Source organism: Geotrypetes seraphini, chromosome 8 (assembly GCF_902459505.1).
Source record: "Geotrypetes seraphini chromosome 8, aGeoSer1.1, whole genome shotgun sequence".
NCBI classification, from domain to species: Eukaryota; Metazoa; Chordata; class Amphibia; order Gymnophiona; family Dermophiidae; genus Geotrypetes; species Geotrypetes seraphini.
In genome coordinates, this window is record NC_047091.1 from 121,645,055 (window position 1) to 121,789,233 (window position 144,179).

A 144,179-nucleotide genomic window follows, 5' to 3' on the forward strand; every position below is an offset into this window, starting at 1 on the left:
CACATGTCATTTTTATTTCCATAACCTTCACAATTCAGTAACAGTGTAATACATTTCTTCCTACACTTATAACACAATCCTTCTCCATGTTCCACTGGTCTGGATAATCCAAGCACTGATCCTATACTATAAAAGCTCACTTTCCTTAAGCCAGTGATCAGGATTAGGCAGCCCCAACTTTTTGATAAGTCAATATGAAGTAACTTCTTACTGTCCCTCCACGTTCGTCCCTTTCTCTGCCTTCCAGTGATTTATATAGCAAGTCATTTCAAGACATCACAAGACTGCTATTAGAAAAGAAGAACAATGTACTGTATTATTTCTATTGCAACAAAACTTCCAGAAGCAAATAGTGAGAAAATCACTGCTATTGGCTCCTCCGTGAATAGGAGTCTCTTACAAGGATGGACTGTGCTTCTGTAAGCTCTGTGTCATATACTATTTAAGTCAATAGGTAGTCTCCCAAGACAAATATATTCTCCCAAATTGTAACCACAAACTCATTCTTTACTCTTGCTCACATTCTTCTCTGCAGTCTTAAGAAGAATGTTTCTGCTGATATTTTGAGAAATGATTACTATTCCAAGGGCACACTACTACGGAAGGGAAAAAGGAACTTCAAATCAAACAGTGGAATAGGGAACCACAGCAGCTGAATTTCCCACGTTGAGTTATGGAAAAGTTTTTGCTCTGTGTGTGATACAGATTGTAGTGATGAAAAGCTGTCATTGTGACAGAAACTCAAATGCAATCACAGGTGCTGGACGTGGAGTATGAGCCACAAGGAAACTATTTATATCTTGGATTCCAACTATGCCAAAATCTGTGATAGACAATGACACTTGTGTAGGAGACACCTGTGTGGAGCCTCTTTCAAAATCTATATTGCTGGATATTAAAGGCAATCTACTGTCCATACCTTCTGGAAGAGCAAATCCCATGCTTAGATACCTATCTGAGCTTGGGAATGGATCTTGCTGATCTGCTAGGACCAGATCTGCCGGTAGCTGGTAGACCCCAGTTTCTGATGGATTTATGGTTCTGATGGATCCAGTTTCTGATGGATTTATGGTACAGTCTGTAGTAATTCCCAATGGCTCCTCTCCAGGGTCAAAGGGACAGTTTATTTCCAAAGGAGTGCTGCATTCATAGCTCTGTCCGGATTCACTTAGACATCCCACACTACAGGCAGTGCTTTCCACACTCAAAGACTCTACATTTTTAAGATAGGGTGGAGATATACAAGTTGAGACAAGTTTGGACACACAGAACAGCTATATGCTATACAATACTAACACCCAGTATTCATTTGTTTATAGACTTGTCAGCTATAATTACAACAGAAACTATAAAGTATGAGTATAATTTTATTAGACACTTGAGCATGTGAAACATTTGCATGCTCAAGTTACTTTCCTAAATCTGCCCCTGGATCTAAGCATCTAAAAAGGAGATGTACCTACATTTAGGCAATATAAAATAATTTTATAAGGAAGCCCCTTTCATAAACCTAACTTTAGGTGCTTATTTTAAGTCAATTTTATACAGACAAGTAGGTGCCTACTTGCCTTTTTACAATATTAGCTTCCCAGAAGCAGAAATCACAGACATTTACAGTGACCCTAGAGCTGGTGCAAAAGTCCATACAGTGCTCCCCTAGGCACCCTTCTATCCCCCCTCCTATTTAACCTCTACATCAGACCTGTCATCGATATAGCCCAGAAGTACAACATTAAAATTTACTCCTACGCCGATGACATCCAGCTACTCCTCCCACTAGGTGAAAACCGATCATCCCAAATTGCCAACCTCCAACTCTGCCTTTCCGACATGAAAACCTGGATGACTAACAACAAACTACAGCTGAACAGCTCCAAGACTGAACTTTTATGGATCAGGAAAAAAACTACCAAATACACACGCCCAACACTATCCTGGGGTTCCACCTCACTAACAGCAGCAGATCAGGTACGCAGCCTAGGAGTAACTTTAGACGGCCACCTGTCCACCCACATATCTCAAGTAGTTTCCACCTCCTTCTACTACCTCTGCCAACTGAAATGGATCAAACCCTACATCTCCAAACCAGACCTAGCCCAACTCCTCTATGCCTATATTCTCTCCAGGATGGATTACTGCAACTCCCTGTTTAACACCTTCCAGCATGTACAAAACACAGCAATCCACCTCCTACACAGCCTCAACTACCGCAACCCTATCTCCCCAGCCCTCCGCGCAGAGCACTGGCTTCTGATCAACCAACACTGTGCATTCAAGGCCCTGGTAATAGCACATAAAAGAATTTACGCAGCCCCCTTCCGCTCGGAAAGGGAGAAACGCCTATGCATCCCCCCCAATAAGGTCTCTCCTGTCAGAAACTGCCAGCAAACGCTCCTACAGCCACTTCATCCCCCAACTCTGGAAACAACTCCCCCCCGCAAATCAGATTACAGAACTCATTGATGACCTTCCAGAAAGCTGTAAAGACCCTCCTTACAAAAACTAAAATTCCAACTGCAATCAACCCCCACCGCCCCCTAAAATTCACCCTTCCTCCTGCACTCACTTCTCCATTATACTTAAGTTGCTGCATAGTCTTTGTACTGTCCAAATTTATTCCGCTGTGAATGTTTGCTTGTAACCCATTTTGAGCTACTGGGAGGACGGGATACAAATTGAATTAAATAAATAAATCCTATAATCTTAAGTACATGTAGACTAGCACATTTTATCATCTATGCATGTATACGTGTGTTGCACCCACACTCCTCCATGTCAAAGTATTCTATAAGAATTCCTACACGCACCTTCAGAGGTATTTCTATAAGAAGTGATGAATGAGCGGCGTAGTAAGGGTGAGAGGCGCCTTTTCCATGTCCCCCTGCCACGCGTGCCCCTTCCCTACCCCATACCTCTTTAACTTTCCCAGTGCGAGCAGCATCATCAACTTTCTGCCCGCCTCGGCTCTCCCTCCAATGTCACTTCCTAGTTGTAATGTCACTTCCTAGAAGTAATGTCAGATGGAGAGCCGAAGCTGGCACGAGCAGCAGATTGGAGTTGCTGCTCACGCCAGCGAAGAGCTAAAGGTATGGTGGGGGGGGGAGGGGGGATGATGGTGCATGCACAGCAGGAGAGGAGAAGGAGGGGTGCCGGCACCTCCATTAAGGTGGCGCCTGGGGTGGACCACCCCCCCTTCCCGCCTCCCCCCTTACTATGCCACTGAATGAATAATTAGGCAGCAAGTATGTGTACATAAATAAGTAAACTGCTTTGGTTGTATCTTAGAAAGGCAATATAGCAAGTGCATTACCCTTACCCTTAAAAGCAGGTTTTCAAGCCACATATGCATGCAATCAAAACAATCCAGCTATGCATTATCTGAAAGTGCGCACATATCTTTACTAGTGCAGATTTGGGAATTCCATGCAATGGCACAGCACAGACTTTGCACAGAATCCCCCAGCCCTGCAGAACACACAGAATTCTGCCAAGCTACCATATTTTAGAGCTCCTAGGCCTGCCTCCCTCCTCCCAACGCTGCTTCTAGTCACTTTCTCCTGGGCCTCCTTGGTAGCAAGGTTGAAGGATCATCCTGGCCAATAGCAGACAAAATGGCAGCAGTTTATGCCACAACTGTCATGTCTGTGCGCCATCTTTCTGTTTGACTCTGTGGCTGCCAGCAGGCCCTTTGCTGCTAGCACTGATAGACTGCCTGTTGCAGCACAGCAGGCATCTCTCCCTGAGCTGCCATACTCTGTTCTGGCTTGACCCTATGTGCCTCATGCTGGCTGCTCCCTAGAATGTGTAGCCTCTGTCACTGGTGATTCTCAGCTGCCTTTCTGCCCCCTCCAGAGCAGAGCACTTACTTGCTTTGGCTGTCATAAGAGTTAGTCAGACAGACCAGCAGTTTGGCAATTCTGTTCCTAACTCTCCTCTTGTTTTGGTTTTAAAACATTTGGCATTTGACTATCCCCTAGAATTAGGACCTCAAGGACCAGGGCACTGGCAGCCAACACCCTCAGAAATCTATGTTGGGGGTATGTGGAGGGAAAGACCTGGGCCATCTGGGTGTACCTCCTTTGGACTCACTGGACAGCCAATAAAGGTCCTAGCATCTTCCTTGCTCTTTAGCTGTATTTTATTTTAAAGCAACTGAATTTGAAGAGTCAATCTCCTTGCCCTAGCATACTTAGGACTCCTTGGCCTATCAGGCCAATCCAGACTGCAGAGGGCAGCATGTTCTATCATCTGCTGGAGATTAGGAACTACTGGCTGGCAGAGGGCTGCACAGAATCCTTATCGGATGATATCATAAGTCAGTAGTTTGTATCCTCCAACAGATGGTTGGAGTGTACATATCCACACATCTGGACTGATCTGGAGGGACAATGAGGAAAGGGCTCTTACAAAACTGCAAAGTTGATTATACATGTACAAAATACATGCACTGACACAATGTAACCTACTTATATGTGTCAGTGCATAGGTGTTCTCGATATTTAGATGTGTATTTTAATAAAATCTGTGAGTACATACAGAATATATGCCCACCTTTACACCTTCTTCAGAGCAGATGTATATTTGTATGATAGAAATTGTGTACTACTAGGCACTCAAGTCCAAGTTCAAAAAAGCACTTATAAAAATTTTTAATCTTTATGGAGGGTTAATTAATGGAAGATGAGGTCCTTACCTTGATCTTACTCTTTATAGTATAAAAGCACATGAGTCCTGAACCTGTGGATAGTGCATCTTCGCATCATACATAGTGTCTGTGACATAATTCACCCCTGACAGTACCATCTGGGGCTATGTGCTAGCCTTTGAAGTCAGAATGTCATAGCATTTTATGGCAGGCACATATCATGAAGGAAGCCACTGCCTCTGCCTTAAGTCCCAAGGCCTGAAATTGCCTTTTGAGGATCAGATCCAGCCTGCGGTCCTGTGCATCCTACAGGACAACTCCACTTTTGCTGAGAAGAGAAATACACTTTGAAACCTGTGCCACCAAGGAATCCACCTTAGGTGACACAAACAGTTGCTGGAAGTTGGGAGCTATGGGGTATAACTTTGCCATTACCCTAGCCCCTCTGATATTCCCAATGCTCTATCAGCATCATAGTGATATCAGGATGTGAAGAAAAAATGTGGACTGCATCTTGGAGCTGGTCAACAGAGAGCGCTGTGTAGGAGCAGATTGCGGTACTTCTAAATCTAGTTCCCACAGGGAGACTGTAATGACTTTATTTAAGTTGGTCAGCTAGAAAAGCCTGCACAGTGTCAGTGTCCTTTCCCTGGTCTAGGGCTGCTACAGCCTCCTGGCTGGAACTGTTCGCACGCAAACTTGCATCCCCTACAGAGGAAGCACTGCTGGTGAGTAGAAGCATTGATTCAGATCCCCAATCATCTCAGTCCATCTCTGACTGGACCTCAGGCTCCCAGAGACCCTTTTCCTTTGACGGAGCAAGGTTCTGCAGTAGAGAGTGACACGGTAATGGCTACTGCAGTAATTCCCATAGTAACAGGAAAGAGGTGCCAATTTTGCCCGTTATTACCATGGCAGCGGTAGATCATTCTATGGTAGTGTTGGTAATGGGAACCGCTGCCATGGTAATACTGCGGCAATGGGGACCCAGGACACCCTCCACAAGCCTACCTTTTAATGTCCCTAGTGGTCTAGAGGCTTCTCTGGGGGCAGGAAAGAGCATAACCCACTGACCCTCATGACATGGGATGTTTTCCCACAGTTATCCGTGGGAACAGGAATGGTGACAAATGATCACTGTGTCATTCTCTATTTTAGACCCAAACAAAATGTTATGAGGCAGGGAAAGGTTTTAAAAATAAAATCGGTAAATCCAAAATGGCCACCATGGCAGCGATTTTGGCACCATAAACGGCCAGGGGGAACTAGAATAATAACCAAAAAATTTCAAAACCAGGATTTTAGGGTGGGGGCGAAGACCCTCAAGTAAGACCCCAAGTCTTCTCCACTCTGATGTCTCTCATAGACAGTAATAGGCTGTTCTCACAGTGCTGCCATGTACCGTACCTGTATCAGCTCTCACTGTAGCTGGAGATAAGAAAAACTTTTCTGCCTCAGACAAGCAAGCAAGCACACAGGATGTCCAGGGGCTTGTCTCTTTGGGCTCCCAATTACACAGGCTGAAAAGCCTTAAACCCTCTACCCCAGTGAATTGCAAACTGTGTGCCACGGCATACCAGTGTGCCTCCTGAGATTTCAGGTGTGTTGCGACACACTGTGGAGGAGAAGCGCCGGTGCCGGCTGACTGTCTACACGACATGCCTCTCGTGAGTGAAGATGCACTACCCACAAGTTCAGGATTTATATGCTTTTTGCACTGGAAAGATAATTATAGAAATTTCTAAGTGTATTTTGAACTTGCTAAAAAATTAACCCTCCACAAAGTGCTTGAAATGGAAAGAAAGGATTACCTGTGTTTTCTATGACTAGATTGTCTTGATTGAACTGGGAGTCCAGGCAGCTGGTGAAAGAAGGCACTGGAACAGAACTGTGGGGGAAGCTTGAACACTCCACCCCTCCTTCATCTAAATCATTGTTCACGTAATCCCTTGTTATTTGAAAGACAAATGAGAGAGAGAGTGGTGGTATCATAAGAACCAGACAAAGCAAAGAAAACAAAACTTGTTTAGGATCATAAATATAAGAACACTTCCCTGTTAATATTTGCTTGCTAAATTTACTATAGCAAATTGTCTCTGGTGATGGGGAATTTTGACATTTCAATATGCTAAGTGTATGGTATTAGGGTAATATATTTTTAAAACATTTATGGTTATTTATAAAGCTACTTTTTTCAAATGTGATCAAGGTGGAATGCAACACAAAGAATACACACACATGAAAGCAAACGTGGAATCTTTTAGGGAGAGGAGGAGATAGTGGCTGCTGCGGATAGACAGACCGGATTTGGCTTTTATTTGCCATCATGTTTCAAACAATATATCTCAAAATAAAACACTTTAGAAAATAAATAACTGGTTAAACAGTACAAATAAGAACATTAAAGTCAATCAAAAATATGAAATGCATTGATTTACTGGCTTGATGAACCTCCCTGAAGCAGCTTTTTTCTTTGTGAAACTATGGTCAGGAGTGGATGTACAAAATTTATGCTAAGAATCAATGAAGATACTGTTCTTACAACACAGCAGAAGTTTGAACATGTTTGCCTTTGATCAGGAGTAAAGCAGACAAGAAAGGATATTCAGATACATTTCTGAACCTCTGTTATAATGTCATACCAGTCCTATTAAAGTTGGGGTGATGTTCCTGGACGGATGTTTCTGAATGTGATAACACTAAGGGCTCCTTTTACTAAGGTGCATTAGGGCCTTAACGCGCGTGCTAAATTGCCATACAAAAAGGGAATTATAATAATTTTAAAAAGATTTGGGGGCCATTGACAAACTATTGCAATGATTAGACACCATTTTCCACTGAAAGTACTTTTATACATAGAGAGGAAGGGGGATGGTATAAAATTCTATTAAAGGTTTAATCAATAGATAAGAATATAACATTTATATGATATTTTTGATTAAAATATTTGTGGGAAGGAGGGGTGGGGAGGGTATAAATTTTTGTATTTAAGATGATATTAGAAGGAAATTCAAGTGATGTATACAAGTTTTAACTGATGTAATATTGTGTACTTGATGTAAGATGGAAAAATGAATAAAGAATTTTGAAAAAAAAAAAAAAAAGAAGTGTAACATTTGTGAAATCTTTTTAAAAACCAACACACTTATCAGTTTATTTTGCCTGGGTGAGGCTGGCATGGATGACAAGGAATGCATGCCAAGGAATGGGTGAACGCTTCAACAGATCATCTACATTTGATCACTGTGCCCTCAACCAACTACCTGGGAAACCACCAAAAGAATCTCAATCTCTCTCTGTTAGTTGAAGAGATCAAAAAGGCCATCAAACAATTTAACTCTTGCCAGTTGTCTGGGCAAAGATATAATTCCAACCAAACTACAATGCATCACGCTCAAACGCCTCAAGATTTTAGAGACATTGATATTTGCAAGGAAATACAGTAAAAACATAAAGGGGTCCTTTTACTAAGGGCTCCTTTTACAAAAGTGCGTTAGGGTCTTAAAGCGCAGAATAGTGCGCACTAAAATGTCGCGTGCGCTAGCCGCTTACCGCCTCCTCTTGAGCAGGTGGTAGTTTTTTGGGTAGCGCGCGCTAAAAACGCTAGCACACCTTTGTAAAAGGAGCCCTAAGGCGCGCTAGCCGTTTTAGCGCATGCTAAATGCCAACGCGTCCATAGACTATAATGAATGCATTAGCGTTATTAGCGCGCACTAAAATGGCTAGCGCGCCTTAGTAAAAGGACCCCAAAGAGTTGCTATCAAGCCCAGTATCCTGTTTCCAATAGTGGCCAATCCACGTCACAAGTATCTGGAAAGATCCCAAAAGATTACAGGTGTTTGTGAAAACTCCACGTTTCTTTGCTATGTATAACAGTGAAATGTGCCTTATTTTCCAATAAACAGACTCATCACAAATATATGTAAAAAGAATCTGACAGAAGTACTGCATTTTCTTGGCCAGACTGCAGTACTTCAGACACTATTTTTGTTTTAAAATTTCTTGCCCACCTAACACCTAGGTGGGTTATAATTATACATACACAATTCATTTATAAGAAAGACAACAATAACAATTGTACACATTAACACATAAGATATGTCTTATTTTATAGCGAGCTCAATAATAGAACATCCCTCTCAGTTTATAAGTCTTGAGCAGTTGTCTATAAGAACATAAGCAATGCCTCCGCTGGGTCAGACCTGAGGTCCATCGTGCCCAGCAGTCCGCTCACGCGGCGGCCCAACAGGTCCAGGACCTGTGCAGTAATCCTCTATCTATACCCCTCTATCCCCTTTTCCAGCAGGAAATTGCCCAATCCTTTCATGAGCTAAAAACGCTAACGCAGCTTAGTAAAAGGAGTCTTAAATATGTGTCTAGCTAGAAAAAACTTGTATCGGAAACATGTACTGAAATTATGGCTAATCTAATGTAAATTGTAACTTGTTAACTATATACTATGGGGCTCATAATAAAAAAAACCCCACATTCAAAAAGTGGCCTAAATTGGTACTTGGATGATCAAAAAGCCAGATCATCCAAGTACTGATAATCAAAGCTGGGTTTAGATGTATCTAAACCCAGCTTAGGCCTTTACCCTGCCTCTAAACACCTAGAGCGAAAAGAGGCATTTTTAGAGGAGGGGAAAGGGCGGGAAGTGGGTTGACCTAGACTTAGTCATACAGCAAGTATAACCAAAAACTTTAACAGGTTGCCCAGTCAGGGCACACTTGCACGGTCTGTGTCTGTGTATGGCCGTTTGGTGGAGGATGGGCAGGGGAGGGCTTCAATGGCTGGGAGGGTGTAGATGGGCTGGAGTAAGTCTTAACAGAGATTTTGGCAGTTGGAACCCAAGCACAGTACCGGGTAAAGCTTTGGATTCTTGCTCAGAAATAGCTAAGAAGAAAAAAAAAAAATTTAAATTGAATCAGGTTGGGCAGACTGGATGGACTACTATGTTACTATGTTACTATATGTTTTGACTTAGACCAAGTCAAAACAGGTATAAGTTCCGAATAGGGGGCGCAGAGCTGATTGCAGCTACCGCGATCAGCTCAGCAGCCCCGGCAACCCACCCATCCCCCACCGCAACAATCGCAGCAGGAAGATGGCTCATCTCCCCTGCCATGATCACGATCCTCCCTTGAACTGCCGTGATCACGATCTACCCCCCACCCCTGAATCCCGACAATACCATCCCTCCTGTCGAGGCAACCCATCCCCAAGACAATACCAGCAGGAGGAAGCCCAACCCCTCCTGCTGAGGTGACCCCCCCACCCCCCAGACAATACCAGCAGGAGGGAGCCCAACCCATCCTGCCGGAAGGCGACCCCCCCCTTCAAATATGGCAGGAGGGATCCCAGGCCCTACTGCCCACGGAGCACCCCCATGACTGCCCCCTGAACCCCCGATTGCCCCCCAAATCCCTGAACCCCACCCTCGACTTCCCCCCCTGAACTTATGTTAAGTTGGCTGGACGGACAGGTCCCAAGCCCATCCGCCCGGCAGGCCCACCATCCTCCAAATGGCGGGCCTAGGGTCTGATTGGGCCAGGCGCCTAAGGCCCCGCCCATAGGAGGGGCCTTAGGCGCCTGGGCCAACCGGAATTGGGTCAGTTGCCTTAGGCCCCTCCTGTGGGCGAGGCCTTAGGCACATGGGACCAACCTAGCCCATGTGCCTAAGGCCCTGCCCACAAGAGGGAGGGAGAGAAGCAGGCAGGCAAGTGGAAAGTGGGATGCAGAGAAAGATCAGTTTGATTGCAGGGTCAGGGCATGAATGCCTCAAAGGAAGGACCCTTTGCCATGAAGTCAAGGAGGGGACCTGAAGTCTGTGGCTTGTTTGACTGTCAAATCCAGCCCCCCAAGTCCCAATGTTAAAAAGGGCCTCGGTGCCTTGTGGATTCTCTACCCTGATCTGCCCCATTGCACAAAAAACTATTCAGATGTGTGTGCATTTCAAGGAGGAGGAAGGCATCTCTTCAGTAGCCACATGCAACACTTTGTCAGCAATATTTGAGAGTCAAGGTGCACAACTCCAACCTGGGTTAGCTTTCTATTGTTTAGATTCCACATGTACCAAGAAGGCTGCATACAACCTGCACACATTTTTACAGGCAGAACAGAGGGAAGGATCTGGCATACAGCCCCCACTTGCAACTCCTTCTGCGTGCCTGACCAATGGAAGAAGTGTTCAAGGCATAATACAATGTAAGTACCATGGCCTGCACCCAGCTGTATAGAAAAACCAAACCAAACCAAAACAGAATGACGGCAAGAGCCACCAAAGAGGTCCCCAGGGGCTGCACGTGCCCTGCGGAACTTGCATTGAAGAACACTGCTCTATAGCATAGCCCTTAGCTTAGTTAAGTTGCTCCAGGTTAGGCAAATTGGGAGGGAATATAAAGCAAGAGGAACATTCAAAGGAGCAAGAGGAAAACTGCTATCCCTCCCCCATTAAAAATATTACGCACATTGTTCCAGGGTGGAGATTATATTTCTTCCTCCCAAAGCGAGTTTGTTGTGTGAAATAGTCATACTGTTCAGATTTCTTCCACAAGTAATAATACTCCACACACTCTCCAACTGATCGTGTTCGCACCTGTGGAAAACACACCCAGAAAAAGGATGAAAATACTCATTAAGCTCAACAGCAATTAACAGCAAACTGTACTACAAAGCATTAAAAAAAAAAACCAACAGATGTAGAGTCAGAGGAAACAAGTATTAAAGAATATAATTTGATTGAACTGACACAGCACAACAGAGATGATCTCTCCCCTATAGTTGTGTGACTGGGCCTGTCAACATATTATTCTACACAATTAAAAATCTTCAGACCATTAGGGCCAGTGCTCTGTGCTGCTAATCTGAAGGCCTGCTGACAAATATGTTAAGTAGCACTCACAGCCTCAGGGGAGAATGTTAAATCAAGTGTTAATATGTTATGATCTTACTAACTGGCCAAAAAATGCAGCTAGAGTGCCTGAAAGGAGCAGCAGCCTGAATTTATTACAATACTACAGGAGTGTGTGTGTTTTACAATATGGAATAAGTCCAGTTTAGGTACAGATTACTAGTCTTTATTCAGTCCCTCTGTAGAGACACTTGAATAGGTCAAGAAATGGTACAATAGTAACATATTTGTCTTTTAAGAAAGAGCCTTTTTTTATTTTTTAAGATACACAACTTATATGAAACAGGCACTTTTTTCTATTGGACCATTATATAGGTGCCACCTGCAAGTATAAGGGCTATTGTTGTGGTGTATGGTTGGGTCCAGTAGGTTTTGGAGGGCTCACCACACATTTTAAGGGGGTTATGGTGAGATGTGTACCCGGGACCTTTTATGTGAAGGTCACTGCTGTGTCCTCTGAGTTGCCCTACTGCTGGGATGTCTGTGTGGCCAGTCTACTAAGAATGCCAGCCCTTTCTACACCCAAATGGCTTGTTTGTAGGGGTTTTCGAAAATGGTTGAAAAAGAGACGCACATCTGAAAAATGGCCATTTTTGGAACAAACAAGATAGACGTTTTGCAGTTTTGTAAATAGGCATGTTTGGTACTGGATTTTTATGCGTCTTCTGCAAAACATCCAAACTCGGATTTGGATGTCATATTGAAAATGGCCCTCCAAATGAACCATGCAAAGGCCCCTGGGCTATAAAGTGATATATGGTGTCAACTCTGGTGGACTAGTATTGGACATCAAGATTCCTCGTTCACTCCATAATGCAAGAAAGACACGTCTTAAGATGTTCTTCCCCTCAACTTAACATGTTAAACAAAAATCTATTCGGGTCCACCTTCAAATCCCTAGGCCCCAGAATCTAGAATAGATCATCCCTACACTTACGTCAAGTATCCTCCTATTATAGCTTCAGAAGAATGTTAAAGACATATTTTTCTCTTCATAATGACTGATCTCTACCCAACCCATTCTTTAGAATCTAATCGCTAATGTAATAACTGATCCCAATCTTATTGTAAGCTGTAATGATTCCTTGTTGAAAATTGCCGGATATAAGAAACTATATGGTATGGTATGGTAGGAAGAAACAAAACAGGACACCTCATCGGGCCTGAAAAATGGCCATTTTTGAAAAAAACAAGTTAGAAGTTTTGCAGTTTTGAAAATGAGCATGTTTGGTATTGGGTTTTTGTGCATCTTCTACAAAACTTTCAAACTCGGACTTGGACATCATATCAAAAATTGCCCTCCAACCATGCAAAGGCCCCTAAGGAAGATACGAAATGGGACACTTGAGTGAACATAGATTGACTTGGATTGGCCACTGTGGAAACAGGATACTGGGCTAGAAGGACCACTGGTTTGACCCAATATGGCTATTTTTATTTTCTTATGTAACCCTGTTTGTTGAGGAGAAAGTAAAGATGTTTACTTGTAACAAGTGTTCACCGTGGACTCAAGATTAATCAGGAACACAATCCCTCCAACTACCCCAAAAGTTGTATTCTTTCTAGAACTATGAACTGATCAAGGAGAGTGCAGTATACAGGAAGGGCTGGACATGATTAGAACTTAGTCCCAAGCTCTAGAAGAGCTGATGTTACCCGCTTGTGTGCTTGATCAATCCTGCTACCTTAGGAGAACACAGGTGAACAATTTTGCTAAAGATTACACAATTTCTGTTTCTTGTATGCTCACAAATGCGTAAATTACATACTTATACATTAACTCTTGTGCAAGAAATGGCAGGTTCTAACTAATTTGTTTATTACATACTCTTGAAATGCTGCAGTAGGTTATAGTGCTACTAGCCATGCACACTGCTGTCATACAACACATAAAAGACAGTCCCTGCTTAACAAAGCTTATAATCTATTCCAAGACAAACAGGATAACTAGTTGTTTCATTTCCATTTGCAGCTAACCAATGACCTGAATGCACAAGCAGTGCTGTGAAACAGGCAGGGTACTGGGTTAATTCAGTTGTATCAAGAGCCAAACCTAGTGATGTGGCCTAGCAGCAATGGGGGTTGTTTTTTTTTTTTTTTACCTTATTAGCTTGTATAAGATGAAAGTTTTTACCATGGACCCTGAATCCATGTTCAAAGTTTCTGCATTCTTCCTCACTCCATGCACATAGCTCATCTATTGAAAAAGAGCACAATTTACTAATCACAAAGTTTCAAAGGACTTTGGATAAAAAGAAAAATCAGATTTTCTGAACTGTGAACTCTATTTATCCACTTGCCTTCCCACTCTCTACCCTATCTATGGCCCTTTTTGTATCAAGAAATAAAATCATCTGAAAAATATTTTACCCTATTATTAAACAGTTTTTTGCTATTAAGTAAATTACTGGCATACTGAGGACATCCTCACCTCTAATGACTTTGACATTGAATCGTAATCTTCGAAGTGCTTCTTCAGCATTGAAACTACATTTAACGAGTTCATAGAGAGCCTGTGGACAAAAGTACACTACAAACAGTTAGCAAAGCAACAGATCTACAACCTGGAAAATATTATCTGCTTGCTCTGGCCTTATAGACTGTGAAATGTCTCAGCGAGCCAAAATTAATGTACAATGTCATGCCTCTTTCAGCCTTGCCCTGGTTGTAATTTGGTATTGTTTTAGGACCTTACTGCTATAGTTATTTCCTGCCAGGACATGTGAGATAGAATTTTGGGAAATGTAATCTGAGAGATGTTTCAGTTCCCCCTGCTTGTCTGCATAAACTGGTTTCTATTGGTCTTTATTCTGCAAGACCTCTCCTCTCTCAGCTAAACTTGAATTCTTTGCCTCTTGCTGTATGTCTTGGCCAACTCTGACTTCTGCCTGATAAGGTCATTCAAGGTGCTTCCTTTCCTTGGCCACCCGAGCTAATCTCAGCTCTGATTGGCCTCTCTCTGGAACTCCTCTCCCCTTACCGGGATGGATTCCCTGAAGATCCTGTGTGCCTTTGTAGTCATGCAATAGCCCTGCTGGAATACACTCCTAGCCACATGCTTCTGGCCACATGGTCCAGCCGCATGGCATCGTAGACCACCTTGATGTCTCCCTTTAATTAGAGGACCATTATTTTCATATTTTCCATCTGACCTTATGCAAGAATCATCCTGCTACCCTCTCTGGATCTTGGATTTTCAGTATGTGCCTCTGCCTCTCCCCCCTGCTCTCCAAACCTCACCACCTCTACATCACCTTACGTTTGTACGGAATCTATCCCCTTTTAATTTTAGAGAGTGTCCTCTCATTCTCTCTACCTTGGAGAGAGTGAACAACCTGACTTTACCTACTAAGTCTATTCCCTTCATTATCTTGAATGTTTCGATCATGTCCCCTCTCAGTCTCGTCTTTTCAAGGGAGAAGAGACCCAGTTTCTCTAATCTCTCACTGTACGGCAACTCCTCCAGCCCCTTAACCATTTTAGTCGCTCTTCTCTGGACCCTTTCGAGTAATACCATGTCCTTCTTCATGTATGGCGACCAGTGCTGGACGCAGTATTCCAGGTGAAGACATACCATGGCCCAGTACAGCGGCATGATAACCTTCTCCGATCTGTTTGTGATCCCCTTCTTAATCATTCGTAGCATTCTGTTCGCCCTTTATGCCGCCGCCGCACATTGCGTGGACGGCTTCATCAACTTGTCGATCAGAACTCCCAAGTCTCTTTTCTGGGAGGTCTCTCCAAGTACTGCCCCGGACATCCTGTATTCGTGCATGAGATTTTTGTTATCGACATGCATCACTTTACACTTACCCACTTTGAACGTCATTTGCCATGTCGATGCCCATTTCTCGAGCTTGATTATGTCACGTTGCAAATCTTCGCAATCCCCCTGTGTCTTCACTACTCTGAATAATTTCATATCGTCTGCAAATTTAATCACCTCACTTGTCGTACCAATATCCAAATCATTTATAAAGATGTTGAAGAGCACAAGTCCAAGCACCGAGCCCTGCGGCACCCCACTGGTGATGCTCTTCCAGTCCGAGTATTGTCCATTTACCCCCTACTCTCTGTTTCCTATGCTCTAGCCAGTTTTTAATCCATGTGAGTATTTCACCTTCAATTCCATGGCTCGTAATTTTCCAAAGTAGTCGTTCATGTGGAACCTTGTTTAATGCCTTCTGAAAATCCAGATATACAATGTCGACTGGGTTGCCCTTGTCTATCTGCCTGTTTACTCCCTTGAAGAAGTGCAGCAAGTTCATCAAACAAGATCTGCTTTTGCTGAAACCGTGTTGGCTGGTCCTCATCAGACCGTGTCCGTCAAGGTAATCAATGATGCAGTCCTTTATCAGTGCCTCTACCATCTTTCCCGGTACCGAGGTCAGACTCACCGGTTTGTTGTTTCCCAAATCTCCCCTCAACCTTTCTTGCATGAGGGCGATTTGTAAAACGGCCCCCCCCCGGACACGGATCAAATCCGATACGTGCCCTTAGTGAATCTAACCCTTAGACAGAGAGAGCCAAGGTTCAAAGAACTTTGATTTATTTTTTAAGAGCACATATCATATCATTTTGTGTATTTCCAAATACATATTTTATTTCCCTTAGAATACTTTATAAGCTGTTTAAGTTTATTATTTTCTTTACAGAAATGTACCTAGCCTTTTTCTATAATTTGTTAATTTTCTTTATAATGTGGTTTAGAAAAACATTATATTTCAATGTTCAGGAATGTCTTTGCCTTGGTCACGTGTAGGAATAGTCCTGCCTTCTGCCTTATATGGAAATGCTCTGACCAAGTATTGGAGATTGGAGAGCTGACGTACCAGTTAGTTCAACAATATATAAAAGCGTGTCCAGCTTTGGCACTTTGAGAAATTCTCCACAAAGACATGAAGTAAAGTCTTGTTGTGAGAACATTCTCCCTCCACAAATACAAAATATTATTTGTGGAGTTTTAATTATGGAAATAATTGCAGTTATTATTGGCATTTAAAATTAAAAATAATTGGAATTGAAAATATATGCATTTGTATGAGTTATTAACTTGGAGCCACCATGTTGGGTGGGGACACAGAATCCCGTGCTCACTTCCAAGTGAAATAACACACCTTCTTCATAATAAGAGAAATGTTCAGAAATCTTTACCAAGAATACTGCAAGTTTTAAGTTTTCTTAAAATTTGATTAATTGCCTAAACAAAGTTTCAAGGTGATGAACAATAAAATAAGAACATAAGAATCGCCGCTGCTGGGTCAGACCAATGGTCCATCATGCCCAGCAGACCGCTCGCGCGGCGGCCCTCTGGTCAAAGACCAGCGCCCTAACTGAGACTAGCCCTATCATCGTACGTTCTTGTTCAGCAGGAACTTGTCTAACTTTGTCTTGAATCCCTGGAGGGTGTTTTCCCCTATGAAAGACTCCGGCAGAGCGTTCCAGTTTTCCACCACTCTCTGGGTGAAGAAGAACTTCCTTATGTTCATACGGAATCTATCCCCTTTCAATTTTAGAGGGTGCCCTCTCGTTTTCCCTACCTTGGAGAGGGTGAACAATCTTTCCTTATCTACTAAGTCTATCCCCTTCAGTACCTTGAATGTTTTGATCATGTCCCCTCTCAATCTCCTCTGTTCGAGGGAGAAAAAGCCCAGTTTCTCTAATCTTTCGCTGTACGGCAGTTCCTCCAACCCCTTAACCATCTTAGTTAATAGGTTTAATTTTTACATTTTTGCAAAGACCAACATTTAGGGACTTACTAAAAAATGACTGCAAGGTTACAGCATCAAGGAAAAGAAATACCTTTTTGAAACTGCATTGTTATGCATTTCTCCAAGTCCTGGAATCCTTGGCATACAATGAAGTGATTTATCTTCATTTTGCATTGTGACAGCTCAGGGACACTCACCTGCTCACTGTCTTTAACTATGTCCCTTTGGGGTAGATTTTCTCTGGAAATTCCATCCCATCTCTGTTTAGCTGCTTTGTATAGAAACTCTTCCACTTCAGTCTCAGGGAGGATATTTGGATCCCAAAGCAGTTGATCTTCATTCTCATAAACTGAAGGATTAAAGCACCAAGGTTGAAGAATGACTATTCAACAGTCAGTCCTACAGCTGCTTCTAAAATGATACGGCATGACCTTCCTAATGTGGGCTGTTTTCTTTTAGGGAAGCCCTGAGTTTCTTCAGTCTCCTACAAGCAGACTCTCCCCTTCTCCCCCAGCCTCTTTTTCCATTTGCTTACAGGGGACAAGACTGAAATTACATATGTACAAAAATGACTAAAAACTATGGCTTTGTTCCTGTTTGATTAGCAAAGTAACAATCTTGAGACTAAGAAGGTATGGTAAAATTGCTGATAGCTATCTTTATTTGTTCTAGCTCTGGAATATTCCTCTTTGCATCCTGAGATGTACAAAGATAGCTCCTAGAGGCTGAGCAAGCATAATTATTGTCCACATGAAACCAAACTAAAAAGGAAAGTTAAAAGTAGAGAGAAAACACCTGGAAACAAACAGGGGAAGTACTGTATTTGAAAGGGAAAGTTGTTGTATATGAGGGAAAACGCCTTGTGAAAAGCACACCAATTAAAAAACACTCACCTTTATCACCGTGTTTGTCTAAATATAGGAGAGGAACAGATGCCTGGTACAGAGGTCCAACCATGATCTCCCGGAAATCAACCCAGTTGGGACGCGACTGGAAAATGGCAGAAAGTAAATGTTCCATTCAAACCGCACTAATCACAATTGAAAAAATAATGGTATCTTCTTCACCTGCTACACAGTTCATAATCCAAGCTAAACTTTGGGGCTGATTCTGCAAATGGGCGTCCCGATTGTAGACAGTAGTAGGCAAGCTACTGCCATCTGGCAGCCAATTGGGACACACATTTAAAAAAAAAAAACCCCAAAACAACCCTCCCCAAGGCAGGATGTCTATACTGTAGGCGTTTGTTACAGGTCTAGGGAGATGCATAGGGACACTTAAGCTCGCCCAAGGCTGGGTGTGGGCAAGGCTTTGCCCGGAAATGGCCTTGGGCGAGTTAAAACGTCCCTAAATATCTCCCTAGAGACACAATAGATGACTGAAATGTAGGCCTGCAAAATGTAGGCCTACATTTCATCCTAAAAGTAGTCACCGCTGTCGGCTCAGCTGATGGTGGCAAGGGAATCCCCGATCTGCTGAGCCGGCAGGACTTTCTGAAGCCATACTGGCTCAGCTGATCGGGGGGGGGGAGAGGGAATACCCCTGCCGCAATCAGCTGAGCCAGCAGCAGCAGAGGACCCCCAGTACCCACATCTCTGCGGCAGGAGGGATGCCCACTCCCTCCTAACACCCCCCCTCCAATTAGCAGGAGATGCTCACTCCCTCCTGTGCCGGGCCTCATCAATCCCCCAAACCCTGACACTTCGCACCTGACCCTTCACACCAACACCCTCCCTAACACTTCCCACATCCCACCCTGACACCCTCTGAAGCCCTCCCCTGTTACTTTAGAAGATGGCCGGCAAGAGAAATGCCCACTCCCTCCTGCCAGCAGGCCCACTTCTTCCAACATGGCAGGCCTTCCCCTTCCTGATGCATCCTGCGATGCACCAGGGAGGGGCCTAAAGACCTGAATGATCCAGATACCTAAGACCCCTCCCAAAGTATGGGCCTTAGGTCTCCTTCTTGGTATGTACTAGGAGTGGCCTGACTCCGACTGGCCAGATAAACTAAGGCCACTCCCATGCGATTCTCAGCAGCTTCTTAGGCGGCCACTGAGACCAGAATCCTATACAAAATCAGCCTTTTCAATCATATCCAAAGTACAGAGCTTATAATTAAAGGTTCTTCAATTTTGTGTCTATAGGAAAAAGGCTCCCATTTGGTGAAAAGAGAACAGAAGCTGTCATTTCCTTAAAAATATACAAAATACCTCATATTTAACAGACATTTTATAATTCTGGTTTGTTTAAAATAGGTTAGCTGCATTCACTGGGCTGTGATATATTGTGTTGTGAATAGGGTGGCAACTTGCATATAGTGAGCAATGCTGATCGTTGGTCATCCAAAAGGAAACACACACGTTATTCTCTTCTTTGTTGGGCTGAGAACTTTTCAGCAACCCCTCGTGTTTGTGTGTGTGTATATATATATATATACTGAATTTAGTTCATGCCTTTTTCAGTTGTAGCTCAAAGTAAGTTATATTAAAGCACTGGAGGTATTTTCCTCTCTCTTGAGAACCTGAAACAATTGATGCCCAAGATCACAAGGTGTGGCAGTGAGATTTGAATCCTGGCTCCTAGGGATATGCTTTAACCATTCGTGCAGTGTATCGCAAACTGTGTGCTGTGGCACACCAGTTGTCTCTTGAGATTTCAGGTGTGCCGTGACACACTGGGGAGGAGAGATGTCCATGCCAGCTGCCTGCCTATAGGAAGTGCCTCTCATGGCGAGAGGCATGTCCTGTAGAAAGTCAGCCAGCGCAGATGACTCTCATCCTGGCTGGCATCTCTCCTCCTCTCCCTGCACCTCCCGGATCCCTCCACTGAAGTGGGTCACAGCCAGATGGGCCTCCGCGCACTTCTGGAAAGTTTGCAAAACACTGCATTAGTGTATTCCTCCACTTGATACTAAGTAGAGGATGTCACTAAGGAACTTCATCTGAAGTGTACAAGATAGGGAGGTTCTTACTGAGAAGCCTGCAGAACATTCAATATAAATTACCTTGAACTATTTTGTTGAGGTAATTCATAAATCAAACTAAATAAGATTGACTACACAATGAGTTTCAGCAAACAGCTGGGATGGCTGGATTGCTCCAGGTGGGCTGGAGACAGCAGTTATAGGATTGGATAAGAGGAAGGGAAGAGGGTGGACAGGCGAGTATCTGGTATTGTATTTTTCTTAAAAAAGAAACTGGGAAGATGAGGGATCCTTACTTTTTTACATTCATTTAATGGAAGAAAACCCTCTTTGGATTCTTCTAAGGCAGATGAGATGGCAGAAGAGGATGAGTAGAGCTCCTTGTCTTCATTCACAAGATAGTTTGCTTTTAGAGAAGATAAAGATATGTTTTAAAATTCCAGTTTACTTATTCACCACATCTGCAAATTGCTTCAAGGGGTGAAACTTGAAAATAGGGAACCAGGCAACAGCATATTTGCTTCTGAAGTAGACAACCTTAAATATTAAATGTTCTGGAGCTCTTAATCTGCTGGAGTTACTAACATGCGCTATCACGTTAGAACATGCTAACACCTACCCACCTACCCATAAAATGAGCAGGGCAAGTAATAAGCATGCTGGGATCCAGGGCAGAAATATGGGAGGGGGGTTCCCAAAACCCACCAGCAGATTCTATCGCCTTCAGTTGCAGGCAAGCTTGGGGCCCCAGGGCAAATGCCGTTTGCACTCCACTGAAAATGAGACCTGAAACTGAAAATGAGACCTGTGATAAAAATACATGTTAAAGGCATTAATATGTGCTAATGCAGGACTGCATGTTAGCAACTCTAGCTGCAGATGGTGATGGAGAGCGTCCTTATGGTACACACTTATTTTTATGCACAAAGGTCCTTGTAGGATTAAGATCTGAATGCAATGTCGCTATCTGGATCTTTAGGGGGTAATTTTAAAAAGATTTCCTAGGGTGAATCAGCTTTTGCCTCTGGATTCTCTCTTATAGTATACAACTTTGGGCATGCTTCCATGATGCATGGGCAAATAAATTGGAAAATGAACTCTGAACTATACCATACCAACTTTTGTATCCCGCAAATGTCAGCTAGGAATCATTGCAGCTTACACAATATTAGAATTGCTACAGAGACATAGATATTACAAAGAAATTGCATGGAAGATATCATGCAGGAACTGCAAGGGAATGGGTCAATGTACTGAGGGGAAAAAGTGAGTTTTCAGTGCTTTCCTGAATTGGAAGTATGTGGGTGTTTGTCGAAGGCTGCCCGGGAGGTTGTTCCAGATTCTGGGCCCCTGAAACTCGAAGGTGGTCTCAAAGAGAGCCTTCCTTCGAGCTAACAACCAATTATTGTTAATTAGCATTCATTAAAATTTGAATGCTTTCCTATAAAGCATGACGCCTAACTCAACGGCACGATTCTAAGGGGACATGGCCATGGGTGTGGCACGGGCATTCCAAAATGTTGTACACAGAATTACAGAATACTGCCCAACTTAGGTACCAACATTTACTCCAGGTTTTAGCAGGTGTTAAGTCTGGCACCCAAAAGTTATATGCAGGATCCATACTAAACACTATTCTATGTAAGGGGCATGCCCTTTAGAGAAAAGAGCTTAGCATTGAATTTTTTTTCAGTGCTATTCGTTGCACCTTCTCCTTTAAGTGCAGAAATTGCCTTTTCAAAAACTGTCTGAAGTATATAGGCTTACACTTAGGCAGATCAGTGGTGCATCAACTTGGGTGGAGTTGTTCCCGGGTTTGGGGAAGGGTTTGAACTAATTTGCATATTTTATAACATATGCATGCAAAAATAAACCAGCAAATCTGTATGTGCCAAAGACCAGGTGTAAATGGCTGCATGCATTTTCTGTGGGGCAATTTTCAAAGGGGAAATAGGTATATTCCCTTAGAACGCTGGTGGATCTGCCATACAAATTAGACAGCCTGTGGTAGAAGAGTAGGTTCATAGACAAAACCGCCAAAGACAAAGGTGCGTGCCGACAACTGAGCGCAAGACGGAAGCACGTGCCGAAGAAAAAGAGTGTTTTTAGGGGCTCCGACGGGGGGGTTTTGTGGGGGGTTGTAACCTCCCTCATTATATTGGAAACTTAACTGTTTCCCTGTTTTTTAGGGAAAAAGTGAAGTTTTCAGTAAAATGTGGGGGTTACAACCCCCCAAACCCCCCACAATGCGGTGCGATCTGTATAAAGGAAAGTGGGGGGGTTCCCCCCCACACACCCCCGTCGGAGCCCTTTAAAACAGTCATTTTCTTTGGGGTGCGCCTCGCACTGCGCTCAATTGTCTGCGCGCGCCTTTGTCCCGGCGCGCTTTTGACCTGACACCGAAGAGTATTCTCTCTAGTACCATAAGAGGCAACTGCATTAACATGTATCAGCAGTTAAGGACAGCGATTTCTCCTGGCTATTACCTTCTCTCTGGCGTTTACATTGATGAGCTGTCTTCTGCCTTATAACCCCTATACAGCTAAGAACTGCCTGTGTGAATGCTAATATTTAAACATTCTTAAGTATGTTATCTGTGCTTTACAATGTTTCTTGAGTATGCAGATCAAGGTTTTATATGCTCAACCAGATGCTTATAAAACTACCCTGCAAGGCAGTACCTCTCTTTTATGATATACCCAAAGGCATCACTAGGGGCAAAGAAAAGATAGAGCAAGAACAGGATTAGCATTTATGAGTATACTTATAAAATATACATATAAAGTTACCCAGGGGCTATCTTGGAGCAAGTGTAACTGTATGTGAGTTTATGGATAGGTTCTTTCATTTTAAAAAAAGCACATATGTTGACTTTATAAAACAAACAATCACAAGCCAATATCCATCAAATATATCATTTAATTTTTTATCAATTAAATAGAACACGAGATAAAGACCTGCACAGTCTATTCAGTCTCCCCATCAGGGTGGCCAGAGTTGCATCTGACATTCTACATACATTCCACTCCTCCATGATTAAAAACTGGTATACTTTATCTCTTTCTCTCCATACCAGTTTTGGGGCACACAGTGTAGAGTTCTGCTTGGCCCTGGTCCTATTTCCCAGCTACTAGAGTTGTTTTTGAAGCCACTCCAGCTTCTATTCTGATCCTGATCCTAGATAAATCCAAAGAATGTTCTACCCTCAGTGACAGTACTTTCAGTGGTGGATGGGTTTTTTTGGACCACAAGTGATGCCTGCATAGTTTTTTTTAAATCATCTTACTCTGTTTTCAGATAACTAACTTTATTATTTTTTTGAATTTTAAAAAAAAAAGGTAAGATATTGGACATTGTCTCTAAAATCGACCTATGAGGAAGGACATTGGGCGTGTAAGAACTGTCTACTTCAGTATTTAAATAGGTTGGTTTCTACTCCCATCTGATGGTCCTAAATATTGATACAAATTAAATGATTAATTTTGATGGATATGAGCATGTGATTGGGATGGTGGAGGATTCTAACTTTTATAAAATAAACACAACATATGCCTTAACCACCAAGGCATCCTTTTGAAAAATTATCAGAAATCTACATTAGAAAATGATGACAGATAAGGTCCATTTCTAATACAAGATGCTAGAATCTACCTAAGCTCAGGCTTTATTCTCACCAGTACCATTGTAAGGGAGGGAGGGGCTGTGAGGGCTGGACTGCTCTGGATACTCTTAGGAGGGGCACCATGCAGCAGCAGCACAGCAGTGGCTGGTGAGGATTCTCAATCTGCGCCACCTGAAGAATCCCAGCATCTCTCCTCTATATCCCCCACCCCCCTGCAATGGTAGATCTCTTAAATGCACTCCCCCCCCTCCAAAGTACTTTTTATTCCTTCTATTTTTCACCTGCAGCAAGCAGGTTCTCCTAGCCACTGCTCACAGCGGCCCTGAGCCCTCCCTTTGACATAACTTCCTGATCATGGGACCAAGAAGTTACATCAGAGGAAACGCTCCATGTAGTCATCATCCCTGCTCGCTACAGTTGAAGAACAGAAGGAAGTACAAGGTACTGGGGGGAAGTGCAGTTAAGAGATCCACCTTTGACCGGTTGAGGTATTGGTACCATTCCCCCTCACTATACCACTGGTTCTCACCTCTTCACATGTATGTGTCTTGTACTTTTAAATCCTTTTTATGCTTTCAGCTTTCATAGCCTCAACTCAGAGACTCTAATGTTCTCATATGCTATAGAATCAAAGTGCTTGTACACATTTAAGCATTCCTTTACTCATGCTTCACCCTTGTTCTAAGCTGTTTTCTCCCAATCCCTCTTTAACTAAGCCTGGATTTAGGAATAACCAACTGCCTACCGCATCTCATTTTGAAAGTGCCAAATAACTGAGTTAAACAGGAAACTGATTGCACTTGCTTCAGCATTACGTTTTATGATCTGGGGTGAGAGTGAAGAGAAACCTCCCTTTGCCACTGCTCCTTGGCCCTGCTTTTGATGACAGCACCTTAAATCTTGTCCTGCCTTTGATGCTTAATGTACCTTCCATCATTTATGTACCCATCTATTCCTCCATCTTTATATATGAGCATTCTGCCTTGTGTTTTTAGTTCCTTCCAATATTTCTCATTACGTATTATTCTTCCACATTGAGAATTACATAACTTCATATTGTGCCTTTATCCTAGAAGGTGGCGGAATAGCAAATGAACAAGACTACATAACATACAACTAGTGTTATTTGGGAAGATGTCTGATGCATCATGAAATGTGACTGAAGGGATCTGCTCATCTGTAGAAGACAGTCTCTCTTCTTCTTCACTTGAAAAGAACTCCTTGGCTAGTTGCACCTTTGGCTAAAGAAAAATAATAATAATAAAAAAAATATATATATATATATATATATAAAATACATACATAAAATCCTGCATTAATTGTGTAAAATAACAAATGCCATGCAAATTAATGTCAACATGAACAGTACCAATCCAAGCACTGTAATTAGTAAATAAAAAGCTGAAACTTGTTTGCTTTTCTAAAGTTGCTTAGGCTGTGTTTCAACCATTTCTTCAGGATGCTAGCATTAATGCTGGGTTTTACTAAGTAGCGCATGAGCATTTTACCGTGGGCTGGTGAATGTTACCCGCCGATAACCAGCTGAAACGGAGACGTTAAAAAAATGGTCGCCACAAGAATGGGGAGAAGACCATTTACCACCCCATGGAGCGGTGAATGGTCTTGTCCCCAGTGCTCCCTCTAAGCGGGCGGGTGTTGTGAGCAAACTTTTTTCGCTGTGAGCTAAGCGCCAGCAAGTTATGAGCCAACTAGCCCGATTCTACTCTCGCCGCCCTGCCATCTGCCGTACGCCGTGCGCTGTGACGAGAAACTTGTGCGCTGCGATGTAATATTTTGTGCGCCAGCACACGCCAGCGCAGCTTAGCGGGAACACTGCTTGTCCCCGCAGTTAACTGAGGATCACGCTGAAGATCACGCGGTCCAGTAGCCCCCTCCCTCCTTCCTCCCAATCACAGTCCGAGCATTCCCCTCCCTGGCTTACTTTAATTTTCATCTTAACAAGCCGCTGGAGCCTTCCTGTTTCCGGTTGCGTCAGAAGAGGACTTTCCAGCAACCGCATGTGACTTCAAGGCTACAGTGGCTTGTTAAGATGGAAGTTAAAGTAAGCTAGTGAAGGTAAGGGGAAGGAAGGAAGGGAGGGAGGGAGGGAGCTGCTGGACTACAGCAGGAGGGAGGGAGGGGGCTGCTGGATTGGGCAAAGGGGGATGGAGAGGAACAGATGCAGTACACTTTGGTGGGGAAAATATGTGCAGGCGGGGACCGAGCTCACGATGACGGGATGGGATGGAGCTCACCGGGACGGGGATGAGCTCATGGAGATGGGGTGGAGAGAGGGACAAATTTTTCCCTGTGACATTCTCTACCAAGGACCTCTCATTTGGAACAAATTACCAACATACCTAAGACAACCAAGCACCTACCTTAAATACCGGAAGAAATAAAGACATAGCCTCATTCTTATCCTTCACTCCTTCCTTCTAAAACCAATTCTCTTTCTAATAGAGAATGACATGGGGAAAAAATTTATCACTGTTCCCGCCCCATCCCTGCGAGCTTAGTCCCCGTCCTGCAAACTGTCAGATTCCACCCACACAAGCCTCAAATAGTTATGATTTTATACTGAACTTATTTTATTAAAGTATAAAAAGAGACTATTTTATACAATTGTCATTTAATAAACACAAATAATACAGAGCAAGGATCAACAAAACCCATGTCTCCTCTCCCTTTCACAAATATTCCCTCCACTATTGTGAAAACTGAACAAACCAAATTACTACAGAATGCTACATAGAAAAATCAAGCTAACAGAATACTTCAGTCACACATGGCAGGAATAATGTTAGGGGAGAGCAACTAGGGCAACTGCCCTCTGGTCAGAGAGAGAGCCCTAAGCCAGCTGGAAACTAAAGAAGCACAGCCTGGGCTTTGCGGTTCCCAGTTATGTCTAATACCAGCTCTAGCAGGATACATATTTCAAATCTGAAAAATTCTAATCACAAAATATAAAATAATTTTTTTTTCTACCTTTTGTTGTCTAATAATTTTATTCTTCAAATCACATTTGTCTCAGGCTTTGGTTTTTGGTTCCTTCTGTCTTAATCGTGGCACGGCTGGCTCCTGAAGGTAAAATAGGCCCAAGAGGAGATGCCGAGTCTGACTTAGATGCAATTTATTTATCACAGGAGCAAGACTTTTTACCACTTCCACGGGGCGGTTAAAGGTCTTGTCCCCATTCCCGCGGGGCACTGAAAGGTATTATCCCAATTCCTGCAGTAAACCAGTTGCAAATGTCCCCATTACTGCAGATTTACTGCGGTGACCACGGTTTACTACGGTAAACGGTCCCCATGTCATTCTCTACTTTCTAACAATGTAACCTCAAGAACTTATCTAAATCTTATAGTAAACTGCATAGATTCCTTCCAGAAAATTGCAGTATATAAGACACTGTATTGTATTAGTAAAAGGAGCCCTAAATTAGCTGATCACCACTACTAAAGCTTCTATACCACTACTAATGACTGGATAGTCAATTCAGAGCGATTTACACTAACTTCTATAACAGTATTATAATACATGAGCTGCAGTAATAGTGTTACTATACTTGAGGTACAGTGTGTGTATAAATAATTTATTCACCAAAGAGTCCTTTTAAAATGTTATTCTACAGTTTTTATTATTATTGATTTAGGGCCAGATTCTGTAATTGGTGTCTATAATGATAGGCACCTATAAATATGGTGCTTATCGGATGTCAATCACTCTTAGGCACCCATTACAGAATCACACTTAGCAGCACCTAATTTAAAAGTTAGGCAGCTGTTAATGCAGGCCAGGGTTTTAAAGGCATACATTTATGCGCCTAAGTCCTTTAAGGAATCACACCTAGCGGAGCCTAAGTCACTCTCCACCCCTAAATACGACAACTTTACTGTTAGGCACCTATCTTTTGTAGACTCGCACCTACAATAGGAACCTATCGCCCAATCAATTTTTATATTTTTTTCAATTATGAGCATGTTAAAGCTCATAATTGAAGCCAATTTACTGGTTAAGGTAGGTGCCTAACTTTAGTGCCTCTTATAGAATTTGCCCCTTAGTTACAGAAGCATTTGTATGAAAATTCAGCCTATGTAATCAGAGCATCTTCCAGAGTAGGTTTAAATTTAGACAGTGGTGAGAAATTCCTAGAGTGCCAAATACCTGGTAAGAAAAGCTCACTTCCTCTTGCTTTAGGTCTCTATCCTTCAATCTCCAGGGGGGAGGGGGTAATCTGTGGGTGCCTAAATCTTAACTTGGCCCTGCTCCATACCTTATCCGCTGTCATGTCTGTCAGGTTTGCTGGGATGCCATCACTCTCAACATCCTGTTCCAAGGTACGGTGAGATGCCTCATAACTATATAGTGCAAAGAGCTCTTCAAATGACATCTTGCTCTCCTGAACCAGAAAAGCAGATATTGTGTTATATTGTGCTTTCCTGAGAAGATTCATTGTGTGATGACAAAAAGGAAAACAGTAACATGTGAGCAGATTGCCTCTTGAATATAGCTCATATAAACTTTTAATTGATGAAGTTTTGCAAGCTTTACAGGTATGACAAAGAGCAATAACATAGATAAGCATGCTGAAGATGGAGATTGATGCTGAGTAATTAAACTGAAGATGATAGGCCTGAAAGGCATAGCCAAGGTAATAATTTCCAAATTATAAGGATAAATAAGACTGAAGGAGTGCTATGGAACAGTGGAGTGAGAAGGTGAATTTCACCTACCTTTATTTCACTCAGGCCTATACTATAAATGATGTCAAAGGTTAATTCAACTGGACCCATGACAGCTAATTGAACAGAATAAAATGTGAAATTTTGTAGTGACCCTGATAAAAGAGCATTTTATAAGAAATCAAGTGATTATTGTGTAATGTAAATGAAACTTGTGACCAGTTGCTACAGTTATAGTTTTGAGAAAAACAGATTTTAAGGAACTGAGAGAAGTTGTCAACAGGAGAATTTCATAAAACAGGGGTCCTCAAAGTCCCTCCTTGAGGGCCAAATCCAGTTGGGTTTTCAGGATTTCCCAAATGAATATGCAGGAGATCTATGCGCATGCACTGCTTTCAATGCATATTCATTGGGGAAATCCTTAAACCCGACTGGATTCGGCCCTCAAGGAGGGACTTTGGGACCCCTGTCATAAAATATGATAAGAGTTGTTAGCTGGAAGGAAAGTAAAGCTCAGATGTTTTCTGATAAGGAAGTTAGTGAAAAATAACATATTACTCCATATAAGTTCATTATGGCAGAAAGAAGGATCCTCACTTCTGCCATTTAATATTAAATGTCTTAATTACATTGTACAGTTATAGGCAAGGAGAATCAAATTTAAGATAGAAACAAGATATAGAGTGCCAAATACCAGGTAAGAAAAGCTCACTTCCTCTTGCTTTAGGTCTCTATCCTTCAATCTCCAGGGGAGAAGGGGGGGAATCTGTGGGTGCCTAAATCTTAACTTGGCCCTGCTCCATACCTTATCCGCTCTCATGTCTGTCAGGTTTGCTGGGATGCCATCATTCTCAACATCCTGTTCCAAGGTACGGTGAGATGCCTCATAACCATATAGTGCAAGGAGCTCTTCAAATGACATCTTGCTTTCCTGAACCAGAAAAACAGATGTTGTGTTATATTGTGCTTTCCTAAGAAGATTCATTGTGTGACGACGAAAAGGAAAACAGTTACATGTGAGCAGATTGTCTCTGGAATATAGCTCATATAAACTTTTAATTGATGAAGTTTTGCAAGCTTTACAGGTATGACAAAGAGCAATAACATAGATAAGCATGCTGAAGATGGAGATTGGTGCTGAGTAATTAAACTGAAGGTGGTAGGCTTGAAAGGCAAAGCTAAGGTAACAATTTCCAAATTATAGGTATAAATAAGACTGCAGGAGCGCTATGGAACAGTGGAGTGAGGTGAATTTGACCTACCTTTGTTTCACTCTTAGAACTATACAATAAATGATGTCAAAGATTAATTCAACTGGACTGTGACAGGTAATTGAACAGAATAAAATGTGAAATTTTTTAGTGACCCTGATAAGAGTATTTTATAAGAAATCAAGTGATTTCTTATAAAATGTTCTTTTATTGTGTAATGTAAATGAAACTAGTGACCAGTTGCTGTTTTGAGAAAAACAGATTTTAAGGAACAGAGAGAAGTTGTCAACAGGATAATTTCATAAAATATGGTAAGAGTTGTTAGCTAGAAGGGAAGTAAAGTCCAGATGTTTTCTGATAAGGAAGTTGGTGAAAAATAATAGATCATATCACATAAGTTCACAATGGCAGAAAGAAGGATGCTCACTTCTGCCATTTTATGTTAAATGTCTTAATTACACTGTACAGCTATAGGCAAGGAGAATCAAATTTAAGGCAGAAACAAGATTTAGATGTAGTTAAAGATACATTACTAATAATGATAATTAAAAGCTAAGGTAGAAGTAATCTCACTGTATCTGAATTCAAGAGGGCCTAGGATAGGCATGTGGGATCTTTTGGAGAAAGAGATAATGGTTACTGCGGATGGGCAGACTACATGGGCCATTTGGCCTTTATCTGCCATCATGTTTCTATGATTTAGAGAAGCAGAAATAAAAATGCTGATTCAAGAAACACTGCTTGTTAATGAACTAGGGGTAATAATTAAATAATGTATGTACACTAACATTCTAACAGAGAGTTGTGATAATGTACAAGCTGTAATGTTATGGAAGTACTAAGATAAAGTAATAATCAGGATAACATGAAATAAGAGATAAGATAACCAAAAGCTTATATTAATAAATCTATGTTACCAACTTAAACAGGAAGTACCGCTGATGGGTTTTGTTTTGTTTTTTTACTGTTTTCCAACAGTCAGCTCTTAGCTAAGCTCATGTGATCTGTTTTGCTATTGTGTTATCTAAAGATGTTAAACAGCGAATGTGATGTAAAAGAAGCTATAAATGTGAAAACCTAAAAGTTAGACTCCAGATTATAGGAACAAGAGAGAAGGGCAACTATAATCCTAGACAAATACTGTATTTTATTTATCATCTGTTATTAATAAATTTAATACTACAGTCTTTGTGTCTAATTAATTTGTAACTGCAGGCTGAGAATCCTTCCCTTTAGGAAGGGATGCTCACCCTGGAAATTTCCCTCCTGTCACATCGACCAAGTCAAGCAGCCACCTGGCCATAATCTATACTTAGAAAAATCAAATGAATATTACACTAATTTGACAGATTTGCCTGTTTTCAAAAAGGGCTTTTTTCATTATCTGAATATAGCAGCAACCTATAAAAACAGGGCCCTTAGCAATTTGGGGATCAACATTCAGAAGTTATCCAGACAGCCAGAGAATACCATTATTGCCCTCCCCAGCGCTACCCAGATAATGCCAGATGTGCAATGTAAAAAAAGCACAGGTAAAGCCAGCAGTTATTCAGTTAGTGTCAATATTTAGACTGCTAATCATATAACTCCTAGTCAGCTATCCATGTAGCTAGCTGTCTATCATCACTATCCAGATAGCAGACACTTGCTTTTATATCTGGATATTCAGCCTTGGTAGCAATCTGAATATTGGCACTGAATATCTGCTTTTTTTGACTGCTGTGACAGCAGCTGAATATCAGTATGATCCTGTTTTTTATGAAAGAATAACAATGAAATCAATACAGTGCCAACTTTACTGCTTTGTGTATTTGAGGACTGTAAAAATTATTTCTCAGTTCTAGAAATGCCTCCTTCTCTTTTATGTCAGTTTCTTCCTCCTCCTCTTCTTGAATGCCATAGTTCTGGGACAGGATCTCGGCCAAGTTAAACCGGTGGTCAGCTGAATCCATTGACATCTCTAGAGGAAAAGTAAAGGCAGCTGTAATAGTACAACTTGCAGGTTTAGTTTAATACAGTACTTGATATATCCCCCTTAAAACAAAATATATCAGAGCAGTTTATATTCAGCAAACAGAACAGAGCAAACAAAGAATCCTTGGCAGGCTCGTGACCCCCAAAATATGGGGCTATCAACCTCCAGAAGTTAGGAAAAAATAGTAGGTCTTAAGGCCTGCTTTAAAATGAGGTAAAGGGTATTCAAAGTGGAGAATTTAGGCAGCAAGTTCCAGAGCAATGTGGATAGAAAATAAAATATTGAATTGTATATGGACTTGTGGAGGCAGAATGGATAACAAATCTTCAGACTGAAAACAAAGAACATGAGAAGCATGTGGGATAAGTGCACCAAATAAAGCAGTGAAGCAGTGAGCTGGCCAGTTTCCAAAGTCAAAACCGGCTCTTTAAATTTTGAGCATTGGTTTCTTATATCTTATATCAGTGGTTCCAAAACCTAGTCCTGGAGGCACCCCAGCAGGTCAGGTTTTCAGGATAGCCACAATGAATATTAATGAGAAAGATCTGCATGCACCACTTCCTTGTTATGCAAATTTTTCTCATCAGTATTCATTGTGGAAGTACTGAAAACCTGGCTGGCTGGGGTACCTTCAGGAATAGGGTTTGGCAACCACTGTCCTATATAGTTCCCTGTAAGATCTTTGCCATTACCTTTCGTGCCTACTATGTGAAAAATCTGCATCATGGCATTAGTAGGATCTTAAAGTGAACACAAAACCAAAGAGAGTAGAAAAATCATACTAATTAGGTAAACACATTTCCACTGTATAAAATATTTTGCCACATGTCCCATCTCGTCAACTACAGTCTGCAGGGTTGGTAGAATTATATATTCCATCTGTTAAAGGCTTTAGAAGTGTCCAGGGATAGCATATTTTGTTGTATGGGCCTAAGAGAATGGAATAAGCTATCCTTATACATACGTCAACAGCAGGATTTGGAAAGTTTTAAGCGATTACTTAAACAACATCTTTTTTGTCAGATGAAATATGGAGCATGATTTTGAAGCATGTATTAAAAGTGGAGTGCTGGTCACCCACCTAGTTTGTTTAGTATGTGCTGCATTGAATTATTTGGTGTTGATTTATATGTATGCATTTTTTGTAACCCGCCCTGGGTAAGAATGGGATATAAAGAAATAACCCATAAACCATTAAAACCTAGATACAGGTAAACTAGTGCAACAAGACCACCAAAAATATGTAAGAGCAGAACCCAACCTCTACCCAATAGAAACAGGTGGTAGGAAAACAGGGTAAGGAATCTCAGAGGCATAAAAAAACCCTCCTTAATTACAATTTAAATGGTGCTCTGCTTGCCCTGTATCGGTGCATGGAATATTGCTACTCCTTGGGTTTTGGCCAGGTACTAGTGACCTGGATTGGCCACCGTGAGAACGGGCTATCGGGCTTAATGGACCATTGGTCTGACCCAGTAAGGCTATTCTTATGTTCATTGCAAAAACAACCAAACAGTGCAAAAAAGAATTTATATAAGCTTATCTGTACAAAGAATACGTCCCACCGACGATGGCCAGTGTTTTGCATTTATGGCTGCCTTGGGATGTAGACCAAACTGTACTTGTTGTCAACATAAAACACTCTCAGTGCAAATTGCTTCATTTACATATCACATGCAGTTTGTAATACAAAACATGAGAAACTTTACCTGTGATCTCTTTAAACGCCACAAAATTGGTTTGATTCACCTCACAAAGATGCCTGTGGGAGGCCGATGCAACAATTTATGATGTCTAATGTCATATCCTGTTATCCTGTTTTTTGGTGGTCTTGTTGCTCTAGTTTACTTGTATCTAGGTTTTAATATTTTGTATAGTGGAAATGTATTTGCCTAATTAGTAGGATCTTAGACAAAGTTGACTATAAGGATCCAAGCAATTGGCTTGCAGAATCTGACATGGCCTCTGAACTCTGTATTCAAGTACCTGTTGCAGTTTGAAATCCAGCTTCTGCCAAACATGTGTTGTTCAGTATGGCACCTTTGGACTATGTACCAACCAAGGCCTTAAAAGAAGAAAATTAACAGTCTGACACTGCAAATATAACATTTACTGTGCAAACACACACATCATGAAAATGCTATTCATTTGATGAAAATCAGAATGCAGTTCCTTAGAGGTTTAAATGTAAAGTACAGGTCATTTACCTGAATTCAATTTACTATTTTTGTGTCACGATTTAGATATAGTGTTCTTGGTTCAAGTTCCACTTAAGTAGAAAAATGAATACATTCTATAACAGCTAAAACTACAGTAAAGATGTTCTGCTTGAAATAGGAAGTAAAAGAAGTTCAAACGATATAAGAGTCAAAAAAATAGCCAAATTATTTTAATGAGAACTTTATCATATTTCCACTGTGTTTCTGTGGTTCTCTTGTTAGAATATGGCTTTGTCTCCTAGCATACCTTGGTATCGTGATGTTTGGAGACCTACCCACATCGGGCTAGCATGTTGCACATGGTCCTGTTTTTTTGGCCTCTACTGACCCATACAAATGAAAGCCCACAATAAGTATCTGCACATGGCCTGATATCCCCCCCAATCTACCCCATGTATTGATTTTTGAAGTGTGATATAAAAGAGCTGACTGTATACTAAATTGCTACTCTGTTTATTGGTTTCATTACTGTTTGTTCTTTTTCTGTAAATATGTCACAGATACTGAAAACCTAGCCCAATATAATATTTTGTTCACCTTGATATGACCCATTGTGAGGCAGATAATCAAGTTTTTTCAAGTTTTATTAAATTTTAATATACCGACCATCAACAGGTATCTAGCCGGTTTACCAATAATTTACCAATAATTCCTACAAATAATTTTTTCAGTTTTCTGAACACAGTTGGTACTGCTTATATACATTTTCAGTGCTTTTCTCACATCTGAAAACTGTAGCTAAAATTAGGGTCATAGTGATGTGTGGATGAAGCCTTCTACAGTACCCACAGTGTCTGTGTTTAACTGTGTTTTATTTTTTTGCAGCTGTTAAGATTTGTTTTTGATGACATGTTTTATAGGACAAATAGGCGAGTACTCATAGTACCTCAACCCATTCTTCATTTCTTTTCTCTAGACAAACTGTTTCTTTCTCCAATTAAATCCAAAATATCAATGAAGAGTTTGTTGCTATCTTTTTTCATACTTTGGATTTGGACAAAGAGGTAGTTCTGTACTGTATACTTCTAAAATTCAAACCCTGAAACAAAATTGGGGAATGGTATGGCCAGAAACTCTCATTATCCATGAATCAGTTAAGAAAATATTTTCAAATGTATCATGCTACAGTTACTTTAAATGGTCATGATTACCAAATTTCAAAAACGATCAAAATTTTAGGAGTCACTTTAGACTCCAACCTAAAAATGGTAGAACACACAAACTTAATGGTAAAAAAAAATGCTTTTTTGCCCTATGGAAATTAAAAACCATCAAAAATTATTTTGACCCTCCATCCTTTAGACTATTGGTGCAAGCACTAGTATTATCTATACTGGACTATTGCAACATAGTGTATCTGGGAACACCAGAGAAACTATTGAGAAAACTGAGAATAGTGCAAAATACGGCTGTCCACCTGATTTTTGGGCTGAGGAAAAATGATCACGTCAGACCCTATTATCGATTATTACACTGGTTGCCAGTAGAAACACGAGTAATATTTAAGTTCTCTTGTATTTGTTTTAAATTGGTCTGGGGACTGACCCCTAACTACCTATTACCTCATTTCATGCTATTAAACCCTACCAGGATAACCAGGAACTGCAATTTATTTACCTACCCCAAGATCATTGGTTGTAAATACAAGTCTTTTTTGGACAGGATGCTAGCATTCCAAGCAAATAAACAACAATCCTAGTTGGGCAATTATATCACCGCACCATGCAATCTTACAGCGCATTTCAAAAAGGGATTAAGACTGCACTATTTGATAAATTCATTTCTTAACTGAAGTCTCATTATAACAATACTTTTAATCTGCCTGTACTTTAAATAACATGCTGTACTTCTATTCTCAATACTTTGTACTTCGCTGATTGACCAGTTTCTCTTCTGTGTAAACCGCCTAGAAGTCATTGGATTGTTGGTGGTATAGAAGAATAAAGTTATTATTATTATTGTAGAACCGGGTCTCATTTTCAAGCCGTTCTATCAGCTACATTGAGTAACCTTTGTTCTTCAGTCCTAATACTTCCAAACTGCTAAACATGTTTTAAGAGTTGCATTGCTTATAGTTTCCTACTGACATAGAATATACACAGGCTGCATTCTTAGGGATTGTTTTTTGAGTGAAGCTCCATGAACTGTTTTGAAAATATTCAGTGAAACAGGGCAGTTGTGCTGGGACTGTGGATATGCAGATGATATGGAGATATACAGTTTTCTCTTCTAAATTCGTACCTAAATAAGCAACCACCATCTGTATCCAGTAAACTTCTTCCTTCAATGTTATGTAATTATCTTCTGTTACCCGAATGTATTGTTATTCTCCACTGTATTCTGTAATTACTTGAATCTTTGTTATGTAATTCTCTCGGAAACGTCCAGATATCTTCTAACTTGTAATCCGCTTAGAACCAAATGTATTGTTATTCTCTACCGTATCCTGTAACATACTTGAATCTTTGTTATGTAATTCTCTCGGAAACGTCCAGATATCTTCTAACTTGTAATCCGCTTAGAACCAAATGTATTGTTATTCTCTACCGTATCCTGTAACATACTTGAATCTTTGTTATGTAATTCTCTCGGAAATGTCCAGATATCTTCTAATTTGTAATCCGCTTAGAACCGCAAGGCACAGGCGGAATAGAAATCACTAATGTAATGTAATGTTGTGCATGCTTGAAGAATGGTGTCCTTCCACATTCCAGCTGGGATACCAGTTTTTGAAAAATGTTCACAAAATTGCAAAGGCTGACAGGCTTAGCCTTGAACCAGGTACTTTCCAGGCAGAGACAGGAACCCAGTCTCCCTTCCCCAAAGTTGTACTAGTACTTGAGGTTACTTAAAGAGAAACTTGGCATCGACCTGGACACGTCTTTGTTTTCAATTTGACAGCAGATCAGCCTTTGAAGGGCTACCTAGTCCTATGCTTCAGCTCAAAACCCAAAAATCAAAGGCTGCCTAATCCTGTGCTATTGCATCTCAAAGACTGCTTTGTCCCAGACTGTCTAAACTTCTGTTCTAACATCTAACCTGTAAATATGTCTTTTTGTTGCTGCAAGAGGCTTGAGCTGAACTTTGTCAATGGTTTGCTTTGACCTCCTAGCACCAGGCGTTAAAGACAACTCTAAACTCAAGAACTTGGCTCCGTGCCTCGAGATCTTGTTTTTATGCTTAAAATGTTTGTGGTGAGGGAATCCCTATGTCTCTTACCTGTGAATTCCGTACCTGAAATATTTTTTGAACCCCAAGGAAATGCAGTAAGTAAATTCTGCAATATCATCATGTATATTTATGTAAAAGCTCTAGCCTTCCATCCATTGTCCCCAAGTATAGATGCTCCCTATGCTGTAAACATTACATATACCTGTAGAATCCTAAGATTAAAGTCCACTCTGGAAATTGTAGACCATAGTTTCTTATGTTCTTGGGGAACTTTTGGCACATACACCTTTTTACCTGCATTACTAGTCGAGATGACAGCTTCCCTTGTTTCGTTGCACCTTTTTAACTGGACGATTCCATTCTTTGCCTACAGGATTCTTAATCATTAGTATTAGGCAAAGCTCTGCTCCTCATAACTATTTAAGAAAGGATGTAGCAGATCTCCTTGTTTAGTGTCCTTGTGAAAGTTAAATGGTTAGTATGTAAATTTTAGGATCACACCAATTCATTAAGCAGATGTTTTACTCGTCCTTGCAGTTCATCCTCTGAATCTGGAAAAAAAAAAGTGATATAATAGGAAACTCAATTAGGGAATCCAAATCCTCTGAGATGGTTATCTGGGGAACTTCAACCAGGATTGGAAACAAAGAGAATGCAAAAGGCCCAAAGAGAATATCATTATTCAAGACTTGTGTTTTGCTGGGGGGAAAAAAACCCTCATTTAAATATATAGTTGTGTTTGAGAAGCCTGATTTTCTTCCACAGTGCAAGATTAGTTATGGGAGAGGAAAAGGAAAGAAGAACCTGGGCACACCGAATCTGCTCCTGGTGGCTGTTAGGGGATTTCTTTGATTATCCTCTGCAAATGACTGAAAGTCTTATGTTTCTGTAAGTGTTTCCTTTTTTTTTTTTTTTGTTTACCATGCCTACCAATCTCGTGGAAGGAACTCTTGACAGCTAGTAGACTCTGCATGTAAATTCGACCAAGGCGAATGAAAGCATAATAAGATAGGGAGCGAGTGATGGTTGTGAGGGTCTCTCTTTCTCTTGAGGTGCAAATTATTATTTTTTTTATTGCGTGCACTGGACCCTGCTGCTGCAGTTGCAAATGTAGCTCCCCTCTCGCTGCAGAATAAAATTAGCAGTTATTGGGAGCAGGGGGGAGTTAAGTCAGTACGAAGCTGGAAAGCAACACTGAGCTAGATTCAGTCACTTACCAGCTCCGTCTTCTCTCCCTGAGTCAAGCCGGCTTTGTGCCTTTAATTTATTGGGGGGAGGGGGGAAGAAGGGGAGGGGCATACCTACCCGCCCCAAATAGAAGAGCAGCGAAAAGTGGCGAGGAGAGAGCAACCTCCTCGTGCATTGGTAGACGCCCTAGCCAATAGCTCCACCACTCGCTGATCTCCCCGGCTGCGGGGGAAAAAGTGAACCCAGATCTAATGCCTTTTTTCTAATGCATTTTCATGATGTGTGTATTTGCACAGTAAATATTATATTTGCAGTGTCAGGTGGGAGACTAAAAATAGCCAAGAAAAGAATAATGAAAAAACACTGGTATTTAACCACTATTTTTAGGCTCCCATCTGCCAGTATTTAACTTTTGTGAAAGTTTTTGCCTGTGATGTCACGGTGGAAGTGTGTATGTACACCTCTCCATTGATCTGAGGCTTTTCTTTTGCTTTAATATCATACTTACTGGGGCATAAAAGGTGTATTTCTACACTGGAGTGATTTTGTATTATTTTTTTTGTATTATTTCATTTCCCTCCAGTCCTCCTTTTTGTCATTTTGTTTGTTACCCCTTTTTATCAAGCCATATAGGGTTTTTATCACCAGCTGCTGCAGTAAAAGCTCCAGTGCTCATAGAATTCCTATGAGCGTCAGAGCTTTTACCACAATGGCAGCGATAAAAATCCCTCTAACATGGCTTGATAAAAGGGAGCCTATTAAAGGTACATCCCAACTTAGGGCTGAGTAATTGAGAGATCTGCAGACATTTTGGATATGATTGACAGCTATCCTTGAGACTTCAGTAGTGACAGTGACTCAAAGGGCTACTTTGTTAGTCACTTTTGTTTTTCTAAATGATCAAGATAATATGCTGTATTATTGGAAGAGGAAATATTTGTAAAGGAAGTAGGTATCTGGTATGATAAATTTATGGGGCATTGTGTATAAGAAAAAAAGTTTTGTCTAAGGTTGGGATACAGAAAATTTCTAGAAAATTGTAGATGTAAAAAAAATTGTATTAATTTTTTTAAATTATGTGTTTGTTTATATTTTGTAGAATAAAATTAATGCTAGTCTACCTTCCACATGTTGGTTCTGCAAAGTACATCCTGGCACTCTGGACCATTTACTTTCCCTTTGCCCTCTTCTTTAGGACTATTGGAACCGAGTAAGGCACACCCTTTCTGAGATTTTCTCTCTCAACCTAACCATAGAATTTTCTCACATACTGTTTGGTGATTATGAGGGATCATTCTTTTGTGATTATCACGAGGCCCAGCTCTTTCGTGTCCTGACAGCGCTGGCTCTCCAGAATATTCTTCATAACTGGAAAAATCTGGCCGATGTGGAATATAATGTATGGTGGAATTCTGTGTGCCTAACAGCCAAATATGAAAAACTTAATGCTGAAAGATGTAACACTTACCATGCTTATTGTCATATATGATCATCATTACTGACATACTGTGCCAAAGATTCTATGCTGTGATCTTGATTTGCAGATTGCTGTTTCCTTCTACAATGTTGTATACATCATAGGGAGTTGCTATTTGTTATTCTTTAAATCCCTTTTACTGATGCTTTATTGTGATACATTTGTTTATTGTTATCTTTATATTTTGAAAATAAATAAAACTTATTGAACTAAAAAAAAAAAATTTTAAACATTTAAAAAAAAAGTTAACTAGGGCGATCGTAACCAAGGTTTAAAAGTAAAGAAAAATGTTATCTCTGTGGTTTTAAGAATTCTGAGCTACACGTGTCATTTGGAATTCTGGACAGCACAGCTATCTTTCATGGAGAGTTCTAAAACTGCCAAGGTGAGCAGTTGAGTAGTTAAGGAGAGCAGTTGGTGTTGGGAAGGTTTTCTGGTGAGAGTCGGTAGTGGTTTTAGCAATCTCTAGTAGAAATTGAGTAATTTTGAGTAAATTCTGTACACAGGGCCTGTGATAATTGATTAATTGAGAGTAAGACCCTGTTCAGAGTGTCTGTGGTGATAATTAATTGATTGTGTCCATGGTGGTTATTGGCCCAAAGCTGTGTGTATGAAGTAAAAAGGGTTTATTTGACTTTAGCAAGATAGCTGGTGTTTAGGGACATATAGATAGCTGGCAAAATTGCTGCTTTGAGCCATTTAATATTATTTCATTGTTCATATTTAATGAAATAATTGAGTTTATTAACAAAGTGTGGGAGGGCATAGCCTAGAGCAGTGATTCCCAACCCTGTCCTGGAGGACCACCAGGCCAATCGGGTTTTCAGGCTAGCCCTAATGAATATGCATGAGAGAGATTTGCATATGATGGAAGTGATAGGCATGCAAATTTGCTTCATGCATATTCATTAGGGCTAGTCTGAAAACCCGATTGGCCTGGTGTTCCTCCAGGACAGGGTTGGGAACCACTGGCCTAGAGGGTTATTTCAGTTATCCATTTTTTTTTTTTTTTAAATATAGCTAGTTTAAAGATAAACCAGTTTATAAGGATTATATTAAGTGGGAATCTTGGAGGATAGTTAGGGTTTTCCCTTAATCATTTGATACAAGACAGAGTAGTAGCTATCATCTGGAACTTCAATCAAACGCTAGCCCACACAAGCAAGAAGAGGAGTAAAAAGAAAAGATACTACTTACCTGTTACCTGAAATTATCTGGCAGGGAACCTTAAGAAAAAATTACACACAAAGAATCAGAAGGAGAAATTACACACACAGAATCATTAGGAGAAATAACTTATCTGATAGATTTCTTTGCCTGCAGCCAAAAGAGAGGCATCATAGAAGGGCAGATAGGCCATTTACAAAACCGTTTTTAAGCCTAAAACCTCCCGAGAAACTTCCTGCATCCCTTATGCACGGTTCATTCCCTCAAAGACGGGTAAGATGTAGCATATTGGGTTTCCCTGCCCAAATGACTATACAACCTAAGACAGAGGTCTGAACTCATAACGGGAACTCTTCATAGCCTGGAGACAGGGCAGGATAAGGAGATTTGCTGATGTAATATTGGAGGCAAAAGAGAGGCATCTTAGAAGAGCAAATTGGCTGTTTACAAAGCCGTTTTTAAGCCGAAAGCTTCCTGCATCCCTTATGCACTGTTCATTCCCTCAAAGACGTGTAAGATGTAGCATATTGGGCTTCCCTGCCCAAATGACTATACAACCTAAAACAGAGGTCTGAACTCATAATGGGAACTCTTCATAGCCTGGAGACAGGGCAGGATAAGGAGATTTGCTGATGTAATATTGGAGGCAAAAGAGAGGCATCTTAGAAGAGCAAATTGGCTGTTTACAAAGCCGTTTTTAAGCCGAAAGCTTCCTGCATCCCTTATGCACTGTTCATTCCCTCAAAGACGTGTAAGATGTAGCATATTGGGCTTCCCTGCCCAAATGACTATACAACCTAAAACAGAGGTCTGAACTCATAATGGGAACTCTTCATAGCCTGGAGATTGGGCAGGATAAGGGGACTTGCTGATATAATATTGGAGGCAAGAGAGAGACATCTTAGAAGGGCAAATCGTCTGTTTACAAAACAGTTTTTAAGCCTAAACATCCCGAGAAACTTCCTGCATCCCTTATGCACTGTTCATTCCCTCAAAGACGGGTAAGATGTAGCATATTGGATTCCCCCCTCCAAAAAAATGACTATACAACCTAAGACAGAGGTCTGAACTCATAACGTGAACTCTTCATATCCTGGGACTTGATGTAATATTGGAGGCAAGAGAGAGACATCTTAGAAGAATATATCAGCTATTTACAAAACCGTTTTTAAGCCTAAACTCCCAGAGAAAGCTTCCTGCATCCCTTATGCACTGTTAAGTTCCTCAAAGACGGGTAAGATGTAGCATATTGGATTTCCACACCCAAATGACTATACAACCTAAGACAGAGGTCTGAACTCATAACGGAAACTCTTCATATCCTGGGACTTGATGATGTAATATTGGAGGCAAGAGAGAGGCAACTTAGAAGGGCAAATCGGCCTTTCACAAAACCATTTTTAAGCCTAAACCTCCAGAGAAAGCTTCCTGCATCCCTTATACACTGTTCATTCCCTCAAAGACGGGTAAGATGTAGCATATTGGACTTCCCCGCCCAAATGACTATACAACCTAAGACAGAGGTCTGAACTCATAACAGGAACTTTTCATAGCCTGGAGACTGGGCAGGATAAGGGGACTTGCTGATGTAATATTGGAGGCAAGAGAGAGGCATGTTAGAAGGCCAAATCGAGCGTTTACAAAACCGTTTTAAAGCCTAAACTTCACGAGAAAGCTTCCTGCACCTCTTATGCACTTATGATTTGGATGGCTCCTGCCTTATAGTTGGTGAAGTTTACTGAACCCACGGGGATACAGCCCTTTCTGGGATCACAATTGTAGGATCTTGTCAAATCCTACATGATCATGAGGATGGGCTCTCCCTGATCCCCTAGGGCCCGTTGTCCCCCATGCAATGAAACTCTTATGAACTATCGATGTCAAGATATTCCATGCAGCTTTGTTCTGTATTTCAGCTTGGATCTTCAGCCTTCTTAAAATCTCATGTACTAAAGGAATGCTAAGGGGTCCTTCTGGATCCAATGTTCTGCTGGAGAAAAATACAGGCCTGCATAAGTTTCAAGGTCCCTAAATAGTATAAATGACTACAGGCAGAACTCTTCCACCATCCGACTGGCACGGAACAGATGTGGGAGTTTGATTTACAGATTTCTCTTCACAATACATCATAGAACTAAGTGTGTCTATCTTTATTACGTACTTCTAGCTCATCTTTTCTGAAGCAAGCCATATTTTTTGTCCTGCACAGAGCTATTTGAACTCCACATAAACTGTCTCATTTCAAGTCCTCTGAGTCTGGTAATTGTTGGTCCTGCGCCAAGGAAAAGGGTACCTTTCCACATCAACTTTACTGTTGTACCCTGATTCATCCTTTTTGGCAATCGATATGGAAGACTTTGATAAAGTTGTTTTACACCAACAAATCTCTCACCCCGGCTGTTGTTATCCTCAGTAACAACAGTCTCAATCAAGATTTGACTGCCGGAGAATCAAAACTCTTTAACATATTGCTGAAATTGGCAATTAAATTAGTCTTGCAAAATTGGAAGAATACATCTATGGTGAATTATAATATGTGGAGGCAGGACAGAGAACACTATCAGGACAAACAGAAATTCCCCCTTTATCAGTACATGCAGGGTTCTGGGACTCTGATCCCCAGAGCAATATGTTTAGAGGTATGTAGCTGTTTAAAGAAATTCTCTGCAAGCTCCCACAAAACTATTAACCAGAGAGAGACAGGCTGTTTCTCCTTACTCCAAACTGCTCCCTTCCCCTTTTCACTCCAGCTACTTTCTCTCTCTATCTATACTGTTCTTATGCTGAAAAAACTCTGAAGCTTTCAAAAGAGGCAATAATAATAGCTCTTTGTTCTTGGCAGTGGGAGGAGTCTACACAGTGTGCATGACAGCCTCCCTGCTGCAATGATATCAGAGGCAATGGCAGTTCCCTGTACCTTGAACTCTCTGAACAGCGCATAAAACAAAGAGCCACCCTTACTGCTGGAAATCTAATGCCAGCTTGGAGCTGGCATTGCAGTGTTTGAAGAAAATTTCCCACGATTTGTTCAATAAAATTTTCTCGTTTTTATTTATTTTAGAAGCAGAAAGAAGTCTGTGAAAGCCCCTATGCACTGGCAGTGAGCGACAAATGTGTGCAACTCCAAGCAAACCTGAAAGTGAAAGCATAAGAACATAAGTAATGCCTCTGCTGGGTCAGACCAGAGGTCCATCATACCCAGCAGTCTGCTCACGCGGCGGCCCATCAGGTCCAGGGCCTGTAAAGTAATCCTCTATCTATACCCTTAAGAACATAAGAACATAAGAAGTTGCCTCCACTGGGTCAGACCAGAGGTCCATCCTGCCCAGCGGTCCGCTCCCGCGGCGGCCCATCAGGTCCGCGACCTGTGAATTGGTTACTGACCAATTCAATAACCTACCTCAAGTTCTATCTGTACCCCTCTATCCCCTTTTCCTTCAGGAAATCATCCAATCCCTTCTTGAACCCCAAAACCGTACTCTGTCCTATCACGCCCTCTGGAAGCACATTCCAGGTGTCCACCACCCTCTGGGTGAAGAAGAACTTCCTAGCATTGGTTCTGAATCTGTCTCCTTTTAATTTTTCTGAATGCTCTCTCGTTCTTGTAGTCTTCAGAAGTTTGACAAATCTGTCCCTCTCCACTTTCTCTATGCCCTTCATGATCTTGTAAGTCTCTATCATATCCCCTCTAAGTCTCCGCTTCTCCAGAGAAAAGAGCCCCAGTTTCTCCAATCTTTTAGCGTATGAAAGGTTTTCCATACCCTTTATCAAGAGTGTCGCTATCTTCTGAACCTTCTCGAGTATCGCCATATCCTTCTTTAGGTACGGCGACCAATATTGGATGCAGTACTCCAGATGCGGGCGCACTATCGCCCGATACAACGGCGGGATAACTTCTTTCGTTCTGGTTATAATACCCTTCTTGATTATACCTAGCATTCTATTCGCTTTCTTAGCGGCTGCTGCGCACTGTGCCGACGGCTTCAATGTCTTGCCACTATTAACCCCAAGTCCCTTTCTTGGGTACTCTCACTCAATGACAGCCCTCCCATCGTGTAGCTGTACTTTGGGTTTCTGTTTCTTACATGCAAGACTTTACATTTCTCTACATTAAACTTCATCTGCCATCTCGTCGCCCACTCCCATAGTTTGTTCAGGTCCCTTTGTAAATCTTCGCAATCTTCTATAGTCCTAGCCCCATTAAATAGTTTGGTGTTGTCTGCAAATTTTATTACTTCGCACTTCTTCCCTGTTTCTAGATCATTTATAAATACATTGAATAGCAATGGTCCAAGCACCGACCCCTGCGGAACACCATTCGTGACCCTCCTCCAGTCCGAGTAGTGGCCCTTCACTCCTACCTGCCAACCAATTCCTGATCCATCTGTGTACGTCTCCTTCCACCCCATGGTTCTTCAGTTTCCGAAGTAGGCGTTCATGGGGTACCTTGTCAAAGGCTTTTTGGAAGTCTAAGTATACGATGTCTATGGGGTCCCCTTTGTCCATCTGTTTGTTAATTCCTTCGAAGAAGTGCAATAAGTTCGTCAGGCACGATCTTCCCTTGCAGAAGCCATGTTGGCTTGTTTTCATAAGTTTATTCCTTTCTAGATGCTCCTCGATGCTATCTTTTATCAGTGCTTCTGTTATTTTCCCCGGGACCAAGGTCAGACTTACCGGTCTGTAATTCCCCGAGTCACCTCTCGATCCCTTTTTAATGATGGGCGTAACATTGGCTATCTTCCAATCCTCTGGGATCACGCCTGTTTTCAGGGATAGATTACAGGCTTGCTGTAGTAGTTCCGCTATTTCCTCCTTTAGTTCTTTAAGTACCCTAGGGTGGATCCCATCCGGGCCCGGTGATTTGTCAGTTTTTAATTTTTCTATCTGCCTATGTACATCTTCGAGGCTTACTTCCATGGATGTTAATTTTTCTGCTTGGTCTCCTTTGAAGATTTGTTCAGGTTCCGGTATATTAGATGTGTCCTCTTTTGTAAATACTGACGAAAAGAACATGTTTAGTCTTTCTGCCACTTCTTTCTCCTCCTTCACCACACCCTTCCTATCTCCGTCATCCAGCGGTCCCACCTCTTCCCTAGCCGGCTGCTTCCCTTTAACATATCTGAAGAACGGTTTGAAATTTCGTGCTTCCCTGGCTAGCCTCTCTTCTTGCTTTCTTAACCACGAGGTGACATTCTTTTTGATACTTCCTGTGTTCTTTCCAGTTCTCTTCGGTTTTGCCCTTTTTCCATTTCTTGAAATAATTCTTCTTATCCCCTATTGCTTTCTTCACTTCTTTAGTTATCCATGCTGGGTCTTTTGTTCGGCTCTTTTTGCACCCTTTTCTGAATCTGTGGATATATACAGATTTTGCGCCTCGCTCACCATGTCCTTGAATAAAGACCAGGCTTGCTCTACAGTCTGCCATTTCTTTGAGCTGTTCCTAAGTTTCTTCCTTACCATTACCCTCATCGCTTTGTAGTTTCCTTTCTTGAAGTTAAAAGTTGTCGCTGTGGTTCTCTTTCCCTTCGGTATTCCTACTTCAACTTTGAACTTGATCATACTGTGATCGCTGTTTCCCAACGGTCCCACTACTTCCACTTCCTTTGCAGGTCCGCTTAGCCCATTTAGGATTGGATCCAGCACACATGGTCCCCTGCTTTCTGCACTTAAATATAAGCTTTTCAGGTGAAAAAAAATTGAAAAGCTTATATTTAAAGGTGCAGAGGAATGGCACTAATATACTTCTGGGTTTGTCTGGGCATGTGCACAAGCCACGCTTACTGCAAAACTCTTGTGCGCATGTACCAGGCACATCCTATATTTCAGTCTCACAGTACCCATACCATTTGCGTACTATTAGCATTGAGCACTGGGGAACTAAGTTTAGGCACTGTTCCTACATCATGGGTTGGGCACTATTCACTATAGTGTGCAAGTTCTGAGCATTGGTCCACTGGTGAGAGCTGTTTGGCAGTTAGGTTAAATTTGGCTTAATAAAATGCCTTTTTTCTTTTTCACATTTTGTATGATCCAGTTCTTAAATAAGACAAAATTATAAGAAAAAAATTGAAGCTGATGGTCCTCTGGATTTCTTTCCACTTAACAGCTATGGAGCAAAGTTAACTGGGCTGACAAAAAGCACTTTGTGTACCATACCATACCACAAACTGTGCCAGCATGTTATCACATGGGAAAAACCACTCATAAGGAGGTCCTAGTCAAGCTCTTCTTCTAATGTAGCATATGTAATTCAATGCAGAAAAAGTGAATAAGGATGCTGTGCTGGGGAGACAAGCCAAGTGCTAAAGATAAGAAGCAGTTCACATGCTGATGTCAATTATAGGTATTTATCTCCAATTAAGTACCAATTTAATGCTAATTAATGCATAATTGACCCTATTCTATAATGTGACGTGCAATTGGGCACCCAAATTTAGGCGTCATTTATAGAATCTGGCAGGATGTGTGGAAAAATTACCCATTTGGAGACACTAGACTCAATATTCAGACCACAGGAGTAGGGCAGGAGTAATTCTTTGAGGTCCCCTAGGCACACAAATACACTGGGCCTCTGCCCCACCCCCATTTATTTACCTGTTTCCTTATTTGTTTTTATACCCCCTTTTTTATTGTACATCACCTAGAAATCGCGATAGGCAATCAAAATTTTAATAAACTTGAAACTTTACTTCTTTATTTCCATTTGTATTTCTTTTTTTCTTTTCTTTTATATTTAAATCTGTTTTATTGAATTTTCAATGAACCAGTTAAATACACAATCACACAAAAATTCCAACACAATAGGAAAAGAATTGCCCCCGCCCTCCTGCCCCCCCCTTCCCCCCCGGGAAAAGCTACTCCAAAACCCCAACAAGTTAAGCAAGTCAATTCCATAATCTACTTCTTGCAGTAGGTGTTAAAGTAGAACAAAAAGGCAACCAACAGCGAAGAAATAAGGTGCCCTGTTTAGAGTTCATGTCAGAAATGGTCTGATGCTCATACCCCGCCAGGTGGATCATTTGAGTCCACCAATGAGACACGTGGGAGTATGCGGAGTCAGCCAGCATTGGAGAATGGTTTTAAATCCCATAAAAATAGCTTTTTGGACGAAGGCAGCAGCACCTGGTCGAGCAGGAGCCAAGGAAAGTTTCAAAGTAAAGAGAAAAGTGTCTGTGGATACCCAAGTGCAATTCCACAAAGATTTAATCTGGAAACAGAGACGTCTCCAGTATGCCTGGATGCCTGGACATAGCCAGAACATATGTCCCAGGATAGCATTGGGAGCAGTACATTTAGGGCAACGATCAGTAGGGTTGATGTGTGCTTTATAGGCTCTGGCAGGTGCAAAGTAAGCTCGAACCAGGAATTTATAGGACCGTTCTCGCTCCACTGCTGCGACCAGTAGGTGATTCCCTAGCTTGATACTCTGCTTCAGCATGGTGGCAGGAATGTGCAGCTGTAAATCCTGAGTCCATTTTGTCACCAAGGTCTCATAATCCAGATCACCAGCGAGCTCCTGCAAGAAACGGTGATGAAAATGTAACGGAGTGGGCACCTGTGCAGTCAAACAAAGAGACTCCGATAGTTTTTCCTGAGTCTCTTCAGTCAGAGCCGTGGTAGGGAGAGAATGAACATAATGCTGTAGCTGTCTATAGGAGAACCAATTCCCATCCACCAGTTGGAAGGAGTCCTGTAACATCAGAAAGGTTTGCATTGTGCCGTCAGATTGCAATACTTGAGACAAATAAAACAGCCCTTTCCTGGACCACAGAGAGGACGATCCAGGCCTCATGCATGGGACAAAATCCCCATTACCTGTAATAGGCAGACATGGTGTCACATCAAACCGAATATGCAATTTTGCACAAAGTTGTTTCCAGATTTTCCGTACAGGGAACAAAAAATGTCCCCATAGGATTGTGGACGTATAGGCAAGCTCCGAGCATGCAATAAGTAACTAAGCAAGGCATTCTACTCCCATGGCTGAAAAATAAGAGGTCCCGCAGAACCAATCATTCACCTGCCTACGTTGACAGGCTATATTTAGTCTTTCCAAGTGTAACAACCCAAGGCCCCCCTGATCTATGGGAAGTGTAAGGGTACTCAGGGAAACCCTAGAGCATTTACCTCCCCACAAGAACAGAAGTAAAGACTGATGCAGTAATCGAAGGTGACGACATTGTAAAAGCAGAGGCAAGGATTGTAGGAGGTAAAGCCATTGGGGTATCACCATCATATTGTATAGAGCAATTCTACCAAGAAGTGTCAACGGGTAAGAGCGCCAGACCTGCACCCGCTGACCTGTTTTCGCGAGCAAGGGAAGAATATTAAGAGAATAAAGTGTTGTCAAATCCGGGGTATAAGGATGCCTACATAAAGCAAGGACAAGGAGGCCCATTCTAAAGAAAATAAGACAACTATGTGTCACGAACCTCCACTTGTAGGGAAAGGACCAAAGACTTCTGCCTATTCAACGTCAGACCAGAGAAAAGATGAAACTCGTCAAGAGCTCCAGGGCTCTGATCGGGGATCTCTGCAGTTGGGCCAAGGTCAGTAAAAGATCATCAGCAAAGGCCAATACCCTCAATTGAGAGGAGCCCTCCGGCAGCCCAACCAATTCATCATCTCTCTGGATCGTACAGAGAAGAGGTTCTAAGTAAAGCAAAAAGAGTAATGGGGACAGAGGACAACCTGACGCGTCCCCCTACCAACCGCAAAAGAGCTAGTGAGGGTCCCATTTACCAAGACTGAAGCAGTGGGGGCTGAATATAATGCGCGTAGGGAGGACAGAAACCAACCCCCTATGCCAACAAAGTCCAACACCTGGAAAAGATAAGGCCAATGAACCTGGTCAAAGGCCTTGGCCACATCCAGACTCACGAGAATGCCTAAAGTATTAGTGGATTGCACGCTAGCCACAGCTAACAGCCAACTTGCTCAGAGGAAATTATACTAGGTAGAAGAGGAGTTAAACGATTGGCCAGCAAACACGCTAGTATTTTTAAGTCCACATTTATTAAGGAGATCGGCCAATACGACTCCACTTCATCTTTAGGTTTGTTCAGCTTTGGAAGTAATGCGATTGTGGCTTCGTTGGCGTAAGCTGGGAAGACCCCTTCTGCCAGGGCATTAACATAATAACCCATAAGTGGTTCGCACACTTGCAGAGATAACATTTTGTAAAATTCAGCCGAGAATCCATCAGGGCCCGGGGCAGTGCAGGAGCGTAAGTTCTTAATCGCTTTTTGAATCTCCAGACCCTGGAAAGGTTGATTCAAGACTGTTCTCTGCAAGTCCGTGAATCGTGGCATTCCCGCATCCTCCAGATAGTCTAAGACATCCGGGCCACAGTAGGGACCCGGACTAGTATAAAAAGTCGAGAAATGCGGTAAAAAGCATCAGCTATATCAACTGGCTTTGTGTGGTAAGAACCAGGCCCCTTCTTAATCTGGGAGATGTACCTATCATCCTGCCAATTCCTAGTCAAAGTTGCCAGCATTCTGCCCGTTTTATTTCCGTATCGATAAAATTTATATTTTCGATAGAAGAGGGAAAGTTTAGTGCGATCATGCAATAAGGTATTAAGAGCAACTTGAGCCGAGTGAAGTTCTTCCCGTAAGGCAGGGGTAGGATTCTGCAAACAGCAGGCTTTCAAGTGTGAATATTGTTTTTCCAAATGAATAATGCCACTCGAAATATGTTTATTCCGGGCTGCAATGTAGGCTATTATTTCCCCCCTAATGACCACTTTAGCGGTCTCCCAAAAAAGGCCCGGACTAGACTGGTGTTGGCCATTAGTCAACAAATAATCCTCCCATTTCCGCAGGTGCTCCAAAAAATCCGGATCATCCTGCAGATACAAAGGGAAGCGCCACCGAGGGGACCCTGTTGGCGAAATACCCCATACAACATCTAACCAAATAGGACAGTGATCCGAGACTTTCAAGGGACCTATAGTAGTGCCAGCAATCCTAAGAAACACTGATTCTGAGACCAAGAGGTAGTCCAAGTGGGAGAACGTCCCAGTATAGTCCCATTCAAGAGGATGGAGCAACCTCCAGGGATCCACTAATCCCAAGGACCTACAGAGAAAGGACACACCTTTAGAATGGTTGCCAGGGGAAGAATTTCTTTTACTGTATTTGAAAATTCAAAACAAACAACAAAGATTACTATACCAGTACCAGTGTACAGTTTTTCTTCTATGCAATCCCCAAACATCTCTAAACAAATTCCCTCTTCCTTCTCTTCCCAACTACTTGCCTAGGACTTTAACTCTGAACCCATTCCATACGTATATAAAAGTGTACTACAATCTTGATTCGTCATCAGGTAGGATTTCCATTCAAATGCATTGTAAAGCAGTAATACTATTCGAAACATAAGTATATATTAACAACCAAGTTTGCAACTCCTCTCAACTGTCTCACTCTTTGTCATCCAACTGTAACCCATATGTATATATAAACAACAAAATCTGGAACTCCACTACATTGTTTCCCCTAAAATAAGACACTGATGTTATTTTGGGGCCCCAAAAGTGCACTAGGTCTTATTTTCGAGGAAACTGCCCAATCACATACCCACAGCATCTTTCTATCCCCCCCTGTCATGCAGCCGAACCCCCACCGACCCATCGCTCCCTCCCCTTCCATCTCTCCCCACACTTACCGCAAGACTGCCATATCATTATCTACTTCCAAAAGGCAGCATCGTGGCAGCAATCTAAACAGGCTGCTTTGGGCCTTCTCACAGGACGTTCCATTGCCGCGTTGCTGATGACATCATAAGTGATGCGGCAGAGGAACGCCCTGACATGAGAAGGCCCAAAACAACCCGTTTAGATTGCTGCTTTGATACTTCCTTTTGGAAGTAGTGTCACCAGCGAGCTCAAGGTAATGGGTCCCGAGCCGCTGGGAAAAGGAAAATACTCTTGTGTGCCTATGCGGGTGACACAAGGAAAAGAAAGGCAGGTTCAGTGGAAGAAAACACAAGTGAATCAGGTAGGTAAAAATCAAAACCCGGACTGGATTTATTCTTCAGAACAAAAATCAAACTGTTGTTTTACTCTTATGTTCTTAAACCAGCCCTCAAAACAAAAACCAAACATAAACTCTGTCAGGATTTAGCCACAAATAGTTGAGTCCCCGAACATCATGCTCTTCAATCTTTCCCTACGCACGAGAAGAGTCCCCCTGGACTGGAAAACGGCTAACATAATTCCACTCCACAAAAAGGGCTGCAGGACAGAGACAGCAAATTACAGACCGGTGAGTCTCACATCCATAGTGAGCAAACTCATGGAAACACTGATCAAACAGAAACTCGACAATATCCTAGACGAGGAAAATCTACGTGATCCCCACCAAAACGGATTTACCAGGGGCAGGTCCTGCCAATCTAACCTAATTGGCTTCTTTGACTGGGTGACTAGACAGCTGGATGCCGGGGAGTCCCTGGACATAATATATTTGGACTTCAGCAAAGCTTTTGATAGCGTTCCACACCGCAGGCTGTTAAACAAGCTAAAATCGCTGGGACTGGGGGATACATTTACTGCATGGGTTAGGGATTGGATAAGCGGTAGACTTCAAAGGATAATGGTAAATGGTACCCCCTCCAAAACGTCAGCTGTGATGAGTGGAGTACCACAGGGCTCCGTCTTGGGCCCGATTCTATTCAATTTATTCATAGGAGATATGACCCAAGGGCTTAGAGGAAAAGTATCACTGTTTGCCGACGACGCCAAACTATGCAACATAGTAGGTAAAAGCAGTGTGCTAGACAGTATGACACAGGACCTACTACTACTGGAACAGTGGTCATCGACTTGGCAGCTAAGCTTCAATGTTAAAAAATGTAAGGTGATGCACCTAGGTAAAAAAAATCCGTGCAGAACTTACACACTAAATGGTGAGACCTTGGCCAGGACCACGGCGGAACGTGATTTAGGAGTGATCATTAGTGATGATATGAAGGCTGCCAATCAAGTGGAGAAGGCTTCCTCCAAGGCAAGACAAATGATGGGCTGTATCCATAGGGGTTTTGTTAGCAGAAGACCTGAAGTCATAATGCCGCTGTACAGATCCATGGTGAGACCCCATCTGGAGTATTGTGTTCAATTCTGGAGACCACACTACCGGAAGGATGTGCTGCGAATTGAGTCGGTTCAGCGAATGGCCACCAGGATGGTCTTGGGGCTCAAGGATCTCACGTATGAAGAAAGGCTAAATAAATTGCAGCTGTACTCACTGGAGGAACGAAGAGAGAGGGGAGACATGATTGAGACGTTTAAGTATATCACGGGCCGTATAGAGGTGGAAGATGATATCTTCTGTCTTATAGGGCCCTCAACCACCAGAGGTCACTCGCTGAAAGTCAGGGGAGGAAAATTTCATGGTGATTCCAGGAAGTATTTCTTCACCGAAAGGGTGGTTGATCATTGGAACGAACTACCTCAGCAGGTGATTGAGGCTAATAGCGTGTCAGATTTTAAGAGAAAATGGGATATTCAAGTGGGATCTCCAAGAGAGTAAAGTCAGGGGGTGGGTCATTGGTATGGGCAGACTTGATGAGCTATGGCCCTTTTCTGCCGTCATTTTCTATGTTTGGGTAAACTTAATAGTCCTATTGCGGTACAGACACTTCTAAATAAGGGTTTTAAACCCAAAACCAGAAACCTTATGCTTCAAGCAAAAATGGATTCTTTATGTAAGCAAGAGTTCCAGTCAATAAGGTTTCACTACCAATAAAAAATAGTCCCAACATAAGTCCTCACTTTCCTCAGGAAGACTTGTGCCTGAATCAGTGCCCCAACACTGATTCCTCCAGCCGCAGTAGTGCTGGGCAAGTTGGCGTGCTCCACGTGTTGGAAATTTGTCAAGATTTGGCCCTCGATCCCTCCACATGAACGTGGGGCAAACCCCCGCCACCTTAACTACAAAACAGTTACACTGCAAAAATAGTCCATCCAGCAAAAACCCGGATATTTGTAATCCACATTCTGAGTTTTAAACACTTGCCTTGGACTAGCAGATTTCCATGGGCTGAACACCGGTAGGTACCTCAGTGAATGGCTCCAGTTCCATGGCTTGGGATTTTCCAAAGGGTCTGAAGGTAGCTCTGCTCCAGCCTCAACAAGTTCCATGCATTCAGGCACAGAACAGCCCTGCAGAACTCCCAGCCCTGAGCTTTGCAACTGCCTCTGTTCCCTCCAACTCTCCTTCTGTCTCTCCAGCAGATCAGACCTCTGGTTTAGGAGCTGGTAACCACGCCCCAAACCCTCAGGTGTCCTCTCTGATTACGTGGGGGAAGGGAAACCTGCAGTCTAGCCCCAGGACTCCCTCTACTGGATACAGGAGGAACACCAGGTGAAATACTAAACTGGGGTTTAACTTGGGCCAGTTGGGAACTGTCTGCTTTTGAGCCAGACCTAGCAGGCACAGTCTGCATATCACAGTAGGTAATGATATGTCAGTCTCGCGGTTGGCTTGGGGAGGAAGAGATGGAAGGGTCTGCTGCGGCATTTAGGAAGACCCGGTACCAGCAGTGGTCTTTTATTTTGCTTTCCCCAACCCCAAAAATAAGCCCTTCAACTAGGGCTTATTTTTGGGGTAGGGCTTATATTAAGACCTACCCCCGAAAATCATGCTAGGGCTTATTTTTGGGGTAGGTCTTATTTTTGGGGAAACACGGTAGTATGTCCCACTCCATGTATATTAACTTGTAATGAAACAACAAGGCAAGCGGTCCACCAAAGAATCCAACATGGAACAAAAGATCAGCAGACAATAATGAGATTCAAATCAGGTTTATTCAAGGTGCTCCCAATGCATTTTGCCAAATAAGGCCGGTCAATGATAACAGAAAACCATGTCTTTCATACACACAGAATCACCTTCGCCCAGTGTGGAAAAAGTAATCACAAACTAACCCTCCCCCCTTTTTACAAAAGCATGGAAAAGGTTTTTAGCGTTGGCTTGCATGCTGAATGCTCTGCACTGCTCCAACGGTCATAGAGTTCCTATGAGCATCGAAGCAGCACAGAGCATTCAGCAAGCTGGACAGTGCTACAAACCGAAGGAATAGTATAGTTTAGGGGGTGAAGAACTTATGTGCACGACAGAAGAGCGGGACTTGGGTGTGATTGTATGTGATGATCCTGCTTCTGCGGAAATAGAAAGTTGAGCCAAATTGATGGCTGTAAGGATCCGAGTGCATAGCAAGCAGTGCATAAGCTAAGCTAAGCTAAGCAGTGCTAAGCTAAGCTGTGTATAAGCTAAGCTAAGCTAAGCAGTGCTAAGCTAAGCAGTGCATAAACTAAGCTAAGCTAAGCAGTGCATAAGCTAAGCCTAGCAAGCAGTGCATAGCTAAGCTAAGCCTAGCAAGCAGTGCATAAGAATTGCAGCCAAGCATATAACAATTTTTAAAAAGATACACCCTTATATGTGTGTGGGGAGTGGCTTGAGAAGTCAAGGGGTGATGCTTGATGGGAAGGGGAGAGAGAAAGGGTTAGATGTCAGACCAAATGGGGGAGGGGTGGAGGGAAAGGGAGAAACTCCATCCTGTAGTCCTCTGTTTCTTCAGTGGGCTCCCCTGACCACTTTGGGCCTACCCGTTAGTCCAGCCTTGTGCAGGAGGCAGCCTGGCTATCTTCAGCGATGAGCGGCGAACCTAGAAATTCAATGTGAAGCCGTATTCTGCAACCAGCATTGAATTTCCAGGGTTTTTTGGCCACAAAATCATAGCCAGTTAAGCCGATATTCATTGACTGGCCGGCTAAATTATAGCAGCCAAAGGTAGAACTACTATTTATGTGGGCTTTTCTGGCTGCTCAACTTAGCCAGTCAGCCAATTAATATTGGTGCTAACTGGCTAAGTACAACCAAAATAAAAATCGGGAGTCTCGAATTTATCAAAAATTGATCCTCAAAAAGTCAAAAGACACTATTCTAAATAGAAGATCATAAAATTTATATTTTATTGCTTTCAAAGAAATTATTTAATAACCAGCAACTGGTTAAGCAGTTAATCTTAACCTGTGGGCTGTTTCTGTCCGTTGTGCTGCAGGAAAATCAGTTTTCAAAGCTCAGTGAAGTTCTTCCTCCTGAGGAAGCAGTCTGTGAAACATGATATCGTGTTGGGGAAAAGAACAGTTATCTGCCGTCATATACTATGTTACTACACTTCTCCCTCTGGATTCGCGGGGGGATAGGGGCAGAGCCGGACTGCGAATGGTGAAATACCGCGAATATCTTCTGGTCAGGCTCTGACCCACCCCCGCCTCCCTCCTGCCTTTCCCCCGGCATCCCGGCCTTACCTGGTGGTCTAGCGGACTTTCGGGGCAGGAGCGATCTTCCAACACTCCTGCCCCTTGCAGATCGCCAATAGGAAATAGCTGCTGTGAGTTCCCGTAGTCTCTCGAAACTACGACGGGAACTCCCCACAGCAATTTCCTACTGGCGATCTACACGGGGCAGGAGCGTAGGAAGATCGCTCCTGCCCCGAAAGCCTGCTAGACCACCAGGTAAGGCCGGGACGCCGGGGGGAAGGCTAAACTGTGAGGGGGTTTTCTTTTTTTCCCCCTCCCCAAAAAATCGCGAATGTGAAATCGCAATTGCCGAAACCGCGAATGGGGAGGGGGAAGTGTATGTTAAAGGTAACTGCTGGAGTGTGTGTGTGTGGGGGGGAGTGGCGCTTCTGAGCTTCAAACAAGATGGACACTTGATCTCTTTGCTCCCGAGATTCCTTCAAAGAATCAGGCTATTATCTCCATTAATCTATTCCAATTCTTGGATTATTCTCTCTATCTGCACACAAACTTATGCCAGCTATGTCCATATCTATCATAATAATACCCTTAACGCGCATGTGCACTTGAAACTCCGTGTGTCCGTGTTTTGTGCTTCTGTGCTGCCGCATGCACAGTAGAAGGAGCATGTGGCTGTTTCATGTGGCGGTTTAATAAATCTCGCCTTCTGCCGCCGATCACCCGTGCTGACGTCTGCTGATTTCCTGCCTTCTGCCCTGATCGCCGACACCGGCTGACTTCCTGCCTTCTGCCGACTTTACGCTGATGGGATTCCTCTTCTTCTCATCCCCGGACCAGCAGCGGCAGCTAGCTTTAGTTTAGTTTTAGCTGTGGTTTCATCAAGCAGCCGCGGGGCCTTTGCTAGGCCGGCCCACTTCGATGATGCGAGGTGGGCCGGAAGCCCCAAGGCTGTCTGATGAAACTGCGGCTAAAGCTAAACTAAAGCTAGCGGATGCAGAACAGGGGGAGCAGGGAAGGGAGAAGGGGTACTGCTGGACAGGGGGAGCAAGGGAACGGGTATTGCTGGTCAGGGGGGAGGTAAAAGGAAGGGAGAAGAGGTGCTGCTGGACCTGGCAGAAAGGGAGGAAAAGGAAAGGTGCTACATACTGGAGGTGAGGGTGAGATGGTGCATGAGAAGAGAGCATGTTGGGTTGAGGGGTAGGAAAGAGGGATGCCACTGAGGGAAGAGGCAATGACAGAGAGAGAAAGTGTGCAGGAGGCAGAAAGTGTTGGACATGGAGAGGGTGAGATGGATGGGCAGGGAAGAAAGGAGGGAAGGAGAAATGTTACACTGGCGAAGGGAGAGAGGGCAGAGAGTGAAAAGTTAGACTCATGGAGGGAGGGGGAGATAGATGTTGGTTGGGGGAGGGAAGGAGGACCAAAGGAGAAGCATGCAGGAGGCCCTGGAAACATAGTTAAAAGTCACCAGACAACAAAGGTAGGGGAAATTATTTTATTTTCCATAAAGTGATTGAAATGTGTCAGTTTTGAGAAAGGAAAGATGTTAAACTTTAACTGTGAGGGCTGCAGAAAAAATAGTTACTGTCTTATTAAAGAAATGACAATTGTGCATGAGGTAAAAACTCTTATTCTAGCACCCGTTAATGTAATGGGCTTAAAGATTAGTGTATGTATAATTTCTTAACATTGCTATTTTCACTGTTGATTGCACCTGTTTTGCAACTCCTCAACCCAAATGTATTGCATTTGTTATAGTTTCTGTTTGTTACTTCTAATTTCACAAATATTCAATAAAGATATAAAAAATAATAATAATAAAGGCAACTGCTGAATGGCAGATTGAAGTTTCTATTTGAATTCTTTTGGACATATTTACTTTTTGATTAGAACACATGAATTGCACAGTGGGAGCACTTAACTAATTTGGAATACTTCTGGTAATGGATTTTGACATCGGCATCGGATTCAAGATAAGTACTATCTATTTTTGAATCTAGAATACTTTTTAAAACATTTTATTGGAGGAGGTTAGGGAAGGTGCAAAGATATTTCTATGATTTTTATCTTCTGTTACCAGAATAATTGGTAGATAATGATATCACATTGAGCACCATTACATTATATTATTTATTTTATTAAGTTTAATATACAATCATTAAATAATTTCTTTGAAAGTAATAATATATCAATTTTATGATCTATTTTGAATAGTTGTTAATCCGCGATGTGACCACCTGCTTAGGATCTGGGATGTGACCACCTGCTTAGGTATCTGGACTTCAGTAAGGCTTTTGATATACAGTGGAACCTTGGTTTATGAGCATAATTCGTTCCAGAAGTATGCTTGTAAACCAAATTGCTTGTATATCAAAGCGAGTTTCCCCATAGGAAGTAAGGGAAACTCGCTTTGATTCGTTCCACCTCCTCCTCCCCCCCTCCGAGGCTACCGGCACTGCTCCATCCCCTCCCCCTTGAGGCCACCGATGCTGCTCCATACCCCTCCCCCCCCCCCGTGATCCGGCATCCTCCCCCCGCTCGCGTCGCCCCCCCCCCCCTGAGCACCGCAACAACATCGCTTACCCCAATTGGGCACCGGCACTAGCACTAATGCACAGGAGGTGCTCGAAGATCCTCTCTCTTCTGGCCTGGGCTGGGCTGGGCGGTGCAACGAAGATCCTCCTTCTTCTCTGTGCTGGGCTGGACTGGGCTTTGAGCATTTGTGCATGCTCAAAGCCTTCTGGTCTCGCTCTCTCTGAGATTCTGAATCTGAGAATCTCGGAGAGAGCGAGACCAGAAGGCTTTGAGCATACGCAAATGCTCAAAGCCCAGTCCAGCCCAGCACAGGGAAGAAGGAGGATCTCCATCGCACCACCCAGCCCAGCCCAGGACAGAAGAGGGAGGATCTTCGGGCACCAGCACCTCTTGTGCATTGGTGCTGGTGCCGGTGCCCAATTGGGGTAAGCGATGTTGTTGTGGTGCGAGGAGGGGATGAAGGATCGCAAGGGGGGGGACGATGTGAGCATGGGGGGATGCCGGATTGCTGGAGGGATGCCGGATTGCGGGGGTGTGGCGCTTGTAAACCGAGTCAAACTCAGTTTCCGAGGTGCTGATTTTGCGAATGTTTTGCTCGTCTTGCAAAACACTCGCAAACCGGTGCACTCGTAAACCGAGGTTTGACTGTATCTGAACTTCAGTAAGGCTTTTGATAGTGTCCCACACCGTAGGTTATTAAACAAGATGAATACGATGGGACTAGGAGAAACATTGACTGCATGGGTTAAAGACTGGCTCAGTGGTAGACTTCAGAGGGTGGTGGTAAATGGTATTCCTTCAGAAACATCGGAAGTGACCAGTGGAGTGCCGCAGGGTTTGGTCTTGGATCCAATACTATTTAATATATTTGTACGAGACCTGCCTCAGAGACTTCGAGGTAAAATTACATTATTTGCCGATGACGCTAAGCTATGCAACGTTGTGGACAGCGCAACCATGCCCGACATTATGAGGCAGGACCTGCTTTTACTGGAACAATGGTCTAATACTTGGCAACTGAGTTTTAATGCCAAAAAGTGTAAGGTTATGCACCTTGGTAGCGGTAACCCCTGCAGAATACATCCTGAATGGTGAAAACTTAACAAGAACTGTTGCAGAACGGGACCTGGGTGTAATCATTAGTGAAGATATGAAAACTGCCAATCAAGTGGAGAGAGCTTCAGCTAAGGCTAGACAAATGGTGAGTTGCATCTGAAGAAGTTTTGTCAGCCGAAAGCCTGAAGTTATAATGCAGTTGTATAGGTCCATGGTGAGACCTCATCTGGAGTACTGTGTTCAGTTTTGGAGGCCACATTATCAAAAGGATGTGAAGAGAATGGAATCGGTTCAGCGAATGGCCACTAAGATGGTCTCAGGACTCGAGGATCTCCCATATAAAGAACGTCTAAGCAGGCTGCAGTTATATTCTCTTGAAGAACGCAGAGAGAGAGGAGACATGATAGAGACATTCAAATATCTTACAGGCCGTAATGAGGTGGAAGAAGATATCTTTTTCCCTACGGGTCCCACGGCAACAAGAGGGCATCCGCTCAAACTCAAGGGTGGGAGACCTCATGGTAACATCAGAAAACACTTCTTCACCGAAAGGGTGGTGGATCGCTGGAATGGTCTTCCACGTCAGGTAGTTGAGGCCAGTAACGTGCTCGACTTCAAGGGACGATGGGACAAACATGTGGGTTCGCTCCGGGGAATTGCTTAGGGGGAGGGTTCTTTTAGAGGGAGGGTTTTTGAGTGGGCAGACTTGTTGGGCCGACGGCCCTTTTCTGCCGTCATACTCTATGTTTCTATGGTTATGTCACGTGACGTAGGCAGTGACCGGGCTAGTCGCTAATATTCAGTGGCTAATATTCAACTTGCGCTGAATATTAGCATTTCGCTGGCTAAGTGTTATTTAACTGGCCAGCAGCTGTGGATAACATTTCTCAGAATGAGAGCACTGCATCAGTGATCTTAAAAAGGATCTTTAAAAAACAAGCAATTTGAAGTTAATATAATCAGATACTTTGAAACCAACAAGAAAGGACTTAACAAAGATCTAGGTTTTCAAACATATTAGGTGCTAAAATTCCACTACCTGCCATCTTCCGATCACCTAACCATCCATCTCCCCCTTCCCCAAGCCCCCTGCTGCCTTTCCCCTTCCTACTATTATTGGAAAGCTTTTATGATTCACTTATATGTTCTGGTATTTTCATCTTTTGCTGACTGTCCTGACCTGAGCAAGGAAGTTTCAGCATGTAGATCTGCTCTGATCAGTCTTTTAAAGATGATCAAAAAATCAACCCACCAGCTGTATCATCAAGCTGTAAAATGGATGGCCTTTTCAAAAGATCTGAGGCAAAACTAAATCAGCTCTGCCAGGATAGAAAGACCATTGTGAGCTCCCTCACAATGACAAATATTGTTCAAAAATAATGGGAAAATAGACCAAAATTATGACTTTCAAACGATACAAATTGCTCAGCATCATTGTTACTCTATTCAATTGTTCTCTATATTCACACCTTCAAAGAAGCAAATTGTTGAGGCAAAATCTCCCTCGGCTGAACACATGCTGACTCTGTCTCATTAAATCATGTTTGTCTATGTGTTCCACAATTTTATTTTTTATAACTGTTTCCACTATTTTGCCTGGCACTGAAGTCAGGCTTACTGGTCTGTAATTTCCCGATTCTCCCCTGGAACCCTTTCTAAAATTTGGTGTAACATTGGCCACCCTCCAATCTTCAGGTACTACAGATGATTTTAGTAACAGGTTACAGATCACTAACAGCAGGTCAACAATTGCATGTTTATGTTCTTTTAGTACCCTGGGATGTATACCATCCAGTCCTGGTGATTTATCACTTTTTAACTTGTCGATTTGGCTTAGTACATCTTCCAGATTCGAGATTTATTTCAGTTCCTCCACCTCATCACCCTTGAAAACCATTTCCGGTTCAGGTAGATCTCTTACATCACAGTTACCAGATGCTAGGGTTCATCTTGGGGGGTTAGAGCCCAAGAAAAGGATCTGAGTGTCATTGTAGACAACATGATGAAATCTTCTGCCCATTGTGTGGCGACGGCCAAAAAAGCAAACAAGATACTAGGAATTATTTAAAAAGGGATGGTTAACAAGACTAAGAATGTTATAATGCCTCTTTATCACTCCTGTACCTCACCTGGAGTATTGCGTTCAATTCTGGTCTCCTTATCTCAAGAAAGATATAGCAGCACTAGAAAAGGTTCAAAGAAGAGCGACCAAGATGATAAAGAGGATGGAATTCCTCTTGTATGAGGAAAGACTAAAAAGGTTAGGGCTCTTCAGATTGGATAAGAGATGGCCGAGGGGAGATATGATTGAAATCTACAAAATCCTGAGTAGAGTAGAATGGGTACAAGTGGATCGATTTTTTCACTCTGTCAAAAATTACAAAGACTAGGGGACACTCGATGAAGTTACAGAGAAATACTTTTAAAACCAATAGGAGGAAATATTTTTTCACCCAGAGAATAGTTAAGTTCTATATTGCATTGACAGAGGTTGTGGTAAGAGGGAATAGAATAGCTGATTTTAAGAAAGGTTTGAATAATTTCCTGGAGGAAAAGTCCATAGTCTGTTATTGAGAAGGATATGGGAGAAGCCACTGCTTACCCTGAATCGGCAGCATGGAATGTTGCTACACTTTGGATTTTGGCCAGGTACTAGTGACCTGGATTGGCCACTGTGAGAGCGGGCTACTGGGCTTGATGGCCTATTGGTCTGACCCAGTAAGGTTATTCTTGTGTTCTTATTTGGCATGAAGATGAAATTATTGTGTTGATGATTTCCATTCACAGTAAAATTAAATAACTTAACCTCTTTGTCCTTTTAAAGTGAGAACGGGGGGTAGACTGCAATGGGCATCAGTTACAACCCTAAGAGACAAGATGATGAGGGAAATACATTTTTTTCCCATGTCCATCTATTATCTTTGTACAATGAGGCAGTGACATAGCTGGGGGGGGGGGGGCTTCAGGTTCTGGCCTTCTTCAACTTTGTGGTAGCCAATACATGGCTGGCAGGGGTGCTCAAGCCCCACTTAATCAAAGAGTTTTGCCTCTGGAGCCCTGCCTTTGCTGCCCGAGCAGCAGGAAGTCAACAAGATGCTCTAGCTGTTGATGTCAGCACTTCGGTACATGCTCAGTTCATAGCATGTGTGGAAGAACTGGTGTCAGAAAGTGGAGCAGCTTGCCTCCTTCTTTGCTTCTTCTCAGATAGTGTCTTCAGGTCTACAGCAACGAAACTTCAACTGGTGGGGCTTGAGCATCCCCTTCAGAAAAGGCATGATCGGGGGAGGGGAGAGAGCAACAGCAAGTGGCAGCAGGGGAGAGAGGACTGAGAGCAAATGCTTGTCTCACATAGTCCACACCCCCTCCCCATTCAACTTCTGGCTACACCCCTGTAATAGGGAATACACATGCAGATTTTTGGCCTGCATAAACACCACCAACCATGCCTCCAATCCCTCTGCAATTGTAGATCTCTAGGTGTAAAATGCACCTTTCCGAAACCTCCATTTACACATATATGTGATTTACATAACTACATGCTGCTATTTATACATGGAAATGCTTCTAAAATAGCTAGTGTTTCAGAGAAAGTAAAAGCTATCTGATCATTAGTTAAGGGATTAGACAGGGCAGAGATTTCGTAGACTAATGTTTGACATCCTCCTTTCCTCACTGCCACATTTGGTTCAGGCTGCTGCAGTGAACTTTTTCTCTCTCTTGTCTACACAATGACCTTGGCCTTGCTTAGAAAATCCTTCATTAGGCAATTTCTTTCTTTCCAAACTTTGCTCATACTTCCTGCCTCCAAATTACTCATTTGAATCCAGGAGCTGAGGCTTGCTAATGAAATTGATTTAATATTCAGAGACTGATTCAAAACAAGCAAAGGACATTTTCCCTCTTACTCACCCGTTCTCAATTCCTCCCGCCTCTGATGTCTCCACTGCTGTTTTCACTGCCAAAGCTGACCCAGGTAATTAAAACGGACCGGATTCCTCCCAGTTAGAGTGATGAGTCCCTATGCTAATGAGGGACACAGTTACGCCTTGTAATTTTCTCCTTGTATTTAGGATTCTGCATTCTGCTGTCCCACTTTGCCTAATCCAAATAACTGATAGAGTCAGAGGCGGGCTTTTAATTTGCAAGGCAGATAGAGCTCCCCATTACTTATTTGTATTAATCACTGCTGCTGAAGTGACATATTCTTTAATCAAAGGTGAAGTTTGCATGTTCATATTTTGATTTAGTTGTTTCATTTAAGGCCTGTTCAATTTCCAGATCACATTTTTTCTGCAATCAGCTTTCTCGGGCTGCAGGAAATATTTTTGGCTCACTGGCCTAGAAGAATGGCTGAATTGAACTGTAGCCCAGAGAAGCAGCACTGTCCAGACGAGATCACCAGAGTATGCTTGGATCCACGTTCTAGTCTAGTGCTTTGAAGTTCCTGGTAGTGAATGGGTCTGATTTTTTTTATTTTTTTTTTTTTAAATAACTTTATTTCTATTTGTTACATACATAACAAAATCCAGGTACATCAGAATACCAAAAAGAAATTAAAATAAAACATTACTACTGACCTATCCACATCATTGGGGCTGTCTAGTGCCTTAATATGAGCAAAAAACAAAGGGCTCCTTTTACTAAGGTGCGCTAATTACCGCGTGATACACTTCTGGCATTAAGGTCTAGCGCACGATAAGGCCCTAACGCACCTTAGTAAAAGGAGCCCAAAGTATCCGAGAAATTATTCCATCACAAGCAGACAAATAAAGACCCAACTTTTAAATGTCATTTATTATCAACTACTGTATTAGTTACTGAAACTTTCTCAAAGGTTTATCTTTTAAAAAAATTCTCTAGTTGAGATGGATCGACAAATATGTAGTTATCATAGAAATTTAAGGAAGAAGCCAGCTCCTAACGCCAAAACCCGAGGCTTAAGCTGTAGGAACTGCTTCCTCCGAAACTGTGTCTGTCTGGCTACATCAGGAAATACTCTCAATTGCTGACCACAGAACAAAGCCTGTTTGGGTTGGTTGGTTTTTTTTTTTACAAAATACAATTTAAGATTAGTTTGTTTTTCTAATTCTGTCTTAACTAAATGTGCTACTTTGTTGATCACATTTATTATATCTTTAGAAAATTCCAAAAATTGAGAAATATTTAAATTATCCAGGAAAACAGCTATTAATCTGGACTTGATCCTCAAAGGGCTGAGAGGACCTGCCCAAGCAGTGGAAGTAGTGGGACCATTAGGGAACAGTGATCACAACATGATCAAATTCAAAGTGGAAATAAGTATACCAAAGGGGAGGAGAACCATTGCAACAACATTCAACTTCAGGAAAGGGAACTATGATGCCTAGAGACAAATGGTAAAGAGAAAACTCAGGAACTGCTCCAGAAAGGCACAAACAGTGGACCAAGCCTGGACCTTATTCAAGGACACGGTGAACGAAGCACAAAACCGGTATATACCCAGATTTTGAAAAGGGTGCAGAAAGAGTCAAGCAAAAGACCTAGCATGGTTAACCAATGAAGTTAAGAAGGTAATAAGAGACAAGAAAAAAATCTTTCAGGACGTGGAAGAATGACAAAACTAAGGAAAACTGGAAAGAGCACAGGAAGCATCAAAAAGAATGTCACCGCGTGGTCAGAACGGCAAAGAAAGAGTATGAAGACAGACTTGCCAAGGAGGCACGGAATTGCAAACCATTCTTTCGATATGTGAAAGGAAAACAACCGGCGAGGGAGTAGGTGGGACCCCTGGATGAGGGTGACAGGAAGGGACTGGTAAAGGAGGTGGCGGATAGATTAAACACGTTCTTCTCATCGGTTTTCACGATAGAGGACACATCCAATGTGCCAGAACCGGAAATATTCTTCAAGGGGTCCAAGAGAAAAAATTATCGTGCATGGAGGTAAGCCTCGAAGACGTACTCAAACAGATAGATAGACTAAAAACTGACAAATCTCCGGGCCCAGACAGAATCAACCCAAGAATACTAAAAGAACTTAGAGGCGAAATAGCGGAGTTATTGCAGCAGATTTGCAACCTATCCTTGAAAACAGGGGTAATCCCGGAAGACTGGAGGATAGCGAATGTTACATCTAACTTCAAGAAGGGATCCAGAGGCGACCCGGGGAATTATAGACCGGTCAGCTTAACCTCAGTTCCGGGGAAAATGGCCGAATCATTGATCAAGGACAGCATCAATGAGCATATAGAAAAAACAGGCTGATGAGAACAAGCCAGCATGGTTTCTGTACTGGAAGATCTTGCCAAACGAACCTACTGCACTTCTTTGAGGGGATAAGCGAACAGTTGGACAAAGGTGACCCCCCATAGACATAGTATACCTGGACTTCCAGAAAGCCTTCGACAAGGTACCTCACGAGCGCCTACTAAGGAAACTGTGGAACCACGGGGTGGAAGGGGACATACACAGATGGATCAGAAACTGGCTGGCAGACAGGAAACAGAGGGTAGGACTAAAGGGACACTATTCTGACTGAAAAGGGGTCACAAGTGGCGTCCTGCAAGGGTCAGTGCTGGGACCACTCCTGTTCAATATATTTATTAACGACCTGGAAACAGGGACCAAGTGCGAAGTTATAAAATTTGTGGATGATACAAAACTCTCCAGTACGGTTAGATCTGTTGAGGAATGTAAAGAACTTCAAAGGGACCTGAACAAGCTGAGTGAGTGGCAAATAAATGGCAAATGAGCTTCAATGTGGAAAAATGTAAGTCATGCACATAGGGAAAGGAAACCCGATGTATAACTACACGACGGGGGGATGATATTGGGGGAAGGCAACCTAGAAAAGGACTTGGGGGTTTTGGTGGATAAAACAATGAAACTGGCGGCACAATGCGCAGCGGCCTCAAAAAAGGCGAACAGAATGTTGGACATTATCAAAAAAGGTATCACTACCAGAACCAAGGAAGTTATCCTCCCACTGTATAGAGCGATGGTGCGGCCGCATCTGGAGTACTGCGTTCAGTACTGGTCGCCGTACCTTAAGAAGGATATGGCGATACTCGAGAGGGTCCAGAGAAGAGCAACAAAAATGATAAAGGATATGGAAAACCTTTCATATGCTGAGAGGCTGGAGAAGCTGGGGCTCTTTTCCCTAGAAAAGCGGAGACTTAGAGGGGATATGATAGAAACTTACAAGATCATGAAGGATATAGAGAGGGACAGATTCTTCAGACTGGTGGGAGCAACAAAAACTAGAGGGCACTCAAAAAAACTGAAGGGAGATAGGTTCAGAACAAATGCTAGGAAGTTCTTCTTCACTTAGAGGGTGGTGGACACCTGGAATGCGCTTCCAGAGAAGGTGGTAGAGCAGAGTACGATTTTGGTTCTATTGGAGAGCTTATCCGCAAATTGGGAGCTGTTGGGATAACACCCATATGTGGCTGACTATCCTGCTGTCCACGGAGAACCTACGTTAAAGGTAAGTAACTACACTTTCCTGCTTCTTGTTGCATAGGTTGATAAATGGAAGTTGTCTTGAGCTGTGAGATGATCATAGAAAGATGGGTGTATGTGTGACTTTGACAGGTGCTTGGACCTGTGTATACCAACAGTTCTCTGTCATACATTGTGCTGTGGAATGATCATAATGTGATGCAATGTTTACATAGGGGGGATGGCGGGACTTGGACTTGTATTTGCTGACCACTATTTTATTGTGCAAGGTGACAATCTGCGCAATCGTAATGCTATGTTTTGACATTTTTTCAGATCACTGATTAAACCATGTCAACGAAAAGTGTGGAACTCCGAGTCGTCATGAAGTTCCTATTCCTGGAGAAGAAAACTCCAAAGAAAATCCATGAATGTATGATGCAAACATTGAGGTCTCCTTTTACGAAGCCGCGATAGCGGTTTAACGCGTGCTAAACTGCTGGCCGCACTAGACACTAGCGCTAGTTCTAGCCACGTAGCGCTAAAAAGCTGTGTGCACTAACACCGCTAACGCGGCTTCGTAAAAGGAACCCTGAGTGACAAATGCCCACCATACTCTTTTTTTTTTAATTATTGTTTATCTTTTATTTGCATCAAAGAGAAAACAAACTTTGATAAGGAAAAATAACAATAAGGAAATAATACTTATAATATTTAACATAAATGTACTATGCAGACAGTCCACAACTTAAGGAGAGAAAATCAAGCACTACAAGGTAAAAGAAAATATATCTTTATATTCAAGATTAAAGAGTAAATCGTTTGTTACAACTAGATAATCTGGGTAGTGATATCAGTGGACCTCCAAGAAAAATTGTAATTGATCGGGTTCGTAGAAAACATATCTGTTAGATTGATATATATATATTTTTTTATCTTTATTCATTTTCAAAAGCCAACATTAAGGGCTCCTTTTACTAAGCTGCGCTAGCGGTTTTAGCACGCGGGGCAATGCAGCGTGAGCTAAAAACGCTAGCGCACCTTAGTAAAAGGAGCCCTAAGTGCAACAGATTAACAAACAAATATTACAATAATCAGCACTCAATGCAATCAAATGATATAATAAATATATAATACCCCCCCCTCCCACACCCTCCCACCCACCCTTCCTGGATGTGCATAACAGAAATCAAAGGGAAATACGTATGTTCATTTCATACAAAATTTTGTTAATGGATCCCAAATTGCTTTGAATTTATTATAGTGTCCCAATTTTAACAAATTCATATGTTCAAATTTATAAATTTGGCATAAAGTTTCCCACCAAAAACTATAATTTATATTATCCCAATTTTTCCAGTTTTTCATGATCAGCTGCATAGCAACTCCTGTCATGACGAGAAGCAGCCTATTCTGGTTTGCATTGATTGGACTTTCGGGCATTAATAATATTCCAAATACATCATATGTCAATGATAATGGAACTTCCAGGATCATAGTAATTTGACCCCATATAGATCTCCAAAATTTAAGAATCAAGGGGCAATAGATTGATAATTAATACAACATTTACAAGGAAAGCGCAGCTGAAAGGTAGATCCTAGACTTAATTGATGTAACATTAGGAAAATTTTCAGACGAGATTTTGTCCACTTAGAAACATCTGGAAAAACAGCTATTTTACTTCTGAAAAATTCAACATTCTCAGATTTAAAGAACAAACGAAAAATTGCCACTTTGTCTTGAAAAAAAAACAAAGATCACAAGCAATGTAGCCCTCACTGAAATTCCACTCTGAGAAGATTCCAAAATATCTGTAAGATTTTAATCCACTGATTGGTTCCACAATTCCTATGCTTTAGGAACATTTAAATAGTACAATTTCTGTAGTGGGGGCATAGTTGTCTCCGGATATTTTAGAACTGAGGTTAAGAACAGTTGAAAAAGTTGTAGCCTAGATACCAGAAAGTTGATCAGTCTAAGATTTAAATTCCTATTTGCATTTTCCAGGTTCTCAATCTTCCCCAACAAGCTTTTGTCCTTAAATTGCTGACTGAAGGAACTTTTTAATTCAGAGACCTGCTTCTCAACTTTGTCCATTCTTATATCTTGATGCTGAACTTTTTCTTCAAAATTTTTTGTTTGAACTGAAGAAGCTTGTGAAGTATAAATAAAGTGGGAGCATATCTTATGAAGGCTTTCAATAGCTTCCCAGATTGCCTCCATCACTGTTGGTTTTTTCAGCAGGCTGAGGAGAGTAGGAAACATCTGAGGAGAAACAGCATCCATTTGATTGGAAATAGAACCTTCAGCTCCCAAGGCTCGCTGAACATCAGGTCCCCCAGATGCTGGCGACAGCTGTAACTCCAGCAAGACTGGAACTGCCTCCGGGGTCAAGGATGAGCTGAACCGCGCTGACAGAGTATTCAGCCCCTCCACTTCCTGTAATGCAGTCGGCATCCCAGGTAGCGTGGGGGAACTCCCATACCAACAGGGCTCAGCGAAACATTGCTGTCCATGATTGAGGTCAATCCTCCTCGATCCGCAGATATGCCCTGAACAACTGGCGCAGAATATGATGTAATGGCTGTTTGCCGCGTTAGCGATGTGGCAGAGGAGGCAGGAAGATCTCCCATCTGTTTTCCTATGCATTTCGAAATGCCCACCATACTCCACAATGAAGAAGTGGTGTGCGAACTTTCAGCATGGAGATTTTGAGACCAAAGATGCAGCAAGGTCTGGGAGGCCTCAAATGGGTGTCCATGACCTGATTTTGGCAAATCGGCAAATATTTGCTAGAACAATTGCTGAGAATATGTTGGGTGCATAATTCACAAGCAGCTAGGTATGCAGAAGTTATCACGTGGACACTTCCAAGTTGATTTTTCAGCATTTTCAGTGAGCTAGTGCCAATGTTTTAGAACAACTAGTTACTGCTGATGAAACATGGTTACATCGCTATGATCCTGAGACAAAACGATAGTCCACGCAATGGCGACAATCAGGTTCTCCAAGTCCAAGGAAATTCAAGACCCAAAAGTCAGCAGGAAAGGTCATGCCACCGTGTTTTGGGATCAGGAAAGTGTTGTAATGACTAACTATCTTCCAAGGGGCCAAACAGTTAATGCAGAATACTACCATAACTTGCTGGGCCAATTAAAGGAGGCATTGAAAGAAAAAAGGAGAGGGAAGCTGCAGAAAGGAGTTCTCTTTTTGCAAAACAATGCACCTGCTCACAAGGCTGGCAAAACAATGGATGTTTTGACGCAATTGGGGGTTTACAGTGCTTAGACCATCCACCCTACTCACCAGATCTTGCTCCATCTGACTATTTTCTGTTTCCAACCTTAAGAAGAGTTTGAAAGAGTGACAATTTTCGAGTGATTCAGAGGTGATTGCAGCAGCGGAGCAGTATTTCAGTGACCAGATATCAGAGTGTTTTTGGGTAGGGTTACAGAAACTTCACAAAGTATGTTGGACTTAGGGATGAATATTTGGAATAACTTGTAAGTGTTTTGGCTCCATGTCATTCCCTTCTTGGTTGGGCTGAGAACTTTTAAAGGCCTTCTCTGTGTGTAAGCTACTCCCCACACACACACACACACATACACACATACACACACACACACACAGACCATGCAATTTTCTAAAAGGCCTTTTCTGTGTGTAAGCTTCTCCTTCCTCAAATATTGTTTTCATACTTATATGTCCTATTAAGCTCTATTGTTATGTCAGAAAATTCTGGCTGACTGTTTCTGTTGTACAGAATAGTATTACAAAATTTGTTTGGCATATGATGGAGAAAGTGGAGAACTTATCTGAACTCTGCCAAAAAGTGCCAAATATCTAGTATTAGCAGTCTAATGAGAGGAAGCAGGAGCGCGATTTCATTTTCAGTGGAGAATTATACCAGAAGAAATAATTACTGCAACAAGCACATATAATAGGATAACCTTCACCATTCAATGGTTTAGGATTTCAAGGATTTCTCAGCTGGAATTGATTTTTAGACATCTTTGAGTGAGTAGGAGTATATCAGAAAGGTGAATAGGCCCTTACACAGAGGATGATCCTGGGCTTCAGAATTTGCTGATCCTTGCTGTTCTTTGTTTTCTCTGATTCTAGAAGTGAGCTAAGAGGTTGGTTTACATCAAAAGGGCGCAATTAATTACCACTATTAAAGTGACTGAAATGGAGGGGATGAGTGGAATGGAGAAAGCAATGTGGACCATCTTAAAGAGAGCAGATAGCACTTCCATCCACATTGGTATGATTTATAAACTCCTGAGTCAAGCGAATAAACTGGATAGAGATCCAGCCATAGACTGAGAACAGGTTAAAGATAGGAAACAGAGTTGAATGAAATGGCCAGTTTTCTCAATGGAGGAAGCTAAATAGTAGAGTACCCCAGTGACCTGCGTTTTAACATATTTATAAATGATCTAGAAATGGGAACAATGAGTGAGATGATCAAATTTGCAGATGACACAAATTTATTCAAAGTTGTTATTACAGGAAGATCTTGAGTGACCAGGATTCCAAGAGGCAGATGAAATTCAATGTGCTTGAGTACAAGATAATACACTTGGAAGGTCATTTGCGATAGGACGTCTAAGTTCGTCTTTGGACATTTCCTGCAAGACATCCAAAAGTCAGGGCAGAGAAATATCCATTCTCGAAACCGCTAAATATAAAATTTTTTTTTTTTTTTTGGCTATCAGACCTTAGTGCACCTAACTTTTGGGGGCATTTTCGATCATAAAAACATCCAAGCTCAAAACATCCAAATCCAGACTATTTGGACGTGAGAGGGGCCAGCATTGTAATGGACTGGCCACACAGACATCCCAACAGAGTAATGTAATGTAATTTATTTCTTATATACCGCTACATCCGTTAGGTTCTAAGCGGTTTACAGAAAATATACATTAAGATTAGAAATAAAAAAGGTACTTGAAAAATTCCCTTACTGTCCCGAAGGCTCACAATCTAACTAAAGTACCTGGAGGGTAATAGAGAAGTGAAAAGTAGAGTTAGAGGAAAAATAAAAATAAAATAAACATTTTAACAAGACAGCATTGATCTAAATACTTTGGAAGGTAGAAGAGAGGAGAGAAAGGAATAGAAGCAGAAGGGGGAGCCGTTGAAAAGTAGAATTCTGGAGAAATTTAAATGATAGAAATAGAACAAAACAAAGACAAAAGGCAAAACAATAGATAAGATTAAAGATAAATCATAAGCTGGAAAGAAAAATAAAATAAAACAGAGCAGTGAGGCACCTTAGAGGGCACTGTGGTGAATTTCACACAAAGGTTGCCAGAAGTACATCTCACCATAAACCCCTTATAATGTATGGTAAGCCCTCCAAAACTCCCACCAAACCAACTATACCACCTGTCTACCACCCTAATAGCCCTTATGGCTGCAGGTGGCATCTATATGGCAGTATAGTAAGATTTTGCTGGGTTTTCGTGCTTTTAAGTGCATAAGAATTGCCATACTTTGACAGACTAAAAGTTCATCAAGCCCAATATCCTGTTTTCAACAGTGGCTAACCCAGGTCCCAAGTACCTAGCTTGATCCCAAGTAGTAAAACAGATTTTATGCTGCTTATCCTAGGAATAAGCAGTGGATTCCATGAGCCATCTCAATAATGGTCTATGGACTTCTCTTTTAGGAAATTATCCAAAGCTTTTTTAAACCCCGCTATGCTAACTGATTTTACCACATTCTCCAGCAACGAATTCTAAAGTTTAATTACACATGAGAAAAAAATCTGGTCTGTTTTAAATCTACTATTTAGTAGCCTCATCACATGCTAGTATTTTTGGAGAGAGTAAACAAGCATTTCACATCTACCCTTTCCACTCCACCTAGTATTTTATAGACCTCTATCATAACACCCTGAGCCGTCTCTTCTCAAAACTGAAGAGCTCTATCCACTTTAGCCTTTCCTTATAGGGAAGTCATCCCATTCCTTTTATCATTTCCATCGCCCATCTCTGTACCTTTTCTAATTCTGCTATAATTTTTTTTTTAGATACATCAACCAGAATTGCACAGAGTATTTGAGGTACGGCCATATCATAGAACGAAATAATTCCTAACATTCTATTTGATTTCTAAATTGCCGCCACACATTGAACTGAGGGTTTCAACTTATCCTCAACAATGACACCATACACTACTACTACTACTATTTATCATTTCTACAGCGCTGAAAGGTATACACAGCCCTGTGCTTTTAACATACAATAGACGGCCCCTGCTGAGAAGAGCTTACAATCTAATTTGGACAGACAGGACATCTCAGGGTTGGGGATATTCTGGTAGATGAAGTAATACAATGGGTATAGGTATCTGACAGCAGTGAATGGGGGTTAAGAGTCGAAAGCAGTTTCAAAAAAGGGGGCTTTAAGTTTGATTTGAATACTGCTAGAGACAGAGCATGACATTTTGATTTAGGCAGCAGTGTCTCTCAAACATTTTTAACTCCGGCACACTAAATGGAGCAAATGTTTTTCACGGCACATTATAATTGAAATTATAAAATTGCAAAACCAACAAAAATTAAATGTTAGAGTTATGTATTTAAAGTTCTTTAAGCTATGCATAGATAGAATAGAATTACTAATCAATGCAAATTTCAAGTTTCAAGTTTTATTAAACTTTGATAAAACGCTAATCATACATTCTTGGCGTTTAACAGTTAAAAAATTAATTAAAAGGGGGACAATTAACAAACTTATTGGTGACATGACAGTACTTACATGGAAACAATGGGGTAGTAGGGAGAAATACAATTTTAAAAGAAAAGAGAACAATTACGGTTAAAAACAAGAGGGAAAAGTGAGGAATTATATCAGTGATAGATATAAAAAGCAGAATTTGGCATGGAAGGACCCTGAAATCATTTAGCAATCATAGGCGTCTTTAAATAAAAAGCTTTTAAGACCACCCTTAAATTTATCGAGATTTTTCTCAGACCTTAAATGTATTGGTAATGAATTCCATATTGTAGGGGCTATTGTGGCGAATAAAGTTGCCCTCCGTGTACTGATGATTTTTAAGGATGAGACATAAAGAAGATGCTGAGAGGCAGATCATAGAGTTCTTGGAGGATCATGAGGAATAAGGAACTTATGAATAAAAGAGGGTTCCTTGAAGTCCATAGTTTTAAAAGAGATTAAGGCAATTTTATAAGTAATGCGATGATGGATTGGCAACCAATGTGCACTTTTTAGCAAAGGAGTGATATGGTCAAATTTTTTCTTGTTAGTTATAATTTTTATGGCCGTGTTTTGTATTAATTGTAAGCGTCTGATGTCTTTTTGACAGACACCTTTGAATAGGGAATTACAATAGTCAAGTTTGGAAATTATGAGAGAATGAATTAAAATGTTAAGAGACTGGGGATCAAGAATGTTTGCTAAGGATCTAACCATTGCTGGGTTTTTTAGTGCAAATTAAATCAAAACATGGTTCAATAGTGGACAAGCAAACATGCAGTTCATCATCTAACATCTGCAGTCATTCCCTTTATTTTGATTTAATTTCTGTCAGAGCTGAAAATCCATGTTTGCAAAGATAAGAAGATCCAAACGGTAACAAAGCCTTGATTGTTGTTCGAGTTAGGATAACTACTGCATTAAAAATAAAAATAAAATTACTTGCCATTTTCAAGAACCAATCACGTCAAGGAATGATGCTTGTCTGGGCGGTTGTATTCTTACGCACACAGACGCTCGCAACATTGTCAGACTCTTGTGACGTACATGTCATCTATTTTCTAGTGTATACTTATGAAGGGAATTTTAAAAAGTAAAAGTAAAATTCTGGAATCTCTCGTGGCACACCCAGACTCTCTTCGGGACACACCAATGTGCCATAGCGCACAGTTTGAGAGACACTGCTATAAACATAGTGGTTAGAGTGGCTTATGAGCCTGGGTCCTCCTCTTTATGGCTCACTAGCCCATGCACTAGGCTACTTAAAACACCTGTTTGATGCTGTACTAGGATTTCCCATACCAGATGCTGCTGTTCTAGAGACAGGTACTGTATGTATTGTTTCATTCAGATTAGAGAATGACACGGTGAAAAAATTGGTCCCCGTCACCGCCCCGTCCCCGTCTCACCATCCCCGTCACCGCCCCGTCCCCGTCTCACCATCCCCGTCACCGCCCCGTCCCCGTCTCACCATCCTCTTCACCGCCCCGTCACCGCCACTGCCACCCCATTCACCGCCCCGTCACCGCCACTGCAATCCCATTCACTTTTCTTTATTTACGTATAAAGGAAACATTCTTTAAAACTTTAAAACTTAGTTAAATATTAGTTAATAACTATACAAAAACAAAACACGCAGAGAAAAAATTAATTAATATAAATTCCCTGACTTCCCTGCACTGTCCCCCCTTGAAGGTCTGTCCCCATCCTGAAAGCCTGATGCGGGCCAGGAGGGAGCCCAAATCCTCCTGGCCACGGCGACCCCCCTAACCCCACCCCGCACTACATTACGGGCAGGAGGGATCCCAGGCCCTCCTGCCCTCGACGCAAACCCCCCTCCCCCCAACGACCGCCCCCCCCAGCTTCAAAATGATGCCTGAAGTTACCTTGGGGGTTCTGAGCACTATTAATTTTAATTTATTACAGCACTCCAGAAATATTTTTCTAATTGTTTTAACTTGGAAAAGCGAACCAGGATTGTCTTAATGAAAGGCTTATGTTCTGCACTGCAGCCCTCCTGCCCTCGACGCAAACCCCCCTCCCCCCAACGACCGCCCCCCCCAACGACCGCCCCCCCAGCCGACCCGCGACCCCCCTGGCGACCCCCACGACCCCCCCACCCCCCTTCCCCGTACCTTTGGTAGTTGGCCGGACAGACGGGAGCCAAACCCGCCTGTCCGGCAGGCAGCCAACGAAGGAATGAGGCCGGATTGGCCCATCCATCCTAAAGCTCCGCCTACTGGTGGGGCCTAAGGCGCGTGGGCCAATCAGAATAGGCCCTGGAGCCTTAGGTCCCACCTGGGGGCGCGGCCTGAGGCACATGGTCGGGTTGGGCCCATGTGCCTCAGGCCGCGCCCCCAGGTGGGACCTAAGGCTCCAGGGCCTATTCTGATTGGCCCACGCGCCTTAGGCCCCACCAGTAGGCGGAGCTTTAGGATGGATGGGCCAATCCGGCCTCATTCCTTCGTTGGCTGCCTGCCGGACAGGCGGGTTTGGCTCCCGTCTGTCCGGCCAACTACCAAAGGTACGGGGAAGGGGGGTGGGGGTCGCCAGGGGGGTCGCGGGTCGGCTGGGGGGGCGGTCGGAGGTTCTTGGGGGGGCGGTCGTTGGGGGGGGAGGGGGGGTTGCGTCGAGGGCAGGAGGGCCTGGGATCCCTCCTGCCCGTAATGTAGTGCGGGGTGGGGTTAGGGGGTCGCCGTGGCCAGGAGGGTTTGGGCTCCCTTCTGGCCCGATATTGTCGGGAAGTCGGCGGTCCTTCGGGGTGGGGGTGCGAGTGGTCCTGCCGGGGGGGGGGATGTATCGGACGTCGGGGAGTCGGCCGGGCAAGAGGGCTTGGGCTCCCTCTTGCTCCGATCGCGGGTGCGGGTGGGAGCGCGTGCGAGCGGTCGTTCGGGGTGGGGGTGCGAGCGGTCCTGCTGGGGGGGGGGTGAATCGGGCGTCGGGCGGTAAATAGCGGTTCCTAGAGGGGGGTACATTGGCCCGCGGGGACAAACCTGTTCACCGTTTCCGCGGTCGGTGAATGGCCTTGTCCCCGTCACCGCAGCGACTGCTAGTTTTCTTCCCCGTTTTCGGCGGTGACCCGCGGCTTAAATGCGGTGGCCGCGGGTAAACCGTCACCGTGTCATTCTCTAATTCAGATTTTGGGGAGGTGGGAGGGGCTCAGTGACAACTGGGGGAGTGTGGGGTGGTCATTACTTAATCCTTCCAATGGTCATCTGGTCAGTTTGGATTCCTTTTTGGTATTTAGATGTTTTTAAAACAGGACTAGCTCCGGATGTCTAAATTCCGTCCTGGATGTCTTGGAAAAGTTTCAATTATCGCTACAAGACATCCAAGTCTAAACACACCGAAATCCCACCCATAATACACCTCTAATGTCGGTTTCGAAAATCAGCACTTGAATGTCCTTGCACTTAGGACATCCAAGTGTTGGTTTATACCATTTTTTGGACATCTTTATTTTTTGAAAATGAGACATATAGGAAACCATTTGGATAAATTGCCCCCCCCCCCTCGAATAATCCAAAGTATAGCTACATGAGGCTAGTTTGCACATGAGGAATCAGCACCCAGGAAAAAGATTCAGGCACTAATGTAGACAATACATTGAAATTTTCTGCTCAGCGTGTAACAGCAGGAAAAAATAACACCTAAATGAAGCTTAGAGATTAGTCTATAATTAACTGTTAATTTCAGCGAGTGTCCTCTTGTTTTGCTTGAAAGGTTAAACAGCTGTTCCCTATTTAACAGTTTTTCCCACTCAGACACTAATGCTCAAACCTCCGACAACATGGTAATAAATACCGTGTTGGGAGCAATATTTTATCGGGGCATGCTCAGCACTATAACATGCAAATATATGCATGCTATTTGCGTGAAGCAGCCCTGGTACACGGGAGGGGGGGAAGGGGAGGGGGGACTGTGTTTGGCACCTGTTCAGAAGAGCACATTGCTAGGCACAGGTCCTTCCCTTCCATCCCAGCCCTCTGTCAGCTCCATTTTCCTGCTCTTCCTTCTGCCAGCTCATCTTGATCTCAGATCCAGAGCTGACTGGCAACTTCCCCTGCCACTCAGCTGATTGTGGCTTCCCCTGCCACTCAGCTGATCGCAGCTCCAGATCCGCAATCAAGATGAGCTGGCAGGGAGAGCAGGGGCTGCCTGCTTAGCTGTGGGGAGGTTTTTTTGGAGGGGGAGGGTGCAGCTATTGTGTGTGTGCTGTGAGTGCACAACACATGCACAACAGCTACTGGCAGCTCCAGAGCCGCTGGAAATTTTTCCCTATAAAAGGGGAGGGGGGCATTCCCATTAGTGCATCACAAGGAGAGCTCCTTAGAATACCAATGAGCTCCTTGTAATGTATTTGCATAGAGTAGCAACCACTTTTGTGCATTAATGACTGCTTTAACGAGCCTTACCGGCACGGAAAGCTTTTGAGCATCGTTGCCTCAGTGATTTGTAAACTTCTGTCACAGCTCCTTCTCAAGTCATCTTTTCTCCAAGCTAAAGAGCCCTAACCTGTTTAGTTTTTCTTCGTAAGAGAGGTGTTCCATCTCCTGAACCTTTTTCTGGTTCTGCTCTGTCCTTTTTGAGATGGGGCAGCCAGAACTGCATGCAGTACTCAAGGTGTGGTTGCATCATAGACTTGTGCGGAGACATAATCATATTCTCAGTTTTGTTTTCCCATTTCCTTTCCACTAATCCGTAACTTTCTATTTGCTTTATAGGCAGCCATGGCACATCAGGTTGAAAACGTTGCTATACAGTACTCCCCCGATATTCGCGGGGCTCCGTTCCAGAAACCCCCTTGAATATAGAAAAACTGCGAATACGGTTTTTCGCCTGGGGAGGCAGGAGAGAGCAGATGGAGCACTGGTGAGTGAAGGAAATCACTCGCGGTATGCTCCGACTGCCTCTTTCTGTACTAAAGTCGGGCTACACCAATCAAGAGCTGGTTTGAATTGCAGCTCCTGATTGGTGTAGCCCGACTTTAGTACAGGAAGAGACGGTCGGAGAATACCACGAATGAGTGAAACTGTGAACTGCAAACTGCAAATTTATGGGGGAACATTGTATTGTCCAAAGCCCGGATTCTTTAAAAGGTGCAAATTTTTTTAGGTGCCGGCAGGCGCCCAAGCTCAGTAAATAAATGCCATTTAAATGACGTTTTTAACTGAGTTCCAAGGCACCCATTGTCACCTAAAAAATTGGTGCTTTAAGCCGCCTAATGCCAAGGTCTGCATGGATGACACCAGAAGTGGCACCTACAGAGGCCTGATTCACATCAAAGGTAGGCACCGAAAATGGAGAGCTGGAAAACCCTGGCCTACATTTCCAGCACCTCCCTTTGCCAGAGGTGTGATTCTATACCCGGCACCATCACGTGATTGACACACGATCGGCAGCCGCTTGTAAGGTGGCCGCCGACAACAGTCCCGGTTAAAGAATCCGGGCCCAAGTGACTTCAAGATCATGTGTTCACTCTAAATGTCTTTTCTGTTCTATCAATTAATGGAGTTCTCCCCTCTTTCCCATTATTTGTTACAGTTCGTCTTTCTGTATCATGTTATTATGTTCAACCTAGTTTTTAAAAAAACAAAGGCAGTGGTGATGTACAAGAATCAAGTCTTTAATTGAACGATCATAAAAAATATAGTCTTTAATAAACAATCATAAAAAATAAATAATAAATATAGTCATATAACAGTTTGTATCCAAAAGGATTGATGAACCCAGACCTGACACGGTCCATGTTTCGAAGAAATACTCCTTCCTCAGGGGTCCTAATTGGTATCATATGCAGGAAACCTGATGGATAACAACTGGAATCGGCAGTGAACAGCCAAACAATCTGTGAGAGCTCCTACGCAGTGCAGGCCAAAAGGAAGGAGTGTTTCTTTGAAACATGACTCTACAGTGTGGCAGGAGTTCGAGCTACAGAACCAACTGAAATGTGAAAAGTTGTACATGCTATGGGTTAGGGTTACCATATGTTTTTCTGGGAAACCCCAGACAAATGACCCGCCCCGTCCTGTTCTGCCTTCAGCCCCACCCCATTCCACCCCAGACCTGCCTCCAGCCCCGCCCCCACAAAGCTTCCTCTCTTCTTCAGGACGAGCTCCAGCCGCGTCTGGAGGGCCTAGAGCATGCGCGGATGTGTGTGATGTCATCTGCGCATGCTCAGAGGCCCTCCGGATGTGCACGGAGCTTGTCAGGGCTTTCCAAAACCCAGACAATTGCCAGGTTTTGGAAAGTTCGTCTGGGAGCCTGGACCGTCCTCTAAAAAGAGGACATGTCCAGTTTTTCCTGGAAATCTGGAAACTGGGTACTGTTAACAAAATAGAGAAAATGACAGCAAAGACCATATGGCCATTCAGTCTGCCCATCCATACCAACTACTTATCTCTCCCCACAGAAATCCTCTGTGCACTGAAGCAGAGAACATGATGTTAGATAAAGGCTAGTCAGCCTATCCTGTCTGCCTATCCATGCCTACCACTCAGCTCCTCAGTCCCTTCTTCTTCCCTAGAGATCTTCTTTGCATAGAAATACAGAAAATGACAGCAGTTAAAGACCATTATAGTCTACTCAATCTACCTACTCTAACCTCTGTTATCCCTTCCTCTCCCTCAGAAATCCTCTGGGCATAGAAATATAGAAGTAAATATTCAGTCAGTACTGTTTTGGCCACCGATATTCAATGCTGGGCTACATATAGGGAACAGCATTGAACTAGAGAATGACACGGTGACAAAATTCATCACCGTTCCCGTCCCCGCGGATAACCGTGGGAAATAATCCCATGTCATTTTCTAGTGTCTATTTCAACCTCGGTCCTTCTACACCAGCATTCTTCAAAGCAAAGCTTGCGGGTCAGTGGTTGTGGTCATTCATACTCTGATTCTTCCCTCTCTCCTTAAAGAATGACATGAAGATGGTTTCCCGCGGTTATCTGCGGGGACGGGAACGGTGATGAATTTTGTCACCGTGTCATTCTCTACATTGAACATCTACTTATGTACAATCAGCTAGTTTTCATTTAGCGTAACAACCCAAAAAAAGCCCACACCATCACTGTGAAAACAACTTAATATCCACATTAATTAAGGAAGTGAGACGATAAGACGTTAGTTCTGGGGATAAATTGGGCTTGGGTAGTAAAGTAATCAACACCTTATTCTCATGTAGAGGGAAAGATCCATCCTTAATCAGTCTCATAATAATTGAGCAGTGGGCCCAGTAAAGAGCTTTGCAGGAGTTTGTACAATTCACTTGAAAATTCATCAGGGCCAGGGGCGGATCCCAGTTTTAAGGCTTCTATAGCTCATTGAAGTGTGGCACAGTAGTTAAAGCTACAGCCTCAGCACCCTGAGGTTATGGGCTCAAACTCATGCTGCTCCTTGTGACTCTGGGCAAGTCACATAATCTCCCCATTGCCCCAGGTACATTAGATAGATTGTGAGCCAACCTGGACAGGCAGGGGAAAATGCTTCAGTACCTGAATAAATTCATGTAAACCATTCTGAGCTCCCTGGGGGAACAGTATAGAAAACTGAATAAATAAATAAAAGACCTGAGTGGATTCTTTAAGAAAAACCCTGGATTCTCTTTTAAAAGTGTAGCAAAAGCCTTTATTTATTCACAGACCTGAAACTGTTACTTCACAGGTTCAGGGAATAAAGAGTAAATTCTTTATCTCTAAAGCATGCAGTCAGTTCAACAGTCTGGTAGGTGCCAGGGGCAGTATTGGTATATAAATTCCTGAACCTTTTGCCTCACAGTCTCAGGAAAAATAATCCTTTTTCTTAAGTCACTAACTGGCTGGAAACTAGATCTGGGATTTTAGCCCAGAGTGCTTCCTGTGGCCAGCAACTGTCACGCTGTAACCTCAGTGTTTAGTAGCCTGTAGTAAGTCAATTAGGTCTGACTCCAGCCAGCAGCTATAATAGATCTCAGTTTTTAAACAAGAGAGTTGGCTTACCTCAGCCAAGTACTTCTGTCCTTCATAGGGCTCCTTCTCAGCCCACAACTAGGGAAGACGTCTCTTTCTTTAGGCCTCTTGGATCATTCTTGGGGAGGTTTCTTCTTCAGAGACCTCTCTGGAATGACTATTCTCTAGGGCAGCGTCCCGCAAACTTTGTTGAGCCGCGGCACACTAAACGTAGCTCGAAGCATCCTGGAAATGCGCAGCTTCAATGAGATGACATCACGTGCATGCATGACATCATCACGTCAACGTCTGTGAATGTGTGAAGGCCCTCCAGATGGGTCCTAGGCCACCAGTAGGAGGGTGCCAGCGGAGAGGCACTGGCGCCAGCTAATTGCCTACAGGATGTGCCTCTCGCCGTGAGAGCCACGTCCTGTAGGCAGTCAGCGGGCACCTCTCCTTCTCCCCAGCGTCTCGCGGCACACCTGAAATTTCAGGAGGCACACTAGTGTGCCATGGCATACAGTTTGTGATACACTGCTCTAGGGCAAATATACTCATCCTTGCCTGAGTCCAGGGCTGCTTTACTTTTCTCACTGTGGCTTACTCCTAAGCTAGTGCCCTCTGCTCTCCAGTGGTATAGCAGCAACACTAGTGAAGGAAAACCCCTTACTCACTCACATACCCTCCCCCTCAGCTGAAGGTAAGTATCTCAAAGGGCACCCAAGACCCCCACACTCACAGGGAATCCCTGAGAGTGTCCCGGGCTACCACCATACAATCATCCACGGCAAGGCCTAATTCCAGCAACCCACAAAACATGGCACAGTAAGTACAGCAGCCTTGGGCCCTGTCATACCAATGGCCTTGCAACCTTTGACCTTGACCATCCATCTTCTGGCACTCCCATAGTAGTGGAGGAGTGTGGCGCGGTGGTTGAAGCTACAGCCTCAGCACCCTGGGGTTGTGGGTTCAAATCCCGCATTGCTCCTTGTGACCCAGGGCAAGTTACTTAATCCTCTATAGCCCCAGGCACGTTAGATAGATTGTAAGCCCACCGGGACAGACAGGGAAAATGCTTGAATACCTGATTGTAAAACCGCTTAGATAACCTTGATAGGCGGTATATAAAATCCTAATAAACTTGAAATATCCACTTCTTTCTTCTTGAACCAGTTAGTAATCCGTATTCTGCAGCCTGGTAACTGCTTAGTTTATTCCACTAATATGAACAGATCTTCTGGCTGTTCCCCTTCGTCCAGAAGGCACCAATGTTGTGTTTACGTCTCTAATTGCTCTTATAGTATGCTACTGTTCCCCTCAGCACTCAGCTCTTCACTATCAGTTCAAGTGTACTCTGTCTGATCTGATACTTCTAGTCCCAGTATCATTGATTGATTAACATAAGAATTACCATACTGGGATAGACCGAAGGTCCATCAAGCCCAGTACCCTGGTTCTAAGTTAGATCCCAAGTAGTAAAACATAGTTTATGCTGCTTATCCTAGGAATAAGCAATGGATTTCCCCAAGCCATCTCATTAATGGCCTATGGATGTCTCTTTAAGGATCTTATCCAAGCCTTTTTTTAAACCCAGCTAAGCTAACTGATTTCATCACATTCTCCGGCAACGAATTCCAGAATTTAATTACACTTTGTGTGAATAAATATTTCTCTGGTTTGTTATAAATCTACTTAGTAGCTTCATCGCATGCCCCTTAGTCCTAGTATTTTGGGAAGCTTGTTCCATTCCCTGGGACCTATATATGAAAATATACTGTCCCTGGACACCTGCAACCTCAATTCTTTAACAGTTGAAATGTATAAATCCGCCCGGTTGACAGAACAAGTGTTTCACATCTACCCTTTCTATTCCACTCAGTATTTTATAGACCTCTATCATATCACTCCTGAGCCGTCTCTTCTCCAAGCTGAAAAGCCCCAGCCGTTTTAGCTTCTCCTCATTGGGAAGTCGTCCCAAACTTGTAACATAAACTTGTACTGAAATTATGGCAAATCCAGTGAAAATCGTAATCTGTTAACTGTATGTTTAACCTGTAGCCCGTTTTGAACTCTTTGGGGACAACAGGATAGAAAATGAATTAAATAAATAAATCAGCAAATTTAATTATCTCACAAGTTATTCCTATCTCTAGATAATTGATAAATATGTTAAAAAGCAGCTGTCCCAGCACAGACCCCTGGGGAATCCCACTATTTACCCTTCTCCATTGAGAATATTCCCCAGGGGTCTGTGCTGGGACCGCTGCTTTTTAACCTATTTATCATTTAGGGCCTCTTCTATCAAACTGCGCTAGCAGTTTTTAGCGCAGAGAGCCGCGCTGAATGGCCTGCACTGCTCCCGATGCTCATAGGAACTTGATGAGCGTCAGGAACAGTGCGGCTCACCTCGCTACTAACTGCTAGCGCAGTTTGATAGAAGAGGCCCTTAATCTTTCCGTTGTGGCCTTGTCTTCCCTGAGAATCTCTTTTATCCCTTTATCCCTCTGTCGTCTAGCGGTCCAACTGATTCTCTTCCCGGCTTCTTGCTTTTAATATACTTTTTAAAAGTTTTTACTGTGTGTTTTTGCTTCCAGTGCAATCTTCTTTTCAAGATCTCTCTTCGCCTTCGCCTTGCATTTGACTTGACATTGCTTATGTTGTTTACAATTATTTTCAGTCGGATCCTTCTTCCACTTTCTGAAGGATTTTCTTTCCTTCATCTCACTCATTAACCACACCGGTTGCCATTTGGTCTTCCGTCCTCCTTTTTTAATACATGGAATATATCTAGACTGGGCTTCCAAGATGGTATTTTTGAATAACATTCATATAACATTCATGCCTGATGTAAATTTTTTACCTTTGCAGCTGCTCCTCTAAGTTTCTTTTTTATCATTCTTCTCATGTTATCACTGTCTCCTTGTTTTAAAGTTAAATGTTGTTCTATTTGATTTGCTGTGTGAACTTATTCCAGGGATTATATCAAATCTGATCATATTAGGATCACTGTTATCAAGCGGCCCCAGCACCATTTACTCTCATACCAATTCATGTGCTCCACTAATTAGATTTAGAATTGCTTCACCCTTTGTCAGATCCTGAACCAGCTACTCCATATCATGGAATTTTATCTTCCTAGCATTCCCTGATGTTACATTTACCCAGTCAATATCAGGGTAGTTGAAATCACCCATATTTTCAGTAGCCACCCCAACCTTGAGGAATGCTCTTCTGACTCACCATTGACAAGTTAAAAACTTTACTTAAAACCTTCTTGTTTTCTGATGCATTTAATATAACCCCACTCTTATTTATAAACATCTCCAGACATTAGAAGGAACATAAAACATTGACCATCATCTACGTTCACCTTTTGTGATAGCCTATGAAAGATATCCCTTTTCCCTCCCCCATACCGCCCCCCACTTTTGCTATTACATTTTGGAATTCTCCCCTTCATAGTTGCCCTTTATCTTTCTATTTTTTTTCTTTTCTCTCTTCCCCATTAATATATAATGCAATTGTAAACTGCTTAGACAGTCCTGGGCAGTATATCAAATTTTCAATAAACTTGAAATTCTGGATACCTGAGCATGCAAGATCCCCTTTTAAAGGGCATTTTCAACTCTGCCCACCAAAGTGCAAATTCCAGGAGTAGTGAACTTTCCACCAGTTTTCATAGGGGAAATATTAGGCTGAGAGAAAGAGCCCTTAGCCAAATTTATACTTTGGTGTTTTTTTTTTTTTTGGGGGGGGTTGGGGGGGGTGAGTTTCTTATAAACTGCTCTTAATTTTGAAAATTCTGTCTGTTCTGATGTAATCCTTTCTCAGAGTTACCCTAGTAAAAACACTTGCAGTATTTACCTGGAGAAAGGATGGGCAATATCCACATAGAGAATTTACCTGGATAAGTATTACAGCTACCACTGTTATGTATCATTTCTATAGCACTGAAAGGAATACACAACACTGTACATTTAACATGCTAGACGGTCCCTGATCAGAAGAGCTTACAATCTAATTTGGACAGAGAGACAGGACATATAGGGGCTGGAGAGTTACTTGCAGAGAGAATGATAGGACAGATAAAGGTAATTTTATGGTGAGTGGGAGTTAGAAGTTGTATTGAGGTGGTTTTGTTCTGTGTTCTCTGGACAGGACTTTAGTCCCTCCCACACTCCCCACCCATCCCAGAATTTCCTACTCATATATAGACAACCTAATAATCAAGAATACTCAGTCAATTCCCATTCCTGCCAATCAAGATGACTTTTATTTAGTGCAATTATTGTGTGCTTTAGTTCCAAGGCACACCATTTGGAGGCTTAATAATAACTACTAATAATAATAACTTTATTTTTTCTATACTGCCATAATCTTGCGACTTCTAGGCGGTTCACAGTAAAGATTAGCTACACAGTCAGCGAATTACAGCGTACAGATGAAGAAGAGGTCACTGGACGGTCAGTGGTTACGTGGTGCAAATTGGCAAGAGGAAAGATATACATAGGTTACAATACAATTTTGACATGTTACATTGAAATGGTTGAAAAGCCAGCGAATAGCTGGATACAAATTGTGAAGAAGACATTGAACGGTCAGTGAGTACAGGATGCCATTAATGAGGAAAATTGGATTCAGTATGATGAACAGTAGCTTTGAAAAGGGAGGGGAAGTCTGGCTAGGAAATGAATTTATTGAATAGGGTGGTCTTTATTTCTTTCCGAAAGGCGCCGTATGTCAACCTGGCGCCATCAATGAAGTAGCCAGCCAAGTTTGCTGCCTACCGGCTTGAAACTTGAATGTTCTATCAAGAAAGGTTCAGTATCTGCAACCTGCGATTTTCGGGTAGGCAAAGAGGCTGTGATTTCTGGTTGTCCTTATTAAAGAGAAGCTCTGGAAGCTGAAGCAGGAATTGGTGACAATTAAAGCAGCTTCCATTACTCCACAGAATCATATCAACTTACCACACTGCCTCAACCCAAGAATAAATAGGTTACAGTAGGCTCAGGTAGACTGTGACCTGTAACACAGAAACATCCACCATCACAATTATTACTCCTATGGAATTCCTTTGCTGCATTAGGGCATTGCAATGCTCAAGAAAAAGGAATTAAGGTAGAACTAGAACCAGTGAAGGTAATTCGAGATGAAAAGCACAAATAAAAAGGCCCAAAACAGAAAACTATTGCTGTTAGGGGATTCCATCATCAGAGGAATTAACATTGGAACACAGGACAAGGAGCCCAAAATAGTGAAATGCCTTTCAGGATCCTCAGCCACCAGGAGTACTAGGCAAATACTAATTATAATTAGGGAAGAAACTAAGAATTCTAACACTGATGTTCTTATCCACCTGGGAATAAATGACCACATAGGCAGCGGAACACTTTTTTGCTGACCCCTGACCCCCACCTAATAATAATAATAATTTATTTCTTGTAAACCGCCAAACCAGTAAAAGGTTCTAGGTGGTTCACAGCAAGATAAGGCTGAATATCCAGCCGATTTACAATACAAGAAAAGCTATTTCTAAAAGATACATAATGCCTATAGATTAAAAGCATTAACATTAGAAAACTTAAGTTACAAATTTATCAAATAGTTGTGTTTTTAGTAATTTTCTAAAATTATAGTAAGGTGGAACTTCTAGTATAAACCAGGTATTCAATTTAGCTGCCTGAAAAGCGAGAGTTCTCTCTAAAAATATCTTTAAATGACATAATTTGACAGGAGGGTATGTAAATAACTGGACTTTACGTGTAGGCTTGTTTGAGTAATATAAGGAGAAATGATAATAGTAATTGTAATACCATTTTTTTCTATTTATTTTTTATATATATATATATATATATATACACACACACAATATAATCTTATTAACAACACATAAAGGTTAAACACAAAATTAAACCACACAAAGCACACTGTATGATTTTCAACATTCAATTCTTACCACATGCAGAACACAGATAATAACCCCTATGTAAATTCAGGACCACAAACTAAAAGTATAATATACACAAACGAAACCCTAAGATGCCAGACTCTACATGCGTTATAACACCTGAGAAATAGAAAGAAATTAATTTCTTCCTGAACTGTGCAAAATATAGACAGCAGATATAAATTCTCAAAACTGACACATTTCCCCTATCGCTGGGGAAAAATCTTTCGGCAGCCCTCAAATAGGGCTGAAGAGGAGCAGGAGCTCTGAAGTGGGCGGAGCCAAGTCCAATCCTTTCTGCAGGAGCGGCATCGGGCGGAGGGACAAAGATGGAGGGAAGCTTCCTCCTTCCTCTACTTTGAAGCTGAAAGGAGCAATAAAAATGGCCAATGACCTGTATGTGAGAAAAATAAAATCAAGAGAAAAAGGAAACCGATATGGTTCTCTAAACTAGGGGTGGAGAAAATAAAGGCAAAAAAGTTGGCGTTCCTAATATATAAAAAAAATCAAGAGGAGGAGCACAGAAAGGACTACCAGATGAAACTGAAGGAAGCCAAGAGAAAGATACATTTGGCGAAAGCGCAGGCAGAAGAGCAGATAGCTAGAAATGTAAAAAAGGGAGACAAAATGATTTTCCAGGTATATTACTAAAAGGAGGAAAATGAAAAATGGAATTATGAAACTGAAAGAAGCTATGGACCGCTATGTGAAGAGTGATGAGGTAAAAGCAAATGTGCTAAACAAGAACTTCTATTCTGTATTCACGGTAAAAAACCCTGGAGAAGGCTGGCAAAGTTACATATGAGAAGGGAGTAGATACCACACCATTCACGGAGGAAAGTGTTTATGAACAACTAGAAAAATTAATGGCGGACAAGGCAATGGGACTGGATGGGATCCATCCCAGGATACTGAGGGAGCTTAGAGAGGTTCTGGCAGGCTCTCTTAAAGATCTGTTCAATAAATACTTGGAGACTGGAGAAGTTCCGTGGGATTGGAGAAGAGCACCAGAGATGAAGCGGGAAACTACAGGTCGGTAAGCCTCACTTCTGTTATTGGAAAAATAATGGAAGCATTGCTGAAGGAAAGGGATGGTTAACAAGACTAAAAATATTATAATGCCTCAGTATCACTCCATGGTGCGACCTCACCTGGAGCATTGCGTTCAATTCTGGTCTCCTTATCTCAAGAAAGATATAGCGGCACTAGAAAAGGTTCAAAGAAGAGCGACCAAGATGATAAAGGGGATGGAACTCCTCTCGTATGAGGAAAGACTAAAAAGGTTAGGGCTCTTCAGCTTGGAAAAGAGAAGGCTGAGGGGAGATATGATTGAAGTCTACAAAATTCTGAGTGGAGTAGAACGGGTTCAACTACTGTATATCTTTTGGAGATATGGCAACCAGAATACTCATGGTATGGTCTCACTACAGAGCGATACAGAGGCATTATGATAATCTTGTTTTATTCTCTATTCCTGTCCTTAACAAGTCCTAAAATTTTGTTTGCTCTTTTGGCCTCCGCTGTACACTGAGCAAAAGATTTCAGTGTTTTGTCTATGATGACACCTACGGTAAATCCTTTTCCTCAAGGCAAGTTATATTCAGGTAACCTAGGTTATTCTTTGCTCCTGAAAGACCCAGACTCTATCAGCTACAGTTACTACAGCATGCTAGGGCCATTAATGTGTCCTGGGTTTTTTTGTATTTTTTTTACAATTTCCATCTTATGCAGTAGGGCCAACTGCAAATTACTAGCTTTAGCTGTAAGTAATGTTTCTAAGGCAACAGAGGACTTTTCCAAAGTCACAATAGGATTCGAACTCTTACTTCCTCAGTTCTCAGCCCATTAGGCTACTCCTATATGCCTTTCAGAAATGCCCTGCTCATCTGTGAATCGGTACTGTGGTGGACTTTGAGTGCAAAGTATGTGAAGAGGGACTAGGAAAGGGATGCATTGCACTAGAGGACAAAAGTGGGAAATGTTCTGTGTGAAATGAAGTATCATTTTAATAAGAGAGGGCTGTGCCAGAGCTTTGTCTGCTTAATGAAAGGGTGGGCAGATTGCATCTGAAGTTAGCCTAATAGTAGGGGGAGGGGATGTTGCATGACTTGTGATATAAACAGCTCAACACATAACCCCATAGATTGTCCCTGAGAGAGAGAGAGAGAGAGAGGAGGGCAGGAGAAAGAGACAGGAGGGAATGGAGAAGGCATGAGAGAATGAAAATAAGGTTGAAGAAAAAGAAAAGTCAGTGGGTGAGCGAGAAGTAAGGAAAGGTAAAGAACAGAAAAAGAGCAGTTAATTCCACTGTACAAAAGACAAGAGAGCTTCAAGCTATGCCTGATCAGACAGAGGAGCAAAGAACAGGAGTAAGAGACATCCTTCAAGATCATCAGCAAACAGACCAAGGGAGGAGCATAGCAGCCGGAATGGAGAGTGGGCAAGACTCTGGAGTGCACTTGGCAGGAATGAAGAGCAGAAGTTATGGGCATCCAAGCCATGCAACAGGACATGGGGACAGCTTACAATGTAAGTTACTCATGTGGAGGGAAAACACTGGGGTTCTATTTTGATGGGTAGAAATAAGGATCAGCAAAAGTTGTAGGTCAAACTTTTTTTTAAAAAAAATTGAACTAACCTAGTTGACTTGTGAATAGCTCTGATGAAGAGGAGGTGGGTCAGAGGTATGCTAGAAGCACCGCAGAAAAGGGCTGGAGGTAAATTGTAAATGCTATGGATTTATTAATTTAGAAGCCATTTAAGCCTGCTCATCCAATGTTCTCAGCAGACATCAATAAACCATGCATTATATTCAAATTCATACACAGCAACAATACATATAGAAATATGATGGCAGATAAAGGCCATATGGCCCATCCAGTCTGCCCATCCGCAGTAACCATTATCTCTTCCTCTCCCTAAGAGGTCCCACACTTTCTTGAATTCAAACACAGTCTTTGTCTCCACCACCTCTTCCGGGAGACTGTTCCACACATCTACCACCCTTTCTGTAAAAAAGTATTACTCCTGAGCCTATCACCTCTTAACTTCATCCTATGACCTCTTGTTTCAGAGCTTCCTTTCAAATGAAAGAGACTTGACTCATGTGCTTTTACGCCACCTAGGTATTTAAACGTCTCTTTCATATCTCCCCTCTCCCGTGTTTCCTCCAAAGTATACCGATTGAGATCTTTAAGTCTGTCCACATACGCCTTATGACGAAGACCAGCACCAATAAAAAGACTCCACTTTTTATAACAATACTAATCAAACAAATCCTAGCAGATATTTTTTTAAACTATAATTTCAAAGCTTCCTAAAAAAGAAAGGTTGAAGTTTCTCCATAACAATAATAAAAAAACAACAACCCAGTTCTTTAACTAATAGATTTAAAACTAGAACTGAAAAGCCTTCTCTTACCTCAGAAGAGAATTTCACTAATTCCTACTGATTATTACTTACCAATTTTCCTGGAATATTCCCTTTCATATTTGCCAATACATTTTTTCAAATTGTTCATATACATTTGAGGGCACTGGATAGAGGGAAACTTTGGAAAGGTTTAGCAAAGATTTGCACTGGTTACAAAGTGCTCAACAAATGAGTGAAATTAAATGATGCCCTTGAATCTACTGGCAGGTGAAAGTGACTTGCTTTTTCCTATATCCCTATAACCCTATATCGCCTGCACTGCCCTCGTCTTTCCTACAGTACATCCCCTGGAGTGTGGCAACTTCACATCAAGCTACGAGCTTTCCACCCCCTACGCCCTTCATTCACCTGTGCATAGTCAAAGATCAGCTCAGTTAAGCAGCACCAGGCCAGTTTATTCTTCTGTTGCCAGTTTCTGCAGGGATGGTGCCTGTGTGCAGTGGCTGTGGTGAGAAGATCAAGGATGCTTTTATCCTCCGGGTGTCTCCTGACATGGTGTGGCATGCTGCCTGTCTCCAGTGCAGTGACTGTCACTGCAACCTGGCGGATAACCCTACCTGTTTCCTCCGTGATGGCAAAATGTACTGCAAGACAGACTATGTCAGGTAACTCTCCACTTTCAAATCTGGGGCTGGGCCTGTAGAAGGCTAGTTTAAGAAAAGGCGAACCTAGTTACCGTTCCTACTTAATGGGGAAACTTGCAGAAGATCCACAATGGACAAAAGACCGCACGTAAGAGTCAATATTCAAACCAGACTGGAGGCTCCTGCCTGGTTAAACCCCAATGAGCTGGCTGGCCAACGATATTCAGTGACATTTAACTGGGTAGTGACGCTGAATATCTAATTGGTCATTCTACAACTGTCTAAAATAGGAGCAGTCCGTGGGCGGAGCCAGCAATTCACTGGTTAGTGGCAATATTTAGTTCCCCTAACCAGCTAAATACATACATTTAGGATATTAAAAGGGATGTGCTAACTTTGGGGCCCTTCCAGTGGCATAGTGAAGGTGAGTGGCGTCTGGGGCGGTGACACCCCTTTCCCACCCACCCCACCCCATCCCCCGCCACACACATGTGCCCCTTCCTCATACCTTTTTAACTTTGGCACGAGCAGTCACTATCTTACTGCCTGCGTCGGCTTCGGTGCTCTCTCTGACGTCACTTCCTAGGCGCGGGTCCCAGAAGCGACGTCAGAAAAGATTGCTGAAGTCGATGCGGGCAGCAAATTGGTGATTGCTTGCTCCGAAGTTAAAATGGTATGGGGAAGAGAAGGGGCGTGCGCATGGCAGGAGGAGGAGTGGGAAGGGGGGGCCAGCGCCCCGAGCGAGATGATGCCCAGGGTGGACTGCCCCTCGCCTCCCCCTTACTGCACCACCGGACCCTTCTATTAATGTGCAGTCAAATCTGGGCTTAGCACATTCCTTTGTGGCACTTTCCCACACACTAAGCCAAGAGTGGATCGATTTTTCACTCTGTCAAAAATGACAAAGACTAGGGGACACTCGATGAAGTTACAGGGAAATACTTTTAAAACCAATAGGAGGAAAAAAAAATTTTCACTCAGAGAATAGTTAAGCTCTGGAACGCATTGCCTGAGGTTGTGGTAAGGGCAGATAGTATAGCTGGTTTTAAGAAAGTTTTGGACATTTCCTGGAGGAAAAGTCCATAGTCTGTTATTGAGAAAGACATGGGTGAAGCCACTGCTTGCCCTGGATTGGTAGCATGGATTATTGCTACTACTCTGGTTTTGGCCAGGTACTAGGGACCTGGATTGGCCACAATGAGAACGGGCTACTGGGCTTGATGGACCATTGGTCTGACCCAGTAAGGCTATTCTTATGTGAACGTGCTAGCTGAATAATATGGGACACCCACTCTCCACCTTGACTCACCCATCTTAAAAATATTTTCAAAAAAATGGTTAATGCATACATAAGATGTGCAAAGATGAAATATACCACAAAACGCTTTAGCAAGTTTTGCAGTAGCCACTCTGCGCACGTGTTAGGGCTTAACACTTTTTAGTAGAAGGGCCACTTAATATGGAGAGTTAACTGTGCTCCAGTCTGAATATCGGCCAGTGCCCCAGTTAGCTGCCAGGTCAGTGCATATAGCTGGATGTTAAATGCTAGGAGCCGTACATGTTCTGACTTTGACTATCTGGGGTTAGGCCAACTAGTAACAACTTAGAAGTCACTTACCGCCATGGCTGAATATTACCCCCATGTTTTTACCCATAGGTTTTGCCCCCTTTCCAAAGCAACAAGGAGCATTAACAGAAAGCTACATTTAATAACAAGGCACCTTTAGCAAAGTTCTGAAAAGGCACTCAGAAGAATATGGAACTCACAAGTTTATACAGGAGGATAGATTTAAGCTGGTAGTCCAATCTTTAATATTGACATCTTGCTTATTTGGGCTGCTGTAGGTTAAAAAATTACAGATAATTCAGATTATGGTCATCGGCTTGATACATTCTCTGACTAAATAAGACAGGGTATCTCTCCTCTGTATTTAAAATCTCATTTGCTTATAATTGAGGCTAGAGTCGAATTTAAGATGTGCTGCCTTATTTTAAAAACTCTTTGTAGGATGGCTCCTGCTTATATAAATGATTTGACCATGGTCACAAGTCAAACATAAAAGGTCTAGAAATCAGATGGCCTTTCCAAGCCCAAGAGGCCTGAGATATTTGAAGGTTTTTACCTCATCCTTTGTGTCTTGGGCAGCAAAAATATGGAATGCTCTGCCTATGAAAATCATTTGTTGTACAAATTATTTATTATTCAGGAAGGAATTATAGACAGTTTTGTTTTTGCAATATGTAACTAAGAAAATACAATGATTTGTATCGGATTCTTTAATTTGTCTCAATAATATTGTAATTCTAAGGTAAAATTTCTTACCTTTTTAGTCAGTGGTCCGCGCTGTTTATGCCATAGAATACAATACAGTGTCTTATATATCACAGTTTTCTACAAGGAATCTATGTGCTTTACAAAAGATTCAGATCAAGGTCTTGAGTTACATTGTTAGGTTTCGAAGGAAAGGCCAAAGGTTAGGAAAGTGACTATAGTAAGAAGAACTAAGAATAGCCTTACTGGGTCAGACCAATGGTCCATCATGCCCAGTAGCCCTTTCTCACGGTGGCTAATCCAGGTCACTAGTACCTGGCCACAACCCAAGGTATGTCTTTAATTTCTTCCGGATTTCAAGATAGTCTTAGGTGCTTTGGCAAGTTGTTCCAAATGGGAGGTCCTTGGTATTCAAACGTAGTTCTGAATATTTTCTTTCGCCATACTTGTTGAGGAAAGGAGAAGGATAGTTTGTAGCGTTGCATAGTGCGTGAATTGAAGAAGGAATGTGTGATTTTAATTTATTTTTATTTGCTCAATTATTTAGCCCGTCCTCCCAAAGGAGCCCAGAACGGGTTACAAGGTACATCCACAATACAATCGAGACAGGACAGAGATGACATAATTTACAATATAGATATGACAATAAAATATATACATTAAGCAGCATCTGGTGAGAGTTAGGTGGCATAGGTGCGTTGACTCTGATGGCATTTAATATCAAAAGTGGAATATAAGAATGATGTATTATTATTATCTAAAAGCAGCATACTATAAGTGTTATGTTACCTTATAAAATAAGCTTCTAGAATCTAGAACTATCCCCACCAGTACACAGTGTACAGCTGCGCCCAAAAAAGTGAAAATATGCACAAACTCTTAGACCATGCCCCTGGGAATGCCTGCACACTACACATGCCATCTTTTTGGGGTGTGAACTTATATGGGATAAATATTTCGCCAGCAGCAGTCAGTGTTTTTTTGGCTGCCATCACAGCATTATCCCTAGATATTCAATACAGAGCCATATCCGGGCACTGGCAATGAATATTTGGGCATAACTGGCTTGCTGACACTTAAGTGGTTAACCCCCTTTCCCTCCTTTTTACTAAGCTACAGTAGAGGTTTCTACCGTGGACTGGAACGCTACATGCTCTGACGCTGCTCCAGCATTCATAGGAATTCTGTGAGCATCAGAGCAGCGTCGGAGCATGTAGCGCCCTGGGCTGCAGTAGAAACCTCTACCGCAGCTTAGTAAAAAAGGGGGGGGGAGGGTAAGTATAATATTCAGCACTTAATCACACAAGGCAATCTACATAAAGGGCCACTTTTATCAAGCTGAATAGCGCAGGCTGACGTAAATGCACCGAAGCCCATAGGAAACGAATGGGCTTCAGTGCATTTGCCATGAGGCACTCGCTACCGCAGCTTGATATAAGAGGGGCCAAAGATAGGACTCTTTTTATGCAGTCCTATTTACAGAGCTATTTTATGTGGTTTTGCACTGAATGTTGGCACCTAACTACGTTAGGGGGTCCTTTTACTATGGCGAGCTAGCCGATTTAGCGCGGGTTAAATGCTAACACGTCCATTATATTTTACGGGCGTGTTAGCATTTAGCGCACGCTAAATCGGCTAACACACCTTAGTAAAAGGACCCCTTAGTGCTGTTTCCAACCCCTCCCCCCTCCACACGCACACACAAATTAATTGGTTTCAGCTCAGAGTTAAGTGCTGAATATCCATGGTATAACCTAACATATGATAAACGCTTTATTTACCATCACAACTGATAGCTCAGGACAGTTAAAAAAAAAAAAAAGAAGACAAATCATTATAGCAATAATTATAAACAATTAAAATATAATAATAATAATAATAATACAGTAATAACTTTATTTTTATATACCGCAATACCACAAACAGTTCAGAGCGGTTTACAGAGGAAGAGGCTGTATACAGGCATTGATATTACAAAAAAACTTTCAAAATTACATTAGCATGGTAAGATTAATCAAATATAAAAGTAATCTAACCAAAATATCAATCTATGTATCAAGAATTATAGTATTTCTGAAAGAGACAGAATTTCTGTTTGGAACTTCAGATAATCATGTTCAAATCTGAGCTCTACAGGCAGATAATTCCCTTATAGAACAGCTGTAATAGAGAATAGCGCCTTTCTGCAAGACGACTGTAGCCTCAAAGAAGATAATAAAGCAACCATAATTTTATTTTCTATGAATCAATCTACAAGAGCTGCGGCCTATCTTTAAAGAAACTAGTGAGATCAAATACTCAGGACATCCTCCATGCAATATTTTATAAGTAAACATACAAATTTAAATTTGATCATGGCAGCAACAGGAAACCAATGCTAACTTTTAATAAAAGAGTTACACTATCAAATGTGGATTTGTAAAGTGGAATCCTTGCTGTAGTATTTTGTAATAATAAACCATGAAAAGTAATTTAAATGGATATTCAATGCTAAGCCTCTCCTGGCCATTTAAATCGCTTTGAATATTAAACCCATATGTGTATATTCAACTACACAATTTTCTAAGAGCCCTTATTTGCTTAAGGGGTAGTATTCATACTGACCTTATTAGGGCAAATTAGTACATTAGTTTCGCTTTAATTATCGCCAGAGGTGCAAATAGTTTGTGCTTCCAAATAAAATCACAAGCATGGTTTGGAAGTGCATTACTTTCGATCCCTGACCCAAACACTCCCCAGAAATGTTTCTTGTCTATGCTCTTATGTAGAACAATGCTACCCATATTAATGCTGAGCCATTTTCCAAGAGTAAAAAAGGGTTTTTATTCCACAGAAATCAACTTTCCAAAGTTGCCCCCAAATAATCATTTCATGCAATTATTCCACACAGCTGCGATACATCACCTGCTCATTTCACAGCCTTCTGCGTCCACAGCCGTTTGTAGAAATGAATCATTTCTCTGCAAGCTGAGTTACAAAGATGGAGATTTGGATTTCTTGTTTTTGAATTTGATTACTCAGAAAATTAGATGCGTCTTTTGTTAATTGAATCAAATTATATTTTGCTACTGGACAAGCAGTTCAGTTGTTTTTACAATTAACAGACGCCAATATTTTAAAGCACTTGTGCAATCAGCGTTAAGGGCTAAACACATATATCAGCTAATGAATAAATTCTGGATAGGCAACTTGATATATAACTACCATTTATTTGCTTAAAATTAGGAGAAACCAGGGCATTCTGGGGATGGGGGGCAAAATGTATTTCAATAGCTGAGTCCATGGAGGCCAGCATCCAGTAATGATCAGTTTCACAAATACCTAGGATCCCAAAAGATAGATTTTAAATTCCAGTGATAAACGATGGCTTTTCCAAGTCAACCATAATTTTTAATGGACTTTTCCTCCAGAAGCTTCTCTGAATTTCATTTGAATCCTGCTATATTGTTCCTTTGATCACATCCTCAGGAAGTAAATTCCAATTACGCGTTATGTGGGGAGAAAAATAACTTTTTACAATTTCTTTTCAGTCTGCCCGTTGTTAGTTTCATGAGTGTCCTCTTGTTTTAGAGGGGGAGCTGAAAAGTTCTCACCCAAACCAAGAAGAGAATGATGTGGATATGGTTCAATCAATGATACCGACCAATGTTTTTTTTAAAAAAACACCATAGAATTATATTTGTACATTGGCACTTAAAAAAATAAGATAACACACTTTTCAGTTATAGTGGCAAAATAACGCTCAGAATTTAAAGAAGTTGGTTAATTTAGCTGAGAACTTTTCAGCATCCCCTTGTAGTGTTGGATGTCTCACCTCCATCTAAAACTGAATATGGCTAAAACCAAATTCCTCATCTTTCCGCCTAAACCCACATCCCCCCTCCCGCCAGTCTCTATTTCTGTGGATAACATTCTCCTCCTTCCTATCTTGTCTGCTTGCAACCTCAGGGTAATCTTTGATTCCTCTCTCTCTTTCTCTGCTCAGATCCAACAAACCGCTAAAACCTGTCACTTCTTCCTCTATAATATTACCAAAATCCGACCTCTCTGAGCATGCTTCCAAAACCCTTATCCATGCTCTCATTACCTCTCACTTAGATTACTGCAGCGTACTTCTCTCAGAACTCCCACGCATCTGTCTCTCTCAGGTTTCAGGTTTATTTAAAAATTTGATATACCGCCTTATTAAAATTCGAAGCGGTTTTACATAATATAAAAACAAAGTATAATAAGAACGTACATTAAAAACAAATTACAAACAATGCTACAAACAATCAAACGCATATAGAGAAAGAGAGGGGAAGAGGGACCAAAACAAAAGGAAGGGGAACAAAATATAAATAGTCTAGAATAATGTAAAATAAGCTAAAATGATGAAAAATGGCAAGGAACAGATTTCCATTACCGTCCTTAGAAGGATTATTATACACCAAATGCGTCTTTAAAAAGAAAGGCCTTCAAGTTACTTTTAAATTTATCAAGGGATGTAATTTCTCTTATATAATTTGGTGCTGAATTCCAGATGGTAGGGACCGTAACAGAAAAGATGCTAGTGCGCATAGTGTTAACATATCTTAAAGAGGGGATGGATAGCAAGTTTTGATTAGATGAATGTACTGTACGATGGGGAGTATGGGGGATTAATAGCCTGTTAATAAAGTCAGGTTGGCCCCTTCAATCCATTCAAAATTCTGCTCCATGACTCATATTCCATACCGTCATGCTCACATTACCCCGCTCCTCAAGTCACTTCACTGGCTCCCCATCCACTTCTAAATACAGTTGAAACGCCTCTTATTGACTTACAGGTGCATTCACTCTGTAGCCCCTCAATATCTCTCCTCGCTTATCTCCTCCTATGCTTCCTCCCATGAACTCCGTTCATCGGGTAAGTCCCTCTTATCTGTACCCTTCTCCTCCACCACCAACTCCAGAATCTGTCCCTTCTTTCTTGCTGCGCCGTATGCCTGGAACGAGCTGCCAGAGTCAGTACATCATGCTCCGTCTCTAGCAGTATTCAAATCCAAGCTAAAAGTCCACTTTTTTTGAAGCTGCTTTCAACTCTTAACTCCCAATCACTGTCAGATACCTATACCCACTGTATTATTCCTTCTGCCAGACACTCCCCAACCTGAATGTCCAGTCTGCTGTCCAAATTAGATTGTAGGTTCTTTTGATCTATTGAATGTTAAATATACAGAGCTGTGTACGCCTTTCAGCACTATAGAAATTATAAATAGTAGTAGTCCATTTTCCCAGGTACAAAATAAGTACCTTGTATAATAAGTAAACAGCTTTGATTATAACCACAGAAAGGTGTTATATCAAAACCCATCCCCTTTTCCTTTTTGAGATAGAACTGCACCCAAAACTCAAGACCCAGTTGCACCAAGGACCTATAATGATATTAGGTTTGTCTCCATTCTTTTTTGACAATTTTTTAAAATTTGTGACCATTTCTGGGGAAAAGTGACTAAAGTATAATTAAAACAATTGGGGGGGAAGGGAGGGAGGGGTGAAAGGGAAGGGGGTAGGAAACAGGGGTAGTGTATAGAAGGTATGTAATGGGTAATATGGAAATTTATTTTGAAGGAATGATAGACATATGTGTGAAAATTAATATTGTGAATATATATGTAATGATTATTTTATTGTATTATATTACTGTATATTTATTGGATTCCTTCAATAAAATGTTATAAATTAAAGTCTTCAGAAACACAAAGTGAAGTTTTAATGCATTCTGTTGGAGCAATCAATTTGCTATACAACTGGACACAACCCCCATCTTTTATGTGAAAAAAAAGTTACAGAAATTCAAACATGTAAATTTTTCAGATGCATATAGACACACGACATTAAAAAAAATCGGCCCTTCTCAACACTTCGGATCTGCTTCTTTTTACACCTTTTCGGTCACATTTTATTTGCTTTATGGTAGCCTGCGCAGAAGGCTGAAATGTGTAATGTACTGTCCACATTGACTTTAAGATCTTTTTTCACGAGTGCAGCATTTTGTATCTGTAAATGGTATTATTTTTATCTATGTGCATCACTTTGCACTTGTCCATATGAAATGACATCTCTCCAGTCTTCTAGTCTCACAGGAATTCCTCACAATCCTTTGCTGTTTTAATTGCTTTGAATAACTTTGTGTCATCTACAAATCTGATCACTGCACTCATTCATTATTCCTTTCTCTGGGTCATTTATGAATATGTTAATCAGCACAGGCTTTAGTACAGATCCACTGGGAACCGCTCAAGCGATGCAGTTCCCTTCTCTGTTTCTAATCTTTTAGCCAGTTTCTAACAGGGCATTTACCTCCTATAAAATGATTTTTACTTTTCTTATGGCTTCTCTTCTGAAGGATTTTTATCAAATATCTTCTGAAAAATACAGTACGCTATGGCATTTATCATACAAGCTCCTATTCCCCTTTGAGATGTGTGCATAAACCAGCACTTAAACGTTTATCAAGTATATTTAAAATTTGTTATCCCACTTATCAAGCTTCTAAGCGGTGTACAGAGGTGAAAATATAAAATCTGGGTAATACATACTGATCTCAATAACAGACATACATTATCAGACTATAGGTTAGGGGGTAGAAATATAATAATAGATAGGATAGAAAGATGTAGATGGTAAGTACAATAGGGGAGGGGAAGGATTTCATCTGTGTGGTAAAGGGTAATTAGAGGACTATAAACCAAATGCATCTTTGAATAAGAAGGTCTTTAAATTTGATTTGAATCAATCTAGCGAAGATTCCTCCCTGAGATGGGTTGTTATTGAGTTCCATAATTTTACAAAGCTGAGATATGCTTGTCTCAAACCCATGTGTGTAGAAATGGCAAGGATATGTAGGCTGGGTATGTTTTGAGTAGGGCGAGGGCATGGCAAGTTGATAGACATATAGGGCTAGATCAGACATGGACAACTCCGGTCCCAATGAATATGCATTGAAAGCAGTGCATGCAAATAGATCTCATGCATATTCATTGGGGAAATCCTGAAAACCTGATAGGATTCCGGCCCTCCAGGACCTGAGTTGCCCACCCCTGGGCTAGATTCATTAAGCAAACCAATCATGTACCAATCGGTTTGTGAGCCCTTTGCGACCCGATTCACTAACCTGTGTCCTGATCATCCTTCGATGAGAGGGAACGGCATTCAAATGATGGCAGGCAGCAATTCACAAACAAAAACCCTGCAACAATGACTGGGCTGGCCGATCACAAACAAGCGACTGTTGAGGACCAGTCGCTCAGGTCCTTTCTGACTGCCCTGCCTTCTGCTGCCCTGCTCTCTGCCCTGTTTTCTGGTCTCTGCCCCGAACTCCTGCTTTCAGCCCCGATCTCCTGCCTGCCCCAACTATCCCACCTGCCCCTATCTCCTGCCTGCCCCAAACTCCTGCAGCACCAACTCTCCCACCCATCCCTGCAGTGCAAGCCCGTGGTTTTAACCCCGGGCTTAAAGCAGGTTAAAACCACGGTCTTGCAAAAAAAAAAAAAAAAAAAAAAGTTTCCTACTGAGAGCATGCACAGACCATCTATAGGCAAGGAAGATGGTCTGTGCATGCTCAAGGATCGCTCTCTAACGATCCGTATGGTGGTGGGGGGGGGAACGTGTCAACGATTGTCCCCATTTGCATGCAGGCCTTTAGTGAATTCATCGGCCTGCATGCAATCAGGCACGGAATCGGGGGTTAGTGAATCTAGCCCTAAGTCACCATTTCAGAAGGGGACTAAAGGCCAGATTCTGTAAACAGCACCCTAGCTAAGTGCTGCTTGGCAATGTAATTGAGGCTGCCTATTAATGCCTAACTAAAATCTATGCCTAACCTAAATTAAATCAGTTAGCTTAAATGGCCTGGTAATTGACTGTGCCATTAAAATTAACTGAATAATTTTGTAAAAAAATTTAATTTTAAGTTAGGCACAGAATTCCGCACGGTGCCTAGCAATGCCTAAGCCGAGCCATCTTCCAATGCCTAATGATGCCTACCTGAAAAGTAGGCACAGTTAAGGGCAGAGAATAGTCGTGGTTGACTTAGGTGTTGCTAGGCATCTGAGTTAGTTTCTGGTGAATTAGGCCCAGTAAAACCAGGCCTAATATACTGACGTCTACTTCCAGGATGCCTAGTAATGTCTAAGCATGCCTAGATACCACAGTACAGTTGGTAAAATCTAAGGTGGGCTCTAAGACCCAGATTCTCTAAACGGCAGTGTTGTCTGTGGCCACCTTAAAAGCAGACACTGATCACATGTCAATCACATAACAGTACCATTTAGAGAATCACATCTCCGGCAAAGGTAGGCGCCAGAAATGTAGGCTAGGGATTTCAAGGCCTACATTTCCGGCGCCTACGTTTACATGAATTGTGCCTACATACTACTATTAATTATTTCTATAGCGTTACCAGACATACGCAGCGCTGCACAGTCACAAAGAGTAAGAAAACAGTCCTTGCTCAAAAGAGCTTACAATCTAAACAGGCAAGATAGACAAACAGGATGACATGCCTAAAGTGGCGTTAGGTGCTGTAAAGCACCTCCAGAGGTGTGATTCCAGCGCTGTTTATTTAGGCACCTATGTCCTAAAAGATCAACATTGGGATTTACACCTGCTGCAAGCGCATTCAGGATGTGTTAAATAGTTGCAGTAATAACAGACTAGTAGTTTCATGTTTAAGCTCTTTCCAAAATCCAAGTTGAAAACCATCCAGTCCTGGTGATTTCTTACTCTTTAGTTGTTGGTTTGATCTACTATATCTTCTAGAATTATAGTAATGCACTTTAGTTGCTCCTTTCAAAGATGGCTTCTAGTTTGGATATGATACCCAACATCTTCCTCAGTTAAGGCTGGGAAGTGGCAATATTGAACTGTTATCTAGAAAAACATAACCACAAATCATAGTTCCAAGGTAAACAGATGAGGTATTACAAGTATATTAAGTTTTGAATCACATATTCAGCAGTTCCTTCTAAACAGAGAGGGCTGCTGAATATCATACATAAAGATAAGCCTATAAATCATCCACTTATCTTTATGCAGCCGCTGTACATCTGAATACTGTCCCTAAGAAGTTTAGCAAACAGGTTAGAAACAAACTAAATAGTTCTGCCTGAAACTTCAATCTATCCCTAGAATTAAAAAAAAATATCATTATTCTGCTGACAGTGAACAAAAACCTTTTTTCCTCTGGCTTGTCAGTGATTCTCCATTATTAGGGTTGCCAGATTTCCTTTATGAAAAAAAGAGGACACCTGGTCCCCCCCTGTTCTGCCTCCAGCCCAACCCCATTCTGTCCTCCCCTGCCCCCCATAAACCTCTCCAAGCTCGGGACTGCATCTGTGCAGACGTCTATGCAATGACATTATGCACATGCGCACATGCATCATCGTCCATACATGCACAAATGCCCTCCAGACACAACCATGAGATCAGGGACTTCCAAAATCCTAAAACGTCCTCTATAAAAAGGACATGTCTGGGGTTTCCTGGATGTCTGGTAACCCTATTAATGGAAAATCTGACCTTTAGAATACTTTCAGCTCTCTGTTCAGAACAGGCTAAGCTCCTCTTTCTCTGCCACTTGCAGGCTCTTCTCAATGAAATGTGCCCATTGCCAAGAGACTTTACAGTCTTCTGACCTAGTTCTGAGAGCTCAAGGGGAAGTATATCACCAGGATTGTTTCCGCTGCTCAGACTGTCATTGTCAGTTGCTGCCTGGTGACCTGTTCACCTTTCAGCCACAAGGATTGCACTGTATAACACATCGGCAACTTGAGCAAGAAAGAGAAAGAAATGAAATATCAGATGCCCGAGAGGACAACCAGAACACGCAACAGTACCCAGGTATGTTAACCCTATTGATTCCATTCAATGCTATTCTGACAGCTAATCTCCTCTTTGTGTACCTCCTCACCTTTTACACCTCAACAAGCCTTCCCACCCCCAAGCCTTCTTCCCCAAACGTGATAAAAGCCACAAGTCTCAGCTCTATTGTATTTGCAAATATGTGATACCCTGGTCCTGAGCCATTCCCAGTCTCTCAACCTGTTTTTCCCTACTTCTGCAGGCCTAGCATCTATCTAGTACCAGCTAAGCAGACTTAGCAACTAGTATGGGCCACTTTGCACTCCAACTCTACTGCTGTGAAGTCAGGTGATGGCAGGGGTTCAGCCAGCAGACACACATATCATCTCCTTCTTCCATCTCATTGTTATACATCATGTCTTAGTAACTCCTGCTTCAAGGAGGGCACTGGCGTCTGGTGAGGGCTTTTAGGGGATTCAGTTAATCCCCAGCAATACAGCCCTGCTTTTTATTTTTATTTTAATTTTTTTTATGTTTTGTTGATGTAGTTTGTTTTTTTTTTACTTTAAAATTTTTTATGGAAAACATTTTTCAAAAACAGCTCCATCAAAATTAAAAACCAGAAGAGAAAGGATGCAAACTCAACAGTTAGCAACAGAACCCTTTACCACCATCAATGCCAGTGGTCTTAAACTCAAACCCTTTGCAGGGCCACATTTTGGATTTGTAGGTACTTGGAGGGCCTCAGAAAGAATACTCAATGTCTTATTAAAGAAATGACAATTTCACATGAGGTAAAACTCTTTATAGTTTATAAATCTTTCCTTTTTGGCTAAGTCTTAATAATAATATTGTAATTTATAGCTAAAGAGACATATGATCAAGAAACTGTTTTATTTTACTTTTGTGATTATGATAAACATACCGAGGGCCTCAAAATAGTACCTGGCGGGCTGCGAGTTTGAGACCACTGATCAATGCTAATACATAGTAATCCTTTCTCCATACCATCCCCCTCCCCTCCCCCAACACAAATTAGAAAAACCAATAAACAATCATGTACATTTGTATTCAGTATGACAAAAAAACCCAAAAAGGCGAAAAAGGGCCCCCAACTTAACAAGAGATCTGAATTATAGTCCTATAAGGAATGTTTTTATTTGTGTGCTATCATCATACCATCTTAAAGGATAAGAATAATAACAAAAAAGAGAAGGAAAAAAAACCCCACCAGAAAGAAATGGATCAAAATCCAAAGGGGCTCCCTCAATAGGTCAACCAAGTACCCCCGGAAAGCTATAAGGTAACTGGCAGCCCAAAACAGACATGTTCCACACTGATGCCCTTCAAATCATGAGTAATCTTGTCAAAAGTCTGGAGCAAGGGTAGGACCCACAGCTCTCCAGCGCCTAGCTATCGCCATTTTAGCTACCATTATCAATACATCAGACAAACTTAGCTCCAGCTTATTCTTTGCAGTTCATCCCACATTCAAGCCCAGCAGACAAAAGCCCTTATTATATGCTTGCGAGTCACCAGTCCAAGACTGTATTGAGCAAGCACCTTCTTCCAAAAGACACTAGCAATTGGGTAGTCCCACCATGGATGTTCTAGCGTCCCTTGCATCCCACAATTCCTCCAGCATGCCCCATCTAAAACCCCCTGAGACCTCTGGGGGGTCCAGTAGGCCCAATGTACAATCTGGTATTGGAGCTGGTTATAATCTCCAGTCCAGCCCCACACTGCTTCCTGCGTGCCTTTGCCATCGGGACTCACGAGTCCCATGAGAACTGACGGTAAAGGCATGCAGGAAGCAGTGCGGGGCCGGGCTGGAGATCAAAAAGATCTCTCCTGCCCTGCACTGCTGGCCGCAATTTGAGGAGCAGCAATTCCAGTTCGTCCAGTAAGGGAGGTAAGGGGGGATATGATTTTTTTAAAACTGTATAGGTCGCCCCAGTTTTGCAAGCTGCAACCACTGTGCCGGCTTGCAAAACCCATATATAGGCCGCGGCCTATATATGGGGAAATACAGTATTCACTGTGCTGTACTGGTGTTTATTGCCTACATCAGCTCACACTGCAGCTAGAATATGGAGAAAACCACAGCCTCAAACAAGCATATGAAAGGGCCTACAACACTACGATCTTTGGGCTGCCAGTCGGACCGAAGTCAGACTGAGACCTGAGACCTCCGCAGATCCACTTGTTGCAACGGGGGAAGGGAACACAGCCGGCACATGCTAAAACCCGTCCCAGACAGCCATGAGCCAAATAGCCTGTGGTCAAGCGCCTGATCAATTAGGGGCAAGCCTAGCTTCCAGGGGAATGGACCCCAAGCTCCACAAATGGAAATGCAGGCTGGCTAAATAGGTTCCCTGAAGGATTGCCCTGTTAGCTGCAGACTGCTGCTGAGTCTGTGTCTTTTCCCAGGTAAAGATGCCCTAGGTTACTGGGGTCCTCTTAAGCACCAAAAGCTTCCAGATTCGGATTAAAAACCCCGAAAATAATAAAATATATACTCTGGGCAGATCAGAAAGACACCTTAACCTGCAGAAGGAAAAACTGAAGAGAGTCAGTACAGCCCACCAAGGAAGGAGACAGAACTGAAAAAATTGTAGATGATGCCTTCTGCACAGCTCCCGGTTAAAGGAGTTAACCCACTCGCATGCCCTGTGCACCAGAATTATATTTATCCCTGTGACCAGGTATGTCTGTGTGTTTGTTTGTACTGCATGTATGCACAAGTAGGTTTGTATGTGTGCACATGCTAATGTGGGGTCTATCAAAAAAAGAGGAGGGCTGCTGTTAAGGTGGTCCATGATCCTGGAAATCCTGCTTTTTTTTACCAGGATCTCAATACAAGTCAATGAGGATCCTGGAAATCCTGGTTTTACCATGTTCCGCCCTAGGGTTATCAAAAAATCATTTTTTTCCCATCTTGAAATACCACCAGCCAGGCAAGGAACCATATGCCAACTTGCAAATTGTGATCCATTAGGACTCCTTTTCCTTATAGTTTCTATGCTGAGATCCGGGAAGATACGTGTCTCCCAAGTATCATAGGTACAAGATTTTTGTTGGTGGGCAGATCTTAAAACATATTCCACATCTTGGAACCACAATAACGTAACAATAAATGCTCTGGGAGGCATATTTATCTCTGGTTTGGGCCACAACTCTCGATACGGTCTCTCTATCTCATAGGGGACCTATGGCGGGAAGTTAGGAAAACAGCATAATAAAAGTTTATTTATAAATTGTACTGGCTGGTCCCATTCAACTCCCTCTGGTACTCCATAAATCTATAAATTAGACCTTCTCTCCTGGTTTTTTAGGTCTTCCAGCTTCATAAGGTCGTCTTTTATTTTATAGGCCACAGCAATCTCATCCGTACCTTTCTCCTGCACTTCCTTAACCGAAAAAACTCTCCCCTCTAGTTCCGCTACCTTCTCCATCAAAGCAGTGAGTTTCACAATTAGTTTCTCTACCACCATATCCACAATCTCCAACTTCACCATTCTCGATTCCTACAACACCAACTCCAGCATGACATTTTGCAATGTTGACTCCGTTTGCGCCAGATGGGAGTCCCCTGACGCCTTATTTCCAGCCGGGCTCGTACCTCCACTGCATACATAAATGTCCTTTAAAGTAGGTGTAGTTTTACTTTTAAGCAAGTGAGGCATCTCTGGTTGTAAATCCCAATATTCTATACTCTACCCGCTTTGTGTTCAGCAAAATCAAATCCTCAGCAGTGATATATTATACAAGGGGGAGGTTGGGAAGCATGGAGCAGTCTTACACACGTCCACACAGCATGAGAGCTCACCAGAAGTTCCCGCTTGTTGCAGTTTGACTTGTTGAGTAGGCAGCTTGCTCAACCAGTCAAACTGCTTCAAACAAAAAGTAAACAAAAAAAAAAAAAGCAGGGCTCTTGGGCTGGGGATTCTCTGAACACCCTGAAGGCCCTGACAGTACTGATCTAAATTTGATTGGCTGAGCAGCATCTGCCTGTTGCCTGTTCACACTAATCAAATTCAGAGCAGGACCTTTAGGAGGTGGGGCTAATCCCATGAAGACTTTGACTGCACACGCCACTGCAGGAGGGGTACTGCCTTGGATATCTTCCACAGATTAGTGGCAGTGGTCCTCACTCCTATTAAGACTTCCACAAGCTGCAATTCTGTTTGACATCAAGCCTACAACTCATTTGATTCCTGACATTGTTGTCAAATAAATCATCCCTTTATCATGTGGGGTAACAAAAATCATAAGGAGGATAAAACACATTCCTTTTAAAGAAAGAATAAAAGAAAAGCTAAAGAGGTTAGGGCAGTGTATTGCACACTATGTGCCTTGGCAGATTCCAAGTGTGCCCACCTGAGGAGGAGAGGTGCTGGGGCTGGCTGACTGCTTACATGCCTCATGGTGAGAGGCATGTCGTATAAGCAGTCAGCCGGTGCTGGTGCCTCTCCTGCTATCCGCACCTCTCCCTCTCTAGAACCCCACCAGCGGCGGCAATAGGAGTCTCAGGGCTGCGGCAGGATCACTTTCGCGCATGCGTGGATGGCTACATGATGATGTCACACATGCACATGATGTCATCACGTCGACTTTCTTGCACTTCAGGATGCCCTCCAGCCATGGGCCCGTGTTTAGTGTGCCAAGGCTTTAAAAAGTTAGGGTTAGGGCAACTGCTCCTTTTTCTAACTGACACTTCAAACCTGGAACTCTTTGATCAACCATTCTGACTGAACAAGATTTTGTTTCTTTGCTGGCATTGACACCAGAAGAAGGCTCTACCTGGTGCTGCCATACTGAGGACTGCTTAATATAGATAATGTTTGATTGTACTACTATAAAAGGTTACCATATTTATGAGACCAAAAAAAGAAAAGAGGACACATGGCCCCGCCCCTAACTCTACCCTGGCCCACCCCAGTCCCACCCCTCTCCCAGGTGGTTGCCAGTTGCATTATTATTATTATGCATGCAGTCAGGGCTGTAGCAAGCTATAATTGTGCTCTGTGTATGACATGCCCTTCATGGTACCCCCCTATCCTTTCTTGCGCTGCCTCCACTTTCTCCCCATGATATATCAGACTTTCAGTTGTGAGTTTTGTACTTTATTCAGTATTAAAAATACAATTCTTTTTTCTGCTTTTGTTGTCTAGCTATCTAATTTTTCTAATCATGTTGGTCTCAATCTCTGCTTTCTGCTTTCCTCTGTCTTCTCAACTCTCATGCCAGGTTTTTATGTCCATTAATCATTTTTCTCTCACATAAGAACATAAGAATTGCCGCTGCTGGGTCAGACCAGTGACCATCTTGTCCAGCAGTCCGTTCACGCAGCGGCCTCCAGGTCAAAGACCAGTGCTCTAAATGAGTCCAGACTAACCTGTGTACATCCCAGTTTAGCAGGAACTTGTCCAGCTTAGTCTTGAAACTCCTATCTTCTTCTCCTCCATTACTACATGCGAGTCTAACATTGGGTTTTTTCCTCTCAGTGTTCAATTTATTTTTCTCCCTCTCTTCATTCATTTACTTTCTACCTGTGGCTATCTCTTTTCTCTCACACCACACCTCTCATTCCCCAGTCTCTCGTTAACTCTGTCCTCTACTCCCTTTCATTCAGCATGTCCTTCTCTCTCTCTCTTCCTACTTCCGTCTAATGTATCACTTCTCTTCTCTCTTCCATTCAGTATCTCCCCTCTGTGTCTTCCCACCCTTCCATGCAGCATCTCTCAATGCCTTTTCCATCCAGCATGTCTGTTATTGAGAAAGACATGGGGGAAGCCACTGCATGCCCTGAATTGATAGAAAGGAATGTTGCTACTCATTAGGCTTTGGCCAGGTACTAGGGACCTGGATTGGCCATCGTAAGAATGGACTACTGGGCTTGATGGACTGTTGATCTGACCCAGTAAGGCTATTCTTATGTTCTTATGTCCCCTTTTTCTCTGCTTATCCTTCCCTTTAGCGTGCCCCCTCCCCATTCTTCCATCAAGTGTCTCTCCTCTATCCCCATCCCTTATCTATCCAGTATGTCACCTTTTACTCTCCTTACCTTTCTATTTAGCATGTCTCTCTTCCCTCTCCCTCATCCTTTCATCCAGCATCTCCCCTCTCTCCCCATTCTTCCATCCAGTGTCCCCACTCTATCCTTTTATTCAGGGTCCCCCTTTTCTTTCCCCATCCTTCCATTTAGCAAGACTCCCCTCTCTCCCCCCATCCTTCCAACCAGCATCTCCCCTCTCCCCTTTTTCCATATAGGGTCCCCTTTTTCTCTCCCATCTTTTCATTTAGCATAACCTCCACTCCCTCCCCCCAATCCTTCTGTAACCAGTCAATATAATAAATTTTAAATCCACCTGGCGGGCAGCTTTCTCGCAGTCCTGCTGTGGCCAATGGGTAGGTGTGGCATTGCTGCTCTGGGCTGATGGTGGTAGCAGGAGGCAAGCAGATCACCTGATTTCAACTGATTTCTCCTGGCAGCCTAGCAGCCAGCTGCCGGGGAAAGGGAGGAGAGGTACGCTCATTCTAGCACATGTGCAGCAACGAGGAGCAGGGCTTAGCACGTTCAGGGGCTAGGAAGAGCAGAGAGGGTTCCAGGGCTGCCATCGATAGCAGTGGGAGTGTGAATGGATCCCGTCTGGATGTAGGCTGGAGTCCAGAAGACTGTCGGGCTGTGATTGGGGCCCAGCTGAGGCGGAGTCCCGATGGGCATGCTGACACAGGAGGGGGCTCCAATTGGCCACCAGGGGTGGCAAAGGTCCTGCAGGATCCTGGTGAGGGGCAGGCCAGCGTCCAAGAGTGGGGTTATCAGGTGTCCGGGTTTCTCCAGACAAAAGTAGTAAAATAAAAAATGTCGCCCAGGTGTCCGACAGAGCCCTCAAAAGAGGGCATGTCCAGGAAAACCCGGACATCTGGTAACCCTATGCTAATATGCTAGCAATTTTCATGTTTTTCATTTCCTTATTTGATTTACAGTATATGTGTCTCTAATTGTATTGAATCCCTATATTTGAGGACTTGAGCATTTTCTGTTTAGATGTTTTCTTTGATAATGGATGAATTTCCAATTGCTAGAATATATATACAAGAATGAAAAAGTAACATAAGTTACTATGAAAGTAATAACATATTACTTTCATTAAACAAGTAAACTAAACTAAACTAAACCTTAAATTTGTATACTGCATCATTTCCATAAAGATAGAGCTCAGCACGGTTTACAGGTAAATTCAATGAGGGAAGGACATAATAAGAAATTAGAGGTTATGAAGAGGATAGCTAGCTTTACATTTTAAATAGATAGCTTTATGTTTTGAAGAAAAGCCAGGCTTTCAGATGCTTACGGAATAATTGGAATGAGCCTAGGTTCCGCAGCGGGGCAGGGAGGTTATTCCAAAGCTCAGTGAATTTGAAGAAAAGGGATTTCCCTAATTTACCAGCATACATGACGCCTTTTAACGAGGGGAAAGATAGTTTGAGTTTGTAGGCGGATCTAGTAGTGGCAGGTTTCGAAGAATTCCAGGATAGTGGAATTAGTGGAGGAAGAATGCCATGTAGGATCTTGAATATTAGGCAGGTACATTTAAAGTGAATCCTAGACATCACCGGAAGCCAGTGAAGTTTTGACAGACGCGGGGAAACATGGTCGAATTTGCTTTTTGCAAAAATCAATCTAGCTGCAGTGTTCTGGATCCGCTGAAGTCTTTGAAGATTTTTCTTGGTTAGACTTAGATAGATGGAATTACAATAGTCCAGTCTGGAAAGAATGATTGATTGTACAAGGACAGCAAAATGTTGTTGGCGGAAGCAGGATCTCACTTTCCTCAACATGTGAAGACAAAACAAACTTTTTTTTACCAGAGTTGAGTTGATCATTAAAAGAAAGTGTAGAGTCAATAATGATGCCCAAAACTTTGCTTGAGAATTCGATCTGCAGTGTGGGACCAGAAGGTAGTGGAATGAGCATGGGTAATGAAACGAACAGGATCCGTTTCTTGGTCCCGAAATCGTCCTGCAAACATTCTATCATCTATTTCAGACGTCTGGAGGCAATTCCCCTTAGAAAGAAAGATACGCAGACAGAGTTCTAAGGGATAGCCTGTTTTATTATCAGTCTGCATTCATTTATATATCCTTCACATGGGTCAGTGGTAACCATCACAGGAAAAGGGGGATGGACAAGAGAGGGGAGGGTGTGTGTGAGCAGGATATGTACATGGCAGGGGGGTTTGAGCTTTTATTGTCTCAAAGACGAAACTTCGTTAACATGATTAAATGACCTCTTCCCAAACCATCAAGAAAGTAAAATGAACATTCTGCATTTGATTACCTCCAGCACAGGCAGGAACAAAAGACATAAAATATGTGTGTCCTTTTTAAATGTGTCCTTTCATAGACAGAGACAGAAAACCTATCCTTTCCTTTCAGGTAACTGATCTAATTTTGGACCAAGCCAGAGTAGTTTTGCTTTGGACTCATTCAGCTTCATTTGTACAGTGAAGGTCTAGGATTGGAGTTTCATTATGCAAGCTGTTATATTTTCGGTGAGGTTCAAATCTACCTCAAGAAGGACAAGGATGTCATCTGCATATGTAAATAGAGTTTCAAAGGGAGATAGATGGAAGAATTTCAAAGAAGACATATAATGTTGAAAGGAATAGGGGACAGGGGTGATCCCTGGGGAACACCACGTAGCAGTCTCCAAGGAGAAGATATGGTTCCATTCATGTTAACAGTGTAAGAGCGGGATCATAAAAATTTCGAGAACCAGTCTAAGACTGTGTAATCAATTCCTTTCTCAGAAAGTTGGTAAATTAGGATATCATGGTGGACAACATCAAAGGCCGCAGATCGAATTGTAGTTGAATAGCAAACTTATTATGAGATTGAAGTTGTTCAATCTTTGAGATTAAAGAGGCCAGCAGGGATTCAGTGCTGAAATTGGGTCTGAAGCCATAATGGCAAGTAACTAGTAACCGTAATATATTTCTTTTTGCTTGCAATAACTAGTAACTTTAATATATTTTTTCAAAGTAACTTGTCCAACTTTGAATGTAATCCATTCTCATCCATACCTGTTAAGATGCATTCCATCCCCACAATTAATTTCCTCTGTGTCCACCTATATTTGCAGAAGTTGATGCCATTATTTACTTGCTCGCAGCCCTCTGTTTTCTCCCAATCCCAACAGCCTCTTGTGTTTTTTTTGGATGGTATTCACTATTTAATGATGAGTGTTCCAAGCCTCAATCTGATGTTCCAGTTGCTTATTTGGGCATCCCAAGCCTCATTCTGGCACGCCAACTTCCTCTTTCCATATGTTCCATGACTGTCCATGTGACATTCCACTGAATACAAAGAGTTTTATTATTCATCGCTGTACCTGGTCACATCAGCTACAGAGAAGAAAATAGTCCCTTAGAAATAAAATGGGAAATCTTTTTAGATGTAAAGATTGCTGGCTAAGTAATGCATTTTTCTCTCCGTTTAGGGATTTGCCCAAACTATAGTCCTAAATCTGAGGTGGTCTTGAAACAGCCAGCAGAAAAACTGTCCCGTATGCGTACTGTCCTGAATGAGCAGCAGCTTCAGGCCTTGCGCACATGCTACTCCATGAATCCACGCCCTGATGCAATACTGAAGGAAAAGCTGGTAGAAGTGACAGGACTGAGTCCCAGGGTGATCCGAGTCTGGTTCCAGAATAAGCGTTGTAAAGACAAGAAACGAGCCCTCATGATGCAACAGAGCCAGAAGCACCCAAGTGAGATTCAGGTAAGGACCGAGCAGCACATAGGCGAAATGATCACGAAGAGGGGGCAGTGTCTAGGCACAATTCTGATGGACCTAGGTACAAAGGGGAAAGAGGCACGCTGTGCCAAGGTGTGATTCTGATCTAGATCAAGTGCCATGCAGATGCAAAAGAAAATGAGCTGTGCACAGTTGCAAAAAGGAATGAATGGTGTCCGATGTGAAAAAGGAATGAGAGGTGCACCTGTGTGCAAATGGGAATAAGCAGTGCCCACATGTGAAAGGAAGTGAGAAGTGACCAGTAGAAAAGGGAATGAGGCGTGCATAGATGTTAATGTGCAGTTCAGAAGTCTAAAAAGGAATGTGCAGATCACAGGTGCAAAAAGGAGTGAGGTGTGAAATGGAATGAGTGGTGCACAGATGTGATTCAGAACTCATTGACTGTCTACATGTTATAAATCTCAACTTTGTTCCAGAATCAGGCATATTATTTGCTTGATGAAGCACTAAAGCACGAGATGCTTCTATAGCAGGACGCTTATTTCCTTTGCAATAATTCTGAGAAAATCTATTTTGAATGCAGAGCCTGCGGGGTGTTGTGGGCACTCGAATGGTGGCTAGGAGTCCTAAACCGCAAGATGAACATGCCTGGTGTCCTGTGGAGGTAACCAGCTGTAGGTGGTCATGGCAACTGCTAAGCGAGAGTTTCCTTACCGCAGAGGGAGCTGCATTTTCTCAGATGGTTGGAGTGACTGAACCGGATCAGATGTGCTGCCTGGGGTACACTTTGCCATAGAAGAGGAAAAGGCTGAACTTGTCCGGTGGCACTAAGAATTTACTGCTCAGGCAGGGGGACTAATCGTTTTTTATTTCAAATCACACCGAGTGTGTGGTGACTGTGGTGAAAAACAATTCTGTGTCATCTTCTGTTCTGGGACTGCACTGCCATCCTCTCAACCATAAGCTTCTCGCTTAACAAATTAACAGGCCTACATATACTTGCTTTTCAGTCCTTCTTGTCTCCTGCCATCCTCTCTGCCAGCTCCTCCACTTCCTGCCTTTCTGCTGGAATCTCTCCTGTCTCCAGTGCTTCTCCAAGTTTGTCTCAATGGCATAGACAGACAGCCAATTTGGGGCTGACCTGAACCTAAAGTGGGCATCTCTCTCTCTTCCCAGCCTGTGCAGCCTCTCTCTTTTCCACCCTTTCAACCCTCACCCTTGCAGCATTTCTAGTTTTTTTTCAGATTGCCGGCAGCGGTTCCTACACGCTGCTGATGGCTGACCCAGAAGCCTTCCCTCTGACACAAAACGCAAGCGAATCGGAGGGAAGGCTTCTGGGTGAGCCACTTGCAGCGTGTAGGAACCGCTGTCAGTGGTCTGTGGCTGCAAGGTGGGTGGGCCAGGCCCAGCCAGGCTTGCCTCATGGCTACACCTCCGGTTTGCTTTACTCTTTATATATTTAGATTTAGCTCATACTGTTTCATTGGTAGCTCCAGTCTCTGGAGTATCCAGATAAATTACATTAAGGTACAGTAGGCATTTCCCTTTCTGCAGAGGGCCTGCAATCTAAGGGACATATTTAATAAAAAGTTTCTCCCACTTTGTTTTCTGGGAGAAAATGCATGCCAGACAGTATTTAAAAAATGAATTCAATGTTTCTTTGAACTACCAGCTACAGTATTTTAACATATACAGGTACTTGAATATTCACCATTGAGTCTAGACCTGTTGAGTGTCTGCGCAGATTATTTGGGATCTCTTGCTCAGAGGCCTCCCCTTTCAGCAGCAGCAGGCCTTCCTAAAAAAGTAGGGTTACCAGATATCTGAGAAAGCACGGACATGTCCTCTTTTTAGAGGACTGTTTGGGGTCCTGGACGGACTCTCCAAAACCCAGCAGTTTGTCCAGGTTTCGGGCATCTGAGCATGCTCGAATTACATCACACATACACCTGTATATGTTCCAGGCCCTCCAGATGTGTCTGGAGCTTGTCGGGGAAGAAGAGAGGAGGTTTGTGGGAGAAAGGCTGGATGCTGAACTGGGAGGGGCTGTGGCAGAATGGGGCGGAGCTGAAGGTGGAACTTTGCGGGGCTGGGGCGGAACAGAGTGGGGCCATGTGTCTGGATTTTTGCAGCCCAAAAAATGGTAACCCTATAAAACAGGGCTCACACACTAATGGGAAGGTTAGTACAAGGCTATTAATTAAAAAAAAATAAAAAAATAGAAAAATCGGCAAATGCTAAGGCAACTTTTTACCACAGTTTGGTAAAAGGGTCCCTAAGTTTGTACCTGAGGTAACAGAGATTGGAATGACTTAGCTCAAGGTCACAAAACCAGTCAGTAAAACTCGAGCCCTGGCTTCCCCAGATTCACTAGGCTGCTCTTCCATCGCTGTTTTAGTAATGTAATGTAATTTATTTCTTATATACCGCTACATCCGTTAGGTTCTAAGCGGTTTACAGAAAATATACATTAAGATTAGAAATAAGAAAGGTACTTGAAAAATTCCCTTACTGTCCCGAAGGCTCACAATCTAACTAAAGTACCTGGAGGGTAATAGAGAAGTGAAAAGTAGAGTTAGAGGAAAAATAAAAATAAAATAAACATTTTAACAAGACAGCATTGATCTAAATACTTTGGAAGGTAGAAGAGAGGAGAGAAAGGAATAGAAGCAGAAGGGGGAGCCGTTGAACAGTAGAATTCTGGAGAAATTTAAATGATAGAAATAGAACAAAACAAAGACAAAAGGCAAAACAATAGATAAGATTAAAGATAAATCATAAGCTGGAAAGAAAAATAAAATAAAACTTTGTCTTCAATCCACGGTTTCAGCGTCAGTGATGAAGTGGAGCAAGTAAGTTTAGGAGGAGCGATTGATGTTTCCAGAAAGTCCTTCAGTGGGGTGCTTTGCAGCCTTTTAAAAAAAATTTATTACTCATCAGTTCTTGACCAGAGCTTTAGAAGCAAAGTGATTCTTATCAGAGAAACAGTAATAGCCGATAATGGCAGCATTCAAGTTACCTCCCCTCAAGTCCTTCAGAGCAGTTAGACTATGAAACCCACTATGTGGGGTGTCTTCCCAGAAAGGAGGACTTCTTATGCTGCTTTAGAACATCACGGCAGGCGCTTGAAGAAAGAAAAATAATCATTCTTCAGAAGATGGCCACTATTTCTATTTAGTTAAAATGTTTATTTGACACATTTTGATTGACGCAGGGAGTCTAGTGGTTAGAGCTACAGCCTCAGCACCCTGAGTTGTGGGTTTGAATCCCGCACTGCTCCGTGTGACCCTGGGCAAGTCACTCAATCCTCCATTGCCCCAGGTACATTAGATAGATTGTGAGCCCACCAGGACATATAGGGAAACCTAAATGTAAACCACTTAGCCAACCTCCATTGATAAGCAGTATATAAATAAAAAAATTAGACTTTGTTATTTCACAATCACAATTAATTTGGGCACAGTTTATAATATACAGCACTTTGAAAGAAAACTTATTAAGCACCTTGAGATCCTCTTAATATTGGGTCCATGCTGAGTGAAAAGATTATATCTGAAGGTACTTTTCATATTTATGAATTGAGATTGAACTTTTTTGGTTTTAAGATATATCTGTGGTTCAATATTAGGATTTAAAGGGTGTACAGTTTACTGTCAATTCTTGTGGCACACAGAACCACATGGTGAATTGTCCTCAACCCCACCTCACTTCCACGAGGGCAGGAAAGCAGCCCTTTAAATCTGTGTGCATGACTTATACTTCTGGTTTCAATCAGACATCTGAATATTTCAGGGTCAGAAAGTCCTGAAGGTTACAGGGCCCATACATGTAGATATTTGACTGAATCCAGCAGAAGTGTCTCCTGCTGATAATCAGTGAGTGGATGAGCTTACCAGATCCCTAGTGGATGAACCTGGGATACCTGTTCCAACTGAGGAAGAAGGTTGGCGGATTGTCTCCATGAAAAATTATAGTGATCTACTCTCAAAATCTCAAATATCCAGATAAGTTTAGAAATTATCATGATAGTGGAACTCCTCTCATATGAGGAAAGACTAAAATGGTTAAAGCTCTTCAGCTGAGACGGCTGAGAGGAGATATGATTGAAATCTACAAAATCCTGAGTGGAGTACAACGGATACAAGTGGATTGATTTTTCACTCCGTCAAAAATTGCAAAGACTAGGGGACACTCAATGAAGTTACAGGGATATACTTTTAAGATCAATAGGAAGAATTTTTTTTTCACTCAGAGAATAGTTAAGCTCTGGAATGCATTGCCAGAGGTTGTGGTAAGAGCGGATAGCGTAGCTGGTTTTAAGAAAGGTTTGGACAATTTCCTGGAGGAAAAGTCCATAGTCTGTTATTGAGAAAGACATGGGGGAAGCCTCTGCTTACCCTGGATCGGTAGCGTGGAATGTTGCTACTCCTTGGGTTTTGGCCAGGTACTAGGGACCTGGATTGGCCACCGTGAGAATGGGCTACTGGGCTTGATGGACCATTGGTCTGACCCAGTAAGGCTATTCTTATGTTCTTATGACTGGGACAGTCTATGTAGATTTGGCAGCACTGTCTAGTCTAGATAGTCGAAGTTCCTTCCAGGCCACCTCCAGAACTACACAGATTGTGCTGGTGCACTCCAGGGATGAGCTTGGGTGAAGTTATATGTGGTTAGCAGACCACAAAACAATATAACTACCCACACAAACTTAGGGCAGCAAAAGATCTGTCCTAACTTTATCTAGTTTGCTGTTCATATAGTAGTTTCAATAATACTGAACCTAGATGCTTGGTTCTGGCTGCTTTCTGGAAATTGACATTGAATATCCAGATTTATTTTGGCCATGATAGATGGCATTTAAAGAAACCCCCCCCCCCCAAAAAAAAAAAAACCCAAAACGACAACCTTTGACTGCCACTGCTGAATATCAGCTTGCTGACTGCAACACATTTCTGGACATAATACAAAAGCCATGGTGTTGAAGGAGCCACATGTATGTCCTGGGTAAAACATAATTATGTACCAGAAATAGTCAAATTAACCAACAAAGTCCAGCTATTCCCAGCTTATAAATTCTATACAGGAGACACTTCCAGGTCAAAAACAGTGAACGTGCTCTTACATTTAGAAATATCAGGCAATAAAAATTTCCACTCTTTGTTAGTGTCTCTTGCTTGTAATTTTGGGTCAGTTTTTGTGTCATAGTTCACTTTTATCTGATATATCTCGTATCTTTCATCAGGTTAATAAGTAGGAAAAAATAAATGGAAGCTAGGTTCCAATAAATTTATTACAATACATACTAAAATTAAAGTAGATTGGTATTCCTTTTTGCTGCACTAGAATGCAGAAAATAGAGAAAAAAGTATATATTTTGATAAGCTTATCAAGATTTAAAGAGAATATAAACCCACTGTGTCACGTCTTCTCATTTAAAAAGGCAGTTAGCTGCTTCTGTTCTACCATAGATGAAACAAAGCCTAAAAATAACAACTTGAGGAGGCTTTTCAAAACCTGGACAAAGTGCCAGGTTTTGAAAAGCTGTCCGGGGAAATCCGTACGTCTGGTAATCCTAGGCGCGGATGTAAAGCACCGCTGTAAGGTGCAGGACACGCATGTAACAAAACACACACATGGCCACTAACTTTAAAACTCAAGTAAATGTTTAAAATTCAGGTAAAATTCTCCTACCTTCATGCTACTGACAGCTCGAACCCCACTTGGAGTATTGTGTACAGTTATGGAGACCATATCTCTTCAAGGTCATAAGAAGACTTGAAGGACTCAGATATTCAGTTTCCAAGTTTATTAACATCTTGATATAGTGCTAGTCAGAGCCATCAAGGCAGTTTACAATCGATAATAAAAGAACTACGTATAAAGAACAGCAAATGCAACATAAAACATATAGAGGGCATCCGCTGAAAATCAGGGGCGGAAAATTTCATGGCGACACCAGGAAGTATTTCTTCGCCGAAAGGGTGGTTGATCATTGGAATGATATTCCACTGCAGGTAATTGAGGCCAGCAGCGTGCCAGATTTTAAGAAAAAATGGGATAGGCATGTGGGATCTCTTAGGGGAAGAAGTTAGGGGGGTGGGTCATTAGAGTGGGCAGACTTGATGGGCCGTGACCCTTTTCTACCGTCATTTTCTATGTTTCTAAAAAGACTAAAATAAGAGAGGGAGAGGAGAAATGGGGAGGGAGAACTACAATACTTAATAGGAAAGATTTGTAGGGAAGGACACTAGGGTTAACTTACCAGATGTCTGGATTTAACTGGACATGTTCTCTTTTTAGAGGACTGTCCAGGCATCCGGATGGATTTTCATAACCTGGCACTTTGGGTTTTGAAAACCATTGAGCTTGATGCCCTCTAGACACGGCCCTGAAGAGATGGGGTTTGTGTGGGGTTGAAGTTGAGGGGGCAAAATGGGGCAGGGCTATGGGGGTGGAACAAGGCAGCGTCATGCATCCTCTTTTTTTGAGGACAAAATCTGGCAACCCTAGTGTTTGCATTGTGCTAAGCACTACAATTGTCTTCTGGCATCCTCTAGCCGGCTAGCCATCGATATTCAGCAAGGGATAGCCGGCTATCTCATGCTGAATATCCCGGTCTCCGGATTGACTGGGTAGACAGAATGGAGCTTGGAGGTCTTTGCCATTATTTACTGTGCCATCATTATCTCAGAAATTCAAAGCCAGACCCTGTCTGGGCTCCCGCATTGAATTTCCAGGTTTTCGGAGCTGACAAAATGATATTCAACTCTTCTCGTAACTGGCTATGGCGAACTGCCTAAAGATAGCACTGAGTTTTCTGAGGTCCTACTTACACAGTTACCCTGCTCTCTCTGACAACTTCCTGTTTTTGCTGGGGCAGGCAGTAGAGAGATGACGCCGGATGGCGACAGGGCGACATTGAGAAGTCAGTTCCTACGCCCGGCAATGTGTACAAGAAATGTAAAGTAGACGCGCGGTGAGGGTGGGGATAGAAGGATTACAGGGAGAGGTGGCAGAAGGGGTAGAAGGTACAGTGAGAGATAGATTTGGAGGAGGACAGATGGAGCAAGAGAGGGAGAGAAGGACAAGGTGAAGTCAGAGGGGGTCAGGGAGAGATGGTAGAAGAGGGTGAAAGGGAGGGAGACATGGATGTGGGGGGTGGGGGGCAAAATGGAGAGTTTGGATTTGGTGGAGAGGGCAAAATGTGGAAAGGGAAGGAGATTCAGAGGAGGGGACAGAAGAGGTAGGAAAGATGGACTACTCAGGGAGAGCAGAGGAGAAATGGACAGGGAAAGGCGGAGAGGATATGGATTGAGGGCCAGAAGTGGGGAGGGGAGGAAGGAGAGATGTCAGACTTGGGAGGAGGGAATGGAAGGGCAGAAAGGAGAAATGCTGGACTTGTGGAAGGGAGAGAGAAAGAAACAGAGGAAGGAAATGCTGGGTTACAAGGGTGGGGTAAGCAACAAGGAGGGGAGATGCTAGAAAGGGTGGATCCATGTGGGAGAGTTGTCAAGGAGATGAATGAGCAGAATGAGTATATGAGGACAGAAATGTGGTAATGGGAATCGGATAAAAGGGAATAGGAGGATGAGAAATGTGAAAGCTAGGGGGTGAGAGAAGGAGATAGAAAGTTTATTAGATATAATGTGAAAAGGAATAAAGAAATGCTCCCTCTAAGCTGTGTGGCTACACACCTTTTGGTAGCAGGCCACGTAGCCAGCACACCAGGACCTCTGGCCATACTTTGCTGCTGTGACTTTGTGAAGAAAGAAGTGCGAATGGAAGGAAGGAGGAGGAGGCTTACTTGGATATCTTAGAGCCTGCCAGAACACCCTTGGGAGGGGGCATTAACTTGGGACAAGGGAGGGAGGGAGAGAGGCGCATTGGGTCACAGAAGGGAGGGATGGAGAGAGTGGGGCGCGTTGGGACACAGAAGGGAGCGGAAGGGCGAATTGAGACAAGGAAGGGAGTATGAACTTGGGACAAAAGAAGGAAAGAGACATAGAATGGAGGGAGGGAAAGAGATATAGAATGGAGGGAGGGAAAGAGATACTGAGGTGGGGAAGGGAATAGAAAGAGAGAATTGTTGAACATGTATGTGAGACGGAAAGAGATGGTGTACATGGGGAAAGAAAGAAAGAGGAGAACTGTTGAATGTGGTGGTGGAGAGGGAACAGTGGGACAGATGGAAAGGAATGCAAGAGGGAGGAATGTTGGACATGGTGGTAGAGGGCATGGATATGGCATGGTGCTGGAGAGGCGTGATAGAAGAAGAAATGTTGGTCATGGGGCTGGTGGGCAGGTACAAAAGAAGTTGCACACAGTCCGGAGCATAAGAGAGGGAAAAATGTTGGACGTGGCAGTAAAAGAAATTGGAGAGATGCACCCTAGATCCCTCCCTCTCTCCCTACTCTCTCTGCAGCAAGGGAAGGAATGAAAGAGAGATGGTGGACAGTGAAAGAGAGGGAGACGTTGCATATGGGTGTGGAGGAGAGAGGAAGAAACGCTGTGCAGGGTGCGTAGAGGGGAAAGAGTGTGCTTTCTGTAGTTTAATTTTGTGGCTACCATTACAAACTAAATCCCCTCAATTCATCAAAAAATATCTTATTCCTTATGAGCCTTCCCGCAACCTCAGATCTTCAGACCATGGATTACTAACCATTTCCTCATTGCAAATAATTGGTACCAAACACCAGGACCTCTTCTTAGTATTTGCTCCCCAGCTTTGGAACAAACTTATCAAACAAGAGTTCATTTTTCCTAATTGAAAGGCAAAAGCCTGACCAGAAGGATACATAAACATAAAATTATTATGAGTATTTTTTTAATGATCTATAAAAATTGAATTGAGAGGATAAATATCCCGGAGCCAGACCAAAAAGAGCTTTAAAGCAAAGACAGCCTAATTTAAAAAGAATGCGTGCCTTGAAAGGTAACCAATGTAATTGCCGATAAAAAGGACTGATGTGGTCATATTTCTTTAGGCCAAAAATCAGATGCACCACCATACTCTGTATTAGACAATACAATGAAACCTTCTGTGAAATGTGCTGTGGCGGCTAAAAAAGCAAACAAGATGCTAGGAATTATTTAACAACAAGACATTGTTATAATGCACAAAACCTTCAGTACCTTCAGTACCGCTCCATACTACGACCTCACATACAGTTCAATTCTAGTCTCCTTATCTCAAGAAAGATATAGCGGCTCTAGAAAAAGGTTCAAAGAAGAACAACCAAGATGATAGAGCGTATGAGGAAAGACTAAAAAGGTTAGGGCTTTTCAGCTTGGAAAAGACGGTTGAAGGGAGATATGATTGAAGTCTATAAAATCCTGAGGGGAGTAGAACAGGTGCAAGTGGATCAATTTTTCACTGTCAAAAATTACAGACACTAGGGGAAACTCGATGAAATTACAGGGAAATACTTGGACTACGAGGACCGGCACAAGGTGTAGAAGTAGAAGGGACGCTGGGAAACAGTGATCACAATATGATCCACTTCGACCTGGACACAGGGGCAAAACATCGGACCAGAACATTGGCCATGGCACTAAACTTCCGAAAAGGGAATTACGAAGGGATGAGACTCATGGTGGGGAAGAAGATTAAGAAGAGGATAAGCACTGTAAAAACGCTAGAGCAAGCATGGTCCCTTTTTAAAAACATAGTCACCGAGGTATATACCACGTATTACCAAGGGATCCAAGAGGAAAAAGAACAGGGAACCGGCGTGGCTCACTGTAGCAGTGAAGGAAGCGATCAGACACAAGAAGACCTCGTTTAAGGAATGGAAAAGGTCAAAAACGGATGAAAACTGGAAAAAGCACAAACATCAAAGTAGGGTGCCACAAGGCGGTAAGAAGGGCCAAAAATGACTATGAGGAAAAAATAGCCAAGGAGGTGAAAAACTTCAAGCTGTTCTTTCGATATGTTAAGGGGAAACGACTGGCGAAGGAAGTGGTGGGGCCGTTGGATGACCAAAGAATAAAGGGAGCGCTAAAGGAGGACAAAGCCATCACCGACAAACTGAGCACATTTTTTGTGTCTGTCTTTACCGAAGAGGATATATGCAACATACCGGAAGCTGACAGGCTTTACGCAGGAAACAAAGATGGGAAACTGACAGGGATGATGGTAAGTCTAGAAGAGGTATGCAGGTAGATTGATAGGCTTAAAAACGATAAATCCCAGGGACCGGATGGCATCTGAGGATGATCAAGAAATTGAAAGAGGCTATAGCTGAACTGCTTCAACTAATAGCCAATCTGTTGATCAAATCGAGAAGGATTCTGGAAGACTGGAAAGTGGCGAATGTCATGCTGATCTTCAAGAAAGGTTCAAGGGGAGATCAGGGAAACTACAGACCGGTGAGTCTGACCTTGTTACCGGGAAAGATGGAAGAGGCGCTGATAAAGTACCGCATCATTGATCACCTTGACGGGCATGAGCTGATGAGGACCAGCCAGCACGACTTCAACAAGGGAAGATCTTGCTTGACGAATTTGCTGCACTTTGAGGGAGTAAACAGGCAGAAAGACAAGGGCGAGCCAGTCGACATTGTATATCTGGATTTTCAGAAGGCATTTGACAAGGTCCCACATGAACGACTACTTTGAAAAATTGTGAGCCATGGAATCGAAGGCGAAATCCTCATGTGGATTAAAAACTGGTTGCCGGATAGGAAACAGAGAGTGGGGGTAAATGGACAATACTCGGACTGGAAAAGCGTCACAAGTGGAGTGCCGCAGGGTTCGGTATTTGGACCCGTGCTCTCCTCCCAGAGTAGGTTATTGCAGAATCCACCGTTCTAGGATTTAAAAGCAAACTAGATGCACATCTCCTTATGAGAGGCATAGAGGGATATGGGTGATTAAAATTACGCCAGGTGTACACCTGGCTGGGCCTCCGCATGTGCGGCTCGCCGGACTTGATGGACCGAAGGTCTGATCCGGAGATGGCAGTTCTTATGTTCTTCCCACCTTCGTGAGAGAAGAAAAAAACCTAGATCGCTTTGAATTCTTCTCAAGAGCTATCTTTTTAAAGACGCATTCAAAACTTAAATTCTACACTTGTTTCCTTCCTTCAACTTCCCAAAAGAAACAACTTTCAGCTTCCCCTTATCTTTTGTACTTTCCTTATATGTTTTTCTTTTCTATATCAATTGTATTTCCTTCCTACTTACCTTTCGTTCCATATTAGTTAAGTTCGACTCATCTCATGTTAGTTAAGCTATTTGTTTTTTAATACTGTGTTAAAATGCTCATGTTATAATTATTTGTATTTTTATTGGTGTTATTAATTTTATCCCCTTTATATCCTACCTGTAACTCGCTTGGAAACTCTGATAAGCAATTGAATCAAATTTTAATAAAAGCTATGAGACAAACATGTTTTTTCTTGTTACATAGATCTTTTTGGACCCCTGTTATGTTACAAACGTTAGACAGTTCTAAGTCTAATAGATGCTGGCACTGTCATCTAGACATAGGAACACTGGATCATTTACTGTTCTATTGTCCTTTGATACTTAACTTTTGGAGGTCAATATGGAATAAGATTAACTACATACTGGAATCATCAATTCCACTGACGTATGAGCCAGTCATATGTGGAACATTATTACATGTTAAGCCCCCTATGGATCAATATAAATGCCGTCTTTTCCTTATCCTGACTGGGATAGCCATGCAGATGGTAACCCGAAATTGGAAGAATTACGATCATCTAAATTTCCCTTTCTGGTGGGCAAATCTATGCTTTAGCTATAGGTATGAAAAAATAAATGCTGATAGTTTGGGGCACAGTAATTTATTTAAATTGGTTTGGGGCCCGTTGACATCTTATATTACTTCACTATAGCAGGTCTTTGATTATGAGTCAGTTTTTGTTTATTTTTGTACACATCCAGGGAAGGGTGAGAGGGGGAGGGCTATTTCTGTCCAAATTTGACCTTTGAGTATTTACACCTGGGGTGGGTGGATATTATTAATCTGAATAGGGTAAGGTTATTGGGAAAATCTATGCATCTGTGTTTAATTGATTAAGCATTGGGTGGGTGGGAGAAAATGGTTGGTTATGTATATTTGTAAGTTGAATGTGCTTTTATTAACTTATTATATGTTATATATTTGTGTATTGCACTATTGAAGTTTGGAAAATCAGTAAAGAATTTTTTAAAAAATTTTTTAAATAAAAACTTGAAAACTATTGTTAATAAGATTATGTTGTGTGTACAGTATATGAAAAATGAATAGAAGAAATGGCATTTACAAATGGGGTAGGGCCTTGGGTGGAGTTTGGGCAGGTCTGGGGCGGGGGTCTAGAGCAGAGCTTTTGGCCCCCCAACAAAAAAGTGTTCCACTGCCTATGTCTCCACCTATTCAAGTTAATCATTCCCTCAGTTTGTAATCCTTGCTGTTTCTTTCTAACCTTCCTCTCTCTGATTTAGTCTCTTTTTTTCATTATCTCTTCCTCAATCCCAGAATTTCCTTACTACACTGCACATTATTATTCAGAGACGGTTATTATTTTGTGGTAGGCGTACAAATAAAGGCCATAGAATGTTGCCATTTTTGCAAGATAGAATTGTTAAGCTTAAGAATAGTAGTAGATGACCCAAGACCCATACCCTAAACTCAAGAGTCCTGAGAGCAGTAAGTTATTGGGACTTTTCCTTGGACCTAGGGAGAGGGGCTACAAGGGTAAGAAAATGCCTGACCATCAGTGAATGAGTCTATGACACTTTAGAGCAGTGGTTCTCAACCCTCTCCTGGAGGACCACCAGGCCAGTAGGGTTTTCAGGATAGCCCTAATGAATATGCATGGGTGAGATCTGCATATAATGGAGGTGCCAGGCATGCAAACCTGCTCCATGCATATTCATTAGGGCTATCCTGAAAACCCGACTGGTTTGGTGGTCCTCCAGGACAGGGCTGTGAACCACTGCTTTAGAGCATGAATCGACCTTAGCTCATAGTCAATGAGTATGATATTCACACATAATCTCCCCCCATACCCAGGGCAGGATTAACCAATAGGCCCAGTAGGCACGTGCCTAGGGCCCGAAATGGTCAGGAGGGCCCGATGAAGAAGAGCATCAACATTGTTTTTTTCAAACAGCGATGGGCCCCTCCAGGATCGATCGGCAACGCAGGCTCTGTCCTCGATCAGCAACGCGGGCCCCCCCCTGTTCAGCAACGCAGCTCCCCCCCATCAACGGAAAGTAAAACAAGCAAGCAACACGAGTAAGAAAGGGAAGGGAACTGTAATTTTGCAAGCGGTGCTGCTTGCCCAAAGCTTCCCTCTGACGCAGCTTCCTGTTTCCACCTGGGTGTATGGTGGGGTGGGTCAAAGCAGGGGGTCCAGTGTACTTGTGTGCCTAGGGTCCCTCGACAAATGAATCTTGCCCTGCCCATACCTATAGCTGGAGCACAGATTTGCCCACCAGAAACCTACATTATTGAGCTCTTCCTACATTGGTATAAACCCAAAGTTTACCTTCTTGGTTCCATGTGACTAAAGTAGAGTAATATTGGGTTTTTTTTCTTTATTATAGTGATGTCTAAATCTACAAATTAGTCTTTCGATGCAATGCTCCTAGATGAGATCATTGTGGTATCTTTTCCCATCTTATTTCTCCCGGAAAGGAACTCCATACTAAACAATACCCACTAGATGGCGCTATGTTCTACGTTTGAAACTGCTACTTTAGAAAACAAATCCAAACCTTTTATGTAGCATAGGCTGTTTTCTTTATTTTAAAGAATTCATTTCTCTGGTTGAGTAACTGAGGTTTTAAAGCCTCACAAAAGGTAATTCAGCTAAATGTATTTTGAGAGAAGAAGCTCAAGCAGGTGTGTTTTTGTTGTTGTTGTTTTTTTACCCCCGGATCACTTTCATACAATTCACTGCTTGCAAAACGTAACATAAAAAATGACGACAGATAAAGACCCCTTCTGTCTGTGGGAAAAAGGCTTGGCACATTGGTCCCACGACACAGCAAGTGATTAGATAGCTTCTCCTGTCTCTGCTGGCAGCTAATCTATAGAGAGCTTGCATTTGCCCGAGCAAACTGAGATTTTCTGATTCTCAAAAGATCAGTATAAGAGAAGCAAGTTTTTCAGCCAGACCATTTAGGGAGGAGGAGGAGGGGGGGGGAGTGGATGCAGAGTCGTAGAGACTGAAGTAAAGATGCAGAAAGCTCTGCTCTAAATGCCTATGAACAGGCAGTGACTGAATTCTCATACCCACTCCAGGGAGCTTGCCTATTCTGGATATCGTCACATTTTCTTATGCTCTCACTATATGGCTTTGTTTCATAAAACAGATCTGATTTATAAAGGAGTCTCTAGATCACTCACTGATAGCCTCTGTTGCCATTAAAATCCTACCCCACCCCCATCCCGGAAATGAAAACAACTTCACGCTCAGATAACTTTATTGTCATGAAAATTAATTACATGTAATATATTTATGGGTTAAATTTAACACAGAAAAGCAAGAGGGAGAAGGAGATCATGTTTTCCACTGAGAAATGGATTTCTTCCTTTGTGAGAAAGAATGTACCAGCACCATCTGCAACAGAAGTATGATTAGCCATAATGGAAGGGATTTTTGGATTTAGCTTATGCCTTTCTCAATTGTAATTGAAGACCAGTTACATTCAGGTACAGTTATTCTATCCACACTGCTAAGGATAGATTTCACAGCTGCAAGCCATAGAGATCCCTCCTTATCCAGGACAATTTTTCTTTTCCTCCTTTCTATTCCTCCATAAGAATTACCATACTGGGACAGACCGAAGGTCCATCAAGCCCAGTATTCTGTTTCCAATAGTGGCCAACCCAGGTCCCAAGTATCTAACTACTGTAGATCCCAAGTAACAAAACAGATTCTGTGCTGCGTATCCTAGGAATATTGATTTCCCCAAGCCATCTCAATAATAGCCTATGGACTTCTCTTTTAGGAAATTAGCCAAACCTTTTATAAACCCCGCTAAGCTAACTCATTTCACCACATTCTCCGGCAGCGAATTCCAGAGTTTAATTACACGTTGTGTGAAGAAATATTTTCTCTGGTTTATTTTAAATCTACTACTTAGTAGCTTCCTCGCATTCCTCCTAGTATTTTTGGAAAGAGTGAACAAGCGATTCACATCTACCCTTTCCACTCCACTCATTATTTTACAGACCTCTATCATATCACCCTTGAGCCATCTTCTCCAAGCTGAAGAGCCCTAGCTGCTTTAGCCTCTCCTTGTAGGGAAGTTGTCCCGTCCCTTATATCATTTTGTTGCCCTTCTCTTCAACCCCCTTAGTTCCCTCCAGCCTTTCACATTTCTCATGTTTAATTACAAGGCTATGTAGCTGTGTAATTAGAAAGGTCTTTGCTTGAGCATCCTGCCTTGCCCGTGGTAGAGCTGTCCATGTGAGAGCTTGTGTTTTCACTAGGATTTTTCATTCTTTGTACTCAGATGATCTCAGGTTTTTCTTTCCTTCTTCATGGTGGAAAACCTAGATGGTGAGGTGGGATGTAGCCTCCCACCCATATCTCTTTTGCTAGTGGCATCTGGCTGTCCTGATGGCTGCATAGTCCCTTCACACTCCTCTATCACTGGACAGCTGTCTCTACAGAAATGGAAGTCTAAGCAGTTGGCTGGCTCTCTGCAGTCAGGTCACTAGATCAGGACAGGTGAAACTTGAGTGGTCAAGTCTCCTATTATAGTAATTTAGTAAAATTCAACAGATAAGGAGTGACAGTATCCATAAATTTAATCTAGAGGTTGTTGTAAAAGCGGATAGCATAGCTGGTTTTAAGAAAGGTTTGTACAAATTCCTGGAGGAAAAGTCCATAGTCTGTTATTAAGAAGCCTTTGTTTGTCCTGGATCGGTAGCATGGAATGTTGCTACTCTTTGGGTTTGGCCAGGTACTAGTGACCTGGATTGGCCACCATGAGAACGGGCTACTGGGCTTGATGGATCATTGATTGGGCTGACCCAATAAGGCTATTCTTATGTTCTTATGATTGCTGTATACCTATACAGGTTCAAGGCGATTTACAATTACATTTGAGCACAATCTAACATTGAGTGATTACAGTTACATGTGAGCTCAATCAAGCAGGGAGAGAATACAGAAGAAGACGCGGCTGAAATTACAGTGAGAAGAGTGCTTTCAAAATAAGAGCAGAATGTGCGGGAAGCTAACCGAGTAAACGCCACAGGAATCTACAGACTCAGAACCAAAAGAGGAGCAAGAAGTCTTTGGGATTGAGCTGAACAGAGTAAACACTGCAGGCATCTATAGTCTCAGAGTCAAGAGGCAAGAGAATCCATTGGGTTCGTGCTGTACTGTAGAAATGGTAAAGTTGTGGAAGGCAGAGCTTGAAATCTGTGATAAATCCTTAGGATCATCTTGCTGCTAGGTGGTTTTTGTAGAGAAATGTTTTCAATTTTTTTTCGAAAACACTGGTAATTATTTTCTGATCTCACATTTGAGGGGAGTACGTTCCAGGTCTTTAGCGCAATGTAGGTGAATAATGTATTGAATACACATTTATAACTGACACCATAAATAATGTTATCAGTTGCTTACTGTCTGCTCTGTGACGGGCCAACTCTTGCCTTTCCCATTACTGTTGCCCTATATCTTTGTCTCTTATTTCAGTCCAATGTGACCCTCATCTCTTCTTAGTGACTGTTGAATGGTTACTTTCCGTTACATACTTCCAATTACTCTGAGTACTCAGGCCCATGCTAACCATATCAGAATACTTTTGGCATACTGAGGATTAATTAAATACCAGCATTCATGCCCTCAAAAGTCACCTAAGACCTCCTAACAAGCTTTCCCTTTTAAGGTTACTAGCACTGCAATTCTTGTTTTCTAACCCCTTTTTCCCTTGGGATGAATAGCAAGCTCCCAGTTATCTTTGCAGTTTCCATATGCAAATCTGTACGCAAATGAGTTTCATCAATGGTATCTGTTAATGGCTTTAAACCCATGCTGTTTTGGGGTAGTGTGTTTTCACTGAGGGGTATCTGAGACAATCAAGGTCTTAGGCCCCTCCCTGTGAATCCCGGGATGCACCGGGAAGGGGATGGCCTGCCATTTTGGAGTGGCGGGCCTGTACGCAGGGGGTACCAGGCATCCCTCCTGCTGTCATCTATACTCAGGGATTCAGGGGTGGTTTAGGGGGAACTGGGGGGGGGAAGCTGAGGCAGGAAGGAGTGGGCATCCTTCCTGCTGTGTTTTTTTTTAAGGATGGGCAGTCGGGAGGGGGTTCCTGGCTGGGGGGGTCAGTTCTGGGGGGGTGTTCATGACGGGAGGGAGTGGACATCCCTCCTGCCTTTATATATTTTTTTTTAATATAAGAATGGGCAGTCAGGAAGGGAGTCCTGGCTGGAGGGGGGAGGGTTGGTTGGGCTTGACAAGGGGGGGTTCATGGTGGCTGGAGGGAGTAGGCAGAAGGGAATGGACATCCCTCCTGCCTTATTTTTCTTTCGGGAGGTCATCATCGTTATCGTTGGGGAGGGGTCACGGCACAGCATTTTTTTATAGGGCAGTTATTGTTTGTGTGCCAATCTGTATGCAAATGAGTTTCATCAATAGCATCTGTTCCTGGCTTTAAACCCATGCTGTTTTTTTGGTAGTGCATTTTCACTGAGGCCTTCGTCTTTAATTTCTGGATTTCTGGTGATGGGACACCCACCCTGTCACAGTGACCAATTACATGTCTTTCCCAGGGAGATGCCTGTCCCTGTCTTCTTCATACTTGGGAGTTGGAACAGAGAAAGCAGCTGGGTAAGGCAATAAGGCTCTTTGATCTGAGATGCAGAATATGAATTTCATTAAAGTGCAATTATATTTATGGTGTAGGGAAGGAGAAGCAGAAAGAGATGGAGTTATCAATCCCTAGGAATGGGGGGGAAGAGAGAGAGAGAGAAAGAAAGGTGGGGGGGGGAGGGGGTTAAAAAACATGGGAAAAGACCTGAAATACAATATAGCCAAGAAGCTTAAATTACCAGAGAGTCTACCACAGTGCCCATCAGTTCCATGCAAAGCGGGCATGTGTACTTCATGTGGATTTTAATTACAGAAGATTGATAACACAGTGGAATTAGGGGATACATGCAGTGTTTTCTATTCTTAGACACATCTGTGGAGCTGCCAGTTTTGCAGAGGATGTTGCTTGCTTTTTCAGCTGCCACAAGTCAGCCCCCCTGATGCCCAAAGATGCAACCTTTAGCAGCTTGGTTGTTTCCGTCTCAGGATCCTTCCCAAGTGATGTTAGCTGGATTTTGCTCAGAATCTACAGATTCACTCTCTGCTCTTGTTGGGGGGAGGGCTCATTAAATCTTGTAAACTAATACTGAACATATTGTTATAGTGAATGAAAAGCACTACTTATAACTATGTCAGATGTCAATGGAGCCAGCCCGTCAAAAATTCTAAGAAGACTAGGGGACACTCGATGAAGTTACAGAGAAATACTTTTAAAACCAATAGGAGGAAATATTTTTTCACTTGGAGAATAGTTAAGCTCTGGAACGTATTGCCAGAGGGTGGATAGCGTAGCTGGTTTTAAGAAAGGTTTGGGCAATTTCCTGGAGGAAAAGTCCATAGTCTGTTATTGAGACAGACATGTGGGAAGCCACTGCTTGCCCTGTATTGGTAGCAAACTCTACTCTTTAGGTTTTTTGCCAGGTACTAGTGATGGGCTACTGGGCTTGATGGACCATGGGTCTGACCCAGTAAGGCTATTCTTAGGTAGATCCAATTCTTGTTGCTCAGTCCATTTTTCCCTCAGGATGAGTAGCGAGCTCTCAGGTATCTTTGCAGCCTCCATATGCATATCTGTTTGCAAATGAGTTTCATCAATAGTATCTGTTCCTGGCCATCTTGACCACGGGTGAGAAGATAACCATAAGTAGATCATCAAGGGTTCTTGGGATAATACTTGACTCAGAACTGCCCATGAGAGACCAAGTCAACTCGCTGGTTAAGGTCTTCTTTTGAGTAAGGCAACTGAGAACAATCAGATCAACCTTAAGCCCCACCAACTTCAGGATAGTGGCCCAGGCAATCATGATCCCCTATTTAGACTACTGTAACTCCCTCTACTGCTGCATCGCTGAGAAAGACCTCAAGAAACTGCAACTATTTCAAAATACAGCAGGGAGGTTGATCCTGTACAAGAACAAATATGAGAGGGCAAGTCCGCTTCTTAAAGAATTGCACTGGCTATCAGTCAAGAGCAGGGTTCAGTTCAAAATTACATGCATGGTCCATAAGGCCATATATGGAGAAAACTCAGTTGGACTCACTTCAGCCATCCAGGTCACACAGTCCTTCCTCGATGTGAGGACAGTCCAACGTTGGAAACCTACCACTTCCCTCCTCTCGCTTGGTCCAGAGAAAAGCTCTTTTTGAGACCACCTTCAAATTCCAGGGCCCCAAAATCTGGAACAACCTCCCAAGCAGCCTGCACCAACTGCCTACCTCCAATTCAGGAAGGCGCTAAAAACACATCTATTCTCTTCAGTGCACTAACCTATTCTCCTGCAATCAGTTGTAAGACATTTATGCCTCTGTATCATTCTAATATTGTGTAAGCCGCAATGATTCCTTGTGGGATACAAGAATCGGTATGGTATGGTTGTCTAAATCCCTTTTAAACCAAGTTATGTGAACTGCTTTGACCATAGTGCAGACATGCTTTAAGGTGTATGTGATACAGCGAACAGACAGTGAACAAATTTGCTAAGCTTCTTTGTTTGATAGTTTGCAACAAATAAATTATTGACACGATTGATTCCTAGTTTCCTGGAAGCAGCTAAGTAAGGTTTAGGAAATGTGCTTTTTATGCCCTTGGGAATGGTTACAGTGTGTTGCTGAATGCTGAGTGGAGGACAGAATATTTGGAAAATGTATAAATTTTGTTTTTCAAACCAGTTTTCTGTTTAGAAACTCTGTACTGTTCCAACACCTGGATTCTCTTTTGTTTTGTGCTTGGAACCAGCACACCTACAGACTCCACCTCTCATCCTGGATTCTTACTCTCGGAAGTGTCCATGGTAACAACACATCAGTGGGATAAAAGCCAGCCCTGGCTGGCATCAAATCTGCAAAGCTGAACACCATTCTCTCTGAAACATCGACACTCAAACTGGCCTGAAGCAGGATCACCATGCTCACCAAACCTACACAGGTTGTTAGTGAACCTTACCTGAAATATTTCTCTAGCTCTTCCAATGGTCTAGAGCAGGGCTGCCCAAGTCCGGTCCTCGAGATCTACTGGCAGGCCAGGTTTTCAGGATATCCACAATGAGTATGCATGAGAGAGATTTGCATGCACTGCTTTCTTGGTATGCAAATCTCTCTCATGCATGTTCATTGTGGATATCCTGAAAACCTGTCCTGCCAGTAGATCTCGAGGACCAGACATGGGCAGCCCTAGTCTAGAGCCACACAGGCGACATGTTAGAGAAAGACTGCCAAAGAGTGCAGAGTTTACAGAAAAAGCCCTGTGATGGGAACGAAGAGCCTAAATTTATATATCTTAGAGGAGAGTTGATGAGGGATATAACAGAGACCTCAGAGGTATAACAGTGGGCAAGAGACAGACCTGTTTTCAATAGAAAGGAACTAAAAAATAAAGGTCATAATATAACACTCCGAGGATAAGTAGAAGAGCACCCAAGGGAAGTGGTTGGGGGCAGCAGTAAAAATATAGGAAAGGGATTTGCATATATTGAGAGAAGTTGGCTTAGGGGTTAGTGCCCTGGCCTCTGATGCAGAGGTTTAGGGTTCAAATCCCAGCCCACAATTAGAGAGAAAAACTTTTGGTTACTGCAGATGGGCTGACTAGATGGGCCATTTGGCCTTTATCTGCCATCATGTTTCTATGTATACCACCTTTTTGTACTTTTACAACCACACTCACAGCAGTTTATATAGAAGAACTCCAAGAATTTTCCCTATGTATCCCAGCAGGCTCATAATCTATCTAATGCACCTGGGGCAATAAGATTAGGTGGCTTGCCCAGGGTCACAGGGAGCAGTGTGGGGTTTGAACCCATAATCTCAGCCGGCTGAGGCTGTAGCTCTAACCACTACACCACACTCTCCTCCAGGGATAAATACAGAGGAGTGGTTCTTCAACCTGTCCTGAGGGATCCCCAGCTAGCTGGGTTTCAAGATATCCCTAATGAATATGCTTAAGGCAGATTTGCCTATAATAAAGGTGACAGGCATGCAAAGCTGCCTCATGCATATTCATTAGGGATCTCTTGAAACCTTCCGCCCAACTGTTGTGGCGGTGGCCAAGAAAACAAACAAGATGCTAGGAATTATTAGAAAAGGGATGATAAACAAGACTAAGGCCTAGATTCACTAAGCCTACCCGATCCGTGGGCAATCTGTGGCAGGCCAACTGATTCTCAATGTGTCCTCATGCAAATGGGGGTGATCAGAGGCACACCAACCACACAGATCACTACAGAGCGATCCTGACGCATGCGCAGGCCATCTTCTTTGCCTGTAGATGGTCTGCGCATGCTTATAGAGCTGGAAACTTTCTTTATTTTAACTTTTACTTCACGAGCCCGTGGTTTTAACCCGCTTTAAACTTGCGGTTTAAAACCACAGGCTCGCACTGTGGGGAAGGGCGAGCTGGAGAGTTGGGGCAGAGAGCAGGGCAGTCAGAAAGGACAGTCGCTTCTTTGTTGATCGGCCAGCCCAGTCGGTGTTCCTGATTTTGGTTAGTGAATCGCTGCCTTCCTACTTTGCATGCTGTTTCCCCTCATTTGCATGCGCGGATCGGAGGATGATCGGCACAGAGGTTAGTGAATCGGGTCGGAGGAAAATCGGATCGGTACACGATCGCAAACATGATCGGTGGGCTTAGTGAATCTAGCCCTAAGAATGTTATAGTGCCTATGTATCGTTCATTGGTTCATTTCTGATCTCAAAAAAGATATAGCAGCACTAGAAAAGGTTCAAAGAACAATGACCAAGATGATAAAGGGGATGGAACTCCTCTCGTATGAGGAAAGACTAAATAGGTTAGGGTTCTTCAGCTTGGAAAAGAGACATCTGAGAGGAGACATGATTTAAGACATGGTATAGAACGAGCAAAAGTAGATCATTTTTTACTGCATCAAGATTTAAAAAGACTAGGGGACACTCAATGAAGTTACAAAGTAATACTTTTAAAACCAATAGGAGGAAATATTTTTTCTCTCAGAGAATAGTTAAGCTCTGGAATGCGTTGCCAGAGGTTGTGGTAAGAGTGGTTAATGTAGCTGGTTTTAAAAAAAGGTTTGTACAAGTTCCTGGAGGAAAAGTCCATAAACTGCTGTTGAGATATACATGGGAGAAGCCACTGCCTGACCCGGATCGGTGACATGGAATGCTGCTACTATTTGGGTTTTTGCCACATACTTGTGCCTTGAATTGACCTCTATGAAGACGGGATACTGGGCTAGATGGACTGGCAATTCTTATGTTCTTAATCTGACCCAGGACAGGTTTAAGAACCACTGGTATAGAGCATCTGTAGTTGTGAAAAAGTGAGAGATCAACTAGGCAGGCCGGATGGACTTCATTATCAGCCATTTTATTCCATGTTTCTGTGAACCAAACCTGCCAGCCCCAGGATCAGATATCCTGGTTATTCATTTTGCCAGATAATAATAATAATAATAATTTTATTCTTATATACCGCCATACCTGGCGAGTTCTAGGCGGTTTACATCAGTTAGATTAGGATCCGCGTTGACAGCAGATTTACAACAATTTATCAGCTATATAACAAATTTTAACCGAACTTGATAGAGGCGGGGGGGGAGATTGGGGGAGGTCGGGAATAGAGAAGCTATCGTGGAGGAGGAGAAGAGCAGGGGGCAAATTAGGGGGGGGGGCGAAGAATAATGAAAATTGGGGAGGCCCTTAGGGGTCATGTTCACTAAATAGGTAAGTTTTGAGTGATTTTCTGAAGCCGAGGTAAGTGGGGGCCTCGAGTATCATTTGTGTGTAGTATTATGTATGTGGACCTGCAAAGAAGCATCGATGAGTCTCATCCTTTCAACAATAATACCACTTCTCATATGATTCCGTTCCAATTCTCGATTCGTTTTATCTGCAGTGCAATCATGTTTTCAAGAGTGTGCATTCATTTTGAGAGCCCAGTCCTGGGAAAGGTTGTGCACAGAGCAGAGAAATTTCTTTGCTTGCGTTAAGGACTAGTAATCTACAAGGATGCAGCATTTCCTGTGTTCTCCCAGCAGAGAGCAACCCAGCTCTGAACCAGCCAAGCATACCTGCGGGAAACTTTATTTAAAATCATGGTTGGGTGTTTTTTTCCCCCCATCATTTATGCTTTCCTCAGACTATAGATTGATTGTGCAGAAATAATTTACACCCCCACCCCCCTGCTCTCTCTGATCACATAATGTGTCACTAAACCATGCAATTTGCTATTGAAATCAGTTGCATTCTGCACTCACTGTTATCAGGGGCTGGAAAGGTCTCAGTTATTAGATTTTTCACTTAGCCGAAGCAGTTCTTTGCTGTCGATAAGAAAGTCAGGCTGCCTAGCTTCTGGAGATGAGATCCAGACACATCACACACATGCACCTAACACGGATGTGGCAAAAATGCACTGTATATATACATGCATACATATGATTTACAGCTGTGAGTATTCTGAAATTATTCAGTTCTCTGATTGTTTAGTTACTTCCAGATTAAAGGACAACGAGGCAGCCCCTCTCTTTCTGGTTCAGGCTCTTCTCTCTTCAAACACAGGGAGTGTATGACATGAGAAAGGAACTATAGCCAGGTTTTTCTATGGGGTCTTTCAAATCTCCATATATAGCACAAAATGATAAGGGCTTCTGCTAATGAGAGTCACACTGTGAACTGAATGTGCAGGAAACGACCCACTTATATTCGGCAAGCTGTAATCTCTCTGAAGATCAAGAGGGCTGCTCACAAAAAGTCAGATTCATAGTTTATAGTTTATTGAAATTTGCTATACTGCTTTCACTAACTTACAGATCAAAGCCGTTCACAATTCTAAAATCACAGAAAAAAAAAAATCACAGTTGGAAAAGAACTGCATAATTTTTTAGAGAAAGAGAACATTCATTTCATGGCCATTCATGTCAAAAAGGGGAAGGAAAAAAAAGGGGGAGGGAATTTAGCTGTTAAGGGGATGAAGGGATTTGTGGGAATGAGGGATGAGAAATGATAAGCAGGGAGAATTTCTCTTTTCTCCAAACAGGAAAAACCATAACAAACCTAAACAGCTTCAAATGTTCGCCATGGTAGCGGCTGCCATGCAGCAAACGCTCTGACACCCGGCTTTGTAAAAGAAGCCCCAAGTTTTTAAGGGCCACCTTAAATTTTTTAAAGGATAGTTCGGTTCTAACAGCAAAAGGTAGAGACTTCCACAGGAAAGGGGCAACAGAAAAGAGGGGCATAATCAAAAATGTGCCTAAGTCTGAGTTTGGACGTTTTGTTTTGTGCAAGATGTCGACAAACTCAGCAGGAAAAAATGTCCATTTTCAAAGCTGCCAAATGTCTCTTTTATTTTTGAAAATGAGCTAGGTAAAAGTTTTGGTCCTTAGGACGTCTACCTTTTTTGCCTATTTTGAAAAATAAAAATGTCCACACAAAAAACATACAAAAGCAAGTTTTGTAGATGTACCCACCAACTACCTTGTCTGATCACAGCAGAAGGAATCCCCATCAGCTGAACTGGTTTCGGGGATTCCTGAAGGCTCAGCTGATGGAGATTCCCCTCCGCCAAGATCAGCTGAGCCGCAGAGACCTACACCTTCCCCTGACATCCCTTGACAACCCCCACATCCTCCTGACATCCTGGACCTCCCACTGACATCCCCTACATCCTCCCGAAATCCTGAACCTCCCGCACATCCTCACAACATCCCAGACATTTCCTTCCCCAACATCCCTGCAACATTCCTGGGCTCCCCTCCCACATCCCCAGAACACCCCCCTCCTTTGGAAGAGCAACAGAAGGATGGAAGCTCACTCCCTCCTGCTACATGCTGCAAATGACAGGGCTTCCCCATCCCACTGTATCTTAGGATGCAGTGGGAGGGGCCAAAGGCCCTGATTGGCTCATAATTACCAAGGGATGTCAGGAGGGAGTGGTGTAGGGCTCCGCAACTCAGCTGATCCTGGCAGGGGGAATACCCATCAGCTGAGCCATCAGGAATCCCCAAAACCGGCTCAGCTGATGGAGATTTCTTCTGCCGTGATCAGCTGATGAGCAGCCTACCAGGTTTGTTTTTTGTTTATTTGCTCTTTGGGTGGTGGGAAGGCATCATGATCACTGGGGGCGTAAGGGTGGGTCATGCCTTAAATCCTTCAGTGGTCTTCTTGTAAGTTTGGGCACCTTTATGGAACTTAGATGCAACTCAAACAAGTCTAACTGCCGGCGTCAAAGTTTCCTCTAGGAAAGCTTTGATTATGGCTGGGGTACGTCCAGGTTGAAGCCCGTACGATTCCCATCAATAACACACTTCGCAACACGCCCCTTTGCTCTCTGGATGCATAGCAGCTTAGAAGTGCTACTGCATGTCCAGAAAGTTGGTTTTGATTATAGGCACTTGGATGTCCCTGGTATTAGGATGTCCAAGTGCCGACTTAGGCTGGTTTTGGGATGTTTTAAAGTTTTGATTATGAGCCCCATTGTGTCTGGTTGATTCCACTGGATATGTTTTGGGCTAGGTAAGACTAAAGGATGGTCATTTATTGAACATAGAGAGCGAGCTGAAGAATATGGGATTATAAGAGATGATAACACTATGTAACAACATTATTTTGTTGTTCCCAGGTAATAAGTGTTCTTTATTGCTTATGCTACAAAAGTATAGAAAATAGCTATCATTCCCCTCAGACTTTGCTTTTGAGACCAGGACATTGATATTTTGAAATTTACAATTTCTTGTAGAACATTCCAGATTGATTCCAAGCTGAATAAACTTAGAAGCTCTTTTACTAAGGCGCAAACATCCGGCAGATTCATTTTGATTTATCAAGACAAGAGGGAAAAAGTTCTTCATAGAAGCATCTGCTAAGATGTGCGATACCTACAAGGCATATTTCAGAATGCCAGTTGTGGATCAAGACAAACCTTGGGCACCTCACTTCACATGAGAGCTCTGCCAACAAAATCTGGAAGGTAAGACAAGTTTGTTTCTCAATAGGATGACAAAATTTTCTGCTATAAAATTTGTTAGAATTTTTAATTTTAAAATTTTCAGTGTTATTTGAAAATATATCATATATGAAATATGTTGCAAGAATCTTGTACACATTAGTCATAGATGAAATAAATTTATTGTTATTACCACCACAATTTCATTATGTTCTTCTACAAGATGGTATCAGCGGTGCAGCTGATGAGAGAAACCCATGACTTGATCAGAGATCTTGGTCTCACCAAGTCCAATCCTGAGCTTTTGATATTTAGGCTCAAGCAGTGGAACTTGGATGAAAATGTGTAAGTCACAGATCAAAGGAAGCATCACCAAGTTTTTCCACCTTCTTCATCCCTCAAGATGGGCTCTGTTTCTGCCACAATGTGACCAGTCTGTTTGAGGCAATTGGAATTGCCTGTAACCCGAAAGGGTGGCATCTCTTCATTGACAGTTCATCTAGAACCATCAAAGCCATGCTGCTCCATATCAGGAACAAGTACCCATCTCTTCCACTGGCTCACTCAGTGCACCTCAAAGAGGATTACAACAGCATCAAAATCTTACTAGTCAACTCTTTGTACTGTGGTATAGCTCATAAAGAAATAAGAAGACTACAGATAATACAGAATACAGCAATAAAAATTATAACAAATTCAAAAAAGTATGATCATGTTACACCACTCCTACAAGATGCACACTGGCTACCTATTATACACAGAATAACGTTTAAAATTATATTACTAACATTCAAAATTCAACAATCACATGAGCCGTTATTTCTGGACAGACTACTAATACCTTACTCTTCACTTAGGACGCTACAATCATCGCAACAAAATTTATTAACTATTCCTTCTTTGAAAATAATTGGGACTAGAAGAGCAACTATGTTTTCAGTACAAGCACCCCAACAGTAGAATAATTTACCAATCTATTTACATAACGAATCATCATTATACAAATTCAAACGCAGCTTGAAAAGCATTCTTTATAAAGATGCATTCAATACATAGATAGAACATTCCAATAAACGCTGTACCTAGTCCCCAAATAATTAAATGAACAGGATATCAATATGGAAATTATAAGTGCTTTTATAATCTTAATCTTCTTACTTTTCTCTTCTTTTAAAAGGTCATTAATATTAATCTTAGTCTTCTTACTTTTTTCATGCAAAAGGCCTTTTACACTTAAACTGATTAATCATTCTCAACATTATCTCATTTTTTTTTATTATTTCAAAAGAATTAACGCCTTTTCAATCAATTCTTTTTATATTCTTTCTCAAATGACCCTATCCTTGTGTGCAAACCTTAAATGTTCCTTTTTTTTTATTTTATAAATTGTATAAATTGTATTTCTACCCTTTACCTATTTGTTCCAGTTTGTATCAATAGAACAAAATGATTAATCTGTATAATTTTGTCTCATTTGTATTTGTCATCCCTGGCTTTTATTGTATATTAGAATTATGTAATACGCATTGAAATATTGGATATTGCGTAAAATCAAAATTTATTAAACTTGAAACTTGATGACTATGGGAGGTCATTGGAGATTTCAAAATGGTGGCATCCCCATTGGGTCTCCAAGGCAATTTTATCAAGTTTCCCTGCTATCTCTTCCTTTGGGACAGCAAGGACACAAAGGTGCACTACCAAAGGTGAGATTGGCCACAGCTGACCAGGTTCTCTGTGGAGAGAAACAGCATTGAATGGGAACCACTGGTGGATCCCTGTAAGATACTGATGTCACAACTGCACATCACATTGATCCTAATGAAACAATTTGTCAAAGCTCTAGCTAAGGAGTTGACAGCCTTCACGAACCTTCAAGAAATCTTCCCTAATCTGCCTAAGGCAAAGGTCAAAGCTGGTGTCTTTGTTGGACCACAGATAAGAAGATCTTGGAGTGCAAGGAATTTCCCAAGAAGCTAACTAGGAAAGAGAAAGTGGCTTAGATCAGCTTTGTTGCAGTGGTTCAGGGCTTCCTGGACAATCACAAGGCTGAAAACTACATAGAGTTGGTTGAGAATCTGGTGAAGGATTACAGTAAAATGGGCTATAGGATACCTCTCAAAGTCCATGTCCTTGATGCTCATCTTGAAACATTCCAGGAGAACATTGGAGTATACTTAGAAGAGCAAGGTGAGCGTTTACACCAGGATATACTGGACTTCGAATGCTGCTACCAAGCACAATATACTGAGAACACAATGGGAGACTACAGCTGTTGGCTGATTTGTAAAGCTGATTTACAAAATAATTGCAAATCTTGAAAAACTACTCACTTCTAAATCTTCTTTGGTTATCTTTGTATAACTTCAATTTATGAGGAGCCACTGAAAAGTTCTCAGCCTAGCCAACAAAGCTGGGGCAGTCTCCATCAAGGGCTATTCACTTAGTCCAGTGATTTTCCACTTTTTTTGTTCCATCTGAAAAATACAGAATGAGAAAAAGTGGAAAATCGCTAGACGTGGAGGGGCATAATCGAAAGGAACGTCTAAGTCCCTTTTTGTCTAAGTCGCAAGTCATCCAAAGTAAAAAACAGTGTAGGACACATTTTCGAAAAATACGTCCAAAAAAATATTTGTTTTCGAAAATCGTCTATCTATACGTCCAGCCGCCTGATCGTCCAGATCGCTAAATCGTCCGTCTTTATACCACATTTTCGTCCAACTTTTCATTCAAGTCCAAAACACCTAGAAACAGACCTTTTGGACGTGGGAGGGGTCTGCAAAGTGATGGACAGGACACCCACACAGGACACCTAAACAGTGGGGTACCTTACAGGGCACTGTTGTGAACTTCACAAAAAGGGTGCCACGTAATCAACTAACTACAGCTCCCTTATAGGTATGATGAGCCCCCCAAACTACCTCCAGAATCTCCTAGACCCACCTATCTACTACCCCGATAGCCCTTATGGTTGCAGGAGCCACTTATAGGGCAGTACAAAATGTTTTTGGGTTTTTTAGGGGAGTGCACATGTTTCACCATCAATGCAGTCATTACAGTGGCTTATGGGCATGGGTCCTCCTCTTCATTGGTCCCTAACCCACCCCCAAGACCACTTAAGATGCCTCTGTGCAGCTCAAATAGGCTTTCCTATGCCAGGCTGCCAGGTGCTGGAGGCAGAATTTAAAAGTTTTGATTACGATTTTTATTGGGTTGGGGGGGGGAGTTGGTGATCACTGGGGTAGTGTGTGAGGATCTGTACTATGTGTTTGCAGTGCTTATCTGGTCACTGTAGGTTGTTTCTTGTGACTTAGACCATGTTTTAAATGGTCTAAGTCACAATGTCCAAGTTTTGTCTATGCTTTGTTGTAAAACGTTTGATTATACATGCAGTACGACTAAGTCTAAGCCAGCCCACATCCCGCCCATTTCCCGCCCTCGATACTCCTCCTGAAACACCCCGTTTAGCTCTGGTCGTTCAGCGGCACTGTGAAGGCCTAGGTCGTTTATCTATGCAGAATCGGACTCCGTTAAAGCCAAACTGCTAAACAAATACTTCTGCTCAGTTTTTACCTGTGAGGCGCCGGGAGCCGGTCCACAGCTGCAAACAAGGGAGAGCTCAGAAGACCCATTCAGGAATTTTGAATTTACTACCAGCAGCATCTACCAAGAATTATCAAGGCTAAAAGTGAACAAAGCCATGGGACCAGATAAATTGCACCCCAGAGTGCTTAGGGAATTGAGAGATGTCCTGGCAGAACTGTTAGCTGCGCTCTTCAATCTTTCCCTAAGCACGGGAAAAGTTCCATTAGACTGGAAAACAGTTAACGTCATTCTGCTTCACAAAAAGGGATGCAGGTCAGAGACTGCAAATTACAGGCCGGTAAGTCTTACATCAATAGTGTGTAAACTTATAGAAACGTTGATTAAACACAAATTAGATATGGTTCTGGACGATGAGAGGCTGAGGGATCCCCATCAGCATGGATTTACAAAGGGAAGGTCCTGCCAATCCAATCTAATCAGCTTCTTTGACTGGGTAACAAAAAACACTGGATAAGGGAAAGTCCCTGGATGTAGTGTATTGGACTTCAGTAAGGTTTTTGATAGTGTCCCACACTGTAGATTATTGAACAAGATGGGACTTGGAGAAACATTAACTGCATGGGTTAAAGACTGGCTCAGTGGCAGGCTTCAAAGGGTGGTAGTAAACGGCACTCCCTCCGAAACGTCGGATGTGTTCAGTGGAGTACCGCAGGGCTCGGTCCTGGGTCCAATCCTATTTAATATCTTCGTACGGGATCTACCTCAGGGACTTCAGGAT

General features: G+C 42.4%; 2 protein-coding genes across 8 annotated transcripts; one reads left to right on the forward strand and one right to left on the reverse strand.

Moving 5' to 3' along the window:
* Positions 1 to 373: 373 nt before the first annotated feature.
* On the reverse strand, positions 374 to 64,143 carry MIER2 (MIER family member 2). 7 transcript variants are annotated; one of them, XM_033957377.1, is made up of 16 exons: positions 63,678 to 64,143; positions 37,372 to 37,628; positions 33,674 to 33,752; positions 31,512 to 31,672; positions 29,307 to 29,432; positions 28,093 to 28,218; positions 24,931 to 25,057; positions 20,900 to 20,986; positions 20,491 to 20,600; positions 18,163 to 18,259; positions 17,467 to 17,618; positions 13,990 to 14,071; positions 13,661 to 13,755; positions 11,116 to 11,243; positions 6,457 to 6,593; positions 374 to 1,213 (listed from the first exon to the last, which is right to left on the reverse strand). In XM_033957377.1, the coding sequence occupies exons 4-16, from the start codon at positions 31,668 to 31,670 to the stop codon at positions 726 to 728; spliced, it is 1,914 nt and encodes a 637-aa protein (XP_033813268.1). In that variant the 5' UTR covers positions 31,671 to 31,672; positions 33,674 to 33,752; positions 37,372 to 37,628; positions 63,678 to 64,143; the 3' UTR covers positions 374 to 725. The 7 variants fall into 7 exon arrangements, with proteins under 7 accessions (XP_033813268.1, XP_033813269.1, XP_033813267.1 ...); XM_033957378.1 differs by lacking the exon at positions 63,678 to 64,143 and adding an exon at positions 40,940 to 40,957; XM_033957376.1 differs by lacking the exon at positions 63,678 to 64,143 and adding an exon at positions 38,295 to 38,355.
* A 27,500-nt stretch (positions 64,144 to 91,643) lies between these two features.
* On the forward strand, positions 91,644 to 115,185 carry LOC117366112 (insulin gene enhancer protein ISL-2A-like). Its single transcript, XM_033957237.1, has 4 exons — positions 91,644 to 91,825; positions 103,684 to 103,940; positions 113,407 to 113,687; positions 114,247 to 115,185. Exons 1-4 carry the CDS (start codon positions 91,644 to 91,646, stop codon positions 114,457 to 114,459), a joined length of 933 nt encoding a protein of 310 aa, XP_033813128.1. The 3' UTR covers positions 114,460 to 115,185.
* Positions 115,186 to 144,179: the final 28,994 nt, after the last annotated feature.

Coding starts and splice junctions, on each gene's coding strand:
- LOC117366112 (XM_033957237.1), top strand. CDS start 91,644: ATGGTGCCTGTGTGCAGTGGCTGTGGTGAGAAGATCAAGGATGCTTTT. Junction 103,941..113,406: donor GAACACGCAACAGTACCCAG/GTATGTTAACCC, acceptor CTCTCCGTTTAG/GGATTTGCCCAAACTATAGT. Junction 113,688..114,246: donor AGCACCCAAGTGAGATTCAG/GTAAGGACCGAG, acceptor TTTTGAATGCAG/AGCCTGCGGGGTGTTGTGGG.
- MIER2 (XM_033957380.1), bottom strand. CDS start 31,670: ATGTCAATGGATTCAGCTGACCACCGGTTTAACTTGGCCGAGATCCTG. Junction 13,756..13,989: donor CAATGTCAAAGTCATTAGAG/GTGAGGATGTCC, acceptor CTTTTTCAATAG/ATGAGCTATGTGCATGGAGT. Junction 1,214..6,456: donor TCTAGTCATAGAAAACACAG/GTAATCCTTTCT, acceptor TTAAAAATGTAG/AGTCTTTGAGTGTGGAAAGC.